Source organism: Gallinula chloropus (genome assembly GCF_964237585.1).
Source record: "Gallinula chloropus genome assembly, chromosome: 7".
NCBI classification, from domain to species: domain Eukaryota; kingdom Metazoa; phylum Chordata; class Aves; order Gruiformes; family Rallidae; genus Gallinula; species Gallinula chloropus.
Window position 1 is genome coordinate 3,986,490 of NC_140092.1, and position 144,179 is coordinate 4,130,668.

A 144,179-nucleotide genomic window follows, 5' to 3' on the forward strand; every position below is an offset into this window, starting at 1 on the left:
CTTTCTTTGTTTTTTTTTTTTGGTCTTTTTCCATCACAGCCAAGAGGAACACTGTTAAACCCTGTCTCTGGGGATGACGTAGGGACAGGAGCAGCTAGCCACATGTGGAGCAGTGTTAACTGGAAGTGATAACAACTGGTATGGCTATGGGTACCTTTTCCCCTGCTGCACTGTAAAACAGTTTCAGGGTAAAGGAAATAAAAAAAAAAAACCTCCCACTGGAGACAGAAATACATGGATTAGCTGAAGAGAGGCTTTTTCTGGGTGAAGTCACTCAAAAATTCAACAATTATCTCTTGTATTCTGCCAGTTAAGGAAATTGCACAGAAAGGCTTTGATTATAGTGGGGGAAAAGAGGAAAGGATGAAAGATTAAAGGAGCTGAAGCACAGGTTATTCCACATGGAGAGAGAGAGAAACATCTGTGTGTGATCTCTGGTTGGAGAGCTGCTGGTTTGCAGCTCTCTCCTGGCCAGGGCCATGGGGATTCGGGGACGCATTGAAGAGAAAGATTATTTGTCATTACTTTCCTGGTCTCTACATGTTTTCTGGCTGTTCATAGTCTTGTTGTGACACTGTTGGCTTTATCCTGCCTTGCACTGTATTGCTGATGATTTACTCCAGAAGCTTGGCCCTGAGAGCCCCAGAGGAGTGTTGCACAAGGCTGTGGGAGATCAACGGCAGCCACCTAGTGCCTGGTCAGAGAGGGATTAATTGCATCTAGAGCACCTTTGTACAATTTATTTCTTAGCACAACCTAGAAAGGAGCCTTGCCCAGCTCCACAGCCATCTACTCTACCTTAACTGCTATAAAAAAACATAGAATTGCAACTGAACCCCACTAGTTCTTGTTGCATCCAGCAGCAGCACAGCTTATGTCCTCCCTTTCTGCAGCAGCCTCTTACACAGATGAGTTTTCTTGGTGTGCTGTGGTTTGGTGCTTTGTTGGTTTTTGGGGGTTTTCTTTTATTCTGAGCACTGGTTCTTTCATTCTTTCCTCAGAGAGCAACCTCTGCCAGCACCACAAAACCTTGGTTCTTACAATTTACGTACCGGTTTCATTCTGTCTCAGCACAACTTTGTGTTCTGACCCTGTCAGACTGACCTACACCTTGTTGTGAAGCCTGAGTAGCGGCCCAGATACGTGCAGTGGTCTTAAAGGCTGATTGAAAAGGTGTAAATCACAATTATCCTCAAAAGCCTGTGGGACTGCAGTCCTGGTAAACACTGTCTGTGCCAGTGATTCATTGGCTGACAGAGAGCAGGAGACAATGTAGTATGTAGATGGTACAAGGAGAGGGCTGGAATTGTGTGAGGAGTGAAGGTGCTGTGGAAATCATGCTTAAAAGAAGATGCTGAAACTAAGGAAAAGGGTGTGCTCACCGGGCTGGTGGTGTTTGGAAATGAATTCAACAGGTAGGCTGAATAACATGACATTTTCCCCTTCATATCCTTAGTGGTTCCCCTAAAAACATCCGTCAGGAGCAGGGATTTTGGTCTGATCAGGCAGGCTTATGAGCACCTGCTGAGTCAGTGTAGACCTGGAGAACAGTTCCAGTTTGGGGAGGTGGGAGGGAGGGGCAGGGAAGGGGCATTTTTGCATTGGAGTACTAAATCAAAAACTGGTTTACTGTACTTGAGCCATCTTGTCCTGTGTTAACCTAGGGTTTCATTGTCAAACCCAAAAAAACTCTGAACCTATGTTATGCCACACATTTTTTCCCCATAAACATTATGCTAGAGTACATAAAAAGATACAGGCATCAATAGATTAATATAACTGCTCGTTCTACTGCCAATATAAACCAAGCAACACAGAAAGAACTTCACTATTTCAGTATTAACAAGATCATAAAAATTCATGAAGCCCTCAAAGCTGCTAGTTAAGCTCTGTGAGAATTTCTGAATATGCTTTATATAGGGCTAGACTGAAAATAACTCACAAAAACTTATTTTCAGTGCCTTTTTAAGCTGCTCTGAGTTTGGCAAGAGTTATGATTTGCAGCCTATTATTATTATTTGGCCCTAGATTTGTGCAGGCAGCTGGCATGGAAGAACACTGATAGTTATTACAAACTTTGCATCAGTAACTGGGAGTGCACCTAGGAAAATCCAAACCAGCAGGAAGCTGCAATCCCTCTTTGCTAGTTGTGCACAGTTGGACTTATATCTTGAGGATTAGAACTATTCCTGTTACGATTTATAGAACTTCTTTGTAACTAAAGAAAGCAAATCACTAAGCTCTTTTCAGATACTTAAATAATTTAATTCTTAAGTCTGTGAACTGGTCTGGTGAAGTGCTTCAGTTTGTGCAATTTAATAAAGTCATACTTAATCCAATGCAGATACAGTTTACTTATGGATTACTGCCATTAGAATGTGAAAATTTATTTTTTCAATTCTTGTAGAGCACATGAAGTCGTATTTCACGTGCTCTACAAGAATTTTGTATTTTGAGATACATAAAATAAATATATATATATATATATATAAAGAACTTTGTATATGAAAACAGATATATAACTATTCCCCTAGTGTGCAAATGATTTCCATTATTCTGGGAATGGATCTGGTAACTGAATGCATTCAGGCCAATACCAGGCCACTTTTGTGCACGTTGATTCTCTGTTCTGCATAAAAAGATGTCTGCACTTGTAATTTTAGACATTAATCACATCGCTGCACTAACCCAAGAGCAAGACTTTTTCTTCAGCCTGAGATGCTCGTTTCTCTGTGTGTAACTAGTATTTGAACACACTGTAAGAGAAACATCTGTTAACAGCACTTACCTGAAAATGATCTGAAAAATGTCTATTAAACTGCTCCCTCAAACCCTTTCCCCACCATCCTAACAGCAGAAGGCATTCAAAATTTGTGACAATGCTTGACAGCCTCCTGAATGCATATAAGGGATAACTAATCCCTAGCTGCCTAATGTAGGTTTTGCCTGTGATACATCTGATGCAGAGCCATCAGTCGCTGCAGTGACAGAGCTGCAGTTGATCTGCCAAGCAAAAGTGAGGTCTAACCAAGCTGGTGTATGGTTGCAAGGTCACTGCCAGAGGACTATCACACCTGAAGGTAAGCCAACTTTTGACCATTACACCTTTCCACCCCTTCCCCTGCCCCCACAACCAGGGATTTTTTTCCTTGAGCTAGATAGAAAAGTCTGTAGGCTTTTGTGCTGTGTGTTAAGTGTAATATGCTGAGGATACACCTTGGGTCAGAGGGTCAGCTGGCAGGGCCTGGCTGATCAGAGCCTGGTATTTAGCTGCTATTTCTGCTTCTCACATCCCCTTCACAGTTTGGGTTTTGTCTGAGAAGCAAAATGCAGTGAGGTGGAGCAATGCTGCTCCTTCTCCTGACACGTGGTAGGGGATTTGCAGCCCCCAAAGCTGTTGTGCAAGTGAGAGGTCAGCTGGCTCCTTCCAGGAAAGAGGCAGCTGGAGGAAGAGGGATGCTCTAAGCCTCAGCACCTTTGTGGACCTTTACAACATTTGTTCTTGTGCTGCTTTGTCCTTGATCTCTTGTAGCCCTCAGGTAAATCCAGCTGGCAAGAATATAGACTTTGAAGGGGGTGGTGATGATGTTACTTGATGAGGTATTAAATCAATAAAATTCAAGTCTGTATTTTGGTTTGAGAGTGCATGAGCAGCTAATCACCCAGAGGTCTGCAGCTTAGAGAGAGGCAGGGCTTGGAGTTGTTTTGCTATGAAAACTATCTGTACAAATGAAGAGACAAAGAAATAATACAGAATGAAGCAACTATTGAAATTCATAAATACAAAGTACAAAAGGTCATAGAGCAGATTAAGCATCTATCATGCATCTTCTTGGTAAATTGAAAGGGCTTGTCCTCTAAGTAACTGTTAAAGGAATAAACCGAGCACTGTCTGCCAGGCAGAGGGAGGGGAACTGGATCTCAGTTCTGCTGCCAGCAGTGGTCCAACCCAACTGCTGTCAGGAGGGCAGATCGCATGCTGGTTGTGCTGTGCATGTAGGTCAGATGAAATACTACAGATAAATGCCCAGGGCAACTCTCTTCATTGTACTAATTCCTACAGAGCAGCTTCTCAAAGTACAAAGTGAATTGTAAAGGTGGTTTTAATTTCTCTCTTTTTAGGTGGCAAGGTTCTGGCTAGCTCCATAGTAAATCTATAGGACCATAGAGGTGAGGCTGGTAACACCTGCAGTTTGAGGGATAGGGACCCAGTTCTGCATATTTTTCACCTTCTGACTAGCCCTCATTTATATTGGTAATCAATCACTTCCACACTGCCTCAGGCATTTATGCTTGTGAATGTTCAATGCTGTGTATTAGTTTTGAGTGAAATCCTGACAGGGATGGAAGGGAAGGGTAAAAATGCCAATTAGCTGCCTTCAGGATGATGCCCACCATTACTTACTTCAGATACCATCTACAATATTTGATGGTAAAACCTCTTCAGGAGCTATGGCCTGGGACTCTGTAGCTGTATCAGTTTTATACTTGGCTATTTTGTCATTTTTCTTTTGGACACAAAGTAGGAGAAGCCTAAAGGCCATTACCATATAGGGCCAGAAAGAGGTTTTTTTCCCCTGTTGTTCTGGTGGAACTGTTCATGGTGTAATTGACCAAAATTGGCCATCAAATAGGTGTCCATTATCTAATATCAAGTACTGAAGAAAGTACTGTCAACATCTTTCATTTGAAAGAAAAAAAGAAACCTCTTTGCCTTCAAAATCGTATTTTTGAAGAAGTCTTGAGTAGCTTAATGGCAGTGAAAGCATGTATGTGTTACAATTTTCTGTCAGTTCTAAATTTAAAAAAAACCCTAGTCTTGGAGCTGTGAAGGATTTTGCATTCCAGAGTGATCATCGCTGCAGCACCACCGACATCCTGCGTGCCAACAGCACCCACTTCACTTGGATCCCATTCCTTCAACCTGTTAGTTTGGCCCACAAGACTGACCCCATTTAGCAATATAGTTTGAGAATATTTGAAAACCCCTGATTATTAGGCTTTTAAAATGTTAAATAATTGAAGCTAGCTGTCCTTTTTCATAGAAAAAACACGAGCTTGCCAGACATTCTGGGTCTCCTCCTACTATAGCTGATTTGTTACCATGTCTTCCTGGCTTACTACACTCATTTCTCATGCTTATTAACCAAGGCTGTGAGCAATCAGGAAAGACTGAAACTTGTACTGTATAAAAGCTTTGCAAAATTGAGTTAATGAAATGTAGCAAAGCTCTTAAAAGAGCAGAAAATTCCAGCACACAGTGATTATCGATTGGCATAAAGTTCCCATTTTCACCTGAAAAACTCTCTGGTATGGAGAAAAGTTAGGGTGGGTGGGGTTTGCTTTTGGAAACAGGTGTGAGACTGAGAGTTTGATTTATTGGTTGATTGGGCAGTGGTGGGATTTCCCCACTTCTATTGTATTCTGGGTCAGCTCACAGTACTCACTGCAACCTGTACAAATTATGACAGCATGTCTGAACAGTGATCCACACAGAGGGCTGTCTTGTCTCCATAAATTATCCACACATCTCAAAAGAAGGTGAAAGAATGATCTAATGGCCAATTACAGGCTACTCAGCTCCTCAGAGAAATTTGTTATCTCCTATTAGCTGTAGCTTTTCCCTTTTTTATTTCTCTTGCCTCATTTAAGTTTGATATCATAAATTTAAATAACTATTCCTATAAACATTCACTGATTCTAGCTTGTCCCAAATAACTCTACAGCTTTACTTATGCATTTTTAAATCTATTAGCTTTGAATTTATTTTTAATTGCTCATTGAATAAGTCCTGAGTCACATACTGGAAAAGCAAGCTATCCATCTGTCTTGCATCCTGTTTTCCTCAGCTGTGTTTCTTTTTTAACTCTCATTTTCCAGTAGAAAGCATCAAATAATCATCACCTGCCTCCTTGGATGATTTTTCAGACATGGATTTCAGCTGTTGTTAGCTGCTTGGTCACAAGGTCCAAGTGTCTTTCACCTTCCTTGCAGTTGCCATGTTCATGCCCCCTCTAAAGTCTGTAAAGATTTGAGTTTGATAGTGAAGCTGTACCTATCTGCAGCAGGGCCACAGGTTGCACAGTGTCATCTTTTCATCCTGCTGACACCCCTTTTGGCCTCTTTGTACTCTTTCACTTCTCCTTTGATGAAAATGTCATCTGTGATGACAAGCTGGTGCACTTCATCCTGGCGTGTACTGGCGTGAGGGGCAAAGCACAGCCTGTGTCAGGGCAAGGTGGGGAAGAAGGAAAGGAATGGAGAGGTGGCAATGAGACCTCTCTACCAAAAGGTTAAGAGTTTCTGATGTGTGAAATGCATCTGAGCTTCACCTTGATAGTGGGAGAGTATGTTTGACTTGGTCCAGACTGGATGCTAATCCATTCTGCTTCTTGAGGGACTTCAGCGCAAATCTGTCCTCGAGTTGAATGTAAAGAGTTCTCCTTTGATGCCTATTTTACAAAAGTAAATTAGCTCTTTTACTACACACTGGCAATTATTTTAGTGTCAATGTCCAGAACTGGAGCTGTCCTGAGAAATATTTGCCCCAGCTTTGCATCAAGATGACTTCTGTGCAACAGGCATGTGAAAAGCTCTTGCTGACTATGAGTTACTAAGATGACCAGTCTGTCACAGTTAATGAGTGATTAGAAAGGTAAGGCTTCAGCCAGTCAGTGGCAGAATATAAATTGACTAACCTTGGTTTATCGCAGTGTTGTGTTAAAGCAGTATATAATTTCTTATATTAGCTGTGTACCTCACATCTGTTTAACAAAACATAGCTTTTAGAATTTAGAATAACTCCATTCTTTTTCCTCTGAAGAAAGTCAATTGTATACTATCGATACATAAAATGTTATATATTTTAATATGATACACATAAAATATATAAAGTATTTAAAATATTAATAAAATTATATTTACATTAGCAGAGTAATCGCCAGCTAGCAGTTTAGAAAAGTGCAAAAAGAAGGCTGGCCAAAAGGAGACAGCCTGAAAGGACAACTTTTCCAAACCTAAGATCATGCAAACCTTAGCTAAATTTGGTAATGTAAGTGCCTGAGCACCATGAGTCTGGTTCACAACTTGGGGCCATTTGAATATGTCATTTCCATTATGCCTGAGAATTAAAGCAGCTGAACTTTTTCCCTGCTATAAAAGTCTCTTGGTATATACCTGTGTGCAGATAAAGTCTGTAGGGTTTAATTCAACTAGACAAAACCACACAAAATTTGGATTTAAGTGATTAACTCTTGAACTCATCTGTGAAAACGCCAGCCTCTAGAGAAATTTCTATGTATCACTTTTATAATCTTTGGCATGCTTGCTTTTCCTAACTATTACTTTCCTATATTCAAATCCAAGGTGTAAAAATATTTACATGAGTGGGTGGAGCACGTCAGAAACAAAAGGTGGAACAAATCTGAAGAGGTGAGTGTTGCAGTTAGCTTGACCAATTGTTTTTTAACTGAGAGAAACAAGAGAAAAAAAAACCCAAAAACCAGTTATCTCTTGGTGGTGACTTACATAGCAGCAGGCAAATTATTTCCTACACTTACAATATCACGTTCTTAATGTATTATGTTGCAGGGGTCTGACAGCTTGCTTTTTACCTTTTGGTACACTGCTTTAGGCTGGGAACCATACTACTAGTGCTCCCACTTAAATAATAAAAATCCAACAAACCTCCAACCAACCAATTCCTTGCCCCCAAACTGAGAAGAAAAGTGTCAGATCAGTGCTTCTGCTGCATGCAATTATACTGTTTTCCAAGGCTGAGAAAGTCAGCTGTTGGTTTGCTATCTAAAGAAGATAAAATTGTGCAGGGTTTCCTAAGCTTAGAAGTCCTTTATGTATATCACAGGTATATTGGTGCTGTTAAAGACACTGGAGACTTCTGTTGACTTAACTAATCCCTGGATAAAAGCCTCCTGGGAAGCTTTTCTTCTATGCTTTTTAAAAACCAAAGTCTGAGGTTTAAAGGAATTTGACTGGAGCACAAGCCTCAGTAGGAACATCTCAAGAAGGAGCTTGACCATCTGCTCTTTCTCTTAGGTGATGGCAAAAGCAGGGCTAGTGCAGCTGAGCTTGCAAGGAAGAGGGCTGTAGTGCCCCAGGTTGTGCATGACTGCTTATTGAGCTGTGATAACTGGATTAGGAGTCCGAGTACCAAGCTTTTGCCATGAATTTCACCTTTTCACAGGGCTCACATCCAAATAATATCACTTGCAGAGAGAATTAAGCATAGGCCCATAAGCTTGCTTATGTGCATTAACAAACCTGCTTCAGAGTTTGGGTCCATATAGTTCAGGTTTTTAGAGTGTATCTGAACTTTATACTCTGGAGTCATGGCAAAAGACAGACTGCAGGCATCTCCTAAGAATGCTTTACTCATTTGGTTTTCCTGTTGTTTGAGGTGATGGGAGCTCTAATGTTTTATATGGTAACTTCTGTGTGAAGCCTATAAAAATAGTCAAAGGGGATAAAGCAAATTCCAAATAGTTGCTTTTAGTGTTTCTTTTTTCATTTTACTTCGAAGATGAAAATTGTCCCATATGGCTGAACTACTCACATCTTCCCCCACTAGAAAGCAGATCCTTGTGGAGTGAAAATTGGCTTCAGAACCTGAAGTATGAAATTCAATTTTTACACGTATTTCACATCTCCAGTTTTGCATCTCTTTGCTGCAGAAATAGTCATTTGACTGAATGTCTCATCTGAAAGTCGAGTTTTAGCAGCTCAAAACTCATCCATTGCAAATGACAACTTTCTACAAAAAAGCCTCATTAGATTCAACAACTCTTATACACAGTTATTATTACTACTAGCCAGTTTTAATCATTCACCTCTCACTGATGTCTGTAGCTTTAATTCTAAAGCCCAACAGACACTTATGAAAGAATGAAGGATGGAATCTGAAAAGGTGAAAATAATGCTTAAAAAAAGGTAGAGTTTCAGAGATTTCCTTCCCCATCATGCCCAACACCCAAGCACAGAGTCCAAAATGACGCTGGTCAGTCAGATGCTGGACTGTACAGTCTTGTACTGGGACATACAAACCCCCAGGGAATTGTGCAATGAAACTTGTGCAGCTGTAGATACTCAGATTTTACCAGAACAAAACCTACATCACTTCAGTTTAATTCCAAAGTTTTATTTTGCAATCATTGTGCACAGTTGATCACGTACTCATACAGACACCACCTCACAGCACCTCATCCCAATGCCAGGTGAGAAAAGGGAACGTGGCACCACACAACACTCACTGACAAACACACAGGCAGTGGACAATTCAATACATTCCACAAGAAAGCCAGATGATAAATTGCTGGTATATTCCCCTTTGTCCTCTCGTTGCTGGAGAAGATCTAGCAGCATAAGAGGAATAAAATCATTACAGAGCAACCTGAAGAACACCACAAAACTCTTGCAAGGGTCAGAGATGAGAAAGTTAATGCAGTACTGGCACATCTGATTTCCTCAAACTTCTACAACCCAAGGCAGAGGAGACTACAGCCACCTTCCCTGCCCAGAGAGACAAGCACCTGCACACATGCATGTATGGAGACTGGAATTGCTTTTAACCCCTACCATGAGCTGGAGCAAACCACTACCAAGGCAGGCAACAGTTGCCCCAGCCACTTCCTCGTAGCATTACACTGCTGCACGCAGCTACACTCAGCAGCTTGCTTTGCAGTCGTGCAGAAAGCACGTATCTGGAGCATGCCTAGGGCCAGAGATGGGCAAATGGGGTTGCAGATGAGGAAAACACAACCTCCTGTTGTTAAATCTGTACAAATCCCTGAGCTGCCATAGAAAAGCCTAACGAACCATCTCTTTACCAGCACGTTCTGAGCCGGGGTCCAAATGCAGCTGTACATAACAGTAAGAAGATTCCATCATGTTGCAGAAGTCCAATACAACTTGTGTCAGGCCATGGGGATATCCAATGGCAACATTATGAACATGTAATGCCTGTAATGTATGTTAATGGAAAGCACTAAGTGCTAAATTCTCCTAGTTCTAAGAATAACTTTCCAATCATGACACTTTGACTCAGACCACATCATACCGTGTAAGCAGCTCTAACTGTGAGGTTATTCTCAGTCTGAATGAAGGTGTCTGAAATCTGCAGTCTTGCCCTCCAGGCAAGAGAGAAAGAATTTCTTCCTGAAATTGTCTGGAGAAGTGGCATTCAAGCTTGTTTTTTCACACAGTCATTCACTTAGTGAGCCTGATGTAACATGTGGAATAGGCAACTAAAGGCACTGAAAGATGGCACATTCATTTGCTATATATATATATATATATCACTTTATAAGTGGTTATCAAAAGGCATCTTCCTTCAGTTTTCTCCATAATATCTGATTAGCTTCTGTATATGGTTATCAAGTGGTACAATCTTGATTCACTCTGTTTAGCAGTAGCACCAGTTACCTTAAATCCATTTTTTCATTCTTAATTCTCTTACTCTCATGTATTTTCTATTTTCTTACTTGGTGCTGTACCTTTATCCCAGTAAAACAGCACACAACCTGGCATAAAGGCTCAGATTAATTTTTCTTCTAGTACCCAGTAGTGAAATTGCTCTATTATGTCAGCTTACAATGTGTGCAGTAAATATGCCACATATAAATAAATCACAGTATAAAACCATGTACATCATTTAGTAGCAATAGCTAAACACTAGGGCATCTGATTTTGATTTACAGTACAATTAACAGGGTAAAACAAAACAATAAACAGCTTATCACTCAGAGAAATCAGAAAGGGAAGAAAAAAACAACCTAAGTATTGAAAGGCATTTCTCTCTGTGTGTGTATATATATACATATATACATATATACATATATGTATATACATATATACATATATGTATATATACACACACACATGAATATACATATATATTTTGATATTTGACATATATTCCCTCCCCCCCCCCAAAAAAAAAACACAACCCAAAACAAAAAAACAACCCCAAATTTAGGAACTTCTGGATTAATAAATATAACTTGTGGAAGCAGCCTGCTCTACCTAAATGCTTCACTTGCTTCTTGTGCCTTACTCCTAAGTGAAGGCAGCTCTAAGACTGTAAGTCTTCAATAAGACAATTCACATAAACCAGCTAACTATTTAATTTGAAAGTGCTTATTGCTCCCCTCAGCATCCAGGTACTCTGAGGGATCATGGAATGGATCCCCTAATCCCTGCCAGCCTGCTGAGTCTTTGCATCATGAAACTAAGCAGACTCCAAGGACAGATCCACAAAGTATTAAATAGCTTAGAGATTTACTAATGTGAACGAGGTCTGGAGCTTCAGAATCTAATGCCCAAATGAAAATCAGTGTTTAAATAAGAAATAGGCACTCAAATTCCTTTGGAGATCTGAGTGCTAAGAAATGATATTTACTGGGTGTCAGGGAAGCTTTGGCTCCTAACACTTGTTTTAAAAGGAACCTGAAAAGAAAAGCAAACAAATCAATCAAAAAAAAGTTGGAGAACTTGTGTGTGTTATGTCTTTTTTAATGCTACACCCTACATGCAGCAGAGTTCTCTCACTCCACCATGAGGTTTAATTTGCTTTTCATATTGAAGCTTTCATAGCTATTCTCAAAAAATAATATTAAAAAAATACATATATACTGACAGAAATGTTGTGTCAGCAAACCCAAAATCTAGAGGCAATCCTATTACTAGTCAATCAGGATTTGCAAGTGAGACAAGGACCCGGAGCTCCCCAATTATGAGAACCTGGGAGATGCTGAGACAAAGCAACTGAAAGTCAAAACAGCTGGAAAAGGAATGGGAGGTCAGGGAAGTATCACAAATCTTCTTTCAAGACCTCAGTAATGACATGCAACTTCACTGACGTGCTAGGAAATGTGGAGAATGCCAACCAGAACCATTTCAGGTTCGATTCTTGGCAAACCCCTGCTGGGATCTCTTCCCTTTTCCCTGCTTCCTCCTCTTCCTCGGTGACCGCACACACCCTTCCCTGTGTGCACATGGGGGTGCTCAGCCAGCTGCTGCTCACACACCTTGCTCCCCATCACCACTTTGCTCCTCTGGGTCAGTATTCCCCACCTCACTCTATTTCACAAGTGCCCAAGAAATCCCCAGCTCTTATTTAATCAGCTGCTGCTGCTCCTGCCTCTCCTTCCCTCAACCATCACCCTAGCAGCACCCATACTCACTTAAAACATATTCAAGGGGGAAGCAGTCCATGCTGCCACATAAAAAATACAAGTTGTGCATTGCTACAAATGTTCTGAATGAAGAGAGTGTGTTTTCTCCTGTCCCCCCCCCATAGAGCATCCTGGGCTTACACGATTGCCTTTTTGGTTTCCCCGTTGTCCACCGAAGATGTGAAGTTTGATTCTTGTTCTGCACTGGATTTCCTCTCCCCTGAGTAGTGGTTCATTTCTTGCATTTCTAGAGATGCTTTATTCTTTTTGGCAAATGCCTGGCTGATCTCATTAAATGTCTTATTTTTCGTTTCAGGCAGGACAAAGAACAGGTAGGTGGCTCCTGCCAGGCAGACGGCAGCAAACACTAGGAAGCAGTAGGTCTGTAAACCAGCCTGCAAATAGAAAACAGAGGAAATGGTCATCAGAAAAGAGACAAAAGTCATAAGAAAAGCAACATCAGGAATGGTCCAAAAGAAGAAATGGGTGGCACATTTTTCTACTACACACCCATCCTACATTACAGGTCGGCTAAGCTCCCTGCTTCAGAGGCTCAAGGTCTATACAATCCCTAGCAATATTTGAATGTTTCTCTTGCTCAATATAAATCCTACTTGGTGTGGAAGCAGAACATGAATTTGTGTGTGGAACAAGAAAGATGAAAATTTTTTAAAATCCCTTTTCTGCAGCTGCTTTTTACTTCCACGTCCAATTACAGCCTGCCTAGTCCCAATGTTTTCCATGGATAATTTGTTACCTATTTCAGCTGTTCAACCCCAGTCTGTAATAGGAAAACCTGGAAAATTCATCCTCTGAACCACTGATTAGGGACTCTTCAGATCATCAGTGGGGTTTTTTTGTTAAATCCTAGAATCACAAAGTCCTGAGCAACCTGACAATCATAAACCAAAGATCACAGATGATGGGGGAAAGGATTGGAGGGAATATTCTGTCATGGGAACACATATGATTTTCAAGCTTATATAGAGGCAGAAGAAAATGGATTTAGTAGATGGAAAAAATAACTTCATAGTACTTCATAAATTATCCCCTTGTGTTAAGAATTCAAATTTTGCATCTGGATCTTCTGCATTTGAAATTGTCATTCAGCCAAATACCAGACCTCAAATCACATTTTTCTCTCTTTAAAATCAGAATTGAACTTAATCTCCTCCAAGATGAAAATGAACCATTAAGCCACCACAAGTTATCTGTGTCTCTTGGTGGTGCAGCCACAACTTTGTCCCAACTTTCTAATTCCCATTTATTTCTCTGCTGTCCATGATCTAAATTAGCATTAAGTATCTTCTTTGACTCAAGACTCCTTAAACCTTTCCTAATTGAAACGGAACCTTTTTTTTTCTCTAATTGAACTGAATACTCTCAGCAGTGTTATTTGCAATTACATTACATAATGTATTTACATTTATTAGTAATAAATTCACTCTCCTTAATTTCTGCAGATCCCTTCAGAAGGAGTCCCAAGGACCTCCAAGTGAAGTTCCATGGAGAATAATAGAAGAATTTATGTTTGTTGTAAATCCTACAAATGGGACTGTGGGAAGACACCAAGACCTTTCACTCCCTATATTCTGCAGGATTAGCACAATGGAACCCTAATTCCTGGACAGGAACACTGAGGGGTGATCATAAAATGCCCTTTTCTCACCACCTAATTTTCAGCCAAAATACTTCCTTACGGCTGGCTATAACTTTACTCACACAGGAAAGACAAAAACCAATATCCATAAGCCTTTCACAACTCATTCAGAGTTCCCCTCCTATCACCCAAACTTGCATTTGGCAAAGACAAACGTCACATGTGAGTTAAAGTACTTTTTACAGGCACAAAACCTTCTACTTACACATCACACTGAGAAAGGATGTAGGACAGAAGTATAGGATAAAGTGGAAGGAAAACATTAAATCCCAAATTCTAACTGGAACCCTTAGTGGGACATGAGTGGGATACAGCTCAGCTGTTTAATTCAGTTCTGCCATTGCCTGATGTGTTCTGAATTGCCTGGTGTCAGAGGAAAGATCTGAGGGGTGGAACGATTAAGATTGGCCACAGCATATCTGATGTGCCTACCAAGGTATCCTGAAGGCAGGATAATATGCAGGGAAAAGGGAGAGTGCTGAGTTACTGAACAGTGGCTACTACAGAAGGTACTGATAGATCAGTCAGGAAAATGGATCTGTGTATTTGTTCTGTGAAATTACTATACTTTCTCTTATTTATTTTACATTATATTGAAGCCCATTTCTCTCATTGACTCCTTGACACTTGTAATCTCTAAATCCATCATCTCTCTTTGGTGTTTTACTCCTTCCAGGCTGCTAGAGACACCTACAGAGACTGTGCAGCTGCCATGGTAAGACTAAAACCTCAAGTTTTGCCAGCCCCAGGCTGGGGTGGGAGTAAAAAGCTAAAGAAGAACTTCAATTGAAGTCTTTGGTGGCAAAGCACAGATACTCTGCAGCTCTCTGTATCTGGCCCAACAGAGATGGTCTCAGGATCCTTTACTGACACCCACGTTCTCAGTGATATGAGAACAGTGACTGTGTCTATGATAACATTTGAAAAGGCCAGTATTTTTCTATACTTTGTGACATTATTTCCCTTACTACATATGATAGAAGCCTTGGTGTTCAAAAATTGAATACTTCTGCCCTGGAGAGTAGTTTGACTCTTAGAAAATATCATAGACACATTGCTGGAGGGGAGGGTTAAAAGAGGAAGGGAAGGGAGGGGCAGGAAGGAAAAACAAGCCAATTCTGAATGGAAGTTCTAACCAGATACAGAATAAATTCAAAGAAAATATATGGTTTGTGTTGCTTCTCAGCTTTCCCATGTCAGGACGAGGGACTTCCTTAGGCTCAGCTCCTAGCAGCAACTCTGACCACACAGGAGGCACTGAGCCAGCCCCTAGAAACATGCCAAGCACACGAGCCCCAGTGAGCCTGCATGGCCAGCAGCACCACAGCCTGCCTGTCCCATCCCTACCCTGCTACCACATCCACCCAGGCAGGTCTCTTCAGACCTCAGCATGTACTGCACAGGTGCAGAACAAGCTGCTGCTCTTCCTCAAACAGCAGCCAGGCTTGCCAGAGCTAGGAACACATCTCTTCAGCCTGTCCTCAAAGCCAGCCTTTTACACACCATGTTAGAAAGCAAGACTAGAAGGAAGACAGAGCAAAGCACTACAGCAGTCCATCACTCATAGCCATTTTCCCCAACATCTCTTCAGTACACCCTCCTGTATGAACATCCAAGTTTCAAGGTTGCCCAGTTTCAGGTGGTTTCCTGAATGACAATGGCTCTCCCTCTTGATAGATATTTGTTCAGAGTCAAGGGCAGATACACACAAGAAGGTCCATGAAAGGCCAGGACTTCCATGGGTTACTGAAGGTCACCTACACTCCCAGGTGCACAGGGGAGGGCAAAGGAGCAGCAGACATGCATAGTGATACAACCTCCCAAGGAAAGCACCTCAGATACCTACAGCCTGTTCCTAGTTAGTCTGCAGGCTAATAAAGCCTCTCCAAAGCAGAATTTACACTGAACTGTTCAAGGCTGGTGAGGGCTATTGCTATATGGGGTATTTAAAAGTTAAACATAAACTTTTAAACTCATCACCATGTATTTTCATAAGGGCTTTTTAAGGAGGTTACTTAAAACACAGCATTTCTGGAAGTGTCCTGCCAGCTGAATCCTGAACTGCCTGTTCTTACGTTCTCTTCATTTTTCTGCAGCTGATCAAAGCTCTGTATTAGTCAGAGAAAGGAAAACCAGGAAACGATTCACCTACGACATGCATGCAATTACCAGAAAAAACAGAATCAAAGTCAAAGGACTCGGGCAATTCCCCAAATCACATCCCAGGCGTGACAAGCAGTCAAACCTGACTTTGATGTTGAGCTGTAGCTGCATAAGCAAGGTGTATGACTAAGTATGTGTAGCCCAGCCACGTTTTCTTAAGCAAAGAGGTTAACAAACGTGTTTCCAGTTTGTGTAGGGCTGCTATACACATTAGGTAGAATGTACAGGGTATTTCTTCCTTCTCTTTTTAAATAAAATGGTAAAATTCTTCATTTTTGCCATTATGTACAACTTTAAAAGTGCCCAGAATGAATGAGCAAAAAAGCTCACTTTTTCAGGCTAAAAAGTAAACTTGAAATGAACAAAAAAGCCCTGGCATTGAAAGTGTCAGATTTCTAGGTTTGATTTAAAAAGAAATTAATAATTTGCCACTTCTAAATCCCTCTAGCTGAGAACTGTCTTCCTGCTAATAGCTTACATGCTGTGAACCTGCAGTCTGGAAAAAATATATAAGTATTTGAGCAGAACATCATCATGTGCTGTTTAATGATGGCTGCTTACTGACAACCCATTCTGCAGGAAAGGTTCAATTCTCAGCAGAACTGTGATACCAAAAATGGGAAAGCAGGCATTTTAGGGCAGAGATGACAAAATAAATGAGCAAATGAACAAATTCTGAATCAGATTTAACAGGTTTAACGAATTAATATTTTTTTAGAAAGGACTTCCAATCCTTCCCAGCAGATGCCAAAATGTGTTTCTAAATTCTCAACTTGCCACATCCCAGCCTGTTTGGCACTGGCAACAGGTGCTTGGATTTGGAAGCTGTCATGAAGATTAGTCATGAGATGGGGGTCAAACTGGATTTTGAAGCGATGAGGTCAAGTGATAACGGTTGGATGTCTTACTAAAATTAAACAGCAACAAAACAGTTATTCATGTAGACATTTGGCTTTTTGCTTCAAATTAATACAGCATCCTGAAGCAAATGGCTAAGAGAGTTTGTGCCCTTTATCCCCTGTCCTTCCATTGCAGACATAATTTAAGGTTCTGCTGAAGGTGCATGACAATGAAGGAGGACAGAGAACTAAGACCTAACATATGAAATATACTTCCTAAGTAAAATACAGAGGTATTTCCAGACATGTACTGCAGTTTCAACCCAACCCCCACACATTCACTGCCTCCTCAGAAAAAAGTTAACAGATCCTTGTATTTTATACTTGAAGTGGGTTGCCTCTAATTAGGAGCTGCTGCTTTTTTTTTCATATCTAACCTTCATTTTCTCATCTTTTGGGGAACTTCAGCCATTTCCCTTGATTCAGATGCACTGTAGTTACTTTAAATATCAGATGTATTTGCAAATACTTAAATTAGCTTGACTGAGGGAATACATACCTTTGTTATTGAAATTCTTACACTGCATAATAGAAACAATGGGTATTATTACATAGTAAGGAAACAATAAGGAAAACCAGAAGACAATCTTGCTGGGTAAATGAATCAAAAAGTAAAATGTGAAGTTTAAAAATAAGGAAGGAAGATCCAAAGTGCAGGAAAGCCCCCAGCATCATGAATAATGACTGTGAAGTACTGCTTCACAGGCAGAAGTAAATCAGTTTCAGAAAGGGGGGAAATTAACACACACAGGTTTCTTTCCATCATGCCATTATGCAGTCTGAACTAAGGCTACAAATCTTGTAGGACCTGTTTGCCATGTTACCCTGAGCTCCATCTGGATCACAGATCCAAGCAGCTTATTTTTCAAGACACTTTGACCAGCCTAAGAACAAAAATAAAAATCAAACTTTACCCAGTTTGTAGCTAATGACAATTTGTACTTGACTTCTTTCAGATGCCTTCTACCCTTATATAAGTTAAAAGCTTATAGGAAGAGGACCCTGCTTAGGAAGAGTTCCCTGCTTGAAAACCCAGTTAGTCAAAGTATTCAGTATTTGGGGGACATGATGTTCCACCCAGCTTTTTGTTCTCCTTTCCTGTCATCTCAGCATCAACATGTGCCAAGCAAAGCAGCAACCCTGACCTCCTACGCCAGGGCACAGGAATTAGACCTCCACCCACCAGCTCAGAAACTGGGCCCCAGCTGACGGCGACAGGCTGCAAAAAAGCTTCACATCCGCAGCCATGTCCTTGTTTTATGGCCCCTATGCAGAAAGGTTATGCAAACATCACTCAATAACAAAGGTTTCTTCACTGGAAAGGTGTTTCCCAGCCACATCTACAGAGGATGGAGGCAGTTTTTTCATAATCAATATTTAAGAGTGATCTTTTGTCATGCATTATTAATGACCTTCATACCTTTTTTGCTCATGCTCTCACACTGTTCATTGTGTTACATTTCTGAGAACAAAGATATTAAAAGGATTTTTAAATTGTCCTACAGGCTTTCCTAATGTTTTTGCTATGGCTCAGAAGACACTATCACCTTGTTGGCTGGACCTTCTTATGAAAACACACACCGTTGTGGGAGAAACACTGATGGGGTGCAACAGGATAACCCCAAAACTTTCTATCAATTTCTCAGATATTATTGAAGCCAGCCCCAAATCTAGTAACTCCTTTGTCCATCATAAGCAGCACATCATTTTCCACTGCTGGTGAAACAGATGGAAATTAGAGAGGTCATTTCTGGCAGTCGCTCAGTTCTCCAGCCTGAAGAACAGCCACCTATCTGTAACAAACTTTTTATGCAAGTCTTCACCAAGGTCTGTGTCCATCTCTGGAATGTATAGCACAATGTATATCTACTCTATCAACATGCTCAGATTTCTACTTACAGGGAAACAATGCCAAAAAAAAATGTGATGGAGGATAGGTATAACAATTATGACTTTGTAAAAATCAAGCTGTTCTTTTTATAACTGGCCAAAACATTCAGGCTGTACAGTAACATTTCTTAGTCCCTGCAAAAATGAGATATTTTACGCTACTGCTCTGCCAGAGAACTGCAAAACATCTTGCAGTTTATTACTATTATTGCCTCAGCCTTGCTGCAAAAGTGCTGCAAGAGAATGATGGCTCTGTATCCCAACACAAGTTGCTCCCATGGCAGAAGTAAAAAAAGAGGAAAAACCCCTTTGTGGTCCTCAGGGACAGTATGTAGGCCTGGTAAGATAAAAAGAGGTTTCTTCCATTTCTAAATTAACATTGTTTAAGTCCTTTCTTTTTCCTAGGAAACCATAGCAGCAATTCAGTTCTTTGTCATTCTGATCAGGAGCTACATAATTTTCTAGTACAACCATGTGCAGAGATTTGAAGGCTTCTACTGGTCACTTCAATATTTCTAATGTCTTTTAAATCTCTTTCCTCTCTGTAGATGTAGAGTCCTGTGGTGTCAAAGGTACAAACCAACCCCCAACCGGAGTCCTATCAGCTTTCCACCTAATGCATCTGTAATCCTAACTGGGCACTCCTCTGTGATCCCTGGTTATTGCCAACATCTGTGTTACAAAGAAAGCCTGAAGATGAGTTGTTCTATAAAATTACTGTTGGGACAGGGAGGGAACCAGAGGAGCAGTAATGATCCAGCTGGTCTCTGCAGGACAGAAAGGTGGGAGAGGGGGGCTCTGGGCAGTCAGTCTTGGTTGCTGACATGCAGCATCCAGACAGAGGTATTCTCCCAGCTAAAGTATTCTCAACAGGCTGAAGGCCGCTCACATGAGGATGGTACAGGAGCTAGCAAAGTGAGGGGCTAGCAAAGAAGGGTCCAAAACAGAAGGAAACATGAGCTCAGCCAACTGCTATCACCATAACCCAAGGAGAGGGGGGATGCCTGTGGGGCAACAGGGTGAAGAACAGGCAAAGGTAACACGAAAGATCTTTACAGAACCAAGTACAAACCACCAAGAATATTCACAGTGAATACAGATGACTAGATTCCTTATTTCCTCTCTCACTTATATCTCCTTCCAGAGTGCTCCTGGGAAAGGAAACCATATTATTCTACGATGCAGTTTAGTATGAGATTCCAATTCCAAGAAAATACATAGAAATCTCAGTACTTCTTGTATATGCACTGAATACACAGCCTGACTTCTGACACCAAAAAAAAGGCTCTGCACAGACTTCTAAAAAGAGAAATTGCTATGACTGAAAACTTCTGGAGAACACTGCTATGTTGCCCTGCAGTGTAAGACTAATTTACCACAGAATCTTTGAAGCACCTTGTAACAATCTAACAGAACAAACTGAAGTACAAAATAAGAATGCATCAGCATGTAATGAAATAATGTCACAAAATTAAGTGCTAATAATGAATGCTTAGTAATTCTTTGTATTTACATATTACAAAAAATAAACAGCCCCTTTTTTAGGTAACACACAACTTAAGGTCCTGCTTAAATTACAGAAGTCTGTCCCTGCAGACTTAGTGAGGAGTAACAGCTTACTGTATGCTGATTCTATTGCACCAGAGGTTTTCAAGCCTTTTAGATTATGGTATTCTGCTTTTGTAGTCTGCTGTCTCCTCTACCTGCTTCAGCTCATGACACGTATTTCCCCACACAGACACACTTTACCAGGTGTCCCTGTGCCCCACGCTCCATCACCCCCTCAGCATACCAATTTCTACCAGCTAAAATAGATTGGTGAACTGCAAGCTCCAGCAAAGTCAGGCAACACTTCAAGTTTTGTTTCCAGCAACATAAACCAAAGGAGCCAGGGCAGTGATACCAAGCAATACCCACAATTAACAGTTTGAAGTCTGGGTAAATTAATAAGGGCATGCCTGCATTCACTGGTGTGTGTACATATTTACAGGATACAGGTTTTGGTCATCTGAGTGCTTTGCAACTAGTTTCTGTTTATAGATGCACCTGTGAGGAAGCAGGGGGCTTATGGACAAGCAAGCCTATTTGTTTTGGGTGTTATTTAGCCATTTACTATTCTGTTTAGACAGTTCTTGATTAAATCAAGGACTGGAATAAGTATTCTGTGGGTTGATGAACTCCTTATGGTTTGCAAGTAATTTACAGAAAACCCACTGTTTGAAATACATTCACTGGAGCTCCTCAGCCAACAATGAAAAATGTATCCAAACCTCTAGACCATTCTGTTCAACAGCAGATTAAACAAACAAAAAATTGCAAGAAATAAAGTATCTGATGGCTGAAATCAGTTAAATTTAAAACAGAAATAGATGAGGTTTAGAATTAATCACTTGATACCTATTGAGAAGTGTGAAATGCACTGGAAACCTTCAGTGGTGGCTGAGTACTGATTGTGTGAGATACACTCTAGTGCAATTAGAAAATACTAATGCACAAATAAGTGGTATTTGACTGCTTGTACCTTAAGCCAGGCAAGGCTATACACATTCCTCCACTCTCATATGGTTGGAGTTTTTTTGAATGAGTCACTACTGCCAAAGGGAAAATTATTTGTTTCCTCTTATTATCCATAAAAGAAGGAATACATGAAATAGTAATAAGCTTATAGAGGGATGACTAATATAACCTTGAAGGCCTTCAGGTTACAGATTCCTCACATACCCGTGGATGCTTCACTCTTGCCCAAGTTGTTCTGAAATTCACAAGGTTTTCTCTGATATGTCAGTTTAACACTTTCTGATCCTTTTGAACTAAATAAGTGATCTTTTCTCCCTCAGCTGTTCATAATTAGATTTTCCCTTCTCAAATTTTTTCTCCAGATGGAATACTTTTAGGTTGGCTATTTTTCACTCCAAGACCATTGCATTTTTTGCCATTTCTTTTGCTTAATTTTTCTGTATTTTTCAAGATGATTTAGCCCAAAGCATCATCACAGTATTCCTCCTATGCCACTAGCATTTCCAAAGAGAGGAAAATTGCAGTTGCCTCCTTTTTTTGAAGCTTGGATTCTCCTGCCACGGAGGTGTCACAGTGACAACAACAAAAAGATTAAGGGAGCCTTAAAGGAGCCACATGCTTTGTGTACACTTTAATTACAGACACTTCCTGATCTGAAGGCTTCAAAATGTCAATAAGCCCACAGAAACCCAGGCCCACAGCTGCCAGTCAGCCCATTACTAAGGCAGTCTCAGTTCTTTGTCGACAAACATCTGTCTGCTTGTCTTTATAGATCTCCAGCAATAGACAAGCTACAATTTATCCACACATCATTACACAGTTACACTATTCTCATGATTAAAAGGTTTCCTAATATCCTTCTTGATGCAGTTATCTAGAAATATAACACACATTCTCTCTGCTTCATCATCTTTCTTGCTGGTGCAAGCACTGAACTGAACAGACCTGGAATCAAGATAAATAGAGAATAGGGAAGCAACTGCAAGTGGGTCTGGCATGCAGGGGAACTTCCTAAACTAACTTGGGTATGAAAGCACCTTCCTGCTAGAGCTGCTAGCTGAACTAACTCCTTTGCAATGCTTAGGACCTTGTGCTGGATATCATTTTGTGTAAACTTCCCATTGACTGTAGCAATCAATAAAGGAACCAAATAATTCCAACAAAATTTGATAAAAATGTTATATTATGCTTCATAAGGGTGGCATAAGTGTGAAAAGCAAGGTTCCACTCACACCTGACAGACAACACAAGCCACCTGAGAAAGGGACAAAGGCAGCTGAGAAGGCTGGAACTTCTGATGCTGTTACTACTCATCTCTGGCCAAACAAGCAGGCTGCAGGACATGCTGCAGACAGCAATGAAACAGCATCCTCTTTTTACAACTATGTACTACAGTCTCTTAAGTGCTTTGTTCTTTCTGTATAATCACAACTGAAAGGCACATCACACTACCACTGCCATCACCTGACTTTTAGAACGTGTGGTCTCCTCATTGAGGACTTTGGGCTCAGGCTTGAACGGTACCAGCATCCGGCAGCTCTGCCTCCATCACATTAAGTTTTCTAAGAATATAGTACTGGACCAGTAAGTATTACTTCTGGTAGTATTAGCAGTAGTAGTTGAAGCTGGAGTCAAGTGTCTGGTTGAAAGTGAGACACTGTTTCCAGATGAGCAGGGATGCAAAAGTTTCTCACGTTTCAAAACCCTCTTCTGAGCAGAGGTTTAGGTGCAAATGCAACACCAGTCTGGTCTGGGGTGTGGATAAGTAAGGAGAGATAAAGCATCCTTACTGCAGAGTGTACAGTGCTAATATATAAAATGGGAACTACAGGCAGTAACACTGCTCCTAACATACCCATATTTAGAAACCAAGGCAGCTCTGTGCAGGAAAATACCTTTGCATGTTTTCAGCCTGACACCCTTTCCACTGACAGTGATGAGGATGCCCTTAGCTGACTCTGACCCTGAAGAATAGTTATTCTCATGCCTACTACACAAACATTTCATGCTTTTATAGTGTGGAGTCATTTTCCATGAAAAAAGTTAAAACCTGCTATCTGACAAGCTCTACATGTTGGAACAACAGTCAGCAAACTTAAGCCACATAACCTACTAAACTGGGAAAAAACAGAAGCCACATAATCACTGCTGTAATTAGTCTAATTTGAAAAAGCCTGCAAGTGCAAGTCTAGATTAAAAATACACATTGCTAGGAAGAAAGCACACAGAACACAAAGAGGAGACCTTCAACATTCTCCTTTATGCTGCCTACAAACAGGTACGCTTTCGCTCCCTGCATAAAAGCCTTGGTTCCTTTTTTAACTCTCTTTGTGAATTCTAGTCAAAGACTAATTGATGTCACGTATTAAGCTTCTTAGCAACCTGGAGGGGTTGTAAAATACCTACAATGTAATTATTAAAAAGAATGCTTCAGTCTTGCCATGCAGATGAGTGTATTACACAACCATGCAGATGAAGATATTACACATACAGGAATACTGGGGATTACTCACTAAAACTTACATGCTCACCAAAACAACAACAACGAAGTTAAATACACTTATGTTCTTCCTCCCTCTAGAAGCTTCATTGGCTAAAATAATTTACAGAAGTACTAATTATTCTGCTAGTGCTACCCACTCTAGTCAGTGGATTTAACCTGAAAATCTGGCATACTGAGGTCTGTTATCCTACGCCATGGTTAAGCTATACATCACCGTTAGTAAGAGTAGAACAGAAAGAGAGCTGAGGCATTTAAAGAGGAAACCCCAGTGATGAGGAAGATGTTTGGGTAAAGCACGTCTCTATGAAGGTGGGATAGCTGCTCCCCTAGTTGAGGGCAGAGCTGCTTTTACCTGTTCCATGAATCGATCTTCACAATGACTTTACTCCTACAGGACATAACGGCAGCATGATCAGTCTTTGGGGTCTCATCAAAACAGCTTTAGCATTTGTCTCAAGAAGCAGCTGCAGAAACTGGCTGCACCACATTGATTTCTGAGGGCCATTACTGTCACAGATCGATAATGCCTGAGGTGAGAAGCATCCCAGCTACAACTGCAGATCCTATAGCAGCAAGAAGCACTTGTGTCCTGCCCGCTTACCCTGAAACACAGGACACCTCCAAGGCAAACTCCTCTACTTCACTATTACACATATTTTGCACTCTCACACATACACAACATTCACATTATCATGGAATCACAGAATCTCCTGAGTTGGAAGGGACCCATAAGGATCAGAGTCCAACTCCTGGCTACACACAGGGCCAGCCAAGTCAGAGCAGGTGACTGAGTGCATTGTCCAGATGCTTCTTGAACTCTGGGGAGCCTGTTCCAGTGCCCAACCACTCTCTCTCAGTAAAGAACCTCTTCCTAATACCCAACTTAAACCTCCCCCTGTCGCAGCTTCATACTGTTCCCTCAGGTTGTTACTGGTCACCAAGGTGACTAGTCCTCTGTGCCACATTCATACATTGAGATAGTATAGCAACATCATAACATATTGAGAAGACATTTCCAACAGTGCATACAATTTTAAAATGAGGAAGTGATTTTTATCAGTAGGCACAACATGTAGCCCTTCTGCTCAAGATGATGCTCAACAGCCTGTCTATGAGGGAATTCCCATGACCACTGTAAGCTCAACCATGACATAATTTGTGTGCCACATGAGGGACACATTGCCTGGGTGATCCATAAACAAGATGCCAGTGATGGAAATGCTTATTTTAGATCTCAAGAAACTATATTATTTGGACATCTGGGGAGAATTGCTAACTGTAGGAAGACTTGGTATTCTTTTCATTTTCAGAAATAATTTTATGTATTAGAGAGACAGAGACATATTTTCAAAGGATGATTTGTTATGAACACATCAAAAAGAACAGTTGCTCTTTCACATGCCTTCTGAGCAGGCAAGTGCTTTAAAACATTTTTCAGAGGATATTAGTCACCAAAGGAAAAATGGATGATATAACACTGTGCATCAGAACTGCAATATAGGGTTGGAGCAAGAATCAGTATTATTTATCATGATTGTGAGACAAGCCTTGCTGCTGCCCTGGATTATCTATAGCAACTGAATCACCACAAAGAGCAAACAAGGGAGCACCTGTAGGAGCAGTGAAATGCTCTGAAGGATGGGTAACCATGTCTTTATGAAACATTCAGGTATCTCTGGTCTACTGGCTCATCAAAGCTGGCTCTGTCTCTTCACAACTCATGGTTCAGAAAAGCCTCATGACTTCCTTCTCAAGTGATGGCAGTGACAAAAGAGACACTGTTGAGCATTACTCAAGCTGACGTGTTTGACATTTCACGAGGTCAAGCTCTACGTTAAACCCAAGTCTGAAATGCCCTCAGTCCTAAACCCAGATCTTTTGTAACTCCTCTGTATGTGCTAAGATCCCATGCAATAAGGCTTGAAATTGCTGTGGTTTGCACTAAAAAGAGATTTTTTCAAAAAGACACATTTTTGACACCTACTATCAGCCACCTCCTAGTAACTACTAGTGAATTCAACATAGTATCAGTTGTCATTTTGACCTGAGCTCTGATCCTGTGCACAAATATCCCAAACTGACAGTGACACGAGGGTGGGAACAGGAGCCACATTCCACATTTTAACTTTTTTGTAATTTGTCAAAAGTTTATGTGCATACTAGCTTTTCAGTCTAATCTATACCTTTTAATGCATGACTCAAGCCAGTGTTTTATTCTATTACATAGATCTGCAGATGGTTGAGGGAAGAAAATCGAGGCAGAGTTAATTGGTGACATTTGGAAAGCTAACTACTGCTTGATTTTTTTTAAATAACTCTGAAGTTAACATACTTGTTTCCCAAAAATTTAGGATAATTTTGTAAATGCACAACAATGACCAAAAAAGTGTCTGTTGTCTCTCAAACAATCAGGTTAGTATTTCAATACACAGAAGGAATTATGCATTCCTTCTGTGAAGGCATTTTAAAACTATTTTTTGTTTTCATTTAGAATTACAGAAATGAGCTAAGGAGAGGCTATTGCCTTTCTATAAGGAAACAGGTGACTCAAACCGAATTTTGAGGATGAGGTTGACTGAAATAGGAAAAATGTGGAAGTTTGGAAGTGAGGAGACGTCATAGTTTGATCTTGTGAAAAAGATTTAAAAATCAAAAGTCTGAGCAACGCTGCTTTCATCTTTAGGTGTAAACTCTAAGCTCTTTCTCTTTAATACTTTTTAAAGAAGAGGAAATAAAAAATCCTGTGAGGTGGAAATATGATTTACCTTCATTAAAACTAAGCTGGTAATTTCACAGTCGCACGATGGGAAATTTTTACGACACAAAATGATGTGTTCCCCAAGGCTACAGCAAACTTCATGTGGATAGATATTAAATCACACAAAAAGCTTTAATATGCATATGGAAAGTTGTAGACTGCAGTTGGCCTTTTTATTGGAACTCACTCAGGGCCTTTTTAAACAGTTCCCACCAGGTAATCTGTCAGATGGGATTAGTAGGACAAGGAGGGAGAGCCCTGAGGTGCATGAATTCAGATCCAACTAACAGCCAGAGCTCAGGTAACTCCTAGTTTTTTTCCACAGGAGGCAGGAAACTGCAGTTTTGAAGAAACATGATTGTTCTTCAAATGTGTCTGGATAATTTTCAAGCCTAACAAATAAAAGTACTCTAATTATACACCCTTTGATGTAAGACTTTGTTCCCTGCCACCTGCCTGGCCACCACGGAGGGAGGTGGTGGGACCGATAAGTGCCTGGCCAACTGGGGTGGAAGGCAACCCCCAATGCTGCTGAAATAGTTACTCCCTGTCTTCTTGGAAAAACAGCTATTAAGCTACATAAAAGCATCCACTTGCTGGATGAGCTCATTAAACCACATGGAGCTGGTATGTCCTCCTGGACCATAGTGATGCTGATGATAAGGTTAGGTTTTCAAAACCACAAGGGAATTGGGGGATTTCTTTAATTTTCTCTGCTGCATTTGGTAGTTGTTCTAGCAACCTCAGTGGGAAAAGAAGTGTGTCTCTATCTGCTTTTGAAAAATTCCACCTGAAATGTCTAGGCTGTTAAGTCCTTACTCTGCACTGTGAAGCTGGTGGAAAACACTCACTGACTTCAGAAAGCATTAAAATGAGCTCTAAAGACTTAAAGCTCTGAGCAGTCTGATCGAAGTTAATGTTAGGAGTGCAGTTTGGAAGGATGACAGCCTTTATATTCATGTTGACTTTTGAAGGTGATCCAAGTAATCAAAATGACTCAAGACTTTTTCCCTTTAGAAAAAAAAATAAATTAGGTGTCAAACTTAGATCACAGGTCAGACTTTTTTTAAAAAGACTTTTGAGTTCTCCCATAAATGCTCTTATAGAGGTAATTTTAAACATTACTGCTTAGTAAAAGCAGTTTTACTTGTCAAATGAAAATGAATATATAGTCTCACAGCATGATATAGTTTTATGGTATCTCCAGATACTGTTATACAGTATTACATATGATATTACATATGATAAAGTATCATACCATTTTCAGGTGTGAGAGGGGAAAAACAGCAGTTAACACCTCCTTGTCTGCTATTCAAATCTCTTACTCAGAGATTATTTGAAAGGTAATCTAAAAATATCTCTCCTGATCATGAGGACACGCAAGTATCCTAGAGGTCTTGCCCCACTCTGTGTTCTTCCCCTATCTTTTGTATTTTCCTCCATGGATTTAAAAAACAATTAGGGCTTCTTTATTTTGTGCTGTAACTGTGAGCATCACTCTCAAGCTGTTACCAGTTGAGCAGAATGGTTCTTTTAAGAGTTCAGATGCACTTGGCCAGGGAACTGATCAGCTATCCTTTGGCTCCTGAAACAGGATTTGCTCCTGTGTGAACTCCACAGACTGTGGATGGACCTGGGAGAGATTCATGGCCAGGAAAATGACCTTAGTGTGGTTTTGAACAAGAAGCTGCTTGAAGCCTCCTTTGCCAGACAATGACACATGAATAATGCTGATTGTGTTCTTACAAATCAGAAGGGAAAAAATCTGCTCTATATTGAACTTTGAATGTTACTTTAAAATTTACTTTTAAATTTTAGGTTTTTAGAAAATAAATCTATCCTGTTAGTATACAAGCATCAGTTGTCAGACAGCTCTTGATGAAACTGGCCTGTCCTACACGTGACTAGTTCAGCCAAGGAAATAAAGCCACTCATTACAAGCAAAACTTACAGCAGCCTGGGGAAGCTGGGACAGCAACAAATTCATCTATGCAGCTGCAAGGCTGCAGCAAGAAGGAACTAGGTAATGAAGATAAAAGCCTGACAGAAGAGATTGGAAAAAAGAGAGGGGGAGAAGAGGAGACCACCTATTTCTCAATGAGACTAATAAGGATCCTCAAAGCCAAGGGTAAACCAGAAGATGGGTAACCTAACAGCTGAAGAAAAGGGCAGGGACAAACACCATCAGTGACTATGAACTCTTGACACAGCCATCAGACAGCGCTGCTGAATCACCCCTCTGGGGAATTTGCCCTATAGGGTTGTTCACTGTTACAGTAATTATTCTTTTGCAGGACAATTCAAAAGGTGACACACTAACCATGTCCCGGGCTGCATCGAGAACAACGTGGCCAGCAGGTCAAGGGAGGTGATTCTGCCCCTCTACTCTGCTCTCATGAGACCTCAACCTGGAGTACTGCATCCAGCTCTGGGATCCCCAGTACAGGAAAGACATAGAGCTGTTGGACTGAGTTCCGGGGCGGCCATGAAGATGATCAAGGGACTGGAGCACCTCTTCTACAAAGAAAGGCTGAGGGAGTTGGGCTTGCTCAGCCTGGAGGAGAGAAGGCTGAGGGGAGACCTAGTTACAGCCTGCCAATACTTAAAGGGGTCTTACAAGAAAGTGGGAAGAGGGACTGTTGAGCAGGGAGCGTAGTGATAGGACAAGGGGGAATGGCTGAAAGCTGAAAGAGGTTTAGATTAGATATTAGAAAGAAATTCTTTACTATGCAGGTGGTGAAGCACTGGGACAGGCTGCCCAGAGAGGCTGTGGAAGCCCCATCCCTGGAAGTGTTTAAGGCCAGGCTGGTTGGAGCTTTGGGTAACCTGGTCTAGCAGAGGGTGTCCCTGCCCACGGTGGGGAGTGGAACTAGATGATCTTTGAGGTCCCTTCCAACCCAAAGCATTCTATGGTTCTATGTGTGGATAGCACAACTGAACTGTATCAAAAAACATGGTGGGAACTTCATCCACTTCAATAAAAAGATACTATTACCTGAAAATTCCTATTCCAACATTAGAGCTGGTAAAGCATAGCATATATCAATGTACACCAAATATCAAAAGTGCCAAGTACCTGAATGAAAGGGAAGAGCAGTCCCACTATGAAGTTGGAGAGCCAGTTGACTGTCCCAGCTATCATGAATGCAGCTGGCCTCTGAGACTGCTGGAAAAACTCTCCAGTAAGGACAAAGGGAATCCCACCTGAAACAAGTTAAAAAAAGTCAGTGGTTTTAGTAACCTTCCTCTGTCAACAGCTGTTTCACAGAGACAAACATGCTCTGTGCTGCACACCTCTCTGCTCTGGTATATGCAGGGGCTGCTAAGCCAATAAACATCATTTCTCAAAAGCATGCTTCAGAGAAGTGACACTTCCCTCTCACGCCACTGCACCATCCTTTCAGACATGGCAAGCAGGTAACAGAGCAGTGAATCCACACAACAGTTTCTAGAGCACCGTGTTACCAGCCCTTTACTTTAAATGTTTCTACTAAAATGCTTGAAATTCTGAAAATTCAGAAATACTCCAAAATACTCTTAGGCCTTAACAGTTGGAAAGATAGCTCTAAAGAGATTAAAGAGTATTTTTAATAATTATTACTTGATTTATTTCAGCAATTAAAAAAAAAAAGGCAAAACATTTGCTTCTCTATGAGAATACTTTTCCACTGATGTTTATTCACTACATTCCCTTACTACTGGCACTTCTGGCAAGGTCTACTTCTCCCATCAGACAAGGACTCTGACCTCCACTATAACAAGCTCAGTTGAATACCACGTTTGTCACTTGTGTTTCCTCCCACTTAGGCAGTGGGCTATTTTGTACAGCACTGGCATATTGCTGGCCTGACAATAACCCCCAGGGAATAGCTGTCTAGTAGCTGAAAGTCTCAATTTATGATCTTTGGCTTCCATCTTTCCAATAGGATATTTCAATAGAAGTATTTCACTTTTTATAGAGTAAAACATGGATTGCATTTGCTGACTGGCTACATGTTTCAGTTCATGTTGTACATCAGACACATATTTACTTGCAGAATTATTTCACTACAGTCTGGAGAACCATAAACCTAGTAACATTAGTCAGGTCTTCAGTATTCTGGTGCTACCAATTCCTGCCTCCAGGTCCTCATATCTCCTGTACTGTGTGCCTCACCACTGAGTTTTGTAGATCCATGTACACACATACTATATGTAATTTCTCTGTTTTAGGCAATTTAACAAGTTAGTGTGAAGAATCAAAAGCATATTAATGGACACACTTCTGCTCAAAACATCTAGAACAATCCAGACACAATAGATATATAAATTAGGACACCACCACCACCAAAGTCTTACCCATCCACTGGATTTTATTGCATGTTTTTGCTTAATCTGTGTTTACCTTTTGCACCACCCTTATTCTTGGACATGAATACATCTGTAAGGGCTTTATAGTGACACACTGTCACGTAGACCCTTGTGTGCAATGACACTACACTTAAACACCAGAGGCTGTCCTCTGAGTTGTATGAGATACAAACTTGTAAACAGGTAACAGGACATGCAGGTGACATGGTATCAGACATTTCTCCACTCCAGACATTTCAGGTGCAGAGACCACAAATATATGCATAAAAGACAGGTGACTTGATGCACCAAATGGCTATATGTGTTAGCAGGCATCACTCTCAATGTCCAGCTAAAGTGACTATTTGTGAGGACATACCTACAATGGCAGCAAAGGAGCTAACTGAACTTTCTGTCCCAAAGACTGCCAGTATAAATGATATCTCAAAATGTAGAGAGCAAATAAATGTATTGTTCCTATGTTATACATAGAAAACTTAAATAAAAAAATCCAAGTCCTACTTCAGTCTCCTTCTACAAGCCATATGTAGTACATAAATTACATAACTAAAAAGTGTGACCTCTCCCAATAGCACTTTGAACATGTAGAACAAACAGCTGAACAGGTGAAATGAAAACAACATGTGGTTTATCAATCCTTAGTGGCTCCCACTGCCTGTTTTATCATACATTTGGGATTTGGGTTCAAATCCTAAGATAGGGCAGGCAAAACAGCAGTCACATCAGTTCTGTCACCATCTGTTTTAGGTCTCAAATGCCACATGAGGCAGTGGTTTGCCAGGGCACTTGACTCTTGGAGAATGGAACTGAAGGACTGGAAACACAGGAAATCATGTAAGATGATTTATTTATCATCATTTATTCTGTCATGCCTTTGCTGTAGGACAATCTACAGAGGTGTTGCTGTTCTTGTCAGTCTAATAAAAAATGCTGTTCGACACCCATTCAGGAAAATACACATTGTATAAGAGAGGAAAAAAGCCAGAGGCAAAAAAAAAAAAAAAGACAAAAAAGTACAAAGGACAGAAACATATCAGAAAGCATAAATGTTATAGATATAAAAATGCATGCACACTATCTTGTAAAAAGGTTCCTTAAAATTCAAGTGTAATTTCTAGGTAGGTATTAATCACCATTAAAACTTATTATTAGTCACACTTGCCATAGAAGCTCTTCAATCTAATTAGAAAAATAATCAATTAATTGAGTGATGGTAAAAATAGTATTTTGCAGAGTCTAAAAAAAAAAAAAAAAGATATTAGCAGCTAATCTGAGCTCTTCCAAAAGTTCTGTAGAGGAAAGATGGCACAGAAAGACCTCCAGATTTCCTTGTGGCATCGGCAAGCATCTCCACAGCACTACAAACCAAGAGAAAGTCAGTTTCTGTGGAGGGATAATTTAAAACAAATTATACTGAAGGAGCCTGAAAACTGAAGGAGCCAAGGAGCCTGAAAACTGAAATCAAATGAAACCAGGTCATTGCTGTATATTGCTACATGCCTGGAAGGGCAGAGCCGTGACCTTACTAGGATGCAGAGAAGGAGGCCAAGAGCCACACCACTGTGAAGAATACACTCCACAACTGAGTGAAGTAATAAAGAAATTAGTGAGACCTGAAGGAAAAGTGTAAAGCCTTAAGATGGAAACAGTGATGACACCTAGGAAGAACTTAGCTGGCATCTCTAGGACTCCATCCTCAGCCATTTCAAGATGTCAGAGGTGTGTTCAAAGAGCCCCTTCTCCTGGAAACTTGTGTTTATTTGAGAGAGAAATCTGGGTGCATGGGATTGATGGAGGCTGTAGTATGCTTTGACTAGGACAGTTTGTATTTCTTGGTACAGTCTTACTGTGATGGGTTTTGCAACTTTGGTATGTGGGTGAAATAGTTTCACAAAAAAAGCTAATTGATAGTCTGTCTCACAGGGGATGAGCCTGGCATTAGTATTTCCCCTGGAAGGCTTTCCACACAGGTTTTTTTTTGTGAAAAAGCTTTATTTTAGCTCTGATCATAAACCCAGAAATGTATATTAGGATTTCCTGTAGGAGTTTTTCAGCAAGATGGCTTCTGAACATGAATTTAAAGAGGTAATACATTGGCCACAGTAATTATAGTGCTTCATTTCTAGCACGCTGTTCTTTTCAGCATTGCAGTGAGCATAATGGAAGAAGCTCTTAACATACTGTAGTGCCATTAAAGAAAGATTGCTATACCTGTTGCATGCTACCTACATCAATTAGAAATTACAAACTTCCTACTGTAGGACTTGCATATCAATTGCCTGGTTTAATGAAACTAGATGAAGCCCACATGGCAAAGTTAGACATGCAACAATACTTCTATATCTGTGTATTTCATTTGTTTCCACTCCATAATTAGTCCAGTTACACTTAAAATTCATGTCATTTGCTGGTAAACATCCCAAATCTCAACCCAAAAGTCCTTTACATGAACAGAAACAATATTCTTGCTGGACACACTATGGATTTTCAGACATATATATAACTTTGCACAGGTATCAACATGTTTTCTAATGAAAAATTAAGTCCTCTTTTCTTTCTGGTTCGTTCAGTGAGTAGTTACAAACAGTCCTTAGCTGACATTACTGAATTCAGTGCAAAAAAAGAAAAACCCAAGATAATACTGAGATCCTCACTGGAGTAACAGCCAATATTCTTCAGTAAGAGAGCAAAAGGCTGCTAGCTTCTACCTAGACCCTAGCTATAAAAACTGAACATATGAAAAACCTCTACAAACCAGCAAAAAACCCCCCAAAATCACCAAACCATGGGAAAATACACTGCAGGAGTACTGCCAGTGAGGGCTGCATTGCAACTTCTGAGTTTCTTTCACCTCTGTGGGTCCACACAGGTAGAATAAGAATTTTGCAAAATACGTATCTCAGTCTTTAAAGAGGTGTCCTGTAACCTGTCAGGTCTTTTTAACTTGTACATCATATTTGATAGAATAATACCCCACCAAAACACAACATTGTATAGTCAGATATGACAGCTCTATTGCCCAGCTAATCCTGTTGAGGGAACTGGGAAGAGAAGGTGTGATGGGCTGTATCAAGTCACAGCTTCACACTACAGTCTCCGTTACCTGTCTCCAGCTCTTCACAGGAGAACTCCTGATCTGAACTAGCACAGAAGTAAGCAAAACAGGCATTGCACTTGTAGGAAACAATGTAGTTCATTAACCACATTAATTTGCACCATTTGAAGACCACAGCCTTTTCTGCCTTAGATTAAAGGCCACTTGAGTAAAGAACATTAAAACTACGTCACTCTATGGCAAACCAAAGGTGCAAACCAACCATAACACCAAATTAGAAAAGAGAAATAGTATAAAACCTGGAAAAATAATATAATAATTAATACTTGTAGTATTAACAGTCTAATTCTTAATGCTGTATTTTGTGGAAGGAGTTTTTTCACTGATTCACTGGCCTTTGGTTTACCATCTCTAGAACCTGTTACTCCAAAAGCAAAGAAGAGCCAGAACTGGAGGGATTTGTAACTTTGTGGGTTCAAGGTAAACCCATACCTTTCAGGGCAAATAACTACACTAAGCAATGGTACAGAACAAAAATAATTATATAGTCTGTGGTAACCTGATGAGTTCAAATGTTAATTCTTGTTTCTCAGGTAATTTACACTAAAATGATTGGAATACAAGAAGGGGGCTATTTACTAATGAGGAAACCACACATGGTATAGTTACTACCATTTAGGTAACTATACCTATGGCAGATATTCCATGTAACTTTGTAATGCAAAAGACATAAAAATATCATACCTGGACCACTGGATAATTTATTCTCCAGTGAAATTCTCCCCCTCTTGAATAATAATTAGCGTGTTTTCCTCTAATTTTTAGTTCCACGAAGCAGTGCTCTCAAGCAGAATTTTATGAGCATTTACTGACTGAATCATTTTTCTCCGAAAATTTCTTTATTGAAGGCAAAATACTATGTAACTGATGAACCCCAATAGTTTCAGTACTTTTAACATACGATACTTTTCATGAGCTATAATTATTCCTTTTAAATACAGCTGTTTCCTGGAAGCCTGTGTAATATTTACATTTTTAAACAGCTTTTTTTTTTTTCTTCTTTTTTTCTAATTATAATAGAAATTAGGAGTCCAGACATGGGTCATTCTGCCCATTGCTATATAAATCCAAAACGTTTCCTTTTGGTGTGTTGGTAACACTTAAGATCAAGGTGGAGTATTTTGTAATTTTTGTTGGTGTTTGATTTTTTTTGTGTGTGTTGGCTTTTTTTTTAAAAAAAAAAACAAACCAAAACTGAACATCACCATTAAATTTCTATTGTGCTACTTTTTGCTTCACCATTATAATTCTGAATAACTACTGAAGAATAAAATACAGTTAAAAATATGATTAACTTTTAACTACATGTAAATAGTCTTTTAAACATTTTTGATATATTTTCAGGTTCACTTTATCATATCAGAGCCCTCACTATAGCCTGACTTTCTGTTCTTCTGCTTAAATGTAAAGAAAAAAATTCTTCACTGAGCTATGACAGTCTTTATGATAGAATTAATTTTATAATTATTCTCAGTAACAATGATGATCAGACACTCATTAACATCACTTCTGTTAGTATTACATGGTTAAAGACAATGATTAAATCAATGATGAGGGGGTTTTTACTTTAAAAATAAAACACAGAAGTGTCCCTTATGTTTTCATCTGCCATACAGACAGCAGTATCATGGAAATACCTGAATTACAGACTCAGAACTGTGATCAGTCCTAGGTAAGTGAAATACTCAGTCACATCACTATGACAGGACTTAAAACAGAAAAAAACCCCCACCCAACCAACCCCTATCTAGAGTAGACTTATTCCTTCTACAATAATCTACTGAATAAAGTCATCAGACATGATTTCCCTGTCAGGAATTCAGGTTGACAGCCCATTAGCACAAAATGCTGCTGGTTGTGAACCTATGCAAGCTAAAACAGCCTTGAAAACTCACTGTGGCATGTCAGGCTTTCCTCGTGGAATATTTTAACAAACAAATTAATGATGGTAGCAGTGCACAACTATGTCATTGTATAGCTGCACTCATCCTGAAGGACCCCAAGAGTAAAAACAGCAAACCAAATTTTCAGAGAAGCTGGGACAGAAGAGTGTCTCCCTGTCTTCCTCCTTTTGTTTAAGATGAGTGATAAAACCTCATCTTAACAGTTTACAGAACTCACAAACAGTGAAGAGTCTTTTAGGACATGGGACCTCAAACACGAGTGATTAAAGAATCTGGCTGCTGCTCTAGGATGGTTTACAGGGTGTGGTGAACAGCAGATGTAGAACTAATGCATGTAGGACAATAAGTACATTTTATTTTCCTCACTGTGGATAATAACCAATAGAGACATAGCAAACAGCAGGATCTGTTTGCTACCAAGGAGAAAGGAAAATGAAGAGAGAGACAGAAGGTGCCCCTGGACTGGAAGTACCAGCTTGAGGAGAGACTCTAAGAGTTGCTCTGTGGTGAAAGTTACAGACCTTCTTTCTGAGAAAGAAGTCACCAAGCCAATAACTGAGTGTTCCCAAAAATGTGACGTTTCTGGAGCAGGAGAGTTAACATCTGGAGATTCAAAGGGAACACCTGACTGATGCTATCAGCCTATCCTTGTACATGCAATTGCCCTTCTGACCTATTTTCTCCCTGAAAATTTCTTCCTGCTATTTGCTTCACTTTCTTGTAGTAGGCTGGCTATCAAGAAACTGTCCAGAGCCACTTTCATTGCAACATAAATCCTGTAAGCATTTGCACTTAAATGCTAGCCATGGAGCTTAGCAAAAACCAAGTAAGATGAACTTAGAACTTCTCTTTGCTGTACACTGTGCCTGGGCACAAGGAAAACAAAATAGTTTGTCATTAGTTCTGCATCTGCTGTTCTACATATTTATTTGCTTGTACTTTTTAGATTATAAATATTTTACACTAATTCACAGGAAAAACTGTATTCTTTTAGTGGGCTTTCTATATCCAGTCCCCATTAATGTGAATAATGTAACTAAGTTGCTTACACAGCTTTTGAATAAATCAATTCTTCAGGTTACACAAAGCTCTAACACACATGGGTGCATTTTTCCAGCAGTAAATTTCTTAGGTGTCAGAGTTTTGAGCCATCAGCAAGTAATTAATGATCATTCAGGAAAACACTCTGGTTCAGGTAAGAGGAGTGATCTCAAGTGTCAAAGCATTCACATTTTGAAAGCTTCAATTAAGATAATTTGTAAAAGCTATTGTTAGAGAGAGAAAGTTCATAAGTTTTCTTGCTGTTAGAACTCCACATGTCATCTCTGGCAATTCCTTTATCCAAAAGATATCTTTAAAATACTGAGGGTTCATTTTTCTCTAGAACTTCTACTCATTAGAAAGAGCTGAAATCACTTCTGTAGCAGAAGTGCTAAAAGCTACACATTCACTCTATGCTGCTCTTTAAAGAGAGAAGTATTCAAATGAAAACAGAACCCAGGTATTAATCCCAAATGATACTGTATTCAATATATTCAAGGGATGTGTTATCCTCCCCTCAAAAGTATTCAGTGAAGATGTGGTCAGACTAAAAAATAAATTCTAGTTTTATTTCTTAACAGACAAAAAACTCAGTTTGTTCACTAAGGGGGCCACCAACAGATAAATTCTCCTGTGAAGCCCTTCAACTTCCCATCCTTGCATCTCTTTGACTTTAGTAGAAGTTCAAAAATACTCCTGCCCTGAACTCTAGGCAGGAGCCTTTTCCACTGCTGGAGAAAAACAGACATAAAGGGAAATCAGATGTCCTGCTGCTGTGCTTCACAGATAAAGAAACTAAGACAGTGGCATGATGATGGCAGGTGGGAGATGGAAGACTAAAATGCCAACCCTGAGGCTGCTTGGGTTGGATGGATTATAGTCTACAGCAATGGAGTGGTGTAATAGGGCAGGGGAAGGGGCAGAGACCCCTCAGCAAATCCTCATCTGAGACTGGTACATACTGGATATTAATGACCTATCTCCAGGTTATTATGAGTTCCTGAACTAAACTGCAACCCAGGTTTGGAATTTTTAACTGCTTTTAGTGCAGCATGTTTAAAACCTATGTTGTGCCCACAAAAGCCTTACAACCAGCAACAAATCAAAGCTTTCCTTAAATGCCCAGAAAAGTTATTTCTGCATAAATACCTGTTTTATCTGAGGAGAGAACTCTTTGACATTATCAAAGGATGCTTACCTGCTGGAAAGACTGTAAAGGCTTCTAGTTTACAGAATAAAAGACATTTTGAAAATTAACCTTAGCTTTTAATATCTATCACTTTTTAACATAGCAACATGGCTTTACTTGTTTCTTTTTAACGTTATGCTTTCGTAGTACAAAGAGAAGGCTTTTTCCCCCCACTGAAGCCAGCTCCAAACTCTTGCTCAAAGTGTACTAAAAGAAAGTGTACTAAGAAAAATGTCTCTGTGGGAGGCCACGAGCATTAGAAAGTCTTACATCCCACTCTAAGTGGAGAGAGAATCTAACACAACTTCACACAAAGTAAATGCCTATTTCAGGCAACAATACTGATGCTGCCTTTCATTTCAGTACTTTTATGCCTATGTGTGCTATCACACCTTTCTTTGTGCTTCACATCCAAGAGAATATTTTTTTTTTTCCTCTGCTTCCCTGATGGCATTTCAGATTGAGCAAACCTCCTGACTTTCAAAGTGACCCTTTTATCACAACCACTCCACTGTCAATACAGTTGCACACTGGCATTCAGCATAAGACCACAGGCTGATTTAAACTCTAAATATCAAAATATCTTTGATATACCTCAGGGCATAGCAATGATTTCCTCAGAGTTTTCTTTTGTTTACTTCATAATGTCAATTTAACACATGCTGAATTTACCATTATCGTGTTTGGATTGTGTCTGTATTCAGCTGTGCTAAGAAAGACTTCACTTACACTCCATAAACCACAAGTATTATAGAACTCAATTATTACAAGTATTAAAAACTCTCAAAAAAGAGAAAAAAAAGCTACATATTTTTTTTAAGATGGTCTGTGTCTGAAAATGCAATCACTATAAAAAGCAACAGTTGAAGAATTAGTATCTCACTACCATAAAATTACTATTGTTTCAAATTCTGTCAGAGGGGGAATTCTATCAATTTCCCTTTTCTGTGATGAGAGTGTGACTGGAATCATACCACTGATCTGACTGTGTCATCCTTACAGACACTGAGTAGGAACTGATTTTAGAAGTAGGACTTGAAGCAAAAATCACACTGATTCACATTTGATCCTGTTCACACTAGACCTAACCACACACAAACTCCAGTCCAAAGAGAAACGCCACTCATCCACAGAAATACCTCCAAGATTTAGGCCCAGAATAACTAATTTTAAGACATTACACAGCATAAGACAGCAAAGTCAGATGCCCTGAAGCCACTGTGTAAGCATTAACCAGAGACTCCTGCTTTCTTCTCACTGTAGTAACACCGATTTTAAAATAGTAGCTATTGATGTAAATTAAACTGTAGGCTACAAGCTCTACATCATGACCAGCTAGGAGATCCTCTCTGAGAACATGCTCACCTTTGCAGACACAAGGGCTTTTTGATATATGGAAAAAAATGGTTGACCTTATACAGAGGATCAAGCACCTCACAGGTGAAGGAAGATCTAAGATTTGGAGATAAAGGAACCCAGGATCAGGTTGGATCGTCTGATTCAAATCCAGTCCTCATCAGTTTCAGGCAGTACTTCATACAGTCCTCTTATGAATGTCTAAGACTTGTATGTTCAGTTTCTCCTCTTGCTGTGTACATCAAGAAGCTGATACAGAACTCAGCTCCTCTACTGGATAGGAGTTTCCTTCCAATTTCTATTCTAAATTTATTCACTGTTAACTACCACCTAGGTTTGTGTTTTTGCAGTGATTTTCTGCAGCAACCTTTGACTTCATCTAATCTCTCTCCTCAGCCTTATTCTCCCTTCTGTCAACGTACTTAGAAACAAAACCCCTATTCTCAGTCAGTTTTAGTTAGACACCATGAAGTTACTCTGCATCTTTTCATATAAAAAATCTGTCCTCAAGTTCACCACAGCCTTCCTGGGAAACTGCTGCCTGAGCAGTTTTGTGCTCTAACGTTCAGCTCTAATACTTCATCTCAAAAATGATGGCATGACACATAAAAACACTACGAGCATTTTTCATATTACAATACAAAGAGACAATGTATGACAACATGATGCATTAGGTGCAATCATATTCATATGCATCATATTCAGATGCAACTGAAAATTCAAGTAAACAAATAAAATAAGCAGAATGTACACTTTTCCTGTTTAAGTCAGATATTAATGTGGTTTTTCTGAAAGAGAGAGATTCTGCAAGCACCCTTAACATGCTTCAGTGCCCATAAAGAGGCAGCCATACAGGTTTAATTGAGAAAGTAAGGATAACTGTTTTTAGCTTTTCCTTTTACCTTAAATACAAACTAATAGAAAGTTAAAGGAAGAAGACACCTTGCCTCTACCCAAGCCCATGTATCCCTACCCAAGTTTCCAAAGAGCTGCACACTATTTACCCACTCAGTGAACGCATTCCAAATCAATGCCTTTTTTCATGACGCCTAAACCAAAAAGCACACAGGCTTTCTGAAGATACTGAAAAGTTCTCTTACTATTTTTCTTTGATTTTTTTCTGTATTGATTTTTTTTCCTTTCTCTGTCTCTATAGGAGCCAAAACCAATCCCCTCAGTCCTTTCTATTTACTCTTTGTTAGATGACAATACTTCAGTTGAAACATTCCATATTTTTTTCAGGTCGAATGTGTGACCAAAAAAAAAAACCCAAACCAAACCACCCACATTCTGCCTTTTTCTTCATGTGAAAACTGTAAAATTATTTACTAACATGATCCCATAATCAAAAGCAATATTGGAAACCAAGCTCTGCAATGTATAATTAACCAAAGAGCATAATGAAGCAACTGTCAAACAGCATTACTCTTTAATCTATAAAAACATAAGCAACGTTTGAAGGGTATTTTCCTTTCAGATCATAGATTGAATACCTTGAACATAAAGATACCTTATTTTTAGTCAATGTATGAAAGCTTTCTGCTGTTTGTCTTTTGATAAACAAAGATGAAGCACCAAATCTCACGTGTGCCTTTACATACCTGTTGTTAGTATTATTATTTCAGTCCTTAGCAATATGCCTGAAAAACATCTGCAAGCTGAAAAGCTGAGTTCAGAAAAATGAAACAAGTAAAAAATCCCCAGTTTATAGTAACAGCTGATCCTAGCTGTAAAGGAGCAGATGGGACTCATCCATATGCTATCAGAAAGTGGGAGACCACACAAGATCTAAGCTATCGAGAAAGTATCAGATGTTCTTACAAGAGAGAAAATATTGTATTTTTAAAGGCAGTTTTATGCCCTAGAAACTTCTAGCAGTATTTTTTAAGTTCAGTTCCTCAAGTTATTTACTGCCTTCAGATGGAAAATTCTTCCAAGACCCCAACAGCTCAACAAACGTAAAGGGAATTAATCCTAGATGAAGATCTGTATCTGCAGAATCACTACAAACCAGGTGCTCAGCCTTCTACAAAAGGCTAAAACCATGAAAAAAATCTGTGCCTTAGTAATAATGACTATGCACTAATTTTCTTTGGGAAAAAACCCTTTTACTGACCAGAAAGTTGGGTAAGGTGTTAATAAACTTCAGTCTTGTCTTGTTAAACTATCACACTGCTGCAAATATTGCTTCAATGCTAGATACTGAAGTGTGAAATTTTCTTGCTAAAGGGTTGTCATAAAATATCACCAAGAAGAAAACAATAGCCATTCAGTTTGGAAAACTCTGAGATAAGGTAAAATTCTACAAGACCACAGGAAACTTGAAGAGGGAGAAAAGGGATCAATTGTTCTGTTTCTTGCAATGTAAGACCATCACAAAAAGCAAAACAAAAGATGTCTTCATGCACATGACAGGCAGTAGACATGTAGATTTCATAAGCTCTCTCCATTCATCTTAAAACATGGTTAATAATGGAAGCTGCTTTCACATTCTGAAAAAGAACTGCTCCCAGCGAAGAAGAAACCCCATTGAAGTCAGCTAAAATACTGCTATTTATTTCCAGAGGAACCATGATATGATTCTTTGCAACTTCTCAACACAACTGAAGTGTCAATTAACTAAATTTTCATCTAAAGCACACCAACATTTAGTCCTACTGAAATATTCCCATTAATATCAACTAGTAAAAAATGTTTGAACATAGACAGGAAAGGTGGAGAGGACAACTAGGAGGCTACTGGCACAGTGTTAACATCACAGGGGTTGGAAGGGACCTGGAGAGCTCATGGGGTCCAACCCCCCTGCCAAAGCAGCTCCCCAGCTCATATCACACAGGTCGGTGTCCAGACGGGGCTGGAATATCTCCAGAGATGGAGACTCCACACCCCCTGGGCAGCCTGTCCCAGGGCTCCCTCACCCTCACTGGGGAAAAGTTCTTCCCCATGTTGGTGTGGAACTTCCTGTGCTCCAACTTGCAGCCATTGCCCCTTGTCCTGTTCCCACAGACACTGAAAAGGGGCTGCCCATTTCCCCCTGCATCCCATTCTTCAGATATTGATAAACATTCATAAGGTCCCCCCTTAGTCTTCTTTTCTCCAGGCTGAACAGTCCCAGCTCACTCAGCCTTTCCTCATAGGGGAGATGCTCCAGGCCCTTCGTCATCTTTGTAGCCCTTCATTCTTTAGCTGTAAGAGTGATGAGCACAATGAAATACAGAAAAGATGATTCCATTTTAAAGAATTTCTGTAGAAAGCAAGTAATGTTAAAAAAAAGCGCTCTGTGTTTTGCATGTGTCTACAGACACTGCTCCAAAGAGAGAGCAAAATACAACAGAAAACTCTGAATAGCATCACTAGAAAGAAGAAAACCAAAATTATTCTGAGGAACAGTGAAGGAGAAAGGTGGAGTAGGTTACTATGCTGAAAATACAACATGTAAGAACACGTTACCTGCAAGTTCTAAAAATTGGTGGCACATGTCCATAACATGGAAAAAAAGCTACAGTGTGTTTCAACAGAGTGTTTGTGGGTTTTTTTAGAAAAAACACAAAGGTAGATGTTACAAGCATCTGCACTCAAACAGTTTGAGCTACTTAAAACACTGGCACAGAGATTTTCAAGAAGTTCACAGTCACCATCTGACTTTCCTCAGGTATTCAAAACACAGGAGCAGTTATATTTCACCAACTTCTTTAAATACATAGATCTTGCTCTAAGAAACCTGTGTCTGCAATACTAGGGACTCAGCTGAACCCGAAATTTGTCCTTACTAAAGCACAAAGGAATTGCAAGATTGTATGCACTATTTGCCTGGCAAGATGAGCTGGGGGTGAGGAAGGAGAACGGTTTATAGGCCACCTACAGTGCAACATTAGGTGTGGTAATGACCCTAATCAAGCCTCCTTGACTCCTTCCTTCTTCAGCCAGCTACCACATGCAAAGGAATAAGCACAGAGATTAGTGACTGACTGTTTTCCAAGAGGAAGTGGAATATTTTGATGTCTCTCCCCCTTTTTTCTGGGAAGCAGTGCAACTTTTCCTCAGCTTGTCTGAAAGAGGATCCACAGCATCACAGCCATGTTTCATTAGTGTCACATGAAACACCAGCAACTCTCTCTCCCCAAATAAACCACGATCAATTAATGAGATCACTTCAGTGGTGAAGATGTACAAACAGTTGATTAATGTTTAATGTCAGACTCTTTATAAAGAAAGAGGCAATAAGTGGTGCATGAAAAAAAAATGAGAAGGTAGGGGAACAGGAATCTTGCTTCCAAGGTTTACAGCAGAACACCTGTGGGAAAAAAGCAGCTGATTTTCCCCACTTTCGTGGAGAACAGTTTCTAAGAGAATCTTTGAAATATTAAGTAGTGTTTTGACATCTTGTTCTGTAGGCGTACTGAAGTTGGATTAAATTCCTTTTTATCTATCTGCAAATAACTTTGGTTAACATTTCATTATTTGATAACTGCAGGACCTGATTCTGATCAAGCATCTGAAAGCTAGAGCAACACTGTTCAGAGAAATACTATGCTCAGGTAAGTATTTGCATATTATGCATAACCATTAAAATGCATTTTCCAAAGACATGATGCAATTAGTATCACAGATCAGAAGAGACTTTGGAGGTGAACAATTAACTCAGTGTCCAGAGTTGCCCATGCTGAGGCTTAACTGCTCCTCTTTTCCTTTCATTCTACATTTCTGATAAAGGTCTGGCTTTATTACCTTTTTGTAACTTAAACATGTTCTTTGTGAAAGTAAACAAAATGCAAAGATTACAACCTGAGAATATTGGCTTTTCTATAAAGTTCTATCCACCTCTAAGTAATCAACACTGGGCTGGGGAAATAGATCTGATAAACTCATTAGAAATTACAAAAAGAGTTACCTGAGGCTATCAGCTCTGAAAGGTACACTGATGGTAAAGAACTGCCAGTCAAGAAGCAGCTCTACCATCAGGACATGTGCTTTTCCACCATCTTCCTAAAGACAGTACATGCAAACCCAGCACTTTATCTTTGGAAGGAAGAGAAGAAAGGAGCCACACACAACTGTCTCCTTCATCCCCAGCGTCCAATTTGCTTCCTACTAACACTGAACTGCTAACACAAGCACTGATAAATAAAATAGCTTCCAGTCTGAGTGGGTTTTTTATAGATTCACAAAATCATAGCAATCCCACAATAGCAGCCAACATTTTAATTTGGAACTGATTGCAATTTAGGCACTAGTTCTCAATTATGCTGACAGCTACATGGAAATGGGTGTTTACATGGGTTTTTACAGAAAATACTGCTATCATTTTGTGTTGCTATGACCTTTCCTGCCTTAGATCCCTTTTGGTCATCAGATAAGGGTAAACTCAAGTCCCCTGAAAGAAATTTGTTAACAAAATGCCAGTGCAAAAATACTTGTGCTTTAAGGTACAAACAGGAAAAGATATAAACATACCTGGTCCAATGCAGAACGATGCAATGATTGCAAGGATGCAAAATATACTGAGATAAGGAAGCCAAAACACAGTTTTCTGGGTAGATAAGAGACATTCACGGTAAGTATATTGTACATACTGAATAGATTGATATAGATGTAGCTTAAGAGACAATTAATATAACTTTAATATAAGAACTTTCCTGGTGTTAAGAATAGATTAGTTTAAGAGAAAGCTGTAACTGTGTAAGCTGCTTGTGAGAGCAGCTGCAAAACTTAACCATAACAATACAATAATAACAGCATTGAAGATAAAGAAGCAAGAATTTGTGTGGTTTTAGGAATAGGTTAGTTTTGGATTTTAGTAGAATTTGGTTGTAATCACACAAGCTGTTTCATGAAGGTGGCTACAAAACTTAACCATAATAGTGCAATAGCCTTGAAACTAGAGGAAGTAGGAGGCAGGGGAGTCATAAATAATGAGACAACCAATTAAGAGACAGAGTATATCTTGTTTTCAGCAAAAAACTAACTAGCTTGTGCAGGTGTTGGGAGCCCAGACAAGTATGGAGAGGAAACATGAAGAGCGTGTGCTGAGAGTGAGGAAGACCACCTAAGGACGCCCTAAGAGTCATTGAGCATGCTCTATCCATGAGGAATTAATATAAATGACTTCTTAGAAATAATTTGCATAACCCTGCATTTTCTTAGAAATTTCAATGAATATGTATAGTTAATCTGTATATATATGAGAAATTTGGCTTTAATGGGCGCACACATTGGGAGGAGCGATCGATCCCCTGTGTGCCCAGCGCTGCAATAAAGGATACCTGCTTCACAGTCACCAAGGCCAGTGAGTTTTGATTCTGGCTTTCTGAGGCATCATTACCAATATTAAAGAAAAAATTAAAATCACAGATAATAGGGTTTTCCATCATTCTTTCTCTATGCCAGAATGCAAGTCTAGTATTAATTTTGATAATCACGGTATTACTGTAGATCTTTATTAGATGATCTGTCTTGCTGTCTGTACAATCCTTGTAGAGGAACACTAGAAAAGCTCTTGCACCACAGAAGACACAACTCTGAAAGTTTACGACTTCTTGGAGTAAAGTTCAAACATTCCTGGAGAAATTTTGCTTTCCACTGAACAGATTCAGTGCCTCCATCCTCGTTGGGTATTTCAGCCATGTTTAAAACAAGCAACTATTGTGGCCCATAGAGCTTCAAAGTTCCCCAGTTAAAGGCTGGTCTGAGGTCTAGATACAACAAGCTGTCTTTTGGTAGGACAGCTGTATCTGAACCTTAGCAAAGCATGTGAAAGCCACAGCCCAGGGATTTTAGCTATAATCTGATTATGCAGGCAAGGAGGGCCAAGTGTGCAAATGGCTGGTACAGGGAATAGAGAACAAACTATAAATGGTTAAAGGAATTGTAAATGGAACCATTCTAGAGTTCTGATCTGAACTCAGATCCAAGGTCTCTAAAGGAACTGTGAGAGAGAGGGTGCAAAACCAGAGTAGACACAGATTCCCCTGAGACCAAGCCTGTTTGTACCCCAGGTTCTTTGCTTGAAGCAATACAGAATCTTTCATACTTAACAGGCTGAGACATTCTGAAAGCAATGAAACTGGAAGGCACCAAAACCCTAAAGATTTAAAAGCTGAAGGTCCTCATGGATCGGACTCGATTTTAAAAGACTTGGAAGAGAATGTTTTACTGTTTACTTGCAATAGCATCTCTGGAGAACTGTCTTACAGTTCTCATGATGGTTATGTAAAGCAAAGCTTTATTGTGCTGCTCATACAGGTAAGTCAAATAAAACTTTGCAGCGGTGTAGCATACACCTGCTAGTCAAGCTGACTGACTGGCTTCACCCAAAAAACAAGATTTAAAAGTAAAATTAATGGCAAGACATAGGAATCAACAAGAGCAGAAAAACAACTTGATGAAAGACTGCCCAAACCCACATCATCGAAGACTTGTCAGTTTTACTTCTCAAAAACCCTTGGGAATAAAAGACCCTTCATCATTATGAAAATGGATCTAAACAAGGCAAAATAACTCAGGGTCGGCATTTAGATTGGCTTAATAATCCTCCTCTGACCATCTGAAATAGCTGGGGAATTACTCCTAATAACCCTAATAATATCTGAGAACCTAAGTGTTTATGTTCTGCAAAGGCTGTCTTTGTATGTTCTATAAAAATATTGGAAATGTAACTTGAAAGAAAGAGCAAACGTGGAAATTTTTCACTACTGGAACAAAACATCCAAGCCTAAGAACAAGAATGACATACAAACTACAAAAGAAATCTCAGAAACTGTATTACAAGGAAAGATAAAAACACTCAATAATTTACCCAACTATGGGTAAAACTGTCTTGGTAGTAACTTATGATATGCACTAAGCTTTGAGTTAAGACAACTAAAAGTGACAAAGCCCCTATGGGTTTTGAATACAAAACCTGCTGTGGCTAACCACAGTACATCAACACTCACAGAAACAAGAGACCTTCACATCCTTAGGTCGAGCCAATTAAAAGGACTGGCTTATATAGGAATAGCAAGACAAACAGGTATCGAGCAGCTGGTGTTTAAAATAGTGACTGTGGTGTTACCTGTAAAGTCAGGGAGACGGTGAGTACTGCGAAGAAGACAACCATCAATCCAAAACCCCCGATGAGAAGAGGTCTGCGTCCCAGCCGTTCAATAACTAAGCCCTGGAAAACAAAACCCCTCAGTTGACTTTCTTGGTAAAGCACTTAGATGATGCAATATGTTCCCCTAGTAAATATGAGCACCAAAAATAAAGCCACGTGGGTTATTTTGTACTATTTATCAGCTATGAAGGATGGGTTCATAATTGGGTTCATAACTCTGTTTACATAATTCAGCCTCTTTGAAAAAACAAGTCAGCATAGCATCCTTCTTTAAAGCCACTGAAAAATAACAGGAAAGCATCAAAATGGGTATTTGCTAACAAACTTCCTCCTACAGAACAGATATTGCTAATAAAAATGTGCAACTGGTAAATTCAACTTCAATACTGTTACCATGGTAGATTTCAAAGTCACTGCAGCATTAAACTTCTTCCATAACAATTTGATGGTGAAAAAAGGACTGTACATTAGCTATACAAAAATATTTAGTATGATGATAGCCACACAACATTTGATTTCTTATTTATTTTTTTTAGGGGAGAAATAATTCTACACTGGATGAACTGCTTACTAATTTGCACCAAATTCCTATAATAATGTTCTTAAACATGTAATTTTTAGATGTCCAAAATGTTCAAATATTTTGACTATTTCTTAATTTTAACATCTCTCTGAATTTAAGCTTAAAAGGATTAAAATTTAAGCTTAAAAACTTTTAAGCATAGATCAAATAATTTTTAACTTTTTTTTTGTCCAAATGCAGAAAAAAACAACTATTTTGCCATGATAACTGGGAGAGTTAATGCAATTGGAATATCCTGATTAAATAAAAATCCCCTCATCAAGAAACTTTGCTCAGAAAGGGGATTGTATAACTGATGCTGGCACATTTTAAATTTAACACTGGAAGATAAATCAACTTCATTAAAAGCAATCACAAAACCTGAATAAAATTAAGAGATTCTGAAAAAGCTGTAACATTGAACAGTCTTTTCTTTGATTGTCTGACTCATCAATAGGCTAATAGATAAGTTTTTGGTCATCATATCTAAGGCACTATTCCTGTTGATAACTACTGTAGCTGCTAATTACAACTTGCTTTCTAATGAGAAGGATAAAACAATTTCATGAAGCCAGAATCTAAGTGACTGGAAGCCAGAATCACACAACTGTTTCCCAGGTTGTTATTTACTATGGACTGAAATCCCCCTTTCAGACCTCTCTTGAGCAAAAGAGAAAATGAGCATCTAAAATGAAATCTGGAGCAGCACCCATCATTTGGGGAGACGATGCACACCATTCCACTGTAGCCATTTAGATGAAAGATGTTGAAAGAAAATACAGGGTCACCCAGGGAAGAAACACCCTGTGTGGCAAGCACTTCTCCCACAGCATCTAGTTCACCAGCACGTTTTAGGACAGGCTTTAAAACACACAGACCCTGCACCCTGCCAAGCTGGACTTCCACACCGGAGACAAGCACCGTGACGCTGCAGAACACAGAAAGCAGCTCTGGGGCAAGCTTTAGCATCCTTTATTTCTTTAAATGAGGAAATATACTCATTTTGACAGTTTCCACAGCTTCCATAATAGAATTTATTTCAGAGCCATGTTTAAAATAGACCCACACTGATGTTATTAACATTTCACAGAGTGCTCACGGGGTCCAAGTGTTCCAAAGCTGCAACTGCTGCACTGTCAAAACCTCTACATGAGGTGAAGTCATATGATTAATGATTCCCTCTTGCAAGTGCGTGTGGCCCCACATACACTTAACCAAGAGACATTTTTTAATAGCTATGAGGGATGAAAAGTTATCTGCTGGGTCCATACAAAGACTGAGACTTCTGCAATAGATGCTGAACATACAATTTTATATGAATTACAAGTTCAGCAATAGATGCTACAGACATTAAGTTCTAGATTGGTGGTCATGACTAAGCAATTCTGGTGTTACATCAGCTGGTAGGGTCTGTATTAAAACAGGGTAAGGGATGAATGGTTCTCTGGGAGGGGAAAAGGTTCCTTGATGGTTTTCATACAGAGCAAAACACAGGGGAAAAAAGTGCTGAACAGTTTCTGGTTGTACAGTTCAAAGCAAAGCAAACCCTAGTAAGGGAGGACAGTTTGGACTAAGTCCTCTGAAAAGCTGAGTGTATGCACTTCTGGACATATTTAGGCAACTCTAAATGGGTTTTAACTGAGAGTAGCCAAGCACAGAGAGAGTTACAGCAGATCTGCAGGCTTTGTATCCCCCACATCCTTTTTACAGAAAATAAGACTAGTTTCTAATACATTTAAATTGTTTTTTATTCAGAGGCTATTCAGGAAGAAACAAAGCAAATCCACATGCAGTCATTCTTCTCCTGGAGCTGATGCCAGGCTTCCCAAGCATTCATCATTGCTATTTATTTGATACAGTAGCAATGAGGAACTTGAATGCATCAGCTACTGGGCACTCCCTGCAGTTTCTGCCCCAAAGAATTTACAATTACAATTCTTGGTGACATTTCTTCTGATTTATGGAATGGACCAACTTTGTTCACTGGAAAAAAATAGGCAGCAATTTTGTCCTTATTCTGAGGGATGTTATGATGTACCAGAATTGCTGGGAATCGTATAATCATGTCCAAAGTTATAGGAAGTTAAGTACACTGGCAATGTTAACCTAGGAAATAGACACTCAGAAGGTATCTCAATTAGACATGATTAACTGTGCAGTTACAGGCAGAGCAATGCCTACTTCCATTTTACACCTAAAGCCATCTTGAATTGGTTCAAATGGGTGACCCTCCTCTATCACCAGTTCCATCCCAACAAAACACATCTCTGCTTAGGGCACAGATTCAAAGCAGGCACACCAGTGGCTCATGAGAAGCCAAGCACAGCAATCCAAAGCATGCTCCAGACTTGGTGATAAATTACAAAGCTGTGATTTTGTGAAAGGTAGCGTGTGTGGACAGACAGGTCTGTGGCTTTCCTGGTCAGGAGGTGATGCAGAAGCATCCCCAGCCCTAATGGCACATCACAGTTGATCAACTGGGGCCAATCCACAATGGAGAGGCCTCTCAGGAGGCAACATCATTCATTCATCAAGCCCAAAAAGGTTTTTGAATCATTTAGGTGCACAGATGTTTCAACAGCCAGCACACCAAGCTGTTTAGGTCTGCAGTATTTTTAACTAAAATTTCAATTCTTTTTGAGGCATTCTTAAGGAAACCTATGGCAACATGTCAGCACCTCAAATTTCTCTGCTGAATTGTTTTTTTTCCCCCTTTTTATGATTAAAAAAAATAAATCAGGTAAGGTGTGAAGTTTCAGCAAATACTTGAAAAGAAAGGTCTAACATGTCTTCTGTTACAGCAAATTTCCCTGGTGAGAAAATTCTGGGTTTGATTTTATAAACTGACAAAAATTCATTTTTGGTTATGATTATACAAATCCAAAACTTGTTAACTTGAAAAACCCACTAAGATGTTTATGACTCATAAGAAGTCACCAGATGATTCACCAGTTTTCAAGTCTTTTTAGCTCTGAACACACCACTGAGTTCTCTGGTAACTGTTACCTATTGAAGACCTGTAGCAAGTCACAACATAAAGGAGTTGGAAAGAGTAAAGGAAATAGCAAGAAATTCAATATATGCTCAAGTACAGTAAAAAAAAATAAAAAGAATCTTACAACTGTTTTCTGTGATAACCCACTGAGTTATCTGCCAAATTGTGTAGGCTGATACTTGTTTATGTATGATCATCAACATGCATTTGTGGAAGCCTCTACGTGGTGACAGTAACCAACACAGCTGAAATCACTGAAAACGTGTAAAAAAACATTGCAACCAAAATTCTCTCAACACAAATGATATGCAAACTACGTTAACAGGTCACACAACTTACTTTTGTCTGGCAGGAAACGCTTGTGGATAAAGGTTTTACAAAAATAAATGTCAATCTTTTCACTTGAGTCAGCTGCAGATCCCAGGGCTGACATCCTGACAGCAAAGCTTCTCTGGGTGAAATGAACGCATAAGCGAGTTCTACAGCCCAAATGAGAGGTCACTGAATGCTATTCCCTACTTACTTCCTGGACCTAAATTATACTACAAAAAGCCTATTGGATTTTATTGATTTCACAGCTCTGTAAAAAAGTTTGATCTACGTGCTAATGTCAAGAGTAGCCCCGCTTCTTTCCTTGAGTATTTTGGATATAGGTCTGAGTAAGACTGTATGTACATCTAAATTCAGACTTAATGTGACAAGCTAACGAATACTGTGTTATTTCCCTTTTAAATAACAAGATTAAAATGGATAATCACATTTATATCACTGTCAGGTTTTCTTTTATGACACAACATGTACTATTTTGCATCCAGGAAAAGTAGAGGAAGAAAAGACTGAGGGTTATAAATTGGGGAGGGGTTGATTCATATTTTTATGCATATTCATTTTTCTACTGTATGAATTACACAGTTGTAAAGACATGGTTTGTTTTATTTAAGCACCTAAACTGGAATTTGGAGGCCCAGCACCAAGTGTGACTACCTAAGCAGAAGCTTTCAATAAATCTGTGCCTATGCTGGCTCTCACATCAGTTTGCCTGTATCTATGTTAGAGCCATGACCGGATAGGATCCTACACATCTTCTGTAGGTACCACGCTACAGATTACTACCAGCAAAGGGTGGAATCAAATGCTAAATTACTATGCTTGGTCTGAACTATCCTTAATCAGCTTTACTTGGCAGTGGAATTTTCCATTCGCTTAAGAGGACCTCCACACTTAATGCCTGCCAGACCAGCATGACCAAGACATGCAGGGATTCACTGTAGATGGTTGCTTTTGCCTCAGCAGTGCTTGGAAACAGCCCTTAAGGACAGCACAAAACACCACCGTTATTTATTCCTGTTGTGTCCCTTCAGCAAAGGGTAGATATTTTTGAAACAAAGTTCTTTGTGTTGATGACATTTGTTAAAAGCCCTAAGTTTTGTCTTGTGTCATGTTCATGTTACAAAACCTAGGCTAGATTTTGACCTTGATTATTATGGCTGATGTTTTATTTTCTAATGAGGGCAACTAAAAGTCCTGATGCAGATCACCATGAATAGATTGGGGTAAAAATTACTCACGACCCTTTTCTGTTTTAAATACTTGAAAGCAAAAGATCTGTCTTTAAAACTTTCAGCTTCTGAACGTATCCCACTGAAGGACTCATACCAAGCTGGTTCAGGACTCATACAAATAACCACTCTGCCTTGGGTCTTGAGTGATGCTGTAAGGTAGACCTTCTTAAGGTGACTTTTTCTCTTGTAAGGCACTTGTAACGTTTGTCTACCCAAACATTCAAGTGTTATAAAATGACTAAGAAGAAATAACATCTTTGCCTAAAAGCGATCCCATTGATCACTTCTGAAATAAGGTAACAAAGCCACAGTCTGCCATTCAGCCTGCAGTGAAAATGCACCCAGGTGCACTCTGGCCGTTGACAAATGGCATGTCCTGGGAGTCTGCTTGGTCAATATCTCTTTTCTCCTGCTGATTCTTTCCGACCACATTTTGCCCAGTACAGCAACATAAATCTGAGTATTTTTCCACTCACAAATTTGCTCCACAAAGATTGCCCACATTTACATTTCAGATCTGAAATGAGGAAGAATTTGTGACTGGGGAATAATTAGTGACTTCCTGCTTCTAAAAGCATCCAGGATCTTCTATTCCAGATGAATCACCGAGTATTTTTTTGGATTTCACTTGTTACACATACTTAGCAGTGCTTTTGTAAGACTGGGCAAAGCATATGTAAATCATATAAAAATTCATGCCATCGAAATTTTATATCAACAAAACAAATTAGTGTGGTAGACAATTTTGGAAGCCAACTGTTTGCTCACGTAGGCAACTATTTATGGCTTCTTCAAATTACAGATGATGAGTTGCATAAATATTTCTTTCGGATAACATTAACAGCCTTTTGTGGCAAGTAACTTTTTCCCCTCAAGTCAATATGCAGGAGCATATTAACTGAATTTTTCACCTCAATTTGTTAGTTAAAATGAGGCTTTTGTAATGATGATTAATGATCATCCCCAGGAATCTTGTGAGCAATATCTGAGAGCACTGGGTCTGGGCAGACAAAGCACCTATACTATGTTATGCAGGGAGAAGGAAGAGAGGGTCTTGCTTTCATCCCTCTCCCAAACCTTAGGATGAATTATTAACTGATCAAACAGTTTGACAGCAGCTAGAAGAGACAAAGGGATTAGAACAGTCAAAACAGATTTTCTCAGTGCAGAGCGGTGTGACTTCTTTCACCGTTTGAGAGGAAGGAGAGTTGATAGAAAATGAAAAACAGGATAGATTTTGACTTTCCTAAGCCTTTTGACACAGTTCCACATGACATTTTGTGTTTGTGCATATGATCTTTTCCTTCCCAAAGTGCTGTACTGGGTGCCTTTCCCTGCTGAATTTCATGTTACCAATTTCAGGCCACATGTCCAGTTTCTTACGATTTTCCATAGTTCTTGCAAATATTTTTGAGTCTCTCCCTTTGGAGAATTTGAATAACACAGTTGATTATAAAAGGCCTTTTGTTACGTCTCCCACATTATTAATGGATATTTTTATGATTAATTGACCCAGGAAAAACCAGCACTTGTTATGTCTTTGTATGACAGTGAAGTACTGATAGATATACTCTCTAAGAATAGTTTTGCAGTTGGCTGAGCAACCACACTGTTATTTCCTCCAGCCCACACCTGCAGTATCTCATATTCTCTAATTTCCACATGCTGGGATTTTTTTATACAATGTGCATGAAAAACTGTGAAATTCACTGCTTTAGGATGCTGTAGGTTCTAAAAACATACAGAAGTTGAAAAGTAACTAGAAAAATACAAAGAAAAAATCCTATCCAGGCTATTAAATAACAATATATATTCCCTTCTAATTCTGGTACTCCTTGAGCAACAGCTTGTTGGGGTGGGTGTACCAAAAGGGGAAGTGTTAACAAATGGTTGCCTCATTCTTGTACTCTCCTTATAGACTATTGGGGATTATGGGTAGGTGAAGGTTGACTCTGACCTACTGCAAATAAGGTCACATGGGACACCATTAAAATCTTACTATAAATCAAATATATAGCAACACTTCCTGAGAACTCTCAAGTTGAAAGTTTTTGTTGTCCCACTATTTCCATGTGCTATAACTGGGTGTCACTGCAATATAATTCCTCCTGTTTTGACTCCATCAGAGCCACAGAATTTCAATAGAGATATTTTGTGTTACCCTTTGGATACCATGGAGGAAACATTTTAGGGATAAGGACACTTAATGAAATGTCTGGACTACTCTTTTTTTAAGATGTGCCATGTGCAGGTAATCCCTTCTTGTATGTTAAGATCCATTAACATTAAAAACACTCCAAAAAACCAAACAGAGCACAGATCAAATCTAAGAGCCCTCTATCAACATCTCAAAGCAGAATACCATCATCTGACCTAAGAAAGCTGGCTTCCTTGACTTCTGTGTGACACTGCCAAGGATTTCCTACATTTTTTGTGGTTTACTGCTGAACCGTATTTTACTTATTCCAGGCTTTGCACAGCTTGTCTCTGTCACGGCTTTGAAAGGCACATTAGTAACACCTTGAGACATCACCTTATGGGAAATGCTCAAGGCATCATCTTCTTAATATAGTTATAGCTAGTCTCTCTCTGTGAACATTATATAAAGACCAAATGTGGTGCCACAGATGGCAAAACTGGATGTGGGATACTTAATTGGAATAACATTCCTTATTTTTCTTCCTGTCCACTAAGAGTGAGATGACTGAATTAAATTTACCTCATTAACTAAAATTTTAAAAAGCCACAGTAAGCAGTCCTACTAAACAATAACTAAGCTTGTGGAGCCCTCTTGCTCTAGAATTTAAAGAGCAGACTTCTAATAAAACACATTATTTGCCAGGGAATTACTTAGGTATATTCCATCCTGCTTCCAAGCACAGCATCCATTTAGGTAGCTTACCACTGTGACACGTCTGTGAGTAGGAAATCTATTCAGTATTTCACTTGAAAGGATATAAAACTTCTTCAGAAGCAGCCTGAAACTCATGGGCTCTCTCATCAAAAAGTAGGTTTTTTAGCCAGCCCTCTAAACTGAATCTGTGTTCAGTGCAAGGGGTGGAGGAGTCCACGACTGACAAGCGTAGAGAACGCTTGTACCATTCCCCAGAGGGAAGCCAGGACACCAAATACACAATGCTACAACATGTAAATTAATTAAATCTATTAAATGAAGTAAATTAAGCAGGTGTGAGCAGGAGTTGCAGCCACATTATCTAAATGACAGAAAAGGGGGATGCACGTATTTCATTTTTCAATGTCTTGTTTATGTGGCTTTTGCTCAAGAGGAAGAGGGATGGAGCTGTAGGCAAAGAGTGCTGCCAGCAGGCATACTGACTGATCTGAGGCAACACAGAGTGATCAAAAGGATGGGATGTTGTTTGCCTTTCCTCAAGGACCACATCAACATTACCAGTATTATGCTGCTGCTCCCAGCAGACACGTTAAAAGGAGACTTTCAGATTTTTCCACAGTTTGAATGATATTTTATCTCCTAGATATTATTCTGCTTCTCTGTGAAATCTATTTCAATCTTTGCCTTTAGCCCCCATGGGCCTCATCAATGGATGAGCCCTAAGTATTCTTACTGAGTCTGATGATGGCCTAACATATGCATAATGATTGGAGATGGCAAATTATTTCATTGTGGACCTCTCCAAAAGCTATTTTGTTTACAAGAAGAGACATTCTACTTCTGTTACTGATAGAAGTGTCACTGCCATCCTGGAATTTATTGTTATTAAAATCTGGTTTCTACTAGAGCAAGCACAATATATTAAAAAATAATCAGTTGCCCCCTTGCCTTCTCCTGCTTATTCCCTTCTTTCTGCCTGAGTAGGACATAAGACACATGCTTAGAAGTTACTTGTAGAAATGAGAGGCTGTAAAACCTTCGATTAAAACAATAGTCATGTTGTTCCTTTAAACATTAACAATGAAAAATTTATGAAGATTAATGAAATAAAACTATGGCAACAAAGCAACATTTCTCTTGAACTTAAAAAGCAAATTTGAAGGGAGGGGAGTTATTCATACTAGCATTTCCAGAGGCACAGAGCAAGTCACAGGAACAGAAAGAGTGCCAAAAACCACTTTTCTTCCACATAAAAAAGTGACCACACATACCAGGAGCCAAAGCAGACACACGTCCACCTTATTACGTATGAACAGTGTGCTCTGAGTAAGCCCCACAGACTGATAACACAGAAGGAACTGAAAAGATGACAGAGCCTATTTATAGAATGGCTTTAATATCACAGATTAATCTCCATGTAATTTTCATCTGTTTCCACATTAAAAAAAAACCCAAAAGAGTTGTATTCTTCACTAAATTACTGGAAGAATTATCTTTATTATTTTTACATATATCTTAAACAAAGAAGCACTTCTGCAGTATCACAAAGAAGAAATTCTAAGTAGTATGGATTTCCATGCTTCATTCTTTCCACCTATTAAAAGAACGTCCCTTTAATTAAAGAAAAAAATGAGATGGCTTACCCCAAAATAGACTTGTGGAAATTTACAAAGATCAGAAGATGATCTTTACGACCTTTGAGAGTCCTTATGTCCTAGACTATAAGAAAATATATTTGATAGCTGGATGTAGTTTAACATTTTATAGGTCATAAGCAGTTGCTCTGCCACTGGAAAGGATTTTTTTTTGTTGCCAAAACCATTCTTCTGACATTTTAAAAATGTTTATCTGGTGTGTCCAGTTCTGTGCAAATATAGTTGGTATAGGATATATGAAGATAAAGAAAAACTCTAACAACGGAAGAAAGCTTTCTCCTCCACAGACCTCTCCCATTGTTTCAGATGTACTGCAGTGCAAACAGACATGCATTTCCTTTAGCAATTAACAGGGTTCCCACTTACTGAAACTTTCAGGTTGTGTTTGCTCATTTAGTGTATTTTTTTTTCCTAGACAATTTTTCCATTTTGAAACAGAAAAGAGAGAGACATGCATGGATAACTTCTCTGTTAACATCTTCCTCTACGTTCAGTGCCTAGCAAAGGTATACAACCTACTGAGGAGCTCATGCTGCCTGCTCGCCCTCAGTGAATGAGATAACAGACTCCAACACATTATGGGACTGCCTCATTCTGCTGGGTTACTTTGCCAACAACCTGGGTTACAAACATTTATGCCCATATTTTTTAATGGCTGAAGAAATTTCTTCACAGTTCATAAGCTGCTATAGAAAATGTGTCATTAACATCACAGGTTTCTGTGATCCACACTGAATGTCGAGCTGTGCAATACCTGAACCTTCTCCAGCAGGAGACTAAGATGTGAACAAACTGCTACCAGGTAAAGTCATTCTGCCAAGTGAAATCATTTATGAGTTATCATTTAATATACTTCAGGCCTTCCTGTTCTCCTGTCTTCTTCCTCTTGACTCATACAAAGCATCACAGGATCTATCAGCTTGTGATGGTCCTTTTATGCAACTAAAACCCAAGATCATCTTCATAAAAAAAACCCCAAGGTTTGTGCTTAAACCTAGAAACTATTGCTTTAGCTACCATTACACTGAATCCTCAACATACTACTCTGCTTATATTTTAACCTGGATAAGGAAATAAAATTCGGTGATTTAAACATCAAGCGTGTTCATGGATTTTTATAACCACACTTACAGAGAAAACAGCAGCCAGGGTCTCAACAGCACCAGTACTTAGAGTAACGTAGGGGATTGTTTCACGATTGATCCCAGCTTCACTGAAGATGTTGTTTGTGTAGTACCAGATCTGTATCAGAGAGAGAAAAAGGAGTTATTAATCATTTTGGCTTGGACTACAACATATCAGTATTCAGTTCAAGCATCTGATCTGCCAGAGAACTGGCTTTGTAAAACACTGAGCACTCCCAAATGACCCAGGGCTGGTCAGGACAACAGATGAAGGGAAGGTGCAAATTTCAGGTGGATTAGTCACTTCTGCCTGCAGACCCAGGGAGAATTACAAGCAGCTTGAACTCAATTTCGCTTGATTCGCTTTAGGAGTAAATCAAAGAAACTCACTTTTAGCTTGAACAAGAGAGTACAAATAGATTTTGTGTGGCTGAGCCACACTGCTTAAGAAGCAAGTTTGGGTGGCTTTATGGAATAATTCAGGGACACATAGCAACGGAGGAGAGAACAGGAAAGAGATGCTGACAAGCACTGCAGAAACTGCTGCTTTTTGGGCAGAAGATGTGAGATTTATCTCACTTCAGCCTGACTGTAGCATGGTCATTTGCAGTCAAGCCATCGCCCTAATCTTTCTATTATCATCAGAAATAAAAGATATTTTTAAAGAGAGAGTTGCTTGGTGAAAGGTAAAAAGCTGCTTTTAGGGTGAAAGGAGTCTTAGGCTGGAAGGAGCTGTCACTGCTGTACAGACACACAGGGAGCACAGGGTTACTAGCTTAGAGGAACTCAGCCATGGTTGGTCAGTAAAACCATATCCAGCGGTGGCAACATCTAGACAGAGACTACACAGTGGTAATACACTAAAATAACAAGTCTGGTAAGTATCAGAACTCCATTCACATCACAAGTAAAGTCTGAAAACCATGTAATATTTCTGAGGGAGCCAAGATGACAGCAAAGAACCAGCCAAAGGTTTTGCCTGCCAAAAGCATGCAACAAGGAGAGACGACCTTGGAGACAGAAAGATAATTAATTTACTAGAGAAGATGAAAAACAATTGAGATAAATTATTATCAGAAGAAAATTAAGTTCTGCTCTAAACCACAGCTGATTACCTGTGACAACAAAATGGATAGCCAGAGATAAGGATGGCACTCAACATAAAAGTAGCAGCGATATTTTTCCCCGTGTGCTGTGTGACAAGCCCTAACAGGGCAAGCACTGCTAAAGGAAGGAAGAAAAGGCTTGTCTAATGAATGGGAGTGTTTGGATTGCATCAGAAAAACCTCGCTGTCTGCCACCATACGATGCACATGCTACGTCTGTTCGTCAAACTATGAACTCAGGAGCTTTGTGTATTAAAAAAATAAAAGAAAAAAAGAAAAAAAAAACCCAGTAACTCTAAATTCCCTTCAGCAAAGCTTGTCCCAGACCAAACAAGAAAAATCAACTCACATAAATCAAAGTAGAACAAAATATCAAGAACTAACAAGTCCCCTGTATCACTTCACAGATACAATGAAGCTGACTGGAGACTTTTAAACCTATTCTGGTGAGAGCCTGTGTGACAGCAGATGTGGGGACAGTAAGAGCAGCAAACTTCACTATATGAAGTAACCAGCCTTCGTGTAGCACTGGTCTTAACTGTGCATTCCACTGACCTGCTGCACAGAGCCCAGACTGAAGAAAACAATCAGGATCCGCTACTAATTTCCTGGTGTTCTGGGACCAAGCCTCTGACAACCTATCCACCTCCCATAGCCTTGGGCAGTATACAAGGAAAACAAGGTACCACAAAACCATGAGAAAAGTGATTTTTTCTTCTCCATACATCAAGATTGAAAACGAAGAAAGAGGCCAAAGAATCACTTAATCAGGCACCTCCCAAATACAATATTGTCAAAATGCACCAACTAGAACATAAGATGTCTTGCAAGTGGTTTTACAGAAGGGCAGGACTGACCACTGATGGTAAGAGTGGCAGTAACACAGGTAAACTGTTAGCAAAGACAGGATGAGGCTCACACTGTAGCAGCACAAAAATGAATTTGAGTAAAAATTAACAATAGGTACGCATTTCAAAGCAATAAACTGAATGTTTATCAGCTTGTGTATCTTTAAATAGCAAAATACATTGTTCTACCAAGACAAACTTAGTAGGCTAATGACGACTACTCTCACATTGTCTCTCTAACATGGTTTTTGTTAGCCAGTAATTCATTTGCTAACAAAACTAACCAATGACTGTGCTACATTTTGGAAATGAAAGAGCAGTGTAAAATGGGACAGAAGGTCTAAAGACCTGTAAACAACTCCTGTCTAGTCCAAACCAACACAGGGACATTTGACTTCTGATGTCCATGGTGGGTTGCTGTTATTGCACAGACTGAAGTCAAACTCAGCCACCGTGGTCAGTTAAGCAGCTGCAATGAGGAACTGCTGTCTCTCTGCAGGCTGCTTTCTGTGAGTTTGGAGGTAACATTTCAGCCTGCTGGTCTGTGTATTACAGTTAGCTGCATGAAAGTTGCTTTCTTTGTTTATCATGAGGTTTTACTTCTCTAAGCTCTTGTCTTAAAGTGGCATGTTGTAGGTTATTAGTGTCATTCCCAAAGTTTTCTCACACCATTGACTCCTCCAGCATAGACTCAGTTTTCCAGCCCTTTTATTTCTCATCTAGTTCATTTCTTCCAAAGAAATTCATTTCTTCAACAGGAAAAGACAGCAACAGGAAAAAAAAAAAAGAAAAAAAGTAAAAAGATGGGCAACACCACAGACATACACTGTGTTCTGTGTTGCACACTGTATACTCATCCCTTCTCCACAGCAAAAGCTAAAAGCCCACTATGGTCATTTTCCACACTCTGAAAACATACACTGATACATGCCCACCCCCCCAGCCCCAACATGATTTCTTGCCATATGAAATACAGCCTTCCACCTTAAGGTCAGACCCCACAGAAGCCTTGGGATCCCTCTTTGGGAATGCCTCTCATAAAGCAAAAAGCAGGACAGTGTATTTCTTGATATAAAAAAGGGTGATGTTCGCTAATGAGAACCTCACTGCAGTTCTGTCTCTTCTTTAGAACTGAGATACAATGGTGGAATATAAATTTATTGTGGATGATATGTATCATGGATGAATTTTATCAGATGAAATTTTATCAGATTCATTTATTTAAGTCAATTTAGGTCAGACTGGCTGGCATTTCATTATAATTGAATACATTAATATGATCAGGGCTTCACCAGGATTGCTGTTCCATGTGGAAATCAAGAGATGCACTGTTTTTTAAGCAAAACAATTTTTCATTGTAGAGTAACAGCCTTAAAAGGAAGCAAGTATTCTCAGCCCAGCAGGACGATTACAGAAGCTGCCAGTTGGTAATTTCCCTGGAGAGTGACCTGAGACTCTTGCCTGAAAGAAGTCCAACTTTCCCATATGCCCTGCCCAGATGGTAGTTGTGGAAAAGACCAGACTGACTAACAGGGCACTACAGACAAAGAAAATGATGGGAGCTATCGGTTAGAAGGAAGTGTTTGTAACTAGTTAAATCTTGCTGATGCTGGCTCATACCCAGCAGGTTAGCTCAAAGGCAGCCAGTAAAACCAAGACCCAGGTCCAGCAGCATCTGCCACACCTGCAGCTGCCCTCTAATCCCTGAGCTTCAGGCAACTTGAGCAGGATCAACTGGGAAAGCCACGCAGAAGAGAAGGAATTGAAACCTGGTCTCTTAATCATAGACCCATAGAATGATTTCAGTCAGAAGAGACCTCAAAGCCATCTAGTCCCAAACCCCCTGCCATAGGCAGGGACACCCTAGCTCAGGTTGCCCAAAGCCCCATCCAACCTGGCCTTGAACGCTGCCAGGGAGGGGGCAGCCACAGCTGCTCTGGGCAGCCTGTGCCAGGGCCTCACCATTCGCATCATAAAAAATACCCAAGTCTGTTTCTCTTGACCTCTCTTATCATTTGCTTGCTTTTCCTGGAGGAACTATTTAACAAATTCATTTCAGAATGCAAATTTAGTGTGAATGTATTTTTTTCATGCTTAGTGGCATACGGGAGAGAAACAAAGTAATAATGAAAAACAGGTAAGGCTTAAAACAACCAACTTGATACACAGGTTTCCTGGCAGCAAAAAAGATTTTCTGAGACATATTTTCACAAAGTGGCCTCATACAGACACTTTAAAACACGCCTGATATTCATTTGGGACCGGACATGTCCCATTATCAACACATGTCCCTGCTCAAACTATCAATGTGGCATTGTTCTGCCATGGATAACTGGAAAATTTCTAAATTTCTGTCATCTAATATCCTCAAAGCCTCAAAATGCTTCTTTTTCCCCTGAAAGCTTAGCTGTGATCTCCCTCCCCCCCACCCCTTTCGGTTTTTTTAGATACCAGAGTTCTAATTCCATTAATCTTTCAAATGGTCTTGGACAAATTACTTTGTATTGGGAGTTTTAAAGCTAGAGAGACACCCAAGATAAGCAAGGACTGGTTGCCTTAGATATCAGAAGCATTTACACTTATTACCACTGATTAGCCCCCAGGGAAAAAAAAAAAAACCCTAGCTGAAGTAGGCTGTAATGCACAAAGCCACAGTAAGAGCTCCTATCAGTAGAGATAATATAGAGCCTTTTGTAAACATAAACATTTAATGCCTTTGAATTATGACAAAACCCCCTTTTTCTTTGAGGTGCTTCATAAAAACACACGTGTTTTCCAGCATTTTAACCCAGGTGTCACAAGCTGCTGCAAGGAAAGTTCTGGCTGTATATACAGAAAACACTTTTTCACTGTGTAAGGGGTGAAAACATGTGGCACTAGTTGCCCAGGGAGGTTGTGGCCTCTTCAACCTTGGAGATATTTAAAACTCAACTGCACAAAGCTCTCAGTAGCTTGAGTCGATCCTGAAGTCAGTCTTGCTTTGGGCAGGGGGTTGGACCAGATGACCTCCACAGACCCCTTCCAATTTAAAGTGTTCTGTGACCCTCTCCCAGCTGATGCAATTGACTTAGATGGAGAAGGAGACTTGGATATCAAGTAGCCTCAGACATATTAATGGTCAACAGGACTTCTTGCTATTGTCGGTGTCTTTTTTTTTCCCCCCTCTTTTGCTCCAAGAACAGCTCAGCTTATTCTTCAAATTGTATGAAACAACAACAAAAATCAAACATCCAGGGCAACCTCTGAAATTCACCTACAGGATCTTTTGTTGACTTCTCTAAGTACAGCACTGAATTAACCCAAGCAGAAAGGTCTACTGGAAAGACCAAGTATACCTAACATGAACTAAGATGGGGCATCTCAGACCAGATCTTAACTGACCAGGAAACAGAGAATGTGAGTGTCAGAAGCAGAAGCTGCACACTCTCTGCTGATCCATGCTGCCTTTTCATGGATCCCTTCATCACTTCACCATTAACACACCATGTGCCCCTGCCCCTACAAAACCCACAGGATGCAGCTCTCTGTGCACCTTCCCCCATGCTGGTGTAACAGAAGAGTTATTAATAAGAAACATCCATCAGAACGTTGTGGAGGTCACTGAATAGTATAGCCAAACCTTATATTAAAAAAAGAAGCACCCCAGGAGATGCCACAGCCTGAAGGAAGACACTTACAGCATTCAGCCCACAGAGCTGGTAGCAGCCCATGGTGATGACCACGGTAAGGACCTGCCATCGCACAGCACGGGTTCTCAGGAGCTGAAGTATGGATACCAACTTGGTGTTCCTCTGGGCTCGAGACTCTGCCAAAACTTCTTCTACTTCATGAGACACGTCATTTTTCCCAAGAAAGGTCTGAAATGCTAAGAAGAGAGGACATGTAATTTAGGCCAGACTTGCTTCCTAGAAATAGAAGTGTGTGACACAAACAGGAGGTATACGTGGGCTACAACTTAATTATTCTTCTGAGAACAATATCATTTAACTCTGGGTATGATCTGGCTCATTCCTGCAATTGGTCTCCGAAGCTGCAACAAGAATATAAATTATTTGGCACCCTACTTGATGTCTCATAATATTTCCTATAATAATGTCCAGTGTAAAGTCAAAAAACCCTGTGTAATCTGAAAAAAAATGTTTAATAATAAAGCAGTTCTGAACCTTATTTCACTTGGCTGCTTTGACAGCCTGACAACATAGCAGACTTCATTATTGGAGATAGATTGGATAGAGAAGTAATATGTAAAAACATACAAAAGCCTGGTAAACCAAGAAAAGGCAGACATTTAAAAGTAATAGCTATTACTCCTCATGTTACCCCTGGTTTGTACCAGCATACAGGCAAGAATTCACTTTGTCAAGGTGCTTAATATTAGAAAGAATTACCCAGAGCAGTTCAAGACTTTCTATTTGCCAGCACTGGAGACAAAGGAGTGAACTTACCTGGGAAATGTAAGCAATCAACCTCATCTCCCCAGAAAAACATATCATTTAGTATTGTATTATTCACATCAATGACTTGCTGAGATATCCTTCCTCTGGGAATAATAAAAGCTGTCATCTTACACTTCCTCCAAAAGGTACTACAAACAGGTATCTCCTAATGGAGGTGGCATCTCTCCTTGTTTTACAGATACCATATATGCAGATGACACTTTCATTGCAATCTTATGAACATACCCCAGGGGTTGGCTTTTTAAGAGAGGTTTAAAATGCTCATCATCTTGGAATGACTGCAGAGAAACAATTACATTGCACATACCCATGCAACAAGGCTAGTCGACCCAGTAGGATACTAACTCTAAAAACAATCCTTTACCCAGCAGGTCATTTAGAATTGTTATTTTTTTTATTAAGGAAATAAGTTAATTGAGTTCTAAGAGTCAAATCCACTTTCTCTTTTCCACAGCTTTGCATAGCATTGCCTATAAATACATCTCACAATTTTCAGTAAGTATACCTTCTTTTGGATCACAGAAAGGATTTGGATGGTTAAGCAAGCTGGCGACACTGACTAATCATGATTAAAATATCTAGACTCCATTCAGGTTTTAAAGTTATAAAAAATAACTTTACCTAGTAGGTGAAAAAGCCAAGTAGTGGCATTTCAATAGCCTTCCAGGAGCACCTTTCTCCACCCTTTGGTGAATGTGCCATGCTGTGCGCTCTGCATGGCTTCCAGTCTGGAGGCACAGGGAACTAACTTGACCTCTGGGCCAGGATTTTCAGATTCAGTTGGCACTTCTATTGCATTTTAATGGGTTCTACATGATTCTGCTTAACAACAAGGATGATTTTTTTTAAGGAATGTACACTGACCACCTCTGGGTGTTGAGTCAATTCATGATGTTCATTTATTCCGATTTCCAGTTTCTCTCCTGGGACAGGAGAGGTCAGAATGATGAAATCCCTTAAAAACAGTATATTTATCTTTTCACTTTAGGCCTTACAATCAGAAACGAGTTAACAAGTCCAGACCTCAAACCCCAGAATTTAAGCTGCTGAGTTTTGTCCTTGTGCTGCTGCTCACTTATTATTACATGGCATGCTAAGTGCTCGCTAAAATGAGTATGATATATTGAAAGGCTAGGATAAGAAATGTAAAATTAGAACAATGTGTGCCTATGGTATGTTAAAGTCAATGTCTCACACTGAAATTACACTTCCCTCAGTATTATTAGAGCCCCAATAAAGAAAAATTCAGACAAAGATGAGAACAAATAGGCATATATCACCACACTCTTCTCTGAAAAGATTCTCTCATATTTTTAAGCATCTGTTTTATCAGTGTGAACTAGGTCAGTGCACAATTTTATTTTTCCTGTCCTCAGAATCCACGGCATTCCTGTAGGGCACACAAGTCAAAAATATAGGTGCAGTCAAGTAAAAAGAAAGCAATCTGTCTTTTCTGCACAAGGGAACTTGCTATATTTCTAGAGGGAACAGGAAGTAAAAAATTGCAATTACTAAAATTACCAAGTACAAGGCAAGAAAAATATTGACACCCGCTTTCTTTCTCTTCCCTCCCTGGTATTAGGGCCAGAGATGAAATGCCACTAGGAAACTGCCAGATACTTTAAATTACCAACAAGTCAAGAAACACTAAGAAAATGCTATGCTATGCACGAATAGTTTTGAGTAGACAACACTGTCTTCTTGGAAAAACACATTTTCCTGCTACTCAACATCTTAATTTTCTTCCATTAACCATTTTTCAATACAGTAAGAATCACAATTTTATATATTATTAATGTGGAAATAAATTCTGCATTAGCGGGGAGATGAGAAAACTCAAAGGTCTTTCAACGTGTGATGTTCAATTCTATTCATTTAATATTTTAAACCCCTGCATTACTGGCACTGAGAAGCACAGCAGTCATTCCTCTCCCCTCTTGAATGTCTCATTTCCCTCCATGACTGGCTGCTTCTCTCTATAGGGACGTCTGATTTTTGACATGCTTAAAACCATTTAAGGAGTTCTAGTTCTAGCAACTTTTATACCTTTTCCAGATTTCTAAATCCCTTGTATCAGAAGGGTCTAGGTGCTCACCTTTCAAAAGCTGGCACATTGTCTGTAAATAGAAAAAGAAGTGCCTAGTTCCAGTCAAGGGGAAAGGAGACAGGAAATCCTTCCATTTATACCACCACTTCTATTCCTCTCAGCTACATGAAGTTAGAACATCTGAAAGCGGTTCAAAAGTCTGAACAAAATCAGGTTGGTATTGTTTTTAAAGCCAATCAGGACTTTAAATTAACTGGGCATCAGGAACTCAACTACATGAGGAATTACTAATTCTTTTTCCACCATAGTACTTCCACAACTGTGCAAAGAAATCAGATGTTATTGTAAAAACAGAATTAGCAAGTAAACTTTGAGAACCCATTTTAAAGGATCAGAATGATGTTGTGTGGTTTACAGAACAGAGACAGCCCCAGGCAAGAGGAAGCAGAAAGAAGTGGTCATGGGTAGAAGAGTAGAGGGCTTATACCTTTAAAAGTTAAAAAAATTACAAAGCTTCATGAGTATTACTGGCATCTGTTTCCCATGGACAAGTTCACTTTCACTTCACTGATGACTGTGTATATTAAACCCAGTCTCTGACACAAAGCTTTGATTAGGCAGCATCTTCTTTAGCCACTGAGGGAGACACAATACTGGGTTGTATGGATGCATTCGGGCATCTCCCATTAATACTGGCCACTGTCCTGAGTGGCAGGAGACATACAGGGCACCCTGCTGTTTGCCTCAGCACTCGCAAGAAGTTCACCCAACTTCAATGCTGTTGAATCAGGTATGTCATCATTTCCCCTGCAGTAACTTCAGGTCAACACAAGAATATTTGGTAAACGAAAAACACATTAATTTTAATTTGATTATAAAATAGCCAGAAGAGTAATTTAGATGTAACTTGCTAGAAGAGATTTAAATTGCTACTTAAATCTAGCAAAATATTAACTCCCAGCAGGTAACATAGCTTCATTTAAGAATAAATCACAAGTTTGCTATTTCAATTCAGTGAATATAACCACAAGCAAAAGCCTTTAGGCTTTTCCCATGTGTTACCTCCTCCTCTTCCTAAGTAAAGGAACACACAGATCTTCTGTGTGTTACCCTCACGTTTGTGATCACATCTTTACCCAATCTTACACCTGGTTTCCAGACCATCAAGACAAAATAGGTGTGTTCATGGTCACTAGCCTGATGTACAGGTAAAACAAGACACCCACATGCCACCCTAAGATAATACAAGTACCAGTGAACCGAGCTGTATGAAAGGCCCAGGGAACCTTTGTAAAAGACAGGTTTAAGAAAAGCTTAAACCCAGGACACACCGCGATCGCTCCCGCTTCTGGCAGTCAGCGACCACAGGAGACGGAGCCTCTACCATAAGCCAGGACGTGCAGTAGCCATGGCTGTCTCTCCCTTTCCTGTAAGCATAGCTTACAGCACTAAGATACATACAAAAAGTACAGATAAGCAAAAATAAATTGTGTATGCCCTTGCTGCCAGTCAGAACAGCTTCATTTAAATCACTGGATTCACAGCAATTTGTTCCTACCATAGCTTTGGGTTTGATCTCTCCTGTCCTTTTTACAAAGCCTCTCATGGGGGACTTTGTAAAAAATTAGCTGCCTGCTTTTCAAAACCACTAATGGCCTCGCACTTTTATCACATCAAGAAGTATCACCTCTATCCCATCTCTCTACGAATCTAAATCTACGCTTCTCATTACACCTGGTGCACCGCTGCTTTCATAACCAGGGGAGCTTTACTGTGTAACTGAACACACCAGATGAAGAGATTTTGTTCATCAGCAGCAGATGTTACTGTGACATTCCATCTAAGTTATTTGACCCTTAAGACATAACAGTATTCTTGCTCTCTGGCAAGCTGGGATGCCACCTGAATTCCAGTATTGATTTATGATTTACATGACATGCTACTAAAGCTGCATTGAAAATTCAGGTGTCCTCCTTGTAACAGTACTGTTCAAGAGAGATGCATCAACTCTCCACTGACAGTGTTTATAACGAATGCAGTTAGTCATAAAACTTTTGTCTTTTATTCCACTACTGCTACTGGTTTTATTTATATAACATCATGGCCACGGTCATCAGGGATCCACTTGTCATGCAACTAACAGACAATGTCGAATTCCTCTCTTACCATCCTAGAGCTTGGATGGTAAACTGCCTGATGTAATTATAACTGCAGGTTTGGGGTTTGGGTTTTTTTTCCTGTTTCTATCCCTGTTACTCTTCATCCCACTGCTTTCTAGCAACTGAATAACAATCTCCTCCCAAGTCCTTCTCCTCAATCACTAGAACACCCGTTTCTCCTCTGCTGTGTGGTGAGCCTTATGAAGAAGGATCACATCAGTTAGATATCAGGCATTTTTCTCCCTTTTTTTCTTACTGAGAGAGAAGAATGCTAGTTATGGGATTTGAGAGGAGAGCTGGGATGGTTCCTTCCTTCCCCAATGTCCAACTTTTAACTTCGGACCTAAGCAGGTTTATGGATCGTGCTGTTGGTCTGGTCCATCGTTCTCCTCCCACAACACATAAATAATTCCTCCCACATTCAGCAGTGACACAGCAATATGGGAGACAGTTATCTCCTGTTGGTCCTAGGGAGTCAGATACAGGATGGTGACCTCCAAGAGAACAAGCAGAGCTTGGGGGCTAGCATTGCTTTTGGCAGCCACAGACCAGCTATCAGCCAGACACCATCTCAGCCACTCACAATGTGCACCGCTTGCATTGCTGGAAAGGGGAAAGCAGGGAACCAGTTAGATACCCATTACTGGAGCTCAGGAGACATTGCTCACCTGAGGCTTCACTCCTGTACTCATAGAGTACCTTCTCTTGTGGTGGTGGGATTTACATTCACACACGATGTCTGCCTGCTCTAACCTCATCCCTTCTCTTTTTTTCCACCACATGTTTTAGGCCTTCTTTTGGTCTTTTATTTGCCACTTAAAGCATCTTATTCTTTTACACCTCTGCCAAAAAGAATAAAAAAAAATGGTGCCACTTGTATTTCTGCAGTTATAGTCTGGTTATCTCCTGAGGACAGAAGGAGGGGATGAAAGCAGGAGCAGAATTTAGTGGAAACTCAATGACCTACATTATCCCAACCGATTTTCATTGCTCTAAAACAATTAGGAAGATTAACGTTGTCATCTGCATTGTAGAAGCTTTGACATACACATGCATTTTAGAGTATTTTATAAGACTAATGCAGTTATCTGCCTTAAATACTGTTATCTGCCTTAAATACAGTTCAGTGTGGAGGTAGGTGGGGCCTCTTACAAGTAACAATTTTATATTTCTCCAACAAGATATAATTCACACTGAAATGTATATTTGCATGAATAGCCTTGATCTGTTAGGGGAAGGAAAAGCGATTTAGTCAGAAGGAAGACTTGAACACTTCTGATACTAATATGCAGAATTAAACCTAAGAGGCAAATAGCTCAAAAGCATTACTGTAGCCATCATAAAAATGGAAAATACCACTTTGTCATTATATGACTTACAAGCAGTAGCTATTTTTAATAGTCCACAAATTTTTTGTCTCCCTAAAATTCAGGCTTTTCCTGCCATTTCAGCAGATACTTTTTCTTGATTGTTGATTCACAGTTATTCACCCTCCTATTTTGTGAATTTCCCCCCCACTTGTTTTCATTATTCCAGTGCAATATTCCAGATACTTGAGATCCTTGTATCTAACCTGGATTTCTTGAAGTGCCCTGGGGTAGGGAGAAGGGCTCCATACCCCACACTGGACTAACATCACAGGAGTCCTCTGCTCCATCCTTGCAGGAATCAAGTCAACTCCTTCCCCACCTATCCCCACATTGAACAGAGATTCAAAGATACTCTCACTTGCAAATCTACATTAGGAGAGGGAGGATTACAAAGGATGAGCAATGGTAAGAAAATGGCTCATATTCCTAACATGCTTCCTCCTAAGGCATATAGAAACTTTGTACCACAGAAGTATAAGATGATATTCTGGTGCTTTACAGGTTGACTTTATGGTTTATGAACCCTAAAATAATGTTTAAGAATCATTCTTACCTATTCTGCAGATGGTGTCTTACAGGTTACCTTGCCTGTGCAACAAGGTGTTCAATTCTGGAAGCATTGCTGCTTGACAGGCGAGGAATGGGAAGGGACTTTATTGGGGATATATACACCTCACTGCCCCATGGTCCTTGGTAAATCTCTGTCATCTCTGCCTAGAATCATTGGTTCCTAGGCATTTTTAAAAGTTCTGTAGACTACACTCAAAATTAGTTTCATTACATACTACAACATAACTATTCAATTTTTAGTTTAAACGTCTCTGTTGACAGGCAGTTACTTTGAGAAGTTTTCATATCAGCCTCCACTTTAACTCAGAGTGCCTAAATTTATAGTCCTTAAGGTGGTTTATGAAAGTAATTTTCTCGTAATCAGCAAGCCAGTTGCTAAAGCTCAACTACCAAGGTGTGCATAACTTGGCTCTCCTGTTGTCTTCTACTCCAAATCCACCTCCAGTGCATATAGATCAGATTTAAAAATAGTGTATGCTGAAAACACCCCAGACTGCAGCTGGCCCATTACCAACCAGAGAAAAATGGTGTGAATTTCAAGGCAGGTGGTGTTATTCTACTGCTATCTTTTTTAGAAATACTCTACCTATAAGAGACCCAGCATCACTGTCAGTTGTGAGGTTTCCAGGTACCACAGGAGTATTTCCAATAGATCCCTGTAACGCATGCGACATTCTGCAGTGGCACTGCAGATATGGACCCTTTGCCAGCCATAGCTCTGGAAACACATTTACAGTTTTATCAGGTAGACATGAGTCAGTTCAAACTTGGAACTCAAAGGCTTTTTCCCCCAGCCCAGCTGTGGTGCTGCAGAAGTGACTGCCTTCCAGCCAGCCTTACCTGCTCACCACTGCATCCCAGAGCACCGACTGCTGGCAAGTGAGCACTTCCCTTCATGGTCCCTGGAAAAGCTGTTCTCTATTTCACCAAATCTCTACCGATTCTGAAAAGCTAAAGAACTCTCCCTAAAGCCTTGTTGCTTTTGCTCTCTGTTTTTGTTTTTTTCCTTAAACAGGCTACTGTATCTTCAAATGTCTGAGGCTCCAACATTAACCAAATTCTTTCAACACGAAACTGAGACATCCTGAGAGTCTCTTCATGAGTGTGCCATTTCTATTTCAGAGTGCTCCCCAAAACAAAAAAGCCCAGTTCTTCATTTCCATAGAAAAATAACTAGGATAGAATGAATTGCATTGATTTCATGCTAAACGACTGTTAAATTTAAGTTTTAGGGCTGGATCCACACTTTGCAGGTAGTTTTGCAAGTGACTGAAAATGTGAAGAGTTATGGTCAAATGAAGTTTTTGGGAATAATTTTCAAAGCTCAGTAATATTCTGCAAACATCTTGGCATTATAATCAGGCTCCTTACTTCTTTGTACACTCCTGTTTTTAATATACCCCTATAATAAGGAAAAACTGATTTTCAGTATTCTCTCAATCATAATTCGATTACAACTGATCATGGTCATTTTAGTGGGGCAGGGTTTAGAGCAGTTGTGATCACAGACACACACAAAAATTATACATACCACCTAAAGAAAGAAGAAAATATTCTGGTCTGTGCCTGTGAAACTGGTATGAAAGCACTGGAAATTTTCAGTTAAACAGGTGTACAAGGTTTTGATCAGATCTACAAAGGTTATTGAGTTACAGAAATACACAAACACTGTGACTACTGAACAAAACCCAGCCACAGAATCAGTGTTTTTCTTAACCAAACTGCAAAGACTGCAGATTAAGAAGGAGTCACAAAGACTGAAATCAACTTTCACTCCTGAATGAACTCTGCATCTAGTGGCTGACGCACAACAGCAGGATGATTTGGTTAGGTTTCTGTCACCACACATAATGTTATATACATTAGCTTCTTGGAGAATTTAATTTATTAAAAAAAAAATCAAAGGAACTGTTATTTTTAGTCATACACCCCAGACAAAAGGAAAAGCGAAGGGAAAAAAATAGCCAAGAGAATCTCTCCTATTTAAATAGGAGAGATATTAAATATTAATATTAAATATTAAATGCATCATACACATCGTACCTTTTTCTGCCTTGCTCGTGTTATGTTTTTCAAGTAGGAGGTAACGAGGACTTTCAGGAAGAAAAGGCAAAATCATGACTTGTATCAGTGAAGGAACAATGATTGCTCCAAATAAGTAAGGCCACCGAGATTCCTGCAAGTGAATGCAAACATGGGTCAGTAATGCTCTACCACAGTGATACTAGAACGAAAAATACCTTTGATAGGAAATGCTGTAAGTTTTCAACATCGTTCTACATATTGTGCCAGCAAGCAGAGTGATGTCCTCTGCCTGAGCATAGCAAGCAGTTTGATCCCTTCCCCCTCAGATCACCCTACTCGAGGGCCAATGAAGACAGAATTCAATCCATCAACTGAGTGTGCATGGAAAGAGAGGCAGGGAAGTTGGAAAACAGCAATACATGAAATGTTTTCCCTTTCCATCACCATCAAAAACTATATGTGCAAAAATATTGTGTATACTCAAAGAAATATTCTACAAGTCATCCCTGCTCACAGTAACATCTACACTATTTTCATATAGATACATACAGCTGCATATTGTCTCTTCATCTAATTGATCACCAAAAAAATCCAATACCAACATATTTGTCTCAGTCCTCTAATTGTCAGAGTATGGGTAAAATCCTGACAACACTTCAGTTACTCTGCCATTTAGCAGCTTTGTGGTTCTCAGTGTAATACAGGCTGTGCCTGTTCAACATTTCACAGCTGCAGGGAATAAACCAAGTTGGGCTGAAGTCTCACCAGAAGTCTCTTTTACTTGGAAAAACATGACATTGGACTTACAGGTACATCTAACAGACAGTTGGGCAGTTTGCATCTCCATTCAGAAAAGATGACATATACAGTTCAACATGATTAGAGTGGAAGACAGCTACAGAGTTTAACAACAAACAAGGGATCTCACTAACCAGAGTGAGGGTGTTTTTATGAATGTTTTCTCATACAACCAGTGATGCCACCTCTTAAGCTGGTTTCCATGCTAATGGAAGTATAAAAAAAATAGTTCCACCTATCCTCCTGTCCAAAAATCATTCATCACAGAATCTCTGGAGTTGGAAGAGACCCACAAGCATCATCAAGTCCAAGTCCCTGCTCCTTGCAGTACTACTTAAAACTAAACCCCATGACAGAGTGTCATCCAGAGTCTCCATGACCTCTTGGCACTATGACCACTTCTCTGGTGAGCCTGTTTCAATGACCTACCACTCTAATCAGAGGACCTTAAAGATACCCTTTGGTTCTGTAGCAGTGCCACTAAGAATAATACTTAATACTCTTTCCCACTCCGAATTAGCTTAACCTACTTGAGTGTTCAAATCAACAGCCCTGTTCCCAAGTCCATGAAACAGAAAGCACTTCTTCCACTGCCTTAGAAGTGATTTGCTGGAAGTCTCCAGCAAGGACCTGTAATATGAGAGCCACCTGCAGCATCCCCACCAACACAAATGACCCCTTTTTTGCAAGACCCCCTATAGAAACCTGGCAGTTTCAATCTGCCAAAGCCCACCACCGTGTAGGCAAAGAGCACAAGGGGAACTGACTCAACTGCTAGCAGATTTCAGGTAGACCTTGACTTTGATATTTTTCTCTGAAATTGAGTGAAACAAAGTTATTAGCATCCTTAAACACATTCATTACTTAAAACCGGCTACAGAGGGCGACCTGAGGAAAGCTCTTTCAGGAAAAGGTTGGGAAAGGCAACAGGGAGCTTATCTAGTTCTCTAGGCAGGATACTTTCAAGTAGCTGAAAGGAGAAAGGTGCCAGCAGCATGATTTTCTCCTGTAAAATGGTCCTTGATCGCTCTGCTCTTAAGATGCCTTCTGTTCCAAATGAATGTCAAGATGAAATTTAGTAGTAATTTCGTCCAATTTCAGCATTCATCTATTTAATTCAATACTTTCTAATTTGAGATTTGGTTCTTAATTGAAAAGCCTGCTAAGAAGATTTCTGTTTCTGGGCCTCCTGTTCAGGCATCATGTCTAGCACATTTTCAAAACCTTGGCTAGATCAAAAGCAGATTGTGCTGCATCCTGGCTGACTGAGCTCAGAGAGGCTAGTGATCCTGTGATTATGAGGCTCTGGGGATTTAGATTCCATCCCTCTATCAGAAGAAATGCATCCATTCAGAGCCCACATTTCCTCAAACAGAACCCAATTAATTTTATTCCAATATCATTTTTCACAGTTAAATCAAAGGTCAAAAGCTCCCAAACTACTTTCTGTTGATAGTTTTTATTTGGGATTTTCCCACTTCAGCAATGCAACTGCTAAAGCACAACTTAATGCATGATATGGGATGTAATCCAACCCCCAAACCTAAACTGGGGCCTGAGATAACTTAATAACTTAGAACACAGAATATACAGGATAGCTCCTAATGATATTTTCACCTGCCCATTAAGTGATAGGTTTGGGGTCTCCTGGGATGGGGAAACATGGGATTTTTTTCAAACCAATTAAAGCTCAAGGTTATCTGTCTTAGAGCCTCCAGTGCCACCAGGACTTCAAGATCCTATTTCTTAATTCTGAATTTTATTAGTTAAGTGCATTTGACTGGATAACTACCTAATATAAGAGGCCCAAGAACGGTTAACAATCTGTTTATAAGCAAATAAGCCTCAGTTTTATTTTAAAAATTGTAAAATTAAAATTATGTTAAGGCTTCAAGGTCAGTTGATAAATCACATTTACAGAATCATAGAATCACGAGGTTGGAAAAGACCTTTGAGATCATTGAGTCCAATCATACCTGTCCTCTACTAAACCATATCCCTGAGCACCTCATCTACCCATCTTTTAAATACATCCAGGGTCGGTGACTCAACCACCTTCCTGGGCAGCCTGTTCCAATGCCCGATAACCCTCTCAGTGAAGAACTACTTCCTAATGTTTAATGTGAACCTGCCCTGGTACAGCTTGAGGCCATCCCCCCTCATCCTATCATCTATTTAAAAATAGATACTTGGTTGTGAAGAATAACTTAAGAAAACAGGCAGCACAACTTACCCATTTTAGCCTATGTCTGCCTGGAATCAGACATTTCTTTTCTACAAAGTCATTAGAAAAAAAGAATTCATTGTTTTACTCTCTCTCATTGCTTCCTGGAATATAAATACACTTGCCATGTAGCATATAAAAAAGTTTATAGAGCATTAGAACTTTTACAATGCTTCTAGATAAAAATCTTACTCTTGCTCAGCACATCGTATTTCCTGTAGGTTTTTTCCACAATGCCAAGGACACATTTTAAAGGGGGGAATTATATATATAAAAAAAAGTCTCTCTTGTTGCTGTTAATATTCTGCCAGCCTATGGGAACTTACTCGGAATAAGCTTTCATCCCTTTTGAAGTCTCCCAGAGCGTGCAGTGTTTCATTTGGTCACATTTGTCTCAAGTAACTCTTCTGAAAGTGTCATTTTGAACAGGCTATGGACAAGACAGAACTTCTGAATTTACCCTTCACAATAAATAACAGACCCTGACAGATAATAAAAAGCCCTCTATTTTCACCACATGAGACACTGAGCTTTATTTCCTCTATGAAATATATCTGTTTTACCTTTTACTATGCTGACTTTTAAAACCGTAACACAAAACAATCATAAATATGCCCCCACTTCCCAGGGCTGGCATGAGCTGATTGATCAGTAAGTCACTGAAGTCAATGGAAACTTCTCCATCCATTTCAAAAGTTTTCAGATGATGCACTCAATGCATTCTACCTGCTTTTATATTAATTTACATTATTCACATTCAAATTCTTCATCCCGCTACAGAAAAGAAGTAGGAGGATTAAAGTGAGTTTAAAAGGTCCAAACATTGTTGGTCTGAAAGTATAAAACAGTGAATTAAACTCTATAAAGAGAGCTAAAAGAAGCAGGGAAAAGAGGGGTTCTCTAATCTTTTTATGAGGAACAGGACATGATACAAACTGAGACAAGGCTCAGAAGCAATATGACAGAACACAGCAGAGGCATGGCTTAGAAGACACATTAACACCTCACCTCAGTTGTCATCAGTAGGGAGAAGCACACAGGCACTACTGAGAGAAATGAAAACAGCCACATCCCATTTTATCTCAGGACAAAAAAATAAAAGAGCATTAAATATTCTAATTACAGGGGACCTGACTCATCACCTGCTCAGAACTGGTACAAATAACATGTCAAGATGGTAAGATTTAATTTTAAACTGTCATATTATGGATATTTGCTTAGGCTGGAGCATAAAAAAACCAGCTTTGATCTATTTTACAAGAGACAGCTAAATAGTAGAGAGAGTTTGACAACCACAGACTCATTCAACAGTTGATAGAAAGTGCAACGCTGCAGAGTACAAGTTGGGGGGTGAAGGAGGGGGGAAATGGATAAAGCACGACATGGATTTATCAACTGCAAATTAGACAAGATTAAATTATACTGGAATACAGTAAAGCAAATGTTATGATGCCAGGGACTCATCAGCTAAAAGTGCAGAAGATGGAACCTAATGTAAGAGTTAAGAAGGTGGAAAAGAAATTGCCATAGGAGAAAGTCAACAAGAGCCACTGACAGCTGAACTACTGGTCCATGTGAAGTTCTGTGACCTCCTGAAGCACTGGTTACATTTAATATTTTCCCTAATTGGGAAGATTTTTTGATCAAATTTGAAGGCCCTTTCAACACAGACAAGGCTAAGAACATTCACATACCTATATAAAATTTTAAAAGGGAGAGCTGAATCATTGACAAGGTCACACAACAAAAGTGGGAAGAAATGCTGTACTGCCCCATACATGGGCATTCATTTCTGAAAAATCAAGGCAAATTAACTACTCCAGTACAAGACATATCACAGGACAAAAAAGACTAAGGAAATACATGACTGCCACAGGCTTTACACCTTCTCTCTAATAATTTAATTTCTTTAAAAAGCATCATCTGGACATGAATCCCACTCCCCATTCCCAACTGAGTATCAACCACTACATGCAGTTTGACTCCTTGTTTGCTGTCTCCACATCCAGCTGAGCATCCCTGATCCCAACTGCCTCAGGGCACACTTCTCCCATCCCTGCCTACTGTCCATTCTAGGGTCACGGGGAAGTTACTGCAAGGCAAATGCAAGCCCCAGAAAACCTCCTCCTAGGCAGAAGCCTGCAGAAGGGGTAGCACAGGGCACTCCCCAAAGGACTCCAGCCCTGCTTGGCATCCCAGCATAACAGCCACGTGGTCCCATGGAGCTATGGAGGGCTCAACTTCACTTCACTGCTTGAAACTGGCAGGAGATCCTTATCAAAATAATTGCTCTCTCCTTTTCTCACTCTGTGCAGAGGATGAACTGTGATCGCTCAGTGAGCTCCTTTAAATATTAATTCTGGAATTAATTCTTTGGCTGGGGGTGTGTGTGTGTGAGAGAGGGGTGGTTTATCTGGGTTTACTACAGCAGTGAACACTTTACAAACAGCAATATTTTTGGTTGTTTTGGGTTTGGGTTTTTTTTGTATAATACCTTTTTCAGGTAAAATTACATATTTTACTCATTTCATATGTGGGGATCAGAGACAAGAACCTCTTGCATCCAAATGTAAGATATTCAAATTGTCCAGGAACCAGTGATTTGGCAGTCTCTTTCATGTTCCTATAAAAAGCAGGAACACATCTGAAACTCTAGTTTGGGAAAATATAATCATACACACACAAAACCAAAAAGAATTACATCTAATACAATATCTAGATGCCCTAAAGCATCTTGCCTTGCCTCTCCTGCTGCAGCCCCATAGATTTTCTGTGTCACCTCTGCCAGTCCCACAGAGGCATCTAAGGTACCCTAAGGTATTAATATGATAATATATGTTTATGTTCAAGTAATTGAATCACAATATCATAGACTGGCCTGGGTTGGAAGGGACCCCAAGGATCACAGAGCTCCAACCCCCCTGCCACAGGCAGGGACACCAACCTCCAGGCCTGGAGCTACACAAGGTTGCCCAGGGCCCCAGCCAACCTGGCCTTGAACACCCCCAGGGATGGGGCACCCACCCCCTCTCTGGGCAGCCTGTTCCAGCCCCTCACCACTCTCTCTGTAAAAAACTTCCCCCTAATAGCCAATTTAAACTTTCCTTCCTTTAGTTTTAATCCATTCCCCCTGTCCTGCCAGTGTCTACCCTTTTAAGAAGTTGAATCCCCTCCTGCTTATAAGCTCCCTTCAGGGACTGGAAGGCTGCAATGAGGTCCCCCCACAGCCTTCTCTTCTCCAGGCTATACAAGCCCAGCTCCCCCAGCCTTACTTCATGGGGAAGGTGCTCCAGCCCTCTGATCATCTTTGTGGCTCCTCTGAACCCTCTCCAACAGTTCCACATCTTTCTTGTACTGGGGCCCCAGACTCGGACACACAACTCCAGATGGGGCCTTAGGAGGGCAGAGTAGAGAGGGACAATCCCCTCCCTGTCCCTGCTGCCACCCCTCTGCTGATGGAGCCCAGGATCCCATTGGCCTTGCGAGCTGCCAGAGCCAGTGCTGGCTCATGTTAAGTTTCTCATCCATCATGACACCCAGGTCCTTTTCAGCAGGGCTGCTCTCCAGGAGTTCTTGTCCCAGTCAGTATCTGTGTCTGGGATTCTTCTGGCCCAAGTACAAGACCTGACACTTCATACTCTGCTACACCAAAAAATCCCATCCCTGCTCAGAGCAGGCTGAGCAGATGTACTTGTGTGTGCCAGGCTGAGAAACCTGCACAAGTCCAACGTTTCTCTGTTAATCTATTACTGTGCGATATGAAACGCTCCTGAAGGCAAAGGACATCCTTACTGGCGTGGGGCCAAGGACCCAAAAAGCATCGAGATGGAACCAATTTCTTAGCATTAGAATTGTCTCTTCTTCCTTGAGTCAAGGGTATGGCTCAGAGGTGATGATCATGAGGCAGCTCAGGTACGTTTTCTGTACCAGCTACTTCCACAATGTGCAGTAAAACCACCTTCCCCTTACTTTCCTTGTGTCCCTCTAAACACCAGTTAGCAAGGTTCCCTGGCTGCAGAGGAGGGCACTAACTTCCACACCTAACAGATGCATCCCTGCTGGATACAGGTTTCTCTTTGCATGACCATTCCTGTAACCCACTTCTGTCAAAATATGTTTTAATGACAGAGTTACTTATTGCTCACCCTCTCAATTAAAACATGGGCAACCCAGATAATATGTGCTTTTCATCTCTGCTCAGCACCCACAAGGCTGTTTATTTTTCTATGTCACTACTACAGATACAGCTCTGACAAGAAGATTACTGAAGTCTCAGTGTCTTCCCAGGTATTAAACAGTACAGAAAGATTCCAGGCTCAAGGCTGTACAACCCTAAGCTAAAATTCACAGAAGTCAGCAGGAGATTTTTGTTCCTGAGAAAACCACCTCTGGATCAGGACTTAAAGCAGCCTTAAAAGTGGTTGGTGTCCAAATCCCATAACCTTCTATCCATTTAACTGCGTGCTAGATCATGTTGTACATATCAAGAGGGAGAACTGAAGTGTCTGTTACAAATCTCCAAGATGCTTTTTGGTTCAGCTTTTTATTGGAGTAACAGCTACCTTTTTACTGAACACTCAAAATGGCATAATTTCTCTTCACAGCTTATTAATTTCTCAGAAAAGCAAAAGTTTCTCAGAAAAGCAATGGGAAATGGCAAGCTTTCAAAGGGGATTATTATCAGCAGCCAGCATACACACTTGAGCTTCTTTAGGAAGAAATATTAGAGGCACGCTGGATCTACACAAAATTTCAGACAAACTTCCTTTCAGCAATGCATGAAATGAATCAGGTTGTCTTCCATAAATAACATAGAATAGTAAATTAATATAACTGAAGAGGATAAGATTTGGTTGCTTGAACATAAGCATATAGCATAATTTTGATGCCCTAGGGTACCTTAGATGTCCCCAGGCAGAGGTGACACACACAACTCCTGCATCCTCCTGCGGCTGTGGCAGGAAGTAAAGCAAAATGTGTTGGGGCATCTAGAAATCACATTAGATGTGATTCTTATTTTGTGTGATTACGTTTTGCCCAGCTAAAGTTATAAAGGTTAGACTAAGGAATATCAAACTTAAGGGGAAAAAAAGAAGCAGCACATTTTTTTGAAACAAGTGAAACAGCTGAATATTTAATCTTGATACTTTTTAAACAGTGACATCTGCCTTAGATTTTTTTTAAATCTCATTTTAATTTGACATTTACTTTAAGTTAAAAAACCCTTCAAAATACTAATCACGAATATACCTACTGATTTGCCTTTTTGCCAATAGTTCCAAAAGCAAAGACAGACATATGAGTCTTGAAAATACACCCTACTACTCAATATGACCACATGCTACCCTATGATGCTTGACCAATTTACCACAGCATTAATAACCAATTTGTAAAGGACAAATTTACATATTAGGAAACACATTTGCAATAATGGGTGATTTTACAAAGGACAATGGAAATTAAAACCGAAATGTTAATCATCCAGAACCTTCAAAAAGGTTTGTAAGGTGGTTATCTCCCCAGTGTGTGAAGCACACCAGGAAGTCAGTCACAGGTCAAATCATTTTAGATTTATTGCTTAATAACAGATCTGTAAATCTGATCTGATACTCAAGCACTAAGGACACAGAGAAATCTTCATCTAAAAGGTTTACTTGCTCGTAAACTTTTAAAGCAGAGTCCAACTCAACTAGAGTAAGATCAGGTTCATAGATATTGTAGTTGACTTAATAACAGTTAAGTGAAAAACTCAACCTCTTCAAGTCTGAGAAAACAAAAAACCCCAAAACAAAACAAACAAACAAAAATTCAAACCTTATAAACAATTGTGCTGAAATATGGTATGACAAACCGTAAGCAACTGATGTCAACTACCATGGTACTTCAAAGTCTACTTCAGAACAGTTGAAGGACTTCATTCTAGGAAAGCTTGCCTACTACTGCATTTCCAGCTCATCTAAAGAACCAGAGTACTGCCACATAGAAACCCTGACTATGAAACAGCAGCCGTTGCATCATCAGCTGCCATCCAAACATTGGATGCTCTGTCATTACATCTGCTATTCAGTGGTGAGTCTAAAAATAACTAAATCCAAAGTTCTCTTTCTTCCATAACCACACTTCCACTTTTATATTCAGACAAATCCTCTCCTGCAGGATGGATGCTCCCCTTCACAAATGCAAAACTGGAACATTTGAATATTGTATATGGCAAGTCAGCCATGTGCTGTTCCTAAAACTTCAGGAATCGAAGTCTCACAGGCCAAATTTAATGGACTGAGACTCATTTGCAAATATGGAGACTCACAGTTGTTTTCCCATGCATTACTTAATGAATTCTGTACAGAAAATGGATAAACAAATACCTTTATGTCTGTCTGGGAGAACCAATAAAACATTGATTTATAATCTCCAGTAAATACATGATCTCAGCTGGTCCACAGTAGATATAAACAAAACAACTCAGTTAATGTCTCCACTACAAATATATCAACACCCACCACATCCCACCAACAGGGCTGGTGTAACCAAGCAGACCTTCTCTTCCCCCAAGTACAACTGAACCATGAACACACAACAACCCAGAGGGTCCAGGCCACATTTCTGTACCCTTGTCAGCACAGCAGCTTCCCTTGCCTGCATCAACCATTGGGTGATGTGACCCCCAAGCCTGCATCTTGCAGCATGTAACTAAGTGCAAGAGCCTTGAAAAAAGGTACTGAAATTGCTTCAGGAATAAGAAAGTCTGTGCCTTCTGTGTTACTGTGAAGAGATGGAGGAAATTTCCCATCATGAGATTAAAAAAGGATTGCAGTGCAGATGTTAAAAAGGATTGTCATCTTCAAAATCACTACCTAAAGCAAAGTGTGGGGAGATTGCCATCCAGATACACATCATCAATCCAGGCTCAGAAAGGCATACAAACACCTGCTGAAATCTGTGATTAATCTGGATAAATGCTGAAAGATTTTCTTGCTCTGGGTTTCTGTGGGGTTTTTTGGTGGTGGTGGTTTGTTTTTTTGTTGTTTTTTTTTTTTTTTAAAGCAGCTGTATTTAGAAGTTCCTTTCTTTGTGAGGGTGTTTTTTTCTGAGGAGATACCATGCTATTGTGGATTTGAGAAGCCATTTACAAGCACCAACATATCTCCTGTATCCTGAGCAGAAGTTTTAAAACACTCTTCTGGGAAGGCTCTCTAGCCTTCCCAGTCAGTTTTGCATTTTACTACAAGAACATAAAGAAGCTTTGATTCTGTGCTTTTAAGAAACATAGTATAAACTATGTTCAACACAAATACACTCAGATCTTTGCATCATGAATCGTTACACACAGTTTACTGGTTCATGGGGCTGTTCATCCTCAGGCACAAGACTTCACACTTCTCCTTGTGAACAGCATGAAGTTCCTGTCTGCTCATTTTCCCAGCCTGGGGAGCTGCCTCTGGATGGCAGCGTGACACTGGCCCATCAGTTTCATCTCCTAGTTTGGTCTCTGAAAACTTGCTGTGGGTGTACAGGTCATCAAGGAAGATACTGAGCAGAATGGCACCCAGTATTGCCCCATGAGGTACACCACTAGTTAACTTGCCCCCAGCTAGACTTAGTTTCAAGTTGTTGTATTTCTAGAATATAACTAGACAAATGATTTTGTATTTTTCTATTCATATGTTTGAACACATATGAATACAGCCAGATGTTTGAAGTCATCACAAATAGGACACTTAGAGTGACTGTGGAAAATGCTAAACTAATGGATGCTTTTGTCCCACTCTGATGGAAGCTACAAACACCTTTATGTTCTGTAAACAGCATGCATCCATGAAGCTTGAGATGCTTTCACTTCCAACATGCTTCACACAGTGGCAAGAGTTCACCTGTGTAAGTTCTGCTGTCCTGTACTGCCACAAGAGCTCTTGGTTCTATATTATGAAATAAATTCTCACTCATACCTTGAAAGAGAAATATGTTTAAATATAGTCACTATCATGGCTCTAGGGTGAGATAAACCTAGAGAAGAAAAAGTCATCACTGAAAAATATGAGGAAGCAAATGAATTCAAACTTTGTGTTGTCATGCTAATGTTTAAGACTATTTTGTCGTTGATGTCCACCTGCAGGCTGCAGGTCCCCAGAGCAATCCTGAATGGCTTTCTTTTCTCATGTATAATTTACTGTCAGTTTTTAAGGAATCTTCAGATAAGTCAAGAGTCTTAGGAAGAAAGATTGGGTAAAAAAAAAAAAAGGAAGAAGAAAAGGAAAAAAAACCCACACTAAAACTGAAGCTTTGACAAGTAAAATCAAAGCTTAGTTTTCAGAACAGCCTTCAACTGCACATGCTGTACAACTACCTATTCCATCACTGTCTATTTTAGTGCAAGTGAAGGAGTGCTTTTAAAAGAACCTGGTAAAGCAAAATTTAAAATTCTTATATAAACTTCCCTAAATACACAATTATCTATCACTTCAAATACGTCATTTCTAAGAGGTCTTGTCAAGGAAATCAGTTTGACACAGCATCTACAGAAGATCTTAGCTTGATTTTTAAGGAAAAAAAAAAAAAAATCACAACTATTCTTTGGCAAGGTCTACTTGGATAAAGAATTAACTCCAAAGAGGCTGATCACAGAAGCCTTTCCTTACTAAACTTACAGTACAGTGTCTACGAAATTCAATAGTTGTGTTGAAATTGTATCTCATTTTCCTGTAGAAGTTGATCCTTACGTCAATAACAGAATTGCTTTGCTAAAATAAGCAGTTGTGGGGAGAGGACAGTTTGGCCAGTATCACCATGTGTCACAGACTTATTTCCAACTAACTCCTTTTTTAAGAACATGCAATCTCAGGCCAAATATGCAAGGAAGCTGCTCGAATTCTTCACAAAATTGGAACGTAAAACTGTTCTTGAAACAACATGAATTGCAAAGACAACATCCAGTTAGTAAAGTTCACAACTGTAACTACTTACACAGCAGTTTTGCAACATGGCAAATTCCAAATGTGTTTTAAAAAAAGACTGGGGAAAATCTAGACAAAGACAGCTTGGCATTTAAAGAGAAGTTCTGAGTTATTCTGGTGGGTTTTGTTTTGCTTTAGTTCCAGTGCTTACCCAGCACGGGGTTACCCATAAAAGCTGCCAAGCCTTAACCCAGCCTTCTCCTGAAGAAGCCACTTCCCATCCCTGATGGCTGCTGCTTCCTCCGGAACCTTGGATTGCTCAGTTGCACTCTTTCTAAAGCAGGATTACCAAAACTACCTGCTAAGCTTGAAAACTGTATTTCCCAACACAGAAATATTTAAGAGAGGGACACACCATGAATTTCAAAGTTTTTCTGTTTGCTCTACTTGGGGTTTTTTTTGTAAACACCTCCAGTAGCAATAGGGGATTATTCAGAAAGTGTTGCCCTAATGAGTCTTAGGATGCAAGCAAAACAAGTTTTTTAGGGTGACATACTATCCATGACTACAAAACAGTGCAATAGGGTAAGATAAACTTGTGGGTGCATGACCTAGAAACACTTGAAATGTATAAAATAGGGTTCCTGAAGTAAATAAAATCTCTTTTTCCATTGGCCTACCTATGGCAAACAGCTGTTATGGACAGAGAAGCAGCCCGAGCCAGACAGACACTGGGACCAAGTCCAGGGGAAACAACTGCAGCCTTGCACACGATGAGAAAAAGAGCTCAAAGCAGAAGTCTGAGGAAAAGATGGCAACAGGCAACAGTCCCAGTTCTACCTGTCCTGAATACATATACACACTGTGAAACATTTTTTTCCTCCCCTTTCTGACATCTGTACACAGATGAAACTGATAGTTTGGCTTAACATATATTGAAAAAATTATGGATACAGTAACAAAAAGCAAATGTATCTGTAAACTAAATCCTCTAGCATTTAAGGCAAGATTAAAGCCTACCTTCATTAAATAAGCTGAAGCAATCTAAGAGACAGACCGGTGGTCTGCAACGTGTAAAAGATGTTGCCAACCTAAGGAAACCTTTGGAGTGGGACATAGGCTTACATGCAGGAAGAACAAGATGAGCTAGTCTTTCAAAACTGAAGTTGACAATGCACTGGCCCTTATCTTGCAGGGAGCAATCTGTCAGAAAAATGGGCTTGGTGATTTAATAGCTGAATCACAGAAGACGGAGAGAATGGAAACACCTGAAGGGCAGTGTTTGAAGAAGTGACAGGTCTGAAACTCTTTATCATAAGTATTTGTTTTCTTCTTCAGTCAGATATATGGAAAACTGCTTGCTACACAACCAAAAATGCCCTAAATGAAATAATCTTGTAACCAGAAGCAATAACTCAGTGCCCACATGATGGTCAATAACACAATTGCTCTCCTGTGGGCCAGCACCAAGTTGTCACCTACAGCTGCCATGGCTTCCTGAAGAATTAAGGCTTTTGTCTTAGAGAAGACTAAAACAAGATTTTAGCACATGAAAATGACCACACTAATCTCAGCAGAGTGGTGGAGAGAAGCAGGCCACCAGCACATAAAGCTGTCATTCTCTGTAGCCTGATCACCAACCAGCTTTATCACGGTGCACTTTCCCAAACCTCTCCCAGTGGGGACACAGATGTGGCTGCCCATAGGTTATGACCTACACGAATCAGCATCTTGAATAAAAAGCATTGCTGGGACTTGTTGGATGGGAGAAAATTAAGACAGAGGGAAGAGTATCAAACCACTGCAGCAGAGGACCACTGGCACGACTGCAACTCTTCTCCTTTGGATAATCACTCTTGCTAAGCACTGCACATTAACAGAGCACCTTCCTCAGACTCAGTACTCTAAAATTAGTATCTCTGGAGAAAAATAGAATAAAAGCCTACATATTCATATTTCAAAAGAATGCCTGTGTTCTACAGTCATTATTAATTTATTATACTTTTGTTTGCATCTGCTCTGTGATACTCTAATTTTAGAACTGGATATAGTAGTGCTTGGCAAGTTCAGGTCACTGTGGCATGACACAAAAAAGTAAAGGTATTTCTGTAATATTTCAGCTAGAAGACTACCAAGGAAAACAGGAAATAAGGAATGATTTAATATAACTATTTTTAAAGTATCTTTTCATCTGGGTTTTCTATGTAATGATTTTATCTTGGGTCCAAATTTAAAACCAGAATTATTAAACACAAAGGCACTTAGGATAAGGAAGAACTTAAAGAGCTTGTTTCACTAGAAGAGATTAAGTCTAACCTGAAACTCAAAGGTCACAAGTGAAAGGAGGAAGACTGGAAGCACAGTGCAGTATGGGGGAAGAGGAGGAAAATATTACAGGACAAACACCAGCTGACCAAAAGACAAAATGGGAATCAGCTGAGAGAACTGGCATGAAAAGGTATTAGAAAGAAATGAGAAGACTGTCAGACCTCAGCATTTCCAGTCAAAAGCCTGGGAAGGCTGAAGGAATAGGAAACAGCCTCAAGACAGTGACACAGCCAAAGCTGACCATTCTACAGAACCACTGAAAGGAACAACCCAATGTAATCCAGACACAAACATCAAGCTCCAACTTAAGCTTCCTGTTCGGAGTCTGTTCCGAACATCACTGCTGAATGTCAGCAGGCAATTACACACAGATCATTTATTAAAAAATATATATACTTGTAGCAATATTGCCCTTGAGATTAAGCCCCTCTAGTCCTTCTGTAGTTCTGCCTTGGGTTAGCAGGGCTCGGTCAGTTCCTCTTCCTTCCCTCTACTGACACAAACAATGCTGCTGTCATCTCCTCTTACAAGGCCAGTCCTCGGCTGTGCCTGAAGCCTTTCACATGTCCATTCCTGTTCCAAACAGTCTTTTCCAGCAAGATGCCTGACTCTGTCCCTTCTTTCTTCAAAACCACTACTTAGATACTGGGGTTAATAAGCTCTTAGACATTTGCTCAAGTTACAAGTAATAGATACATGAAAGGGCTCAGGAGAAAATTGTTATGAAACCATGACAGCTGACAGGTATTTATAACTAGTATTATTTACAAACAATTCTTACAGAAGCAAGCAACCAACCACTAGAGCAACTACAACAAAAAAAAATACTCCTGTGATGTTTCATGATCATTAAAAAGCTGGACACTGTTAGGCAGACTTAACGAAGGTGTTGCTCCATATGCTAGTGCAAGCAGCTGCATGGAATGATGAACCTTTGAATCCTACTGATCCGAACTTTCCTCTCTATTTGCTTTAAACAATTCAGGAATTTTAGAAATTTAGAATTATGCTGCAGATTGGCACATTACAGAATGGCTTAAGTGAAATGCAAGTGACCTCGGGCTTCTGAGGAAAGCGAGAGTTTGTTTTACAGTTTACAGCTGAGATCTGTATGACATCGTAAACACATAACTGTGTCCAAAACGTGGCTGCTGTCAAGCTGTAATGCTGTCCTCACTTCAAATGCAACAAAGACATTTCCTTCTCCAACAGAAGGAAAGGGAGGGGGGAAAAAAGAAATAAATGATATAGGAACAATTCAATAAGAAGTTGTTAGTTCACTAGTGAACAGAGGTCAGGACATCAATCAGACAGAAGCCTACAACTAGAAAATAGCCTGTAAAAGTCTTGGACCTACTCTTGCATGTGAACAAAGAAAGTGAGACAAATTTGAGCACGATGTTTGCTGGGGAGGGGAGAGGAGAAAGGGTGGCGAGGACCAAAGAACTCAAGGGGACACCATGTCTGCCGCCTCCCAGCTCCAACAGAAGTGAGCTCATCACACATCCCCTCTACAGGAAAGGCCTCAAGAAACGACAGCTCTTCCTCATGCAAAACTCCCACTGACTTCAATGGGAACTATACAAGCTGAGGAAGAAACCTTGGCTTGGCTGAAATCAACAGACGTTTTGATAAAGCCTTCAAAGAAGGGTAAGGCTGCACTAGGGAGTCATACTTCAAACAGCCTCAGGTTTCCCCTCAGTGCTAAATTTTATTAATATATTAAAAGGAAAATACACCCACATATTCAACTGGAAAATTCAGGTCGGCTCCAATAACTTCACTGGAAATATGTTAATTCACACCAGTCAAAACTTTGCTCCTTTTATGTGCTGATGTCACCCAACTTGAAAAGAATTCATTCTACACATAAAGTGTGTTTCTTCTTACATAAATTAGGGGCTATCTTTAATGGTGCAGTATTAATTAACTGCATAATGAAGCAGGTTGTAGAAGCAGAATTGCAACATCCACAATTTGAGAATGGAAGGGAGGAAAGGTGAGAAAAGAAATAAAAAGACTGAGAGTGAACTGAAACCAAGGGGTAGGTATTTCCTATTCAAAATATCCCAAAGACCTAACCAGGGAATTAAGACTTTGCATGACAACTCCCCTTTTAAAGTGTATGCTCCTTTAAAATACAAAAATAAAATTTAAAAGTCTGCTACATAGGAGCTGACATATATCCTAAAAAGTCAGATCTGACTCCTGACATTTAATACACTCGTTTCTAACAGACTAGCTTTCAAAGCAAGAAGAGGGATGTCTGCAGAAGCCACACAATGATGGGCACTGAAAAGTCATTTTAAGCTTTTTCCTAAAATGTGTGGCTTTGGCAAAGGGGGGAGCAATCTGTCCTTCAATAAATGGTAAGTTGAATCAAACCATTTGCCTTCAGGAGAGTTTATCAGCATAGGTGAGCCCAAGGATAAAGGGACAGAATAGGAGAGCCAGTCAGGCAAGAGTAAGAGGGTCAGAGAGGATGGTATCGGATGTTTACAAAGGAGTTGAATTTGGATGGACACAGGAGGACAAGCCCTCCTCACTTTTCAACTGTTTACCACCTTTGCTGGCTGTCAGAAAGGATTCTTAGTCCGGGTTTCACTGAGAGAGGATTGCTTCAGACATTCCTCCCCACCACTTTGAAGATTCATCCCTGGATGAAAAGTATTTCCAAGTGCCAGGCTGAATAAAGCTCGACTTCATTTATTCAGAGTAATGACGACATCCAGTGGCCACCAAGTTAATCTCAGTCTACAGCAGCAACATAACCTCTTCTATCAGAATAGATAATCTCTTTCTGTAAAGGTATACATTAACTCTGCTCCTAGACCTCCTGATCTAAAATTAGGAGTGCATTACAAGGAACACTATAATCATTGAGCAAGAGACCTCCTATTCAGGTCCTCACATGAACTCTAACCAAGCCTTTTTCAGTTCTATCTCACGTTGAAACATTACAAATGAAACCCACAAAAAGCTCTTCAGCACTTCCATGGTACTCGAAGAAACTGGGAACTAACAAAAATATTGTACACCCAGAAAGGGGGTCAGGGTGAGAAAACCTGCTTATGCACACACACAAGCTGCTCAAAATCTACCACATCTACCAAACTCAGTCACATGGACACACTTTTTTAAAAAAAGATGTGGGGAAAAGAAACCTTTTCAAAGTGCTACAAAACAGCAAAATAAATAAAAGTTTGTTTTCCATTTTTATAAGGAACTTGGAAATTTGAAAATACAGCATGTCCTTGCATTCTTTCACAGAAAAAAAATCTGCTAAATACTTACTTGCCCAAATATTTCTGGGAGACCCAAAACTTGACCAGTGAAAACACCAATACAGATGAAAATCGCTGTGACCTGACCCAGTGAACCACGGATTTCCTTAGGAGATATTTCACTTAAATACATTGGAAGGGCACTCAGAGAAATGCCTGTAAAGGAAGGAAAAACACAAACATTAAGTCAAATCACATTTTCATTATGCCAGGTATTAAAGAAACATGTATGACAGGAGTCTGAGTGCTAATTTGCTCACAGGACTGGCATAAAACCATGCAAAGAACAGAATTACATCTATCCAAAGATAATACCAATTATTTTCTCTGCACATCTAATTACTTTTGCACTACTAGAACCTTAGTCTGCTGTTTCATCCGTTGTGGCCCTCATGTCGGTTCCTGAAATGTCTCTTTAATGTAAAGGAAGATCTTAACAAGGGGAGAAGAGAAAGAGTAGGCATGGCACAAGCATTTCAGATATGCACAGGGAGATAAACACTTACCTGCATCAACACCCATTATAATGCGGCCCAGGATGAGCATTTCAAATGACCCCGCCAACAAGGAGAGGGACATCAACAATGCAGCTGTCACAGCAAACACATTATTGAGCAGCAGCGTACATTTCCTAAAAGGAAAAGATAGTTTAAGTAGATACCAGCATCTCAAAGGTTAAATCTAGTCATATTCAAAGCATACTAGTCTATAATTCTTAAATATCCATAAATAAAACCAGAAAGTGCCAAGCAACCCCCCCCATAGTTAAAGAGCTGTACTTCAAACACATGGCAATGAGCCATCCTGCACATCATAAGAAACCACTTGGGCTCACATGAGTGACAAAACCCAACATTTTTCCAAAACTCATTGAAATCACCCAAAATATAGATCTGTATGGTTTTATTTTTTAAAAAACCCAACTTATTTCATACTATAGCAGTCAAATATAACATGGAAAGAAATAATCTTCATGGAAAAATATTATTTTGTTAAAAATATAAAACTTGCCAAAAAAAAATTTGATACATAGATTTTATACATCAATTTCTCATTCACACTACACCAACAGCTGTTATTTCCTATGGTTTTCAACTTTCAGAACCTTCTGCTCAAATTTGAGGGACCCATTACTTCAGAAGTGACTTCTAGGTCTCCTAACTTCTGCAGAAGGAAAGGGGTTACCAAAAGAAATGATAGATAGGATTTCATAGGCCTTTGGCAGTCATTTGCAAAGAATGACATCAAAAGTCTCCTTTCCTGAACACGTGGGAAAAGAATAGTTAAAGATTTAAGATCTGCAGCTCTGCTGCAATGGTTCTCAGTTGACAGATGAATTGGAAAACTCCCAGAGAACTCAGAGATTCACTGCTACCTTACCCATATCACTCCACAAATACAGATTTAAGTGGCTTTTTGGTGGATTACAGCCTGCAGATGAATGGCTGGAGAAACTATTATCATCAGGTTCAGCCTGGAGAGTGACTGGGAAGTTTCTTATGATTCCCAGGCAGAGTCCCAGGAAGATGTGGTGGCTTTTCTGTGGCACATCACACCTGAAAGAGCTGCTTTGCTCTGCTTATGATCTAGCCCAAGAACAAAACACCGTAATTTCCACAATTGCTTGGCAAGAGAATGATCTTACCCTACATTTCCCATCTGTGACTCACCTCAGTTATACACAGCAAAGCAATGGAGCTTTGTGTTTACCAGATTTTGCAGTCACATAATTAAGCACAGCCTTGTTTTGGCTCTAGAGGAACAACTCAGTACTGAACCCTCCAATCCCACTCAACAGGAATCAGATGATTTGGAAAAAAAAATCTGGCAATAAATACCACAGATGATGTGACTTATGAAGCATCCATTAACTTTGATGGTAAATGACACAGGCTAAGAATATGCCAATTTTATTTTAAGTGGCAAATTTATAAGTATTCTGAATTCATTTTCTATCTCTATATGTTGTAATTTCTGTGAAAAAGGGGAGAAAAGACCAGAAAGGCTGCCTACCCTTTTCTTTTCTAAAGCAGGTAAACTAACCCAGCAGTCCTCATTGTTCTTAAATTGAACACAAAGGTACCAAAAGGAAATCTCACACACACTGAACAAGTCATCCAGCTTCTTATATAACACTGTTTAGAGTGTTATCATACAAAGCACATAATTTTTTGTTAATGAAAACACTGTGCTGAGTGTTGGTGAGGTTTTGGAAATGATGGGGCTACAGGGATGGCTTCTGTGAGGAGATGGAATGAGGGAGTAACAAAGTCATTGGAGGGGAAAGTGCTCCATGGCTGAGCAAGGACATCCTCAGAGGAACCGTGACTCATGGACCCATGCTGGAGCACAGGAGAAGAGTGAGAAGGAAGGAGCAGCAAAGAGAAGTTTCTACACACTGACCCCCACACCCTGCACTGCCCATTCTCTCACTCAAGGGACAGCACGTGCCCTGCCATGGTACCAAGGGTGAGGAGAGTGATGGGCAGCCAAGGAAAGTGGGAGGACAGATGTCCTAATGTTTGTCTTTTCCCCAATACTCAACCATTATTAAATATTTATTCTAACTGGCAATAAATTAGGTTAAATTCCTTAAGTCGAGTGTGTTTTGCCCATGACAGTAATTGGTATTATCACTTTCTTTAGTTTGACCCATGACTTTTCTCACTTCTCTATTGCATTTCTCCCCAGTGCCCCCATCCCACTAGGGGGGGAGGGCAGTGACAAGCAGCTGGGTGGGTGCCTGGCTGCCAGCTGGGGCCAACTCACCACAAAGGGTGAGAACAACCTCTCACCACAGCTCCTAGAAAAACAAAATACAGCAATACCCTCCAAACTACTGCCTGTGCTGCCTCAGTTTAGTCCTATTCAGGTCGTGTTACATTCAAATTTGCTACAATCATACAAGCAGCTATACTTTCTTGGTCACACAGGGCAAAACAGCATCACCTTAGCAACAAGGCCAAACCACTGCTTCTATAGCTCTAATTTAAGTGATATAAAGATATCACACTTCATAAAGCACTGCAGCAGACACCTTCCCTTGGGAAAGTCTGATCAATCTTGTCAGATAACTGTGCTCACCACACTTAGGAAGCGGAAGCACGCAAGCTACAAAGCAAAGCCCCACACAAGAAGCACATTGATGACTTGCTCAGCCTAATTATTTCTCCCACATCCCAAATCACAAACTGATCATGTCCCCGTGGCACATGAAGCCTGCTGAAGTAGATCCATTGTACTTAGTTCTCACAGAGCACATTTCACACTTCAGTCTTGCTAAAGGTTAGAGAGCACACTAATAGCTCTAATTTTGTACCTGGGTACACAGAGGAATAGACAGTGGACCCAACCTAAAGCTAACATGCAAAACAGTGCCAGACCTGGGAAAAGGAACTGGATTCAAGTTCCAGTCCAGAGGCCCCCCATGGTTCTGCTGGAGCTATTGCACTGAAAACACTAGACTAGCATTTATTTAGAGATGAAGGTTTTTGTTCCTTCTGTTCAAATAATTCAGAATTTTCTCTAGCCAAAAGAAATAAAGCATTTATGCATTCCCATTTGAAAGAAGATGCTTTCCAAAACTTCAGATTGAGCACAGATTCTGTCACAAGCAGCTACCTCCTAAACTAAACTGTATCCTTTGCAATTTAGTGCCAAAATTGGTTCTCTCCAAGACTGACTATCTGTAATGCTGCAGGAATATGACTTCCTATTTTGTATTCACACTGAAGTAGTCCTAAGGGAAAAGTCATTTGCTCAGCAGAAATCAGTTTCAATAAGAATTCCTGCTGAGATGGACAGCTCGCCCATCAGAGAGGCACAAAGAGAGCTAAGATTTAAGGATTTCTTTTCTCCCTTGTTTTTTAGGTATTTGGCTATTGAAAACCTCAGCATTGGCCTTGATGTTTTTCCAAAATCATGTGTGATTAATCTCTTGGGATTTCAAGGTTGCCATTTGCTGTCATGGTATTGGATATTTCCTGAGACCAAAACAGAAACCTAGAGACCATGAGCACTCCATGGCTGCAATAATTTTAATCAGGGATTTGTATTAATAAACAAGTTTCCTCAAAAAAAAAAATGTACTATTTTCTCAAAATTCAGCAGGAAGAAAGCAGCTCTATGTGGGAGCAAATACGACGCTTATATAAGAAGTATAATAAGGAAACCACTTCGGGGTTTAAATAACAAGCTGTCAAAGCCAGTGACAGGTTGAACACTGGATCGCCATTTCAACTAAAGTAGATGACTTCAGAATAAAAGAAAATCCAGATAATTTCCCTTAGTTTCTTCACACTCAACACGTGAGTGAGGGAAGGCCTTGTCCCTGTGCTGCCAATGCCCTCCTGGCAGCGGCCTAAGCAACGCACAGAGCGTATCGCTGTGGCGCTCAGGATACACAACAGCAGCTGCTCTTTGGTAGAAGAGGAGAATTTAAATTACCAAGTGGCAGAGGCACACCTGAATATGGGACTTGTGCTTATGTGGAAGAAGGCTCCCTCTGAAAAAATTGCCATACAGCCTCGGAGTCTCATAACATGCAAATTATGTTATTAGCCTTGCAGCAGTGTGATTGGAGATGCTCTTTTTGAAGTCATATGTTATTTCTGACTAATGCTTTAGATTCCCCTCCGTTCATTATACCATGTCAGCCTAAACGGAGCTCAGCATCATGCATACAACCCTCCAACCTACACCTGAACAATTTAACAGCGAAGCATTTGGTTGTTCTGTCAACGTTTTGCAACGTGCTCCTCCTCAATTGCCATACTGATATGTCAAGTCTGGTTCACTGCAGTGTGAAGAGTAAAGTCAAGAGCCACATTTTGATGAGGAGCCTTTATCTGGCACCCCTGAGAGACACAATGCCTCCCCTTCCCTAATCAAGTACTCGTAGACGATAAGAGAGCTGTTTTCACAGTTCAACAGTGATAAATACACTAAACAGCGGCAGAGCCTGCAAGATTTAAAGCTCTGCCCTGGAAATATGATCTGCTCCCATTAAAGTGGTGTTCATATGACTGAGACCAGCCACGGCTTTAACAAACCTGCACACAAAGCTGTTGTACTCTTCACCAAAACTCCAAGCCTTCTATGAACCCATTATTTAATTCACTTTTTAATCAAGTAGAGAAGACTCGGTGATAATTCTGGCAATTAATCAGTCCGAGTCAGGCATTGTTTCATATATTTAAGAAGTGTGTAAGAGCCAAATGGAAGTTTTGGCAGGAGAAATTGCAAACCTACAAAAAATAATGTAACTATGAAAAATATTTAAGAATTGAAAGTCAAATGGTGAAGGGACAGAATACGTTAATTAAGACTGGATAATAGATTTACAGAGAATAGAATACTTGCTGTAAGCATGACATGGAAGAACCTGAAAACATGCTCTTTTAGGTGAAAAATAGGATGTGGAGGAGTTGAGAGATGACAAGCAGGCTTAGGAGAGTATAATCTAAAGCAATGAAAATAGCCAATATGTTAAACAGGAAAGTATGAACAGTGGAGGAGGATGCTCATATCTAAGTCTCTATGATGACCTCTTAGTGACTTAACTGAGCAAAACTTTTTCAACAATATAGAATTTACAGTTAAGGAAAAACCAAATGAGCAGTTAATGATTTTTTCCCCATGTTCTTCTAAATTTGTAATTTACCTATATAATGTTTTTCATTCTCTCCAGAAGACTGTACGAATAACAGTTGGACATAAATACCTAGTTATTACCTGAAGCAAAAATGCAAACACACACTGGCACAAACATTCTTAAAATACTCCTATTCCCTGGGTTTATGACTTGGTCAAATACTACTTTGCATAGAGCCAGCAAGGACTCAGGGAAGACCAAGCACAAACTTCACCCTATCTGAGCTCTTCAAACTGGATTTTAAACTTAACATAAGGAAGGAAAAAAGAAAAATGCTGTTGATAAGCAAACAAGACATTGAGAGCTTATTTATGTACAGTAAAATACTTAGCAGACTCGTGAAACAAGAATCTGGCAATCCTTTGTGAAATCTTTCATATTCTATGGTATTTTCCTTTTGCACTCTTGACAATTCAAGCTCCTTAGTATCTCAATCAACTGTCCATTCAGAGCAAATGGCTTCTGTGAATCAAATGATGCACAGTAAGGCCAGAGACAAAGGTAACAATTTCCATCTTGGAAATTTGGAACTCTCTGAAAAAAGCTTTCATCATTTGAAGGTGTTTAAATTTGCATGTTGGTGAAGAAGGTTTTTAAAAACACATAAAGTGTTCTAGAGAGACCAGGAGAGAAACTGCTTTTGAAACCAGAAGTTTTCCAATACACTCACCGTCCAAAGAACTTCACAATTGGGGTAACAATAATAGCACCCACAAGGCCACCAATGGCAAAAATAGAAACAGTTATAGACCAGAGGAGGGTCAGCGTGCTTCCATCCATTGAGAAGCCATATCTTCTCTCCCAAGTTTCATTGTAAAACTTCTTGATATACTGTAAGAAAAAACATAATAAAAAAATCACTCTTTAAGAACACAGCTGATGGAAACAGAATAAAAAACAAACCCAACAGTTGCTTGCTTGTAGGAATCACCCTCCTTAAAAAAATGTGGCCTCACTTATTGATGCAACTGCAATGCAGGCTAAGTGAAGAAGTCAAAGCGTGCATGTGTTTAAATATGTGCAAGTCATAAACAGGGTGGGAAACAAAACACTAAACAAACATAAAAGAGGCTTATAAAAGAGAAACTCCTATAAAGCAAGGGTGTTACCATTTAGATCGTCTGGACAATGTTAACAAGTTTGTTTTAAACTCACAGCATGTGCTTACACAAACATTTCAGGCTGAACTGGGGCTAAGGGCACAGATGTGGAATCACAGAATGGTTGAGGTTGCAAGGACTTCTGCAGGACATTTTGTTCCAACCCCCCAGCCCAAGCATGGTTCAGTTGCCCAGGACTGTCTCTAAGGAGATACTCCATAAAAATCATTCCACAAGTGTAGGGTCCTGCACCTAGGGAGGAATAACCTGACGCACCAGGACAGGTTCGGGGTTGACCTGTTGGGAAGCAGCTCTGCAGAGAAGGGAGACCTGGTGGGCAACAAGCTCTCTGTGAGCCAGCCCCTCATGGCCACGAAGGCCAATGGTAGCCTGGGTGCATTAAGAAGAGTGCAGTCAGGAGGTGAAGGGAGGTTCTCCTCCCCTGTACTCTGTCCTGGTCTGGTCACATCTGGAGTACTACCTCCAGTTCTGTGCTTCCCAGTTCAAGACAGACAGTGAACTACTGGAGAGAGTCCAGCAGAGGGCTATGAGGATGATGAGGGGACTGGAGCATCTTTTGCATGTGGAAAGGCTGAGAGACCTGATTCCAGTTAGCCTGTAGAAGACTGAGGGAATTTGATCAACTCTTAAAATATCTGAATGGGAGATGTCAAAAGTATGGGGCCAGACTCTTTTCAGTGACGCCCAACAACAGGACACGAGGCAACAGGCAAAACAAACTGGAACATGGGAAGTTCCATCTGAACTGAACTGAAAAAGCTTCCTTTACTCTGAGAGTGACTGAGCACAGGAACAGGCTGCCCAGAGAGACTGTGAAGTCTCTTTCTCTGGAGATATTAAAAACCCACCTGTGCAACAAGGCTCTAAATGAACCTAGGGGCGACTAGATAGTCTTGAGGTTCCTTCCAATCCCTACCAGTCTGTGATTCTGTGATACTCCTGCTTGCTTGGCAAGATAGGGTACGTTAGCTGAGCTCCACTCACTGCTTAGCTAGATACTCTTACGCTCAGGCAGATGACATATCACATCCAAGTGTAACAGGTTTTTAAACAAGCCAAGGAAATTTGCACTGCCTAGCACCTGCCATGATTTGTAAGAAAAGAACCTGCACAAATGCTTAAATGTTAACTGTCATTAGCTCTTTAATACCAACACTCAGATTATATTTAGATATCTGGTTTATTTGAAGTTCGTTTCTGATAGTAATGAATACTAAGAGAAAACATTTTTAGAACACTATTAGCATTTCTTGCTAATGATAATGGCTAAAAATAGTATGCAAATTCTTCTCCCCTTGTGCTATGATTAATTTTCTCAGCACAGCTTTGTTATTTACAAGGAGACATCAAATAACTACAAATATTCAAGAAAAGAAAGTACAAACTACAACACTTCAGAGTAACAGATAAGTGTGCTGGCAGATACATCACCAGAGCCTGGAATCCCATTGCCACTGAATGGGAACCTAAGAACAGGTTTTGAGGAGTTATACATGAAACAAAAAAACCCCACCCTCATCCAGCAAATACAGTGGATTTGAATCCACTAGTTCTGTGGAAAGGCTCCTTTGGGATTTTAATCAGTTGCCTGGACAACACAAGTGGCATAAACCCTTGTACAAAAATTTTAGTCCCTAACCAAAGCCTACAAGGATGGTAGCTGACTGGTATCAGTAGCTCATATTCTGCTGCCTCACTTCATTAAGATACTAGTGCCAGGGTGGGAAATATAAGGAGAATATAAGGGATGGGGGGGGTTATTTATATATATATACATATACACACTATATATATTACATATATTTATTTATTTATAAGGGATATATTTTAAATACAAGAGAAATATTTTCCTTGTCTCTATCTGTAAACATCCTACATCAAGAGATGTGCTGGTCTTTAGAGAAGAAAGCCAACCTTCCCCACAGTTAGAGGGTCACGCACGCAGTGACAGCCACCAAACTGGCTGACACAGCAGGCCACGCAGCTTTGTGACAGCCTGGCTTTCCCTGGATCAGCTCTACAAGACATGCCAAGCTGCAGGAAGGGGGCAAGAGCTGCAGGGCAGTAACCAGCAGAGGCTTCACCTCCCACAGTGAGCACAAGGCACAGCATTGTTCTACAGGCACAACCAGTCCATGGAATGAACTGTAGAAGTTCCGCTCAGAAAGAGACAGCTTCAACTTCCATTCATTAAAAGCTTTTGTCTTCCTACTGCCAAATGCTCCCATAAGCTTTTAATAAATTCTGGTAACTCTGAACAAGCCCACGGAGACTTCTAATTGTGGGTTTCTTGTGTGGTCATGTGCTGTGTGCAGGGGGAAGCACACCTGCGATGGGCCACTGCTCTTCCTCGCTGGAAAGGGGGGGACTGAGTGGGAAGCAATCTCTGCTCTGAGCTGAGCTGGTGCTGTTTACTGCCCCCACTGCAACTAAAAGGAAGTTGGTCTGTTTTCTACCTTAGGAGATGAATTGTGGCAAAGTTCACCAGTGAGAACTACAGGGGTATTCCCCTGGGGTTCGATGAGCTGGCACAACTTGCAGCCCAGAAGGAAAAGTACACAGGAATTTCAAACAGTTCTTCAACGGTTCAGTTGTAAATGAACTTCCGCCTCCCCCCAGCTCAGTCGTCATGCTGACACTCTAGGACACTGGAAACATCCCATGTTTCAGTCAACAGTCACTATCAAGCATACTTCTCAAAGCATCACACCGCTCTTCTCTAAGGTTGGATGACTTTAAGCATCAAAAGGAATTGCACCAACATAAGTAGCGGCAAAAGATACCCAACACCCTCCAGAGATGCTCATACAACTCAGGCTGTAAGCTGCACATCACCAGAGGCAGCTATTTGTCCTCTTGTCCTACTGAGCTTATAAATGAAACTCAGCTTACAGCTTTTAGGAATTACTGCTGTTATTATCTACAGCTACAAGCTACTGGTCCCTTCTGGCTTTCCTCAGCCACCTCACGTCAATATTCCCAGAGGGACACCTTGCAGCAGACTGATTTGGTGATATGTAGGAGGAAGTTAGATAGGGCAAAGGTTCCTTTTCTTGTGCTGCAAGAGCCACAGCTTTGGCATGGTTTACTGAGAAGTTCAGAAACTGGATAGTTCTCACTGCTCTGTTGACACTACAGAGGCAGTGCAGGAAAGATGTCAAGCAATACCATGGCTCACAGATTTTCCACCTACTGGTAATTCCTTCAAGCCATGTTTATCTTCTGATGACAGTAAGGTGAAATGTTATCTAGGCATGTCATACTAGAACAAATGTAATCTGTCCAACCCTGTGTTACTAGTACACAAAGTAGTACAAACTTCAAGAAAATTCCCAGAAGTTATGAAGGGGGCAATTAAAACTTCCTACAGGGTGAGTTTCTTTGTAGTCCTTTGGGTCATCAGTTTATCAAATAAAATACACATATGAAACATAAATTTTAACCTAACTGCACATTTTGGTAAGACATTCCCACAAGAGGAGCTTATCTTGGAAAAGGAACTATTTTGAAGTAGAATTTCCACACACAGTTCCCAAAATTTACCAGCTACTTTCTTGAAACAGGTGTTGCTGGCAACTCCACAGCTTGACTGAGTTAAGAGGGTCTCTAAATGGTCAGTGTAAAGACAAAATGCCTAGATTTCCATTTGTGATAACTGATATTTTAGTGAAATCCTCCCAATTACTGTACCCTGATCTCACAGTACTCTGGTCATCAAATCTATTCCGTATGTTGCCGCAACAGATGGTCAACACAGCAGTTTTGAACTCAGAACCAAACAAGACATCACTGGGAAATGCAGACCCATTATTTCACAGGAAGCCAGAGGCATTATTTATAATCTCAGTATTATGGGAATGAAACGTTGTGCAACTCTCCAGAAGCGAGTGATGTGAATCTAAGTTGTTGAATGTGTGCTCAGAGCTACCAAATAGAGTCACAGAGTCATAGAGTCCCTTGGGTTGGAAGGAAGACCTTCAAGATTGAGTCCAGCCACAGCCTAACCCTGCCTAGTCCACCTCTAAACCTTGCCTCCAAGCACAATAACTACACACCTTTTAAATACCTCCAGGGATGGTGACTCCACCACTTCCTGGGCAGCCTGTTCCAATACTTGACTACCCCTTCAGTACAGAAAGTCTTCCTGATACCTAACCTGAATCTTCCCTGGTGCAATTTGAAACCATTTCCTCTCATCACATCACTTGTTACCTGAGAGAAGAGACTGACCCCCACCTCTCCACACCCCCCAGTGATAAGGTCTCCCCTCAGACTCCTTTTCTTGAGGTTACAAAGTCCCAGTTCCCTCACCCATTCCTCATAGGACTTGTGCTCCAGGCCCTTTACCAGCTTCATTGCCCTTCTGTATGTAAACACTCAGTAGCCAGGAAGACAGACTATTAAAAACCCCTTATTGAGCAAAAGTGTGCAAGAAGATTTAGTGTAAGTCTGGACTTGGGGAGAATGAGAAACAAACAACGTGCACCCACTCACCTCAACAGCAGCCTTTAGTTTCCTGAGAGCTTCTGAATGTATGTGAAAACCTCATGAACAGCAGCAAGAAGCTTTCAGGAAAAGTGAAGTTACTGTGAGAGATTTATCCTCTTCATCGGGAGGATTACAAACCGGGATGCTAGGAGGCACACACTCGCTGGACAAGGCTGCCCTCTGCTGATATCAGTGCCAGTTTTGTCTGTGACTTACCACTGCAGGAGCATTCACCACCGAGAGGTTGTAGCCATAAAGAAAAGACGACCCAAAAGCACCAGTTAAAGAGGCCACAATAAGACTTCCAGACCAATTCTGAAAAACAAACAAACAAAAAGAAACATGTAGCAATTGTTAGTATACTGAAAATTATCAAATCTCGGGCTTTAAACAGGCTTTACACTACTCACAGGCAGATCTCCTTGCCTGCAGAATAATGCCCTGAAACACTTCCCCTTGCTGCAATCCAAGGAAGACTAAATTTGAAGTGCTGGCATCTCTATTAACATTTACCAAGGCACAAGTGAACTTACAAACTTCTTTCAACTTCATAGGTTTTTGCTGCACACATCCCATCAGCTCCACCACCACCAAAGAAAATGCTGGAGGAGCACATTCTCAGCCAAAGAAACTGTGGGCAACATACCACTAACACAAGAAAGCCAGGAGTAGGGTATATTTGATGCAACAGCTCTGTGGGTAGACCTGTTGCAGGTGAAAGCCTGTCAGATGGTATGTCAGTCCCTCTGCACCCACGTGTATAAGGATTAGTGAAACTCTGAGCAAACAAATTAAAAGCACACCTACAAACTAGGTCCTGTACCCCACGTGCAGATCTCCCAACAGGAGATGCACATGCACACAGTCCAGTGGAGATGAGTTTGTCCTTTTCCCCAGCGACACACAGCCTCCCTTTCCACATCTCCCCCTCCATCCCTATCATCCTGTTTTTATACCCCCTCTGCTAACAATTTCTTCTTCCACATCAGCTGTTGAATAAGATGTAGGAGTGCTTAGATACTGCAGCTTCAGTTGATGTGAGAGACTTTGCACTTTTGGGTCCTTTCTACCTTCCCCAGTATTACTTTCTCCACTCAGTTCTCCTGTTGCATTACAGAGAGTGGCAGAAGTGACCACTGCCCATTCCCAAGAGATGGCAGTTAGTGTTTTGGTGGTTGGTTGTTGCGAATGTTGTTTTGTAGATCGTGGAAGACAATTCACCTTTCTTGACTTCTGAGTACAGTACACAGGATGGCTTCTTAATGACTCTTCAATATTTTCTTTAAAAAACTCTGCTATGGATCTAGAATTCTGGGCACAAATCAGTGTCATTTTATGTCCAGCCTCATCACTCCCTCACTGAAACCTCAATCCTTTCAAAGGGAGAAGGATCTGCTGAAGGAGGCCTATTAATCTCAGCTCCAGTTACAGGACAGGTTAATGAGGTAGTACACTCTGTCAACTGCACAAAGCCATGCATTGGAAAACAAAAGATCTGGAGCATGAACTAGGTTTAAGTAGCTAGCACATGGCATATCAGCAGTGAGGGGGACTGGAACAAGCTCTGCCAGGCTGAACGCACCAGAGCTCATGCTCCACACTGTTGTCACAGACTCACTATGAGCTGTGAAGGAGGGTTGAGATACTTGGGGGCCACAGTGTGGGGTCTGCCACACTCTGCACCTGCCACTCCTGAGGGCTCCAAACCTGCTCTGCAGGACAGCCAAGTGTTTTTAACTTCTTACACACAGTTGGGAGCTTTTTAAGAGATTACACAGTTCATTAACCAGCCTGCTTTCGGTCAGGTCAGGAGGAAGTGGATGGGGAAAAAGCCTCCTGTAAGAAATGTATCCCGTTGGGTTCATGACATAAGCCAAATACAATTTCTTACTATTAGCCAGCTTCTTAAAATGAGCCTGCCACACACACACAAAGCTTTGCACCATTACTTTGGTGGCAAAAAGTAGAAATTTTGACACAAGGCTTTATTTAGGCTCCTGGTGGTAACACCTCATATTAGATATCCATTATTTTTCCACTATGCACGAGCATTCCTACACTTAGCAAGAACTACTACTACTCTGTACTAATGACAGGGAAGAAGACATTCCTGGAGGTCTACCAGGATGCTCCCAAAGGTTTTACAAATAATAAGTGCAAATTTGCAACTGCTATGAGGTAATCTTGATGCAGTATTGCTGAAGGGCTCTGCTCCAACAACACTTAGACCCATCAGAAAAAATCCTGCAAACACAATGGTTTGGATCCTATAGGCTAGCATATATTGAAAACAGCACTGAATGCTTAAGCCTTTCAGCACAGGCATGGGGCTAAGTGGAAGATAATGCAGGGCAAGTCACAGAAGTGCTGCCCAACTGGAAAACCCCACAGCCACTCAGTTTTCAAGTGTTGTGAATAGCTGGGGTTAGAGCCTACTTCAGTGCCAAGAATTCTTCAAGCACGCAGCCGGCTGCAGAAAGCCTCAGACTTCATTGAGAGTTTTTACAGCTCTTGAAACACGAACTTCAACTTCTCCATGACCTGTCTTCTCACACACTATTTCAAATATTTGCTCAAGCTTCAGCAAGGGCAGAAAAAAAGAGAGACGAAAGCACAATGGAGCAAGAACCCAAACCCAAAACCAAATCAAACTGCTGCTCAGAAAGATATTAACCCCGTGGGGACACAAACGAAAGGAAAGGAGGAAAAAGACCACAACCCAAGCAATGTGTTTCACACAGACCGGGAAGCAAGGCAGGGAGCACGCCTCCCTCAGAGCTTTCCTTCACGCACCCGTGTGCTCCTGCGTCCCTGCCACCGGCACAAGGGCAGGGAGGTGTGACCGTCCCCGCAGCAATAAACGCTCAGTGGGAAACCTTGCACGTCGGTTCGCAGCAAAGCCCTCCAGACACCCCAGTACAGCCTATTGGTGAGAGTCCACGGTTCCGGTCTTATCACAGGTCCCAGGGCACCGTGCTCCGAGAGATTGTTTTCCCAACTCCTGCCCCTGCTCGGCGTACCGTTTGTGTCAACTACTACGAGCCTTAAGCTGTCTTTGTTTAAACGCGTGCCGGTTTGAATCCCGGTTTGCAAAACACAGCTCAGAAATAGTGCATTTTGCTTCATTATAATCCCTTGCTCAGATTAAGACACAGGATAAACGTGCATAAAGCTCAACACTCCAACAGATACTGTTAAGGCTTTCTATTGCTATAGGGAACCTGGACTTTGTATCACCCTTCCCGATACCCTCCACGAGCCCCAGTTTTAGGCAAGCACCATGTACCGAGCAACCCCGAAGGCGGGGAACGGCCGTGCCCCGTTCAGCACCGCCGCAAGCCGGGTGGCTCCCGGCAGGTGCGCCCGCTGGCACGGCGGTCCCTCGGGCTGCTCTGCCCCGGGGGCGGCGGGAGAAGGGAAACCTCCAGCCCCCTCTGCCCGGGTTGGCCCTTCCCCGGCCGATCCGGGAAGGCGCGGTGCAGCAGCGGTGCCGCCCTCGCCTTGTCCTGCTCCCACCGCCTTGTCCTGCTCCCAGCGCCTTGTGGCTTCACCCGCGGGGGGCGGCTGCTCTCCCCGGCGCGGGCGCGCAGCGGCTGCCGGCACTGCCCTCCGCCCGTCCTCTGGGTCCCGGCTCGGCGGCCGCGGTATTTTTAGCTCTGCCCCCGCGCCTGTCCGCCGCCGGCCTTCGCTGCACCGGCACCAACAACTTTCCGAGAGGCGCAGGGCTCGCCGCCGCGCAACCTGAGCTCTGCCTTGTTCTCGGGGGAGCAGCGGGGAGGGAGTTGCTCAGGCTCCCGCAGCCACCGTGCACCGACCTCGCCGCGCTGGGAAAGGACCAAAACGGTCCCCTCCCCGGTTAATCGGCCCCGAGGCGCGGGCAGCGCAGGCCGGGCTCACGGCTGCCCGCCGCCGGGCTTGCTCCCCCACCCCGCCGGTTACCCACCGCTTCAACGGCGAGGGTCACTTCCAAGCCAAAACACCCTCGGGGAGACGCCGCGCTGCCCCGCGCTACTTACGCTGCTGCCTACGCGGCGGCCGCCGCCGCCGCCCCCTTCTTCCCGCGCCACGAGAGTGGCCCCCTCGGCCCCCGCCGCACGGTCCATGCCGCTACCGCACGTGCGCAGCGACCGCGCATCTCCGCCGGGCAGAGCGCGCAGGGCGCAGCGGGGGCGCGGCCACGGGAGGCGGCGGCGGCGGCCGCAGCAGCTGGGGACGGCGGGGCGGGGAGGGGGGTGGGAGGAGATGAGGGACGCTGGCGCTCGGGGGTGCCCGGGTGGGCAGCGCCGGCCCCCGGAGGAGAGGGGTCCCGTGCGGGGGAGAGACTCGGCACCCGGCGCAAGCCGTCCGGGGCAGCAGGCAGGGCTCAGAGCATGGGAGAGCCCGAGCGCAGCTGGCTACGTGCTTGTACAGAACTTCAGGCGATGTGTGTGCCCGGGCCCCCTGCGAGTGTTTTCTCGCCAGGCCTCTTTCCCTCAGCAGGGATTACCCAGCAGCGCAGGGAAATGTCACGACTGGGGTGTTCATCACGCCGTCCCCCCGTCCCCCTCACGACTGGGGTCACGGCGTGCAGGAGGGTCCCCATGCCCAGGCTGCGTCTGGAAAGCTGGGCTGCCTTTCTGTAAGCAAGACACGGGAGGGAGGGAGGGAGGGAGGGCAGGAGTGTTCCCGTGCTGCCGAGGCTGGAAAGTGAAGATGCCACAAGACTTGCAGCCAATTAAGATGTTAACGACACGGCGCAGGGATGTTTCCACAGCCTGAGGAGGTTTAGATCTGACACGCCGCGCTACAGACGGTGATTAGACATACTACCTGGGGAAGAGAAAAGCTTTCAGCTGTTACTTTTGAAGGTACCTGCGTGTAAACATAGGGATTTGTACTGCTGAGAGTTAAACTGCACCTTCTGGTTGGCAAGGGATGGGTATTAAGTGCATGTGGGAACTATTCCCAGATGACTGCAGTTAGTATTGGTGTCAATCTGTGCTGTTCCCACTTTCTGACATGCTACATACCTCACAGCTAGCACAGAGCTCTCTCAAAGACAGAGGAAGTGATGCCATAAAGCACTCTGCAGGTTTGAAGCTTACAATGGGTATGGGTCTGGCTCAGGTCAGGCTGAGCAGCGTTTGGGTAGAAAACCAGATTCTACTCATTAACATGTGAAATGATTGTACTTACTGAGAAGCTTCAGCATAGACAGACAATTTGGACATCACTTCTAATACCTTTGAATGGTTATAAGCAGTAAAATAGCCAAGTGAGGAGAACCCAGTCTCTAAAACACACAGGCTGTGTTTGAGATGAATCAGATACAATGACTGAAATGAATTAGTTTAATTTTAAATAGTACAGAGTGAGTAGTTGAATTCAAACTCAAATACAAATAATACAGCTGCATGTGATTAATATGTTTATAAGTTCTCACCTTTACACACTCACATTTTCTGACCTTTTACAATTGCTGTTAGGAAGTTACAGAAGCTAAACCACACACTCCTCTCTCCACCCCACCAATTTTCATCCTGGCAACTTCCCCTTGCTCAAATCTCTATGTTCCCATGGAAAGAAGCATCATTTTGCTCTTCTCTTACATGCCAGAGCAGAAGGGAGAAAAGGGGAAGAAGGCACAGATTTGTGGGTTCTCTTCCAAAATATTACTGCTGTCCTCAATGACTGAGTGTCTCCCATCAAAGGGAGGATTTAATCCATCCTAAAATCAAGTAATCCCAGAACAGGTTGCCTAAAGAAGCTAGTTCAAAGCTGGACATGCATATAGAGAGAGACATAGGAAAAAGGAGAGGCCCCTGGAGCAGCCTCACAGTAAACCCATAAGCAGTCCAGGTATCAAAGGGAAAAAGGTGACAGCAGCCTTCATGTGTTTCAGACACTGACCCCATGCCTGCAAGTATTCATATAGATTCATAATAGTTATTTTCTGCCTCCAGTCCCCAGACAGCAAACAAACATGTTAACAGAAGATTTGGGGAATTCACTCACCGTTTTCTTCTTCACCACCTTAGTTCCTTTCACGTCACCATTGCTTTGCTGTTTGCTCTCCATTCTGTTACCTGCTAGGTAATAGCTGAGGAAGGAGAGAGAGAAAGTTGCAGTACTGTTCAGCTAAGGCAGGTTGGTTTTTAAGAAAATCATAAGTCTGACCCAGGAAGGAGTTGAAAAAGCCTCTAAGAAGTCAAGCTACTTCCTTGAAAGGTCAAATCCTTGTTAGGGAATGTGCAGTAGCACCAAGCAGTGTAGTTAAAAGCAACCAAAGTACATGGTAACAGTGTTTAAGTAGCCTACTCAGAGGATGGCATGCTCCTAGCACAGCTAAACCCTGCAACAGTATCATGCTCTTCAGTGGATGCACCCTCTCTGTTGGGCTGGAGCAGAGGACCCACAGCAACTACAAAAGGAGTTTGGATCATCAGGTGGAACAATATTGGTATGGTTAGGTTGGAGCCAGGATATTTGGATTAATTGGTGGTGTTATTCTAATGATTATTAGACCTTATATTAGCTGGGGCATTGCCTGAATGCATTTACAAAGGAGGGGTCCAGTTATTTACTGCTCTGTCAAGCAAATCCTTGCCTGAGTATCACTGTTTTAATAATGTTAAAAGCCAATTTAATAATAATTTATTAAAAAACCTAAACCAATTCCCAGGTTTTCAGAGATGGTAGATTATCTGTTCTTTACACTGTGCTTCACTATATGATCTTGGGCAGTCTGTCAGTCTGTTCAATTCATTTACAATACAGATTACTTGGGGTTTTTTTCTACCTCAACATCTCAAAATGCCAGCACATTTCAGGATCTTTGCTTGCATCATCATTATGGTAGCAATATATACAGTCTTGAACACAAGCTGTCTTGTAGACAGATATCTACAAGATATGATACGTGGAGAGCAACAGTCCATTTAGTGAAACAGCACATTGGAGAAGAAATTGTGGTGAGGCTATCACACATACAAGAGGTTTTCTAAGAAGAAATCCTGCCTGATAGAAATTCTGCTATTGACAGTATAGGAGCCATTATATTAGATGGTTCCAAGAAATCAGGCTGAGCTTTTAAGTAAGAGAAGCTAGACACGTTATAGCATCCTGTAAGCACTAAAAGCCAGAAAAGATTGCCTTCTTCCCTCTCTACCTCCCAGTGCAGTCAATCCTAAACACCTGCAAACAGCTCCTTTCCTTCTGCTGTGAAGGGCCATAGTCAGCTCCTGCTAAATTGCTCTTCAAAAAGAGCTTTCAAGGCAATTGTATTTTGCTTCATAGGAGAGATGCTTAATCTCACCATCAGACAGTTCATCTGTCCCGTGCCACGTTTAACAAGCATACCAAAAATAATGTCAGACTTGCTCACTGCAACACCCACATGCTATGCAGTATCTCACACATAGATAATGTAGATAATTAAATTAATGACTGTTCTGACAGAGCACCAACAAAGCATCAACCTGGAATTTAAGAGCTTGTAAGACAAAGGCAGCATAGCACTGAAACAGAAACAGCACAGGCTCGGTCACAAACAGTCTGCTAGGCATCTAAAGAGATATAACTCGACCTCACAGCTAAGCCACTAGCAAGGATGATTTGTGTCTGTCCACCCTTGCTGCAGTCTTTTTTTTTATTGTCTGGTTGAATCTTTCTCTTGTTCTTCAAGCCACCTTTAAAACACTTTTAAGGTATGTCTTTTGTGTCTGGAAAGCTTAATTTTTCAGACTGAGCTGTCCCTCCTATATTTCAGGTAACCATAGTTTCACAACTTTTTAAACATACCCACTTGGCTGTAGAAAAAAAGGAATCTTGCCATATCCAGGACAAGACATCCAATGTGATGCAAAAAATAAGAAACCTGGTCTGGGGATGGAGTATAAATCACTGCAATACTGCATGGGATTGTCAGTGTTAGTGACTTGTGTGCAGGAAAGAGATGCAATTACACTAAGCAGAAACCTGATCTTCAGATTGCAGTGTTTGACAAAACCTAAAGGAGTGATGTTCCACTTGGAGAAAGAGTCTGAGACTTACACAGCAGTTGCTGGTGACCATTCACTGAAAAGTTTTAACAGGTAGGGCAGAGAAGTGTATTCCTTCCTCCTGCAGTTCACATTGCTAGTACCAGGTAAGTTGTTTATGTTGTGGATCTAGAAGTATTCATTCATTATTCATTCTTTATCATGCAAGATTAGATTTGCCTGCTCCCTAGCTTGTACAGGTGGTTAGGAGGTGAGGTGTCCCTGAATCAGGAAAAGCTTAATGTCAAGCCAGGGAGCACCTTCCCTCCTGGCATCACAAACAGAACTGCAGGTTGTCACCCTCTTATCCAGCAGTTTATTGAGCAATGGATAGGTTGAGCTCCTCAGTAGAACATGCAATCCAACTGACTCCTACAAACCGTTAGGCTTGACAAGGATGGCCTGGCAGTTCAGAGCAGGAGCACTGTGAGCAGCACAGCAAGCTGACCTGAGAGGTACCAATAAACCTGCTGCGACTCTTTGTGAATTGCAAATCTTTGGGAAACACAGGGAAAAAATAACCAGAGGGACTCAGTAAGTCCTATTGAGCCATGGTAGACTGACAGCTAATAATTTTGGCCTTTAGGAAGGCATAATTGTCCAACTTGAGAACTTTGGTTCCAAATGCATTGTACTGGGAAAAGGTGCTTTAGAAGATTCTTGTTAAAATAGATGTTCTACAGGCAGATTATTTGTTTCTTCAGTAGCTTTCTAAAGATCAATCTATTCTGTTGCAAATGAGACTGCACAAGTCAATGCTTCTTATACTGTTTATGGGGAGATGTCAAACAGTCCCAATATTAAAATACTGAACCATTTAGCAAGAGTTAATCTCAAGTACTGTAGACACCCCAGCTTACAGAAATACCTGTTCATTTAGGTTAGAAAACATGTGTCTATATCTGTAGTATCAGTCCTAAAGTGTTTTTATAAGATGAATAATGATTGTATCTGAATTGTGGTATTTCATACAAGTTACAATCTGATCTCATACTGACAAAAGGAAAGATTTTGTTTTTATTTCAAAGTGAACTTTGGTTTTGGTTTTTTTGGTTATTGTTGGGTTTTTTTAATATAAATTAGGGGGAAAAATAAAGCCATTTTCCATAGAAATCTATTAACTAGGAGAGGAAGATGGATTTCAGAGTTAATGAGTGCTTATATAGAAGCTGAGTACTTGACTAGAACAGGAAATTATTTGTTTACAAATTTCACAAAATTGGTTTTTGCCAAGATAAATCTATTCCTCCCTCCCTGAGGCAAACCCTGGAGAGCACAACCAAATTTGACAAGTCGACCCAAAGCATCACATCCAACTTTCTAGGTACTACTCACCACTTAGCCAAAGTATTCTTCACTTCCAGTGGTTTCTGAAGCTCAGAACAGCTCATAAGCCCCCTTCTTCAGGATTGCTACAGCAGCTCTCTCCTCTGAAAGTAAAACAGTTAAATCATTGGATTAAATTCAGAGCCAGCTTTAACTCTTTTATACCTTTTCAGAAGTAATAAATAGCTAACAGTAAAAAAAAGAATAGTGTGACGCCTTAAGTGGAGCTCATGCAATAAATCTTTCCTACCCAATAGAAAACAAGCTGCCTTGTATGGCTGCAATGCCCTACAAGAGGTCTTTGTTTCAGTCCCCACACAACTTGAAAAAAAAACCTTTGCTTCCCACATTCGCTTCAGACATTTGAAGTGCAAGTGCCTGAGGCTAGGACTTGCCTTCATATACTCTTACCTCATTACAAGTGGCCAGGTAGAGGAACACCCACAGCATTCCATGTGTCATAAATGCCCTTTTAACAGTGATGTGTTGGGCCAGCACTTGTGTGTGAGTGTGTGGCACTTATCAGGAGACACCCTGTTGCAAGGTTTTGAAAGGCTGGGACAAGACATACTGTACAGTACCAAACCCCACCGTATTTCATAAAAAGATTTACCTTGCCTGCTCTTCTGGCTTTGTGCCAGAGAGAGGAACTCCATGTCAGTATTAGTTTAAACACTAAATAAAAAAGGGTGTAGCAGTTTTGACTTTGCTTTTGCTATCAGCTCCTTACATTCCAAAGCTAAACAGAGATAAGAGACTTCAGTGTGAAAAGGTACTCTCTGGTTTTGGCTTTTCCCTGCTGGTAGATGCATTGCTTGCTTTGAAAAGCCAATGTATGCTTAAATATACTCATCAGCATCTCCTCCAGGGAAAATAAATAAATTAATTGGATTATCTGTAAGCTTGCAGATGCTAAGCTGTCCAGAAATGCACTAGGCAGCTGTACCAGTGAGTTGGCTGAAACTAAATTCTGGCTGGGATTTGAAGTAAACTTGTTCTTTCCAGGAAGGTGCATGTGGTGCTTGGTTTGTGTTTCAGATTACGAGATTGCTCTAGCAGTTCCTATGGATCACTTCTGAGACCGTTACATAAATCTCAGTGGAGTCTTCAAAAGATGCTACCATTAACTTTACTTCAGCTAAAAATAGATGTCCTTTGCTCTTTACGAGATGCCAATCAATGAAAACACCCTTTTGAGGGGCAGGAAAGAAAATTTCTCTAAGATCCCCCAAAATATTTTATCTAGAAGCATCTTTAGACTTGATACCCAATTAACTGGGGTGGGGAGGGCGAGCGGAAGGAGGGAACAACCCAAAACAACTCATGTACTTCAGCTCTCTAACACAGTGGTTGGAAAGAAATAGATTATTTTCTCCTCATTCTCTGGACTGAGGAAGGAACAAGATTTATTTGAAACTCACCTGTCTGTATCTCAGATGCAACAGCTGATTCCTTCCAGAACTATACACATTTATATTGGAAATAATGTGTTCATTGAAACCTTCATAACTACTAAATTAATCCAAAGTGATTAGGTTGTGACATCTAAACCCAAGATGCATTATTTCTTCGTAGCATCTACCTTTTGTGGAAAAGACTTGTTGCTCAGGATGTTCCATGATTAGCATGGGGACAGGAAAATAAGCAAGACAAACCTGGTACTGCTGCATTAGAAAAAGTTATACACAGATACATAAGCTTTGTGAAGATGTGCCTGTTCAAGAAGGATAAATCCAACCATTTTTGAGGAGCAGCAGACTCAGTGCTAGAATTAATCCTTATAGACTAAACAAAGCTACTTCTTTGATCAAAGTTTTCCCATGCTTTAGGTTCAAATTTTAAATCTGGCCTGTATCAATATGAGCAAGAACACTAAGAAACCTCTTCAAGGGCAACTTCCACAGTCCTGAGCAGGAAACAGACAAACAAAGCACAGATTGCTGTGTTAGGTACCACATGAGAGAGAAGCAGAGATTTTTTTTTTCACAGAAATTATAAACAGAACAGAAAAAAAGAGAGATAATCTTTACATGGTAGCTTGAGTTAAAAAGCTCACCAACTGAATACTTGTCTGAAACCTGGAATTTTAATTTCAGGTTCATGGTCAATTGTTAGGAAGTGCCAGAGTAAATGTAATAACCAGAGTGTCTGTAACTATACCTGTGAATGGTCTTTCATACGTAAAGATGTAGCTGGTTTCTATGCAGATAGGTAATTCAGTCTCAAACTGGTAAGCCAAAGTGATGCTTTGGGTTTAGTTCTGTAAACATGCCCTGATCTGGAAAAGCAGCAGGGTAGAGTTCATATAAATCTAATTCCACAGGAAAAATGAACATGTCCAAGAATGCTTTGCTAGTGGCAGTGGAACATTTAGTTTCTCATTTAGTCAAACCCCCAAAACTGGAATTTTGGGTCTTTCATGGCTGCACATCCTTGGTGGAATCATATCAATGTTCCTACACTGCTAAAGCCATAGTTCTGAGAACCAAGCCAGGACACTGACCCTTTTTATTTAGTAGTCTTTTCAACTTAGGAATCTCAAAGCTCCCAGTACAAGCAGATCTAACAGATGAGGGTGGAGACAGGACAGAGAAAGAACACTGGATGGTTGAAAATACTTTTTACTGATTATTACATAAGTGTGCCTTGGCTCAGCTACAGCAGAGTATTTCCTAGTCCTTTGCAAGAGAAAGTGGTTAATAATTACCTTTTGCTGTGCTGACCATTAGTGTTGTTTTAACCATTTTCCCTCATTTACACATGCAAGTCTGGTATGTCATCATTTGGGAAAAATCTTAGGAGCCAGGAGTTTAATGTCAGTATTATGTTACAGTTATTTCCATCATTACCTTCCATGTAGATTAACACTGGTTAAATCTTTGCCAAGTTATTTCCAGTGAAGTCAGCCCAGCATCCACCTACCATTTAGTAAATGTTGAATTAAATATTGACAAGTAAAAGCTTTTATGTTGTAAGGTTATGCCCCGAATTAAGACCAGAGCTGCTCCTGGGCACTGGTTCATTCCAGGCAGAAAGGAAAACACCCTCAGAATAGCTCTTGTTATAAGAAAAGGATTATGCCCCAAAGTGAAGCCCCTTCTAGGGTAGAAATTTTGGACACAGTCTGGAAGGCAGCATCTGAACAGGTTTTGGTTGAACATCAGAATACTTTCAAAGTTCCCAGGGTTGATGCTTGGGCAGCTTCTGTTGTCTTTACTGCTGCTGTAATCAAGGGAATTTCTCACCAGGGTAGTGATGGCTTGAGCCTTCCTCCTCTTCATGTAGTAGCAAAAACAGCTTCCAGGAAGTAGATACACCCTCACAGATGGAATCTTTACACATCTTTTCATCAAGAACATGCAGCCAACTTTTATAGAAATGTTTTTTCTATTACACCTTCCTACTTCTCTTGAAGTCTTTGGAGGAGAACCAGAGATCTTTTGGGGAGATCACTGGAACTGCTAACACACCAGGCTGAAAACACAAGGCCCTCCCAGGCAAAGCTCCATATTCAGGCTCCCACAAGGATCATCCTCCTTGCTACAATTCTTCCTAGCCTTAGACAACAGTCTTGACCTCTGTAGAGGAGTAACAGAAAGACAATGCCTTTCCATGCTCCCTCAGTCAGTCTCCAGCTTGCTAAAAACTTGAGTTGCAGTGCTCAAGCTCCAGCCCCCTGGGAGCAGCAAGCACTGCTAGAGCCTGGAGTCCACACATTCCTCACAATGCTGAGTGTGCCTAAAAAGGATGCAGAGCAAGCCCAGAGTAGAAATACATACTTGAGTTGCTTTCTTGTGAAAGTTGGTCCTGGAAATCAGGCTAGGAAAATAAACTTTGCCCTATCCAACCTGCCCAGTTATTTTAAAAAGCCCCAATCTGAGCTTTGCTTCAAGCTGCCAAACCCTCCTAGCTTGTCAGGCTGTAGTTTGAGGTCTGATATCTTAGTTTTCTTCATCTAGGGACTAAAAATAAACACAGATATTTGCATGAATATGGCAAAATTCAGCATGATGTAAATATAGGTGGTTTTCCTCCACTTGGAGGCATTGGAGAATGGAAGAAATAAAATTAGAAAGATAGATCCTCCCCCTCTCCCAAACTTTGGATGTGACTTCCAGGGGCATTTAAATGTCTTTTGGAGTAGCTTTTAAAATATGACAGTAAATGTTTTGTCACACCCAGTAGGTTTCAATTCCGTGAACGTAAAGATGCAAAACTCCCATTTCCCCAGGTTGTGAAATACTGGAAAGGCTGATGGCTGACGTGCCTGCTTTGCATTTCAAAAGCTTTCAGGGTCAAAGTCTGTTAGTTATTATGATTTTCAGCAGATCTTGGTGTCAGGGCCCCAAGCACATATCCCATCCTGGGCTCATAGCCAGCTTAGAGGATGGGTGCAGGCACCCAGCAGTGATGACAGCCTGTGTGAGCAGCAGGGCTCAGCTCCACCTTGGCTCAGGAGAACAGGGTAAGGGGATCTCCTCAGCCATTGTGCTCAATCCAGCTTAAACTGATGCAGACCTTTGCCATGATCAACAAGACCTGACTTTGCAGCTCAAACTCAGACCTGCCTCCTCGCTGCAGACTTGCTTGTTGATCACAGGGCTGTGCCTGACCCTGGGTGCTGGGGTCATGGTTTTCATACTGTAACTTTATTTGTCAGAAGCTGAACTCTTTTGGCTGGTTAACACCAGTAACAGCAAAAAGAATCCTCCATGGAAAACTGCCATCAAATTGTGAAACACTTTCTCTACAATAATGTTTTCAGTCTTCCTTCAGGATGGTAATACTTCTTAACCACCTAATTATTTAGATGGTCTAATCCTTTATAGAAGAGGTTATGTAAGCAGAACAGGAACCTGCTTTGGCAGGGGGTTGGACTCCAGCTCTTGAGGTCCCTTACAAACTCCACAATTCAGTGATTATGTGATATTCCAGTAAGAAATTAGAAATTAAATTAAATTTCATTGGTTCTGAGTGACTGAGATATCTTTGTTTATGGACTAAAAGGACATTGACAGAAACACAATATTTTGGATCCAGATTTTTCCTATGGATAAGAAACATAATTTGAGACAGGTGGATTTACACAGCTCCTCACAAGGTTTACTACACTCAAAGCTCATTTCTACAAGCAGCCTCTCTCCTGCAGCAGGACTGAAGGCTGAGGATGACTTTTCCAGGAATAACCATTCACCTTTCAAATCTTGTACAACACCTTATGAAACAGATCCATAAAACATATGGATCTCCCTATGATGCTGATTGCAGTTTAATGGGCAGAACACAACTTGGTGATTCAGTGGGTAAGAATGGTCTACACCATGACTCCTGAAGGCTTGCTACTGCACTATTTCAGGCACTGATTACTGACATGGAAGAACATACCCTGAGCCTTGTGAGAAGATACTTAAGCCTCTCAGGAAGGCATCATATATTCTGTGAATGGCTCTTAGGGAGAGCTCTTCAAGAGGAAAAAAGCCTCCCTTGAACCTGCACAAGCTTCCCAACAGATGTATGCACAGCTTCTCAGGTAGCATAAGAGTACCAAGTTGTAAATCTGGATAACACCCTCTGATAGCCCACATCCTCTGCTTGGGTTGCTACTGACAGCTCCTGTATAAAGTTTCTTTCCACTTTTTCTGCTTCACTCACCACTGCAGCCACCTTTTCATCCGTTGAGTTGTAGCTACTGGCTTTTAAGTTTAGTCCAAGCTGACCTCTGCCCACCCTCCCTGCTGAAGGTTTGCAAGTTGAGCCAGCTACTGTAGTTTCATGGTGTCAGACAGTATGTGGAAGGAAGAACACGGATGTGATTTAACGGTAAGATTGCCACTAGATTATCAGAAGAACCCAGGACATTTCACGAGACTCCAGTTTTATTGCCAACTATACAACCAGGATGTGATAGCAACTGAATTATATCCAAGTCCATGACTCATGCCATGCACTCTGAAAAAACCATGGAACAGCACTATGCTACTGCATTCCACTTTGCTGCTGGTTCCAGGGGCATTACTCTCATGTTAACACTTTCATTAATTAACAGAACATTAACCTGAGGACAGAAACAGGATTTATATGTAGTGCACTGAGCCATCAGGAAGAGTGTACAAAGTTGTGAGCTTCTTCCCCAAGTGAGTATTGGCATAATTGGTAATTGCCTAGCAGAGCCTCCTGTTTATGGCTGTAATGAAAATCAAGGTTTTAAGTACTTTGTGTGACTCAGGTTGTGAAAAGTAATTCACTGTTCCAGACCAGTACAGCAAGTAAGAATCTGCTGCTAAACACACAATCAAGTCATGCAAGCACTAAAATGCCATGCTAAACTGGCTATTGATAATACTGCTGGATTTAGCTACTTCTGCACGAAATTAATTCCATCAAGTGCTGGAGTAGTGCACAATACCACCATCATTTGGGGATTGTATTGCTCAACCTATCACTGAGTTATTTTGAAAGAGAGAGCAGATGTGAGGAGAATGTTTGCACAACAGTGTGCTGGGGACAGACAAGTCTAAGGCTGATTTCAGAGTTGGAGAAAGTCACTTTGTGTTTTAAGTGACAGATAAAATTGCTCATACATGTAATCAATGTAGAAAAAGCTTAATACTTATACAGTCATGGATTCACAGATGGTTATTTTAATTTGGGGAGATCTCAAAGCCTTTGTGGATAGTCCTGTCAGTTCAGTTTTCTGAGCCAGATAAAACAAACTAAGCATTAAAATAAATCTTATTAAGAGTCCTTATGTTGCTACCAATCCAAACAGTACATTCTGTTATAGACCTTTCCTCTCACAGAAGATGCAGAGAGAGACAGAAGAGCTGTGTGAGACTAAATATACTAAGGACTCCTTAGCTGAGGAAAGAGATGTGCCCATTCTCTTGCAATGTCCTTTCCTTGCAGGACATTTGCAAGTTACAGATAACTATATAGACAGTATCACTTCAATAAAACTAGCTGGAGGTCTCTCTGGTCCAGCCCTGTAGTTGTGTCTTATAACTGCAGGTAGTGGATCTTCAAGAATTCAGTAAGACATGAGGCAAGTACAGAAAGAACCTTCTTGAGTTTCTGGTTATCAGTAGGAACTTCCTAACTTACAGTACATGTTTGGATCCCCTTTCCATGCTCCTGTTTCACTTCAACCTTATATTTTTGATTCCAACATCCCATGGCAGTGAGTTCCACAAGATCAGTAAGTGGTGGTGTCAGTTTTAGCTTCTTTTCTGATGACTTCTCTAGAAGCTTCCTAATTCTTGTGTTGCAAGGCTTGTCTTAGGAAAGGTATGGCACATAAATTATGCTGGTTTATATGCACATTTGTGCATCAACTGTTTCATTCCCTGGGCACGCTCCTGTTATGCCACATTAAGCAATTAAGCCTCAAAGGCTGTATCTAAATTGCTCACTAAAATAGTTCTCACTTCTCTGAACTCTACAAAGCATCCAAGTTCACACACTCCAGGACTCCTCTGCCTCAGGAGTCAGAGCACATCTTGGTTTACCCCAATTCAAACAAAAAAACTGCCATGGTTGCACCATCACCTGCCCAACATACCCAAGGAATCTCCCCTCATCTAAAGCTGTACCAGGCAGCCTCAGCCTTAGATTTCTCCCCTATCAATAGGGGTTTGGTGTGTTCAGTTTGAAGAGAAATTGCTCCACACGGGAAAAGTCTGTTTTGGGGAGATTCTCCACTCTTCCTGAGGTGCTGCACTACTGCCTGGAAGCAGTACAAGAGATTGCTCAGGGTAGAGGCAAAACCAACCTGGAGCCAGACCCTCCAGACCAGAGAGAAACAGGACACCACAGCCACCACTGCTTGCTGTGGAAGCCAGTAAAGGGGAGTTATCAACAAAACTGAGTGCTACAGAAGCAGCCTGATTCAATTTAAATACTGGCTGTTAGAGCAAGAACCTGAGAGTGGAAATTGAAAAGCAGAGAAATCAATCACATCCTGAGGCAGACTGGACTACAATCAGACTGTTCTGAGTTATTAGATTGCCTTTGGGGTGATAGTTAATTTCCTTTTTCCTCACCATTTCTCCCTCCTTTCAAGCTTCCTACAATAAAATCCCTTGTTCAGAGTGTGCTTTCACTTCAGAACAGACTTAGTTGGAGTTCTGGCAGAGGGGCTGGAACAAGATGATCTTTGTGGTACCTTCCAACCCAAACCATTCTATGAAATATACAGTAAACCACTTTTAATGCACATTTTCTCTTCTCTTCACCCCACCTCCCTGAGAATTACATCTGACTGTGAAACTCAATAAGTAAGCTGGTCTGATACACCACCAGTAAGGTGGTTAACTCTAAATTGCTCATTGATCTTCCATAACACATAATGTATGATTTAATGAGATGAAGACAATGCATTCATCCCATTCCTGAAACAATCTTCTGCATTGTGTTTAAGCTTCAGAGTAATCAATGTTAAAAGCATAACATGGTGTTTTGAAGAGAAGCTGAGAGCAAATATCCACCCTGTAATTTAATAACTGGTCATCAAATGGTATGATTTTAATAGAACCAAATACTGTTTTATCAGCTGCACCAGAAGCAGCTGATAATCTGCAAGCAAACATGATAATGCCACTGCAGTCAGTTATTCCAACATTGTACTCAGGATCTTGACAGACAGAAGAGCCATCACAGAAGAGGGGGAAACCATGAATTGTCTAAGCTGAACCTCGTGATGATGTTGCACTGGTTAGTATGGGTGCTGTTTGCTGTTCCCCCTCCTTCCCTAGCAAGAAACAGGCCAATTCAAGCAGTTAGGAACAGCTGGAAGCTTTCCCAATTGGTTCATTAGGCTGCAAAAGCATAACCCAGGGATGTAGGAACAGTAGAAGCTAACTTGTGTAATTACTGTTGCAACAGAGGCATGCAGCTTCGAGCCAGAGTGTAAGAAAAAGATATCCAGCATGCCAGAATAAGACAGACAAACTTTTAATGTAGTCAGTTAATCCTATAGGAATTCTTACTGTCTCAAAGTAAGAGAAATGATGACATACCCAGCAGACATAGGCTCTCCCACTGTAGAACCTGCCATCATAACTGCATTGGGTGGTCACACAAGTCATACAATATAGACATGCACGCTATTTGCATGGAATACCCTGAGTATTAGTAACTCCCTGAAATAGTTCAGGGTTTGTGTCTACTCTAGTTTGATATGCTCTCAACAACCCCCAAGGCAGCAAGGTAGCATAAACTCTGTATTCAGTAAATCTGAGAGAATTTGCACTTCTCAAAGCAGAAAACTGGAAAGTTCCAGTGATTTCTTCCATTCAGTCTCCCATTGCTGGTTGGTTTTTTTAACTATGGTCTCCTGTTCCACCCCTTGCAGAATTTGGTCAAGGCACAAAATTTGTTTCTGAAGCTCTTTAAGCTGCTGTCCCCATCTTGCCAGTCCTCATTTCTACAAAACCAGAACACGATGTTATCTGAGGCTCAGTTCTGCCCCATGGCTTCCACATCCTTGTGTCTGGGTTTTTCAATCTGATTAATATTTGCTTCCCCTCTATGAATCAAAACATACTACAGCAGCATCCTGCTGCCTGCAATTATCACACCCTCAACTTTGCTTGAAACCCTAGCTTTAACTATTCAACTCCTTCCTCTGTACACAAGTAATTTAGACCTAATTCCAGTTGGAAGTAACTTATAATGTGCTGCTCCTCATCTCTCTGGAGACATTACTCTCCCAGTTCACCCCCAAATCCAGAAGAGCAGATGCTAAAACCAAAGACTGTTTACTACACCAGACCCTATGGCATTCAGGCCTCATTGAGTGACCTCTTTCCTGACCTACATTTGTTGATTAAAGCCTAGTATCCTTTGTGGGGTAGGATATACCAAGGACAAGATAATCTCTCCAATCAGAGGTTAGCTTGCAGCATACTTACATACGCATCTTTGCTGTGACTCATGCCTGTACACATAGTTCTGCAGAAGCCACAGCCCTCTCTGGCCAAATCAAGACTTGTTTGTCACGCCAGTATCTGACTGACCACAGATTATCAAGGCAGCAGATTAGACATGAAGTTATTCCTCAGATCTAGTCTTCTCTGTGGTGGTGGGCTGTGAAAGTGAATATAGAGAAGAGTCCCACTATTTGGATGCCGACCACCCAAACCTATCCTAATTTAGTCACCTCTAAACTCAAGTGCTCCTGACAACTAATATGAAATGTTCAATCCAAGTTGCCAAGGAAGTGCTTGGAGATCAAAGCAAGGGAGCTGGCAGATATGAGTAGTGAAAGGGGTAATGTGACAGCTTCAAATAACTCCTGAGATTGAGAACAAGACCTCCCATCTTTTGATCACATGCTGCTCAACTTTTTTCCCCCAAAACCCAAAGAGGGAAGAATCTGGCTGTGACTTTCTTTTAAGCTGCCCTCTTCTCTACAACATGTTCTTTCATGTTTGCAGTGATTGCCTTGAAATACTGACAGCTCAGCAGCCAAAAGATTTAACTGTAGTTGCTCCTCCTGAGGGTTACTGCTAATTTTCTGTCATCTTACATTGCTCAGTTTCTGTAGCAGTGTAAGATGACTCCAAACCCTTTGTCCATGTGTAAGAGTTGATACTACTACTTCAAAGTGTTCTGGCAATACATGCTCTGTGTTATGATCTCATTCTATCTGCTTCACTTGAGCAAGAGCTCTGCTAAGTTTTAATCCTTTTGAAAACAGTGCAATCAAATGCGTACTGGAATAGCTATTATACAACCTGAAGATTTTTCAGCTAGAAATACAGATTTCTTCCAGTATTAACTATTTGTTCTTCCTTGTAAACCTAAATTAAAAATGCATAGTGTTGTATGAGCATGAGAACCCTTTGCCAATCTGTAAACTAAGCAGCAGTAATAAACATTTCTTCCCCAAACTGTGGCGCAACTCTAAACCCTTCTGCAATTATAGCAACCTGACTTGACAACTCCCTAGTTAAACAAATCTCTACTATTTTTCCTTCCACTCATTGTCTGGGATGTTTGTTCATAAGATTTCTTCCTAGTAAAAGTCCAGGATGAGTCAATAGCTTCATTGCCACCTCCACTAGAACACTAGAGTTAGGAATGAGGAACAGCTTCTGGCTGCTAAGACAAATGTGTGAGAGCAGTGATTCTCTGTAGGATTCTTCTATTTCAGTGCAGTAGGGAAGAGAGGTAATAGAGAAAGGGGTTTTATTTGTCCATTTCCTCCCCTCATTCATGGTCTGGTTTTGTCTGACTGGAAAGACTTTGGTAGAGATATAGTCCAGGCTGCTTGAGGAGTTAGCCTAGCTCATTTCTGTTTCTTCTGCTTTCGCTATGAAGGAGGAAGGAAGATTGATCTTCAGTGGTTTGCTGTACATTTTTAGGTCCTACAATTTGATGTCTTGTTACTATAAGATGTGAAACACACACCCCAGAGATACAGAGGGATAACCAAGTGGTTAGAGTCTGGCATTGGCTGAGGGAGACCACCATCCTTCAGCACAGTGCTATCTGGGTTTTGGGAAAGAAATCCAACCACCCAAAACCAAACCAGATAAAACAAGCCACAACCACCACAAAACATACAGATTACCAGAACAGAGAAGCAGATTTCTGTCCTTTGGTTTTCTATCTACATCTATCTTCTTCCTCCTCTTCTGCCCTTGTTCTCACCACTGTGGCTGAGCAACAGAGAACCTCATCCCCAGGCTGAGGACTAAAATGCCTTGTGAGGATGAAAGGAAGGGATGAATAGGGTTTGTGAGAATGGCAAGACTAGACGGAGGCTTCATTCTCTTATATTACAGTTCAGTACATCCACTAGGATAGTCTGCCAATGTGAAGAGGGACACATTTGCTATGGTTTGCTGCCAGCCTAACCGCTAGCTTTGGAGTCTTACAGTTTTGAGCACTGTGACTTAGCACAAGTGGATTTTTTAGATTTCCAAATGAAGCATTTTGGAGATTGAGCTGTTCTGTGACACTCCAAAACACTGGGAACTACAGGTGAGACTATTCCTGAACACACATACTTAGAAGCAAAGTTCAGAAGACACCCAGAAGCAAACCCACAATCTTTTTTTGTTATCTCCTTCTGCCTCTGAGGACAGGTGCCCCACAGAGGGTGGGAAGGTATTTTATAAGCCTTAGGGCACCAATCCTCTTAATCTTCAAGTGAAAGTTTACCACGAATTAACACCAAATGTTTAGAGACATGGGTTTGTTTTCTGATCTGCTTGATCGACTTCAGGCAGTCTGTTACTTTTTCTTGCCTTTCCCACTGTGTGCCTTAAGGAAAGGTGGTTTCTGTGGTTTGCTTTCTTCTGTCTTACAGTTCAAAAATATAATGGACAAAAAGAGATAGAAGATCAGAAACTCAGTTTAAGCCTTCAGTAGTTTTCAGTGGTTTTCTGGACAACAGCTTAAGTGTAGACAAAAACCCCTTTCCTCCACAAATTGCCTTACCATAAAATCATAGCATAGACAGAGTTGGAAGGGACCCATAAGGATCACAGAATTAAGCTTGCTGTTTGAGTAAAGAATATATTTTAAGAAGGATATATGGTCCAAAGATCTCCACATACTGTTCTCCTGTCTTCCAGTTAAGAAAATACTCTTTCACAATTTAAAAGTTAAGACTTACTGTATATTCCATAAGATCAAGTAGAGAAATTCCCATAACTTACACAAATATTTGCTCAGCCCTCTTAAATACAAGCAAGTAAGTATACAAGAGTTTCCATTTATCTGTTGCAAGTTTCCACATACATTACTACACACTCCAAGAAATCATTCAAACTACCACTTTTCTCTGTAGATCTTACTATTGTATTATTTCCCTGTGTACTGGTTAGAATACTTATGCCAGACCCCAAGTTTACAACTCTGAATTAGTGCCAGGGAGCTGAAACTCCTTTATAATGAGCATTTTACTTTGCTTGAAGACAGAAGCAATTTGCTATAAAGTCACTTGCCAAGTTAGCATATGATTAATCTATACTTACAACAACTAAAGAAAGCATTAGAGAGTTTTCATGCCTCCCAGGAACGCTGTGGTTACAGAGCAGCGCCTTCAGAAGATAAAAGCTGTGACATTACATGCACATACTCCTTTCAGAACCAGATTCCCCTTAAAAACAAACCTTTTTGTGAATCAGTACAGAGGTGAGTGATCGCTGAGCATCCTCTGCTGTGCTAGCACAGGAGAGAGACGGTGAGAAACTGAAGAGCCTCTTCCTCCTCTCCCAGCCAGCAGAAAGGGCTCCGTCAATATAAGGACGGACAGCCAACCCCTCCACAAGTCAGGTGTCAATCAGTGCAGGACTGATGGAGCTGAGGGAGGTATGCCTGCCATCCCAATTGGCTAGAAACTGCTGTGGTCTCTCTCACTCTGTCCCTCTCCAGCACAGAAACCAAATACATCATAAAAAGTCCCTCTCTGTTCACCAAGGAAACTTTCCCTCTGCCCATCGCATTCACTCCCCACATCAGGGGTGATAAGTGCTTGGCCTGAAGTTACTCTCAGCAGGAAAGAAGCTGAACAGCACCTGAGGAGCAGTCAGCTAGCAGGTTAAGAAATGTACAGCAGCTAAACTAATCTGTTAACTTAATATTAAGTGTGCTAGAATAAGGATGACAGAACAAAGATCAGCATAGTAAGTCTGTAGACAAAGCATGCATTTATTAGCTTTTATGTCAACCTGTTCTACTGCAACAAAAGCCTTAAAAAGACAGTAGCACCTAAGAAGGTCTTTGGGCTAAGGAAAAAACCAACTTTCTCTATTAGACATTAAAACACTAACTAATTGGTACTGAAATATCTGGTTCTGTGCCTGCTATTTTTTGTTTGATCTTACCTTACAGAGTGTTCTGAGGAATACACAAGCTGAGTATTAAGCACATCTAATAAATCTTGCCTTTTATAGCTCCAGTCACACAGATGCTAAGGAATTAATCACGCTTGCAGTTCGCTCCAGAATCTAGTTGGTTCTTTCAGACTTCTTTCCAAATCACTATCTTTCCCTACCTAAACTTCACTAGACCTCAGCAGCAGGCTCACAACTATCACAGAGCTCAGCCTCTTCCACTTACTTAGCACTATCCCACCAAAGTGACCACACACTGCTTGAATAGTCACTGACAGAGAACAAACTGTTGTACTTACGTTGGTGCCTCACTTAAGGGTCTAAGTGTGCTTCCTCTAACATCTGCCAGGTCTTATGGCTTGGATCCAGGAGACTGTAATAGCAATGCCAGTAACACTTATGGGTGATACACCCTTTTTCCCAAAGAGCCATTATCACTGATATTAAATATTTAAGCAGTAGTGACTACAAGCCCCAGGATTAGCATTCTACTTCACTAGTTTCTTGGTACACAGCCCTTTGGATGAAGAAAATAAGATGAGAACAACAAACAGAAGAAAGGACAACTCAATTAGTCCGGCAATGTGCTTGGATCTCATCCTGCTGGAACCACCTGGCTACCACACCACAGGGTTATTCTAAAACATTGATGAGGTGGTGCAGGAAGTACTGAACAGTTACACTGATTTTCAAGGCCATACCTGAGCCATGAAGAGTTTGCTGATGAGTTTGTATCTCAGGACTATGCAAATACTTTAAAGAACAGCATATATCATGAACAGTGAGTCAGAGTGCACTGCTGAGTTTCTCTTACCACCACATAATTCTTACCACTTTGGAGATTCACATCTCAAACCTGCTGTGAGGGCAATGCCAGCTGCTGTTCTTTGTGGAACAGATTAATGCCTACTGTTGCTGTATTTCCCCCTAAAGCTCCAGGACCCTTGTGATTCTAGCAGTGTCACTCCCATCACCTGTAACAGTGCAGGAAGTGGGAAACCTGGCTTCACTCTTTTCCTCAGCACAAGGGAATTTAGTCCCATGTCTCTAGTTCCTGCTTAGATCAGGTTCAGAGTATTTGAGAAACTTCATAAGGACAGGTTGGAGTCTTTCAAAGTGGTACTGAGTGCAGCAATGAAGATGAGGGTCAGTAGGGGGGGAAAAAAACATATCTAAAGGAAAGCTTGAGGCTGTGGCAGTAAGTGGTGATGGCATTTCAGTACAGCCAGGTTCACTCTGGGATACACTCTTGTGAAACAGGCACCAGGCTGTTGATGTACATTTTTTTGCAGCCTGACACAGTTCTACTCCCTTCTTTTGAGATCAGCCAACCACCTGTGACTTATGGTGAGCAAGCCCTTTGAAAGCTGCTGGAGTGAAGCAGACACTGAAGCTGCTCCTCCAGCTACATGGCCATGGGTAGCTTTTATTACCAGGTCTAGTTCTAGCTGCTGCATTAGGGCATGCAGTAAGCACACCTGCTCAAATAGCTTCTCAGCATGCCAAGAGAAAATTCCTTTAGAGACTATCTTTCACTTCACCCCAAAGTGCTGCTCAAGCAGCAGATGCCTAGAGAGAGTTGCCTCGTGTGCTATGGGCTGTCAGCATCACATAACTGAGTTTAAAAATCAAAGTTGGCTGGGATTTTATAAATTCAGTTTTGAATGTTCCAATTCCATCCAAATCCTGTGTTGAACTACACCTTATTTGCCAAATAAACTCCCAGATAATCCTGTTAAGCTCCAGTTACTAACCGATCACTGTGCCAGCCTGAAGTCAGGTTTAGAGGCGATTAGAGTGGAGAGCTTGCCAAGCTGGCTCAGAGTCAAGAAGCAGTGGTTAGGCACGTCAGTCCAGCAGCCACAGACCTGCACACAGGGAAGGGCACACACAGGACCAGACCTCACATTGTCACACCAGCCTGAGTTTGTATCAGTTCACAGCACTGGTGTGGGAGTCTCAGCACTGTACTCACTGCAGCAGTAGCTGCAGATAAGAGAAACTAGGCTGTGTACAGTCTGAACTCAAGTAAGCTCTAAGGAATTTTCCTGTGAGCTCAGATACATTAACAAGGCAAGATGCTGAAAACGTTGAGCTAACGGATTAAGTCTGAAGGGCTGTTAACTGCTGTTGGTCAAGTTAAACTGGGCTTAGATACATCCTGGAAGGACACAGGCAATAGTTGAAAGTTAAACAATTACTAATCACCAATCTCAAGATACAGTCTCCTGATGTCTCCTGAAGAATGGCTTCTCTGTGGAGATGCAGGAGAATGTAACCCAAGGACTAAAGCTTTGATGAAGTAACCTGTTGAAGTAACAGAAGTTCATGTGCTTCAATACTCACTGAAGTATATAAGGATATATGGCTGGACTGCATATACTTCCACAGGGAATGTTTTTCTGGATCTAACCTTCTGCTGAACCAGACCAAGCCAACCTTAATCTCAAAGCTCAGAACAAGGGCTGCAATCTACAGTGTTACGTGGATTAATTTATATAAGGCTTTATGTGAGTATAGAACCAGGAAAAAGCAAACCCTGTATATATTTAAGAAGTAATTCTACATTGATGCACAGAAATGGAAGCCTGAAGTAAAAAGCCAACCCTTCTTTCAGTGGATAAAGATTACCTTTTAAACAATTGGAGGCCTAGCCTTTAAAGTGAACTTTATCTCTTTTTAAAAAAAACTATTAACTATGCACAAATCCTTGCTTGAATTTGTAAAGAGCACAGGTTACATTTACTGTGACAGTTACAACATTACAAACAGTTATTGCAAACGTCACACAACATTTATGTAACAGATGCTTCAGCTCCTTTCTGGTAGTACTTGCATTGATTGTTACTTTATTCTACTTAGGAAGGTTATCTGCACCTAAAGCAGAGTTTAGTCTTGCAGGAGGACTTCCCACACAACACCCCTCTCTGATCCCACTAAACACTCATGCTCATGTGAGAAGAAGCATTACTGGACTAGATTATGCTAATAAATATGCTCCATTATGTATAATGGGATGAACCAAGGTTTTTGTGGAATAAAAATATGCCTTTGGGATTCCATGATAAAAGTTAAGTTTTATTGAAGAATAAATTGTGGTTAATTACATGTCTCAAAGGAGGGGATTTCTGGAGTTCCTATTGCTAATGCAAACAGCCACAGTGTCAGTTACTCAGCAGTAGTAGCAACTAGAAAGTTATCCAAAGGAAAATACCTTTCCTGGAAGGATGTACAAGTGCTGTGAGCACTTGTCAAGGAATGAACAAAATTCACAGGTTTAAGGTCTGTTATAAACAAAGTTTCACAAGAAAAAAGGTTGCTTAGCAATATTTCTCTTACAACACAGAAGCCACATCTGGAGTAATTTGAACAGAGTAAGGCAGGCACACAAGTAGAAGAAAAACACAAAATATGGTGTAAGCCAAGACAATTGTAGACACATTTAAAATATATGCACAGCCCATAAGTTAAACCCTTACCTGACACACAGGACATGAAACATATAAGGAGACATAAGTGATAGGAGCATTATCATATAAGTGATAAGGAGACTGATACTGTATCAGTGAGCACATATGAAGTCTGGTCATACAAGCTTTAGACAGATCACAAGTTTTGCCAGCATGATGTATTAATATACAGTTAAAAAGGGAATAAAGCAACCACCCACCTCCCCCTGCACACGTATACTTCCCTCTTAACATGCTGGCTCCCCAGTTCAACATCCCAGCTTGTCAGGAGTTACACAAATAAATGAGGTGGAGGGGAAACAAAGGAAAAAACAAGCTTATTTTGTTATAGACACTCTTCTACTTACACTATCCTTAACTCAGGCTGAAATTTAGCCTCTCAGACAGCCTCCCAACAAGTCTTCAGCTTTCCCTCTTCAGGGCTGCCAACCCTCTTTTTATACTACTTGTCCTAGGAGTGTTAGTCCATCCTTAATGCAGATAAACTGACTAATTAGGCAAAGCAGTTCAGCTGCATTCCCTCTGCTCAAGTGTTCCTGGATGGGGAGGAAGGACCTCTTAACCCCACTCTGAGAGGAAGTTTCACACCTAGGGACTGTTGGGAAAAATGGGCCCATTTCCTTCAGCATTTTTCTATGGAGACTGCTCTTGAAAAAAAATTAAAGTATAACATGACTTAACATTCAATTTTAAGCAAAAAACATCACAAAAACTTGTTATCTAGACAATATTTTCAAAAATTCTCTGATTTCAAACAAAGGTGAAAATACATATTAAAAAATGGTTGGTGATTTCTGTAGAAACATGATAAACTAACCCTGAATTCTTCCATAATTCTACTTCACCATTAGCCCGTGGTAGGGATTTAGCTACTCTGCTATATGAATACAGATCTTTAAACTCACACAACTTAAAGAGATTCCCAAATTGGATTCTCAAAGAGAAATGATAGCTCTGAGATCTTCTCAATAATTTGTTAGTTTAATTCTTTAGTATTCCAAAAGATTTCTATATGAGTAAACACTGGTCTAAAAATGTGATTATAGGAGAAAGGCTAATGGCACCCTGGGCTGTAAGTCAAGGGATGTGATAATGGATGATGACTTGGCATTTGTAAAGCTGCATCTGCAATACCATGTCAAAATCTGGCTCCCCTGGCACAAAAGAGCAATGTGTAGATGGGTGGGAGTTCAGCTGAGGGCTACAAAGCTGCTCAGGGCAGCATGGAAGCAGAGTCTGAAGGAGCTCCAGACTTCTTCAGTCTGCAGTAAAGGGGGTTCAGGGATTACTTTGATTGTTGTCTTCATTTCCTGAGTTAGGGGGAGGTGCAAGAGGACACAGCCAAACTCTCCTCAGAGACAATGGTCACTGGGTGCAAAAAGGAAATCCTGGTTGTGAAAAGACAGTGTTCATAATGATTGGTGAAGCACTGGGAGAGGTAACTGGATAAGCTGTGGCTTCTGAGCAATCTGGGTCTAGTCCAGGAAGCTGACCTAGGTGAAGTCCAGAGGTCCCTTACAAACCAAATTATTTCCCAAGGGTATGACAAAAAATACAGACATAGCTTTTCACAGCAAAAAATGTACAAATTCCCTTAAGGACATAAATTGTACTACCAAAAGTGCTTTCTAATTAGCACACTTTATTTTAGGCCTTTTTCTGTATGTAAATACCACGAAGGCAATCAAACTGATAAAATCATCAAAGACATTGTCATGCTGACAACTGTCTAGTTCCAGTCAAAATTTCTAGCCAATGGTCAGCATGAGGAATATACATATACATATACATATACATATACATATACATATACATATACATATACATATACAAATCCTAAGTCCTTCTAAGTCTAGAAATGAAATCAGGTCTTCAGGAAAGCACTTTAATAGTCACAGAATACTTCAGGCTATTTGTCATTCTCCACTGGACTCTGTGCTGCTGGACTGATGGGTAATACAAATTAAAAACTCATTGTAACAGGCACTTGCCACATTTATGAGAAATCATAGATTTCTCTAGAATCCTAGAATGGTTTGGGTTGGAAGGGACCTTAAAAGTCACCTAGTCCCAACCCCCTGAGCAGGGACACCCTCCACTAGCCCAGTCTGCCTAAAGCCCCATCCAACCTGGCCTTGGACACTGCCAGGGAGGGGGCAGCCACAGCTGCTCTGGGCAGCCTGTGCCAGGGCCTCACCCCCCTCACAGGGAAGAATTTCTTCCTCATATTGAGTCTAAATCTAGTCTTTCAGTTTAAACCCATTAGCCCTTGTCCTATCCCTACACGCCCTTGTAAACAGTTGCTTTTCAGCTTCCTTGTAACCCCCCTTTAGGTACTGGAAGGCTACTATAAGTTCTTGCCTGAGCCTTCTCTTCTCCAGGCTGAACAGCGTCTCAATCTGTCCACAATGGTTCATTCGTTGTCTATCCCAACAACATGTCTATTTATTCTTCCCAAAATTTCCCCCCCTATCATAGTCTGGGTGTTTTATTTTTGTCATACATGATATGCCTAAAACAGGTGGTCTCCCAGTTATATTTCCTTTACATCTTGAAGTTTGCCAAAGGCAAATGAGAATTTGAGAACTATTTTTTTTAAGCATCTCTGTAACCAGCGGCAATTTAAGTAGTTTGAGGGGTTAGTTCCAGCTAACTCACAAAATCATCCCAGAAGTATTCGATTCATTGATAGGTTTAAACTAGAAGCTCCTTGAAAATGTAGGAGTTGGATGATCAGGAATTATATCCTAAATTGGTACTTAAATTACTTTGTACAACACTTACTTCTCTAAAAGGCAGAAGTATCTATTGACCAGGCAAACCTCAAAAATCTAATTCCCTGTTGGCTGACTTCAGCTCAGTTTAGTTTGGGCAGAAGGGGACTGAAGATGAGAGTTAACAGCTCCTATAGATTCTGCTGTGTCTGAGATCTCTATGCCAAACTAGAAATGGAACATGAATTCCACAACCTTAAGTAACGTTTTGTTTCTGCTTTATTTTGTAGCCTGGCTACACTACAGATAAAGCCAGTTATTGGTGCAGTGTGTAAACATGGCCAGTGATAAGGGTTTAGAAATTGTCTGGATATTGGAGTTGGATAATAATTATGAATTGTTTCCATAGTAGAGATTATTTTGACTACATGGCTGATGAGCTGGAGCAGTTCACAAGAAAAAAAGTCAACATCTGCTCCCGCCCTAATGTTAACCTATTTCTGGTTTACACTCTTGTCATTATATAGCATACTCAATTACATAGTTATTTGTCATTATCTCTTCTTTCCTGTTATTCATGTTCTTACTCTCTTTCTGGTCCAGCTACATTGAAAACTCCTTTCATGTCCTACTCTTCTTTTCCTAGAATTGGACACCATATGCTCAGGGAGAGCCCTAATACACCGAAGTCCTGACCTTTCTTACACAGTCACTCAGCTGTCACTAAACCTTAAGGCTCTTTTCCAACTATTCTGTGATTCTGTGGTAGACAAGAAGCTGGAGTGATGGCCCTCTTGGCCACCCAGTGCCCTCTGCTCATGATGAGACTCATAGGTCTCTAAATCCTCTTGTTTGGGTCTTAATTACCTGTCTCCCCTTTCCTTCTCTTCTTGGCTCTCTGGGAATCCTGTTCTGCCCATAGCCGACCTGCTTTCCTTCAGAGGTTCACTCCCCACACTGTGGTGGGATGCAAATGCTCATTTCTACTCTGTACTGCACAGTAGTTGAGGCCACCAGAGTTTGGCTTACATCCCAGCATTATGCTTTTCAGCCAGCAGGTAAACATAGGGAATATTTTGAATTTGTGTATAGAAAAGTAGAATTCAGGGAGAGACTTTTCCCTCTGATAGAAATGAATGTATGGTGGATCTTCAAATGCCTTTTAAATTCAAGAAATCTACAGGTTGAGAGGTTATATATATTTTACACACCTGATTTACACACCATTTATAATTAATAGCTACATAAATATTTTTACCCTTATCATTGACCCTTGTTTAGAGATGAGAAAACTAATCAGAGAAATTGTGAATTCCACAGTTCTGATGTTCACTATCATGCCATACTACATAAAGACCTGACTGGAAAGAGGTTTTAATGCTGTGAGCATGTGTTCAATCCTGACTTCTTCTGCCTGAGTGCTTAAAGTGCCTCTTTGGGGCACAGATAGAAAATATTTAGGTCTGAACTAAAAATCAGTGTCTTTCAGAGAAATAAATGTAAAATGATTCCCTATTCTTTTTAGCATGCTATGTTTAATGACTGACAAATCTGAAAATAAAACCATCTGCAGATATGTGGCATTCAGTCATTTTCCCCAGGAACATTCAAACATATTTCAAAGGAAAATTCTTGAACACCAGGAGATTTTTTTTTTAAAAGATCATTTTTGGGAACTATAGACTCATGGAACAGCCCAGGTTGGAAGGTTTTGAGGTTGGGACCTTAAAAAAATTATCTGTTCCAACATTTTGTGAGAAAAGGAGCCTAGATGAAAACATTCAGCACCCTGTCCAATAGCATCTTGGAAATCTCCAGTGATGGGGACTATGCCATATCCCTGGGGAGGTTGTTCCAGTGATGGATGCTACTCATAAAAAAATCCTTTCTTAAATGGTAATAAAACCTCCCCTGGTACTACTAGCACCCATTTCATCTTGTCTTCTCCATGTCACTGCGTGTGAGGAGAATAACCTCTGTCCTCTTGGTAGCTTTTAAATACTGGAATACTGTGGTGAGATCCTTGTGCCCCCTGAGCCTTCTCTTCTGCAGGGAGCTAAGACCTAACTGCTTCAGTTTTTCCTCATAATGCAGGTTCTCCAGCCCTTAGGTCATCAAATGTATCACTGCAGAATTACAGTGGCCGTGAAAAGGAAGCACAACCCATTTTGAGCCAGGTTTTGTTTGCTGTCTTTGCACAGGAAGAAAATGACATGTCTATTTTGTATAAAGCTGGACTTGAGTTCTGTCTATTCTTTTCCTAGAACATTGGTAACAGCTTCCCAAGCACAGCTATTCAGTTCATAGATGGAAAATTCCAGATTAGGGGCTAAAACACTAGGTGTATGGGTAATTGTTCCTTGCTGTGGGATCAGCAGACTTTGCCAATAACATAAAAATACTTACAGTAGCTATTGCCCAATAAAACAGTCATGTAAGAGAGCTTGCAGAGAAAAAAAAGGAAAAGAAAAAGGACAACATTTATACATTGAAACACAAACAAAAGAGGTTTCTTTAAAAATAGCTGGGCCACAGTTTATAGGCAATAAACCCATAAACATTGCTCTCGACATCATGACTTTGTTTTACATGCAGTTCTTTCCTTCAACATCAACAATCATACACTCAAATTATGCTTGAGCTTCCACTTTGCAAAAAAATTATTCCTTTATTTATACTTTCTATTAGAAAACAGATGTTACTTGCAGCCCACATCCATCTGCTGTTTCTAAGCCAAAAGTAAGCACTTCTCTTCAGCTTTAGTGGAAGACAGGAGGACTTTTGCTGACTTATGCTTTGTTTTGGGACTGGAAGCTCATGGAGGATGCAAAGAAATCCTGCCTGTAAGAACAGAAACTCCAAGGACTCAAGGCTTTGATTCTTGTGCAGGAAAAGCATCTTCAGTGTCACTGTTTTCAGGCTACAGTCGTGCAGGCTGAGCAGTTTCCAACCCTACGCTGGCTGGTTAAATAACTTTAAATAGCGGATAGTAAACTTTTCATCCAGGTTCTACAAAATGCTGGTTAATTATGTATCTAATTCATTCTCAATGAGTTCTTGTCAATTAACATCTGAAAAGATCACCTTATGTAATAGCCTGCAATTTACAGGAGATGGGTGCAGCATTTAGCACGTCAAGACTTCAGCCTAATGATTTTCTATGGCTTACTGCATCATTACATTTTGTATATAACAATCTCTTATATGCACTACATATTTTAATATATAATTACAATAATGTATGGCTAGTCCAATTGATACTGAAGTGTATAATTCACTACTGTATTACACCACATAATGCCTTTTTATATATTAAATTATATAAACCTTACGGTTTGTTTCAGGAATTACCATTTCCTGCCTGTACCTCAAGTTCATTCTCTTCCAAAGGAGATCAAGACAGAAATTAAAAGAACTCAGGAACAAAGTTAACTATACTTTTCAGCATTATGGCACAGTGAAACAGTTCTCCAAGTCACTGAAAATCATACAAGGAGATTGCTGCTACCTCCAGGTGATGATTTCCATATTCTGGGTGAGCTGCCTGGTAGTATCTTGTCTTAAGGAGGAGGACTCAGAAAGTTTCAGGCCCCCCCAAGCTGTGAGTGACTGTCTTATCAAATAACCTCTTGCCTCCAGCTGCCACGTGAGAGAAAAGTCCTTGATGCAGTTGCCTATCCCAGTGTCTAGTAGTAACCCCTCAGATGGACACAGTCCCCTTTGAAGTTTGAATCTCCTGATTTACTGATTGTCTTGGTTTTCTAGATCACAGATGAAAACAAGCAGATGCATGGAAATGGCCTTTGGAGGGAGTTTTTACCATTCTATTGGCTTTTTATTCTCGGAATAGGAACAGGAAAGTAAAGATCATTTAGAAACAGTCCATTTCCAAATTACAGTGCCCCTCTTAGTGTTCACCCTTCACTTCTGTTTCCTTTCTTGAAGCCCAGAAAAGCCAGGTTTCCCCTCCTTCATCAGACCACTGTAAGCACAGCTTAGTTCCTCCACTGAACTTTTGTCTGGCTGAGGACCAAGCCCTCTTTGATATCGTTCTCTCTTTCCTGCCAAAGTCTTCCTGTGCAAGACATACTCCTTCTCTTCTAACACCTAGTTTCTTTGTTCAGATCCTGATGATGTTATATTGCTCCAAAGCCTCTTCTGAGGGTAAAAATAATTTATTTTTCTGATTTATGCCAATTCCTGCACTAGGAGTCCTACCCCACTATGACTGAGGAAACAACCCTGAACAGGGTTGTTGTGAGGATTGTTGCTGAAGGAGAACTCAAGGAGTGGGGAAAAAATCCAGATGTAAGCAGATGTTACTGTAAATCACGTGGCAACAGTAGATTTCTTTAAGGACCAGCACATCGTGTTGGTGGTGTGTGGGACTCTGCCTGGCTCTACATTCTGGCTTCAGGATAGGAATTTCCATCCTGAGAGTTCTGGTTCTTTTTCCCCTGACTCCCTGGGCAAGGGAATGGAAAAATGCTTTGCTAGTGTAGTCAGTTGTCAGAGAGTGGAACAGGCCATGGTAGTTGTCAAGAGCTGAGGTAAACAGGACTCCCTTGTCACAGGATTCTCTTGGGAGAAGCTGCCATCAACTCAGGTCACAGTCTTTCAAAAGCCCATTCAGAGATGCGATGCTTCCACACTGTGCAAAGGACATCTTCTTGTGCAGACTCCCACAGGCCACCTTAAAAATAATACAGGGAAAATTAAAGGGGTTTTAGTTGTAGAATAACTCCTTGTAAATGGCAGGTGTTGGTCACACAGAAACACACTGTACATAGCAATGAAACCACCCACATTGCTACTTGTTGAGTTTTTAATAGGTTTCAAAGATCAAATGAGAAGACTCTATTCTTGAAGATGTGTAGCAATAAACTACCAAATAAATGATTTAAAAAGAAGGGAACACTGCCTTTTGCTCTCCATCTGCATTTGGAATGTGCTTTCAGAAACTCTGCAGTCAGCAAAGGGCCCGTGGGTGCACGTCTGACACAGGGCAGCAGAGGATCCAGAGTGTGAAGTCTGTATGCAGAAACTGCAAGAACTCCTCACCCTCTTATTTCAGCTGCTGAACCTATTACTCAGGATGATGATGTCAAGAATGCTTCACTGCAACATCGTTGGAAGAAAGGCTAGGTTAAGAGATTAGAGCATTGTACAAGCCTTAGCCACTGGATTTCTCCCTGAAATCAAATTCTCATTAATATATCTTTTATCTCCTGCCTTTCTCATACTAACAAGAAACCACTTTAGTGGTTTCCTGCATCTTAGAGAGCTCTCCAGTCACTGTGCTGCAGTCTGTCTTCTGGAGGCAAGGCAGAACTTGAACTCTGGTTCTCAGTGAAAGTTTAGCCCAAATGAATGTATTTTCAGAAAATTTCAATTTAAAGACAAGCTATCAGAGTGTTTCTGATGGATCCTACTAAGCAGAGGAAAGTAATCTGGAAACTTCAAATATGCCACATTTTAAGATAAATGTGACAGTGGCATTTTTGACCTAAGAGAGGAGTTAACAGAGCTGTGGTGGACAGGTAGAGCATGACTCAAGCCTGTACCCATCTCTGCTCCTTTCCTAAGGGCATTTCCATCACAGCACATCTTGAATTTTCTTCCTCTTACACAGAGTAAATTACACTAAGACCAAACACAAACATCGAAAACCCAAAAACTAACCACTCCTTTTTCCCCAGGATTAATCTAATGTCTACATAGTAGTTTCAGGAAACAACTGCCTGGGGAAAACCTTTTTTCTACCTTCTATAACCCTGAACTTCCTGCACCCATAAATCTTAATGACGTCAAGACCCTCTAACCTATGAATCCTAATCCTACCAGCAGCAGGCAGATCTCATTTAACTTTTCTTCCTTTCCTTTCAGACCATTGTTAATTAGTTAATACTTCCTGAATTGCTAACAATAAATAGTTACCCCTGTTTCTATACATTTGTTTCAAAAGAGAAACTGTGAGTCAGGAAATGCAAAGTCCCCCTGGGAAAGGAAGCAGGGAGAAGAATAAGCAAGGATGAGAACAGCAAGGAACAGGGCAGTTTGTGCAATGCACATTAACAAGTAGGGATGGTTTGGAATAACATCTCTCCTGGTTCATTTTAACTGCCTTCTATAAACACCAAAACAGTTATTGCCTCAGTGAAAGTGAATGCAAAATTGGGGCTGTTTTCCCCATTTTTAATGATGCTTTTCTTCTACCTGGAGGAAGTAGTGGGTTGGGAGAGGTCAAAGAAAATCACATACTGCATCTCTTTTCCTTAGACATTTCCCTCTTTGTGTGACAGTCAGAAAACAGTTACATCTTTCCATATAGTGACCTAAGATGTAAGTGAGATGGATCTCAATGGTATTTGATCTGCTATAGCAGCTTAAGTGGGGTCTTTTCAATTCTGTAAAAGGTGCTGTAAAATGCTGACTTTCTCATTAGCTCCTGAATGTGATGGCAGATGTGAAAACTGCCTGCTGAAACCAGAAAAGATACTTTTGTTAATTATTAAATGCTTACCCTGAAGGTCTCAACACCTTTACCCTTGTGGGACAGACCAAAGTGTGAAGGAGCCACCACCATATTTGAAGAGCTCCCTCATAAATGGCCTAGAAAAATCAGAGAGACTGTAAGGAACTTTTCTTGCCAGAACTGCAATAAACAAATACAACATTCAAAAGTTGTCTGTAAAAGCCAGAGGCAATGAACACAGAGTCTGTACCCAATCAGATCAGCAGTCACCTCTGTATTGATTCATGTCTGCAGTGACTGATCTCTCTGATATATAAAAAAGGGTTTCAGCACTGGGAAGGAGAAATTTCCTGATGCCAAAACGGCTGTGACAGACAAGTGTACATTTCACAAGCTGTCCAGAGGCAGTGACTTCCTGCCTAAATTATCTTTCCTTTATCTGTATGTGATGTCCACAGGCTTCTTAGAGATCTGACACATCTCCTGTCAACTTAATGAAATCTGCATTATCCTGAGTTTTCAGTATGGACTTCCTTCTTCTTTTATCATCAGAATAATACCTCAAAAATTCAAGAAAATTCCAGAAAACACCAGAAACTAAGTTTTTCTTGACAGCTAATTGGTATGTAACAAAGTTAAAATCCTGCAAAGGACAGGCTTATTTCTGGACACCTGACTTTCTCTGTGGGCTTCCAGAAACACTTCCTCTTACTCCCTAAAAAACTTATCAGCTCAGATGTACTGGGTCTGGTTGAGCTGGAGCTGATTTTCCCCACAGGAGCCCTCAGGGTGCTGTGCTGTGGATCGGTAACCAGCGAGGTGTTGGTAACACACTTGTGTTTTGGCTGCTGCTGAGCAGTGCTGGCACAGCACCAGGGCTGTCCCTCCTCCAGCATTCCCCCCTCACTAGTGGCATCTCATTGGAAGTAGAGAAGAAGTCTTTTGGTTTTCCTTTGCTTCCATGCAAGACCTTTGCTTTTGTTTTATTAAAATGTCTTTAACTTACAGTGACAAGACAAGGGCTAATGGTTTTTATCTAAAAGAGGGGAGATTTACATTAGATATTAGGAAGAAATTGCTCCCTGTGAGAGTGGTGAGGCCCTGGCACAGGCTGCCCAGAGCAGCTGTGGCTGCCCCCTCCCTGGCAGTATTCAAGGCCAGGTTGAATGGCTTTGGACAGCCTGGACCAAGGGAGGGAGGGTTCCCCTGCCCATGGCAGGGGGTTGGAGCTAGATGATCTTTGAGGATGCTTCCAACCCAAAGCATTCTATGATTCTTTTACTCAAAAGGGTTTTTTTCCATCTTAAATTCTCCCTGCCCTGTCCTGCTGAGGATGGGAATGATAGAGTGGCTTGGTGAGTACCTGGTGCCCAGCCAGGGTCAACCCAGCACAGATGGAAAGGAAGAAGGTAGCTTTCACAAGATTCCTTGCCTACCTTTACAGGAACAGTTTGCTTGGAGAAAAGACAATGTAATTTCAGACACTTGTAGCCTCCAAGCAGAAAAGATCCCTCTTTTGTCCAGAGAGGGTATTTCTTTGTGTTCAGAATCCCTTTGTAGAGCTCTCAGCCATTTCAGTGTCAGAGGCCAAGGGCTGTCTGACTCCAGCTGTGTTACTGGAGAACTTATGCTAGGAAAATGCAGAGAATCTCTGCACCTCATCAGCTTTCCAATACTATCTTATATGGGATTCTGTGATTCTGTTAGCAGCAAGCCAAGTGCACAGATGTGGGTCCAATCAATTGCTGGGTGAAGTTTATAAGATAACACAGTATGACATTCTGTGTGCCAGTTCTCTCCTTGCTGACAGATTTTAGGGATAATAACACATTATAAATACTTAGACAAATGCTACCTGCAGCTCTGTGTAATCTCCAAAGATGCCACGAGGTTCCCTGATTAGGTTTAGGAACAAAGCTTCAAAATCCCTGACATCTGCACTCCTGCCTCAAAAGGCTCAACATTTGTGCTGATTTTTCTTTAAAAATGAAAACAGAAAGTGGAGTAGGTATCCCTTAATCCTATCTAGGATATGGACTCACCAGTATTTATCAAAAGTTTAACTGTTGAACCAAAATCACTGCAGTGGGTATGACTTCATTGTATAAGTGCACAAGTGGCCCATCCCAAATCTTTGCATCTTGTCAAGTAACTTACTAGGGTCAGTCTTGGGCTGGTCATGGCAAGAAGGAGAAAGGTAATAACATATTGATACACTAAAAATGTACATGAGTCAGCATTCTGGTTTATTGCTGAAAAGTCCCAAGTTTTTAAAAGTGTAGCTCTTCCTTTTGTGTCTTTTATTTAGCAGTTCATTACTCCTAGGAGTCCCCTGCAGTGGAAGGTCACGGTACTGGAATTGGGATGGGTTAAGGCTGACACTCACTCCCCTGACCTACTTGCAGAAGGCACCTCTGTTGCAAAATTAATGACCCCTTTTAACCTATAACCTGGCTTGGCATTGCCACCACATATTTCACCTCAATACTTGTCTCAACCTTGCTGTGCCATGGTTGCTCAAAAGCTCCTTTGGGGTTTTTTTGCCATGGTTGCTCAGAAAAGCTTTTCCCCCCCTGCAGATTTCTGTTGCTACTTGTTCACAGGTAAGACCTCAGAGTTGTGTTCTGTTGTTATGTTTACAAGGCAGGTGAACAAGTGGCACACATGGACAAGGAGACTATTTTACTCTAGTGAAGCACTTTTTGGTGTTATTTCTTGTTATATCTAGGCAACTATATTTATTAAGGGCTGTATGAGCTGTGTTCACAATGGTAACAGCAAGACTCCAAACAGCTTAACATTTACAATTTTAGATGTTTAAAAATGGGTTGAACTAGAGGATACCTGGACTTGTAAAGAAGATGGGCTGATCCCTTGTGCAGTGAATGAGACACCAGGGACCAGTGATGTACCCTGTCCTGCTTGGTCACCAGGCTGCAGAAAGGAGCTCATATTCTGATTCTGTTGAGAAAGAATTCCTGCTTTTAACTCCCTTCTCACACTCAATATTCAGGGCCGATTGTGAGAAACATTTCATTATCTAAGGCAAGGCAAACTGGATTGAAATCTTCAGCAGAACCCTTGAGTACAAGAGAAGCCCAAGAAGACTCCTGCATACAGGGGCATGGCTTTCAAAAGGAAGTATCCCTCCCTCACTGATGAGACAGGGCAGCACCCCAGTGAGTTACTTAATGATTAAATTCTATTGACTGGTGGCAATTTGGTCACAGACGTTCTGTGCTGAGTGCTGTCATGAATCAAACTGGAGCTATATGTGAGTTGGGGAATTCAGGACATATTGGCAAAATAGGTCTTTGAAAATTATCAGAAAAGAATGACCAGAGTGTATTACCAAAGAACCCCAAAAGGCAGTTCACTGTTTGTGAACAGGGTTTCCAAGGAACTGGCAGATTCAGGAAGACCGATCTAAACCACAATAGACTCATTCTGTATCTCCAAAATTGTTTTCAGAGACAAAAGAATTGAATATATTTGTATGAACATAATTTTTAAAAGCAAACAATAGTCCACAAGTCAGTAAATATTCTGCTTGGGATCTCTAACATGGTATCACAGAGTACACAGACTCCCAAGGTCAGCACTTCTGAAGTTAGCACTATTACTCAAAGACACTCAAAGAGCTTGGCTGGGGGGTGACAAAAAGGACAAGTTTGCTCTAACAAGGAGCCAATGATGACATTATAATTAATTAGAACTTACGCATGAGTGTCAGGAGGAAATATTTATGCTACTGTTATGATGTCTAGACATGATCTAGACACAGTTCTGGGAAACTGGCTGTAGGTGGCTTTGCTTGAGCAGGGTGCTTGGACATGATGACCTCTGGAGGTCCCTTCCAACATCAACTACTCTAGGATTCTGTATAGATATTACACATATTAAAAAAGAATTATTCTTTTTAAAAGACAAGTAATTTTAATGGCTGTGGCAGTGAAAAAAAAGAGCATGAGGAAACAGAAACATAACATTGCCTCTGTGTTTTTGCTGGATCATTGATGGTGTTCCTTCAGTTTTCATGGCAGTGTAACTTGACTAGAAACAGCTGCTTCTGGCATCCCAGGGAAGCATACATCCAGAGAGTTCCTTGTCTGGCAGTTTGTTGAAGAATCAAGGCATCACCTGTGATGTTTATATAGGCTTATAGTACTTCATTCCTTGCTAGTTATTTTAGAGGGAAAAGGCATAACTATCCCATCACCATCCATTTTTCATTTATTCAAAAAACTTACTGTTCAAAGAAAATCCACGTTTCATGGACAAAAGCTTGCATGTGTCTTCTTCATGGATCCACGAATCTGGGGTGAAAAGACATGCTACATCTTCTCAGAGGGTTTGGGACTCTAGGCACTATCTCAGTATTGGTTCTTAGTCTGAGCTGCAATCACCATCTCTAGCTAAAGCAGAGGTGCTGCTTGACACAGTTCCAAGCTGTGGGTGTGCTGGTACGTAACGGGGAGAGGCAGCAGCCTAAAGCACCGTAGTGACTCTCAGTCTGTGGCATGGCTTTGATCTGTCCCACTAAGCCACTATGAGATGGTAACTAAGCCCAGTCTGGAAAACAGCAGGTTACAAGGACCATTTGCACTAGGCATTATGGACAGAAGTGTATCAAGTTTAGCTTCTCTACCCTACACAGTCCTCCAACATTATCCAAGCAGACTTTGTACCCTCAGGTGATTCCTGAAGGCATGCAACACACCCAGGTCATGTCATCTTATCAAACCGTGCCCCTGATGGGTTACAACACAGCACTTACATTATTTACTCAAAATTTGGTCTCAGGAGCCTAGAAACTGCAATGCTCAGAAGAGGTACAAACACAAGCACTACATAGTGTGGACATGAATAAACTGTTCCACCTTGACCCTGCTTTATGTAGCTGGACATGCTTTATGTTGCAGTATGTATACAGCCATGGGGTCTCTGACCTCCAGGCTTGTTGGTCCTGCTGATAGCAAGAAGTAGCCTTTCTGCTGGGTGTAGAGGAAGGGATTATATTGTCTAAGCACCAGGCAGTGGTATAGTTTTGTCACCTGAAAACCTAGTATGTAACAAGACATTCTTGAGTGAAATTTAAATGCCTTTGATATTTATCAGGCCAAATTTGATGATCTAATAGTTCCTCCTGACCTTGGCTTTGGTGAGGTCTGCCGTGCAGTAAGGTGCCTCACCAGGGGGCACTGGGAAGCAAACTACAGCCCACAGGAGGAAGAATGGCCTGAATTGTTTGCTTTGGCAATATTTTTAGCATGACATGTTACCATCTTCTCAGGTAATGAGTGGCAGGGGAAGGCTTTTCTTGCCTAAGAAAAGAAATTATGGGGTTTATGAGGAAAAAAATACTAAACCAGCACTGTTAAACAAGGTAACAGCAACATGACATCAAACAAAATTCTCCTGTACGATACACTGGCATGTAGCAATGATTACAATCTGGGTAATCTGAGGTGTAACGTGATGGTGTGGATTGCAAAAGAGAGGTGGAAACTGTGATCATGTTCTATGGCAAACAGGAAGTTGTTCCGCTTGCAGCACACAAAGGAAAACCTGTTACACTCAGGTAAAGTTGGCTAAATCATGAGGGCATCATCCCTTGCAGTTGATGAATGGCCACTTACACTGAGCAGAGCAGAGCTTTGGCAAAGCATGGTGCTGGCAGAGTCCCAGCCCTGCCGTGCTCGTGGGGCGGGCGTGTGTGACTCAGAGGGACTCCAGACTCCTCTTCTACCAAAGCCATTCGAAGTGAGACCCTTTGTGCTGCGAACGGGAGGTGGGCACACTGTCCTCACACCTGTACAGGGCACTCCTCCCCTGCACACGCTCGTAATGTGGTTGCTGGTGGACGTTTGGGCTCTCTTTCTGTTTTGAAAGGGCAAGTACTGATAACAAACCGGGCAGAGCAAGACAAGGAGTTAAACAGATAAATAAACAGTGCAAACCAGTTCTACCTACTCTCAACAATACATGCTGCACCAGCATCCTGCTGGTCATGAAAACACATCACCTAAGCATTTGATATGTCACTCATTAGCCAATAAGGGACAAACACATACAAAAATACAGGAAGATTTTTAAGTAGAGAATCCAGATTTTGAACAAGTTCTGTTCCAGTATGCACATCAGCAAGTGCATTGCTGTTATTACAGGGCTTGCCTAGGTAAAGAAGGGTTTTACAGTAAGAAGTTTGAGCTGTTGACTTCCACCTAAAAGAGCAGCCAAAATAGAACTTAGTGGATCTCTTTAAGATTCTAGTTTCTATGGAGAACACAAACCACTGCGAGTTGAATTAGGACAATTATGATTTATGTATTAATCTCTCTTAGAAATATAGCATTTATTTATGCTGGCATGGTAATAAAACAATCTAAAGTTTGATGATTTAATATGAACTTCACAACCCAATGCCAAAAGAGACAGACAGTCAAAGAATCTCTATTGTATTTAACAGAATCTGGCACCATTTAGAAAACCACTCCTAGGAGATGTTTTCTTTGACAGGCAGGTTCCCCTTGTCTAAACTTGCTTTTATTTTCCTTAAAGATGTCAGGAGTTGAGAAACCTT

The 144,179-nt window shown here is 40.8% G+C and overlaps 1 protein-coding gene across 1 annotated transcript; it reads right to left on the reverse strand.

Moving 5' to 3' along the window:
• Positions 1-12,184: 12,184 nt before the first annotated feature.
• SLC2A9 (solute carrier family 2 member 9) lies at positions 12,185-105,852 on the reverse strand (the record flags this gene model as incomplete). Its single annotated transcript, XM_084266640.1, has 12 exons — positions 12,185-12,583; positions 29,655-29,782; positions 44,988-45,063; positions 47,587-47,688; positions 58,388-58,498; positions 64,012-64,199; positions 72,981-73,113; positions 90,498-90,643; positions 90,994-91,118; positions 96,811-96,971; positions 101,966-102,064; positions 105,766-105,852. The coding sequence occupies 12 exons, from the start codon at positions 105,850-105,852 to the stop codon at positions 12,326-12,328; spliced, it is 1,614 nt and encodes a 537-aa protein (XP_084122766.1). The 3' UTR covers positions 12,185-12,325.
• Between the last annotated feature and the right edge of the window lie 38,327 nt (positions 105,853-144,179).